Source organism: Brachionichthys hirsutus, chromosome 1, assembly GCF_040956055.1.
Source record: "Brachionichthys hirsutus isolate HB-005 chromosome 1, CSIRO-AGI_Bhir_v1, whole genome shotgun sequence".
NCBI classification, from domain to species: domain Eukaryota; kingdom Metazoa; phylum Chordata; class Actinopteri; order Lophiiformes; family Brachionichthyidae; genus Brachionichthys; species Brachionichthys hirsutus.
The window spans coordinates 17738637-17877634 of record NC_090897.1 but is presented as its reverse complement, the minus strand read 5'-3'; the positions used below and the strand labels follow the sequence as shown (position 1 = coordinate 17877634).

General features: G+C 45.9%; 1 protein-coding gene across 1 annotated transcript; it reads left to right on the top strand.

The window, feature by feature from the left end:
* The first annotated feature begins 22423 nt into the window (after positions 1–22423).
* LOC137896482 (transmembrane channel-like protein 3) lies at positions 22424–133124 on the top strand. Its single transcript, XM_068741819.1, has 22 exons — positions 22424–22545; positions 37433–37579; positions 60096–60171; positions 72391–72472; positions 74115–74221; positions 80298–80396; positions 81493–81635; positions 83339–83486; positions 83583–83626; positions 90719–90866; positions 97631–97740; positions 97853–97931; positions 99323–99565; positions 100092–100220; positions 102716–102783; positions 103064–103192; positions 111944–112054; positions 112131–112256; positions 112661–112739; positions 127324–127366; positions 127448–127721; positions 132167–133124. Exons 1-22 carry the CDS (start codon positions 22424–22426, stop codon positions 133122–133124), a joined length of 3465 nt encoding a protein of 1154 aa, XP_068597920.1.
* Positions 133125–138998: the final 5874 nt, after the last annotated feature.

Below are 138998 nucleotides of genomic sequence, written 5' to 3'. Positions count from 1 at the left end.
CAGCGTCCCTCATTTCTGTCTCAAATAGATGCTGCAGGACAGCGTCCCTCATTTCTGTCTCAAACAGATGCTGCAGGACAGCATCCCTCATTTCTGTCTCAAACAGATGCTGCAGGACAGCGTCCCTCATTTCTGTCTCAAACAGATGCTGCAGGACAGCGTCCCTCATTTCTGTCTCAAACATGCTGCAGGACAGCATCCCTCATTTCTGTCTCGAAATAGATGCTGCAGGACAGCGTCCCTCATTTCTATTTTTTTTTAATTTTATTTTTTTTTTTTACCTTGTCTGCATTCGTGCTCCACAGTGACGGACATAACGTCAGTCACTGCTGGAGTTCTATGCAATTTTTATTCTTATAGTGATTGGTGACCGTCACCTGCCCTCTTGGCAGCCTAGCCTATTCCTATTTTATTAGTTTTATTACCTGCTTACCGCCGTAGAGGGCTGTGCACACCGCAGTGAACATACAACATGAACAAACAAAAAGTGACAAATACACAGTGTTCTGAGAAGAAAGTGCAATGGATATATTTGTGCCCCTTAATTCTACCCCTTCCATCCAATCATCACCAAGAGTTGTCCCAATACACCAGGTTCACATTCGTCTCTAGAGGAAAGTATGGATCACCAAGTTCTCAGATCTGAGGAAAAAGAGAGAGAGCATAGTGAGAGCCACAAGCACTGACCCAGCAACCTCCACCGACTCAGAGATCTGTGTGCGGGGTTGACTCTCTAAACGAGTTTTAATAGGTGCTGGAGTGGTGGATCTGGCATGCGTGAAACCTCCACCTAAGAACGGGGCAGCCATCCCGGACCCAACAATGGCGACATAAGCCCCCAGATCACCCCAAGCAGCCACAGCACCCCGAGAACGACCACCCATGGCCCCACCAGAGCCACACGCAGAAGAACCAGCCCAGGGCCCGGGGACAACTTACACCAACACCGCCGACGAAACCTAGGCCAGCGCAGCGGCACGGGGCACAGCTGGCCGGCCTGGCGCCCCACCAGCACCCAACACCACGCCCCCCCAACCACCCGCCCCCCTCCCAGCACCCTCCACCCATCCCACACACCCCCCACAGTCCCCCAGCCCCCCCCACGGCCCAGCCCCCCCCCACCCCCCACCACCGCCCCCCACCCCCACCCCCCGCGCCCCCCGCCCCCTCCCCCCCACGCACCCCCCCCCCCACCACCCAACCCACCGCCGAGCTCGGGCAACCCCCCAACCCAGCGAACCAGCGTCTGGGGAACGGGAGTAGACAGTGCAGGGGCTTCAGCCCTATCCGACCCTATACAGCCATTTGGGAGGAGAGTATTATTCCCTGGGATGGAGAGTAGGGAGCAGGAGGCCGGACCACCGTCCCACCCCAAGCCCAGCCCGCTAAGGCCCCACATGCCGCGCCAAGGCCAAAAATAAATAAATTGATTATGAACCCCCCCCCATACCCTGTCTATATGGCTCCCCAGATCCCAGACTGGGGAACCCTCCCAACACCGTGAATGTGTGGACACCCAGGTGCTATATACACATGTATGTAGTGCGTTAAAATTTGGGGCAGGAGGGGCCAGACGGGGGATGCGGAGGGAGGGCAACGGCGCACTCCTGCCCTGCGCCCTCCCCCTTATCTCCCCGCCTAGCACCCGCGTAACCCCATGTGGTGCATTAAAATGGGGGGGGGGGGGGGTTGCAGAGGGACGCTCGGTGAACGCCCCCCAGCACCAGGCCCCCCAGGTGCATGTACCCTATGTGTATATTTACAATGTGTTGTGCTAAGGTGGTGAGTTAAGAGGCACAGCACATGAGGCCCCAGCCAACCAGGCGGGGGGAGGAGGGAGCCCGACCATAGTCCCCAGCCTCACCCATCCCACCCACATGTGTCAGAGGGCCCAACCATGCACAGGGCCTGGATCGAGCGCCGCCCCCGACGCATCCCACCCATCCCCCATAATCAAGCCCCCAGGAAGGAGGGAGCCGCGAGGCCCCGGCGGGAGGCAGGATGCCGGAAGAGGAGATGCGGGGAGAGAGGGGAAGGGGGAGACCACGAGGGGAGAGGAAGGGAGGCGAAGGAGAGGGGAGAGGGGCAAGGGGGAGGCAGGACAGGAGACGAGACCAAGGAGAAGAGGGCGAGCAGGGGACGGGGAGGGTGGAGGAGAGAGGTCAGGGAGGAGGGAGGGGAGGTGAGGGGGCCATGGCCACGCCAGGTCACCAGCCGGACCCCGGCCGCTACTACCAGCAGAGGAGTGACAGACCTCATTTCTGTCTCAAACAGATGCTGCAGGACAGCGTCCCTCATTTCTGTCTCACACAGATGCTGCAGGACAGCGTCCCTCATTTCTGTCTCAAATAGATGCTGCAGGACAGCGTCCCTCATTTCTGTCTCAAACAGATGCTGCAGGACAGCGTCCCTCATTTCTGTCTCAAATAGATGCTGCAGGACAGCATCCCTCATTTCTGTCTTAAACAGATGCTGCAGGACAGCGTCCCTCATTTCTGTCTCAAACAGATGCTGCAGGACAGCGTCCCTCTTTTCTGTCTCACACAGATGCTGCAGGACAGCGTCCCTCATTTCTGTCTCAAACAGATGCTGCAGGACAGCGTCCCTCATTTCTGTCTCAAACAGATGCTGCAGGACAGCGTCCCTCATTTCTGTCTCAAACAGATGCTGCAGGACAGCGTCCCTCATTTCTGTCTCACACAGATGCTGCAGGACAGCGTCCCTCATTTCTGTCTCACACAGATGCTGCAGGACAGCGTCCCTCATTTCTGTCTCAGATGCTGCAGGACAGCGTCCCTCATTTCTGTCTCTAACAGATCTGTCAGGACTTCCGGTGACGTCATGGCACGAGCAACAGGCTCGAAACAAGGCTCCGTCAGGAGAAGCTATAAAAGATGTGACAACTAAAGATATTTAATGCTTTCATATTTGAAAATAACTTTTAAATAAGATGTCTTCCCCACCGCGAACCAGAGCACAAGGAAAACCAGGAAACCCGAAAGCAAGAAGCGATAAATCTGTGAGTTTGGAGAATGTTAGCTTCGAAGCAACTAGCCACAAGGCCCAGCTAGCCTGCGAGACGGAGATATCTTTCTTGGAGGAAATAAGAAAACTTCGTGAAGAAAACAGTTGTGAACAACAGACAACTCAAACCCTTGAGCGCTCGGAGAAAGCTGTGCCGGATACCAAGGGGCAACTTGGTGACCGTGAACAAAGGATTGGTGAAGTAGAAGCGAGGACGAGTGAAGTGGAGGACGCGGAGGCTACGATACCTGCTACAACGAGAAAAACAACTTACAGCGGTATGTGACGATTTACAAAACAGGCTGAGGAGAAACAACCTACGCATTTTCCAAATACCAGAGGGAAGTGAAGAACGGGATGTGGTTGCGTTCGTGAAAGTTCTGCTCCCTAAAGTGCTGAAACTGCCCCCTAATTTGGACGTTAAACTCAAAAGAGCGCACCGCTCACTTCAGTCCAGACCGATGAACCCAGCAGCAGCCCCCAGATCAATCATTGTGAGGTTCCTCGACACAGCAGTTAAAGATGTTGTACTACAACAAGCATGGCGTCAAGGACAGGTGCTGTTTCAAGATAAGAGGATATTCTTTGATCAAGATTATTCTCCTGAGCTACAAAAGAAGGGGGCTAAGATTCACGCAGTAATTAAACAACTGGAGCAGAAGGGCATACAGGCAAAGTGCCTATATCCAGCTCGCCTGAAGATCAAGATGGACTCAGGAGAAAAGACATTTTCCACGCTCACAGCTTTGAGAGAGATGGGCGTACAGGTGCAGTGTGGAGAGGAAGAACGCATGGAGGATAGACTGGCTGAAGGATGGAGAATCAGCGGGAAGAGGAAGAAAGCCGACACGCTGGCTGCAGCGGATCTGAAGGCTATGATGGACTACGTGGAATAATCAGAGGTACATGACAAGTACAAACATTTCAGTTGAATTTTTTGTTGAACAGTTATGGACCATGAAAGCAGTAACAGTTTAATCTGGAAGAATTGCGTTAAAGTGTCACGAAGAAATAAATAAATGAAATTAAACTGACGGGAAACCCTTGATCTCAGCACGGGTGATTCTCACTCGCTAAGACCTTTATTCCATGTTAGTGTAACGCTGGTCGTCCATCACAGAGAGCTCAGGTCACCACTCTCTGTCCCATTATCAGCGGGGGTCAGGCATGGAAGTCGCTAGCCTTCTGTGTCTGGCTGAAAAAGTGGAAGTTCTGTTTTATATTTGTAATGTTTTAGTTTTGTTTTATCTGAGACAAGCTGTAAATTTCTTTATTTTTTATTTAAAACTTCCAGAGCTTAAATATTTTTATTTATTTTCTAGTTTAACAGACATTATTGAGGGGATAAGATGTTTACATAGGAAAAAAATTAAATACGATGACGACATTACTTAGTTTAATTACATATAATATTAAGGGAATAAATAACCCAATTAAAAGAAAAAAGATAATAGGACAGTTGAAGAACATGCAGTGTTCGATAGCACTACTTCAAGAAACTCACCTAATAGACACTGAACATCAAAAATTAAAGAGAGACTGGGTGGATCAGGTTTACAGTAGCTCTTATGGGAAATGTAAAAAGAGAGGGGTTGCTATTCTGTTTAATAGATCTGAATACTTTCATTGTGAAAAGGTTTGTCAAGACGCAGAGGGTCGGTATGTTTTGGTCACAGGAACAATTGCTGGACTCAACATAACTATTTTGAATGTTTATGCGCCTAATGAAGACTGTCCGTGTTTCTTTAAAACAATCGCACATCTGATCGCAGATAGGTTGGAGGGTACTTTCATTATGGGTGGAGACTTAAATTGTGTTTTGAATAATAGAATAGATAAGTTACAAATGTCTACAATGCCTCAAACCAGAATGTCTAAAGGTATAATGCATATGATGAAAGAATTAGGGTTATTAGATGCATGGCGCCGCCTTCACCCTAATGAGAGAGACTTTACATTTATGTCACAGGTACACGGGACCTACTCACGGCTAGATCACTTCCTGCTCTCTAAAAAGGATATATACCGGGTAAAAAAATTATGTAATAGAGCCAACGACCCTCTCAGACCATAGCCCAGTTAAAATGGCCCTCGACATGGGACTGCAGCCATCTATGAAATATTGGAGACTTAATGTCTCATTATTGACAGATGATAATATAATATCAGAAATCAGATCAGCCATACTTGATTATTTTGCTTTGAACGATAACGGAATGGTTTCACCCTCTGTTTTATGGGACGCAGGGAAAGCCACAATAAGAGGAAAATGAATATCTATTGGATCCAGGTTAAAAAAAGATCGACTCAAAAAACAACTACAATTGGAAACAGAAATAAAAACATTAGAAAACGAACATAAACTGAACGGAAAACAATATGTAATACTTGATAAAAAATAGAGCCAAATTAGATGAAATACTGACGTACAAGGCGGAGGGAGCTCTCAGGTTTCTCGATAGGAAATATTATGAAATGGGAAACAAAGCCAGCAGATTATTATCATTTCAACTACAGAAAGAACAAGCCAGCCGTGTAGTTCCTAAAATAAAAAAACTTAATTCCAATGATACGGAAACCAACCCCAAAATAATATCAGATACTTTTGCTAAATACTATGAACAACTGTATCAGGGTAAATCCCAAGAATTAAAAGAAGAAAGGATAGGTAAGTTCTTTAAAAATCTTAAACTAGACAAACTGACTGGTGATGAAGCCTCTGTGTTAGTAGAACCAGTTACAGAAAAAGAGGTTCAACAATCATTAAATAAAAAAAGAATAAGTCACCTGGAATAGATGGGTTTACTGGCGAATACTTTAAAGTGTATGTCAATGATTTTACTCCTATTTTAACCAAGCTGTGTAATTATGTGTTGAACTCAGGGAACCCTCTGAAGTCGTGGTCAGAGGCCATCATCACAGTCCTGCATAAGGAAGGAAACGATCCACTGCAGTGTTCTAGTTACCGTCCTATCAGTCTCCTGTGTGTGGACTACAAAATATTAACATCTATCTTAACAGCTAGAGTACAAAAATATATTAAGAAACTGATCAAACCAGACCTGACTGGGTTTATTGTAGGTCCCAGGGGACAAACAACATAAGAAGAGCGCTAAACCTGCAGTCACTTATGGCAAAAGATCCACAAACGTCGCTGCTTCTGTTTGGATGCAGAGAAAGCATTCGACCAGGTAGACTGGGAATCTTTGGAACAGACATTAATTGAAATGGGTTTTGGTAAAACATTTGTGAGCTGGTTTCGGACTTTGTATAAAAATCCTAAATCAAAAATTAGAGTTAACGGATTTTGTTCTGATTTTTTTGATATTGAGAGAGGCGTAAGACAGGGTGACTCTCTCTCTCCCATCCTCTTTGCTCTCAGCATTGAACCTCTGGCGGAGGCCATCAGGAGGGATGTTCGGATTGAAGGGGTTGAAGATGGTGGGAGGAATATCCATAACATTTCCCTTTTTGCTGATGATATCCTGCTCTTCATAAAAAATCCAGTTACTTCAATACCTCGATTAATGCAATGTTTGAAAGACTATGGAGATGTCTCAGGATATAAGATCAATCAAAACAAATCAGAGGCAATGATGGTGACGGGAAGGTGGCCTAATCAACTTAATGAGCTGGTATCTTTTCGTTGGTCCAAACAAGGATTTAGATATCTGGGAATTACGATAACACCTGATACCAAAAAACTCTTTGACGCAAACTATAATAAGTTAATAAAACAAATAAAGAATGATCTGACACGTTGGGAGGTCCTCCCTTTGTCTCTGTTTGGCAGAGTTGAAACAATAAGAATGAATATACTTCCTCAAATCTTATTTTTATTCCAGTCATTGCCCTTAAGAATTCCAATTTGTACCTTTAATTTGTTAAATAAATTACTCTCTCAATTTATATGGCAACACAAGAGACCTAGAATTAGGCTTAAAATTCTTCATTTAGCCAAGAATAAAGGAGGTTTAGCTTTGCCAAATTTGAAACATTACTATTGGGCAGCTCAACTAACAGCAATTGTGACCTGGATTACTGGAGACGAGGAAGTAAAATGGATTCAAATAGAACAAGTCGAAGTAAAAGGAACACAATTATCGGTCCCACCCTTTGTAGACTTAAAGCATTTCAATAAAATGAAGATTGGAAATGAATGGATAAAACATACTATGAAGGTTTGGAGAGAGGTAAAGAAAATGCTCAAAGATGCTGGATCAATCTGACGAGCTATGCCCATATTAGGTAACATCGACTTTACACCGTTAATGAGTGATCTGGGTTTTCAGAGGTGGGAAGTAAAGGCCTTAACATTTTTAATCAACTGTTTGAAGAAACGCATTTAAAGTCCTTTGCACAACTACAGGAACAAATCGACCTCCCCTCAAATAATTTATATAGATATTTACAAATTAGGCATTACATCACAAACCATAAGGAAAAAGAAAGAATTGTCAAAATTCCAAATTCTATAGAAAAATATTTTATCACAATTATAGAAACAGGTCTTCCTATACATAAACATATTTCTTACCTTTATAAAAAGCTATCCTCAGACATCTTTCAAAACACTTTAAATATCAAAGAAAAATGGGAACTAGAATGCAACACAATAATTGTAGATGAGCAGTGGGAGCAGATCTGTAATCAGTGTCATAAAGGAATCAATAGCCAACAATGGAAAGAGTCTGAATGGAAACTAAAAACGCGTTATTTTCACACTCCCTTAGTTGTATCAATTTCTTTTAAAGATAACTCTAAAGCTTTGTGTTGGACACAATGTGGCAAAATAGGAGACCACACTCATATTCTATGGGACTGTCCAGTACTAACAAGATACTGGGAAAATGTTAAAAAAGAGACGGAGATAATTGTAAAAAAGCAAGCCCCTTCAAATATGTTGCTTTATTTATTAGGAGTTATTTTAGGGGATCATTTTAATTGTGATCAAAGATATATTTTGAAGATTGTAATATTGATTGCCATGAAATCAGTCACTGCCAACTGGAAGAAGGTGAATCCACCAACGATCATAGAATGGAGAAACAGACTAAAGCAAGTTTACATAATGGAAAAAATTACTGCATCACTGCAAATGAAAATGGACCAGTTTAATCAGAGATGGGTTATAGTTAAAGAATACCTCAACCTGTAAATGTCATTCTAATTATACATATGTATAAGTTTTGCATTTGTTTTCTGTTTTTGTCTTTCTTTATTATATGTGTCTTCTATTGCATTTATTTATTTATTTTTTCTTATTGGTAATACGCTTTATTTTCTTATGTATATATATATATTGTTTTTGTTTATTATTTACTTATTAATGTCTTGTCTCAGATGATGTTTTGTTCGTTAAAAAATAAAAAGTTCAAAAAAAAAAGAAAAGAAAAGTAATTAAACAGCTCTGTCAGAAACGCTCTAAACCCAGAAGCAAGAGTACGTTCATAGAGCAATAATCTCATAAAAATGCTTTGAATCATCCATCTTCAAAGCGCTTATCCAGGGGGGGTCACGGGTCCAGCAGCCCGAGAGGAGCGGAGACTCCCCGTGCTCTGACGGAGCGCCTCACACTCCCTCCGGAGTCTCACACCGTCACCCGATGGAGGAAGCTCATTTCAGCCCCTTGTACCCACGACCGTGTTCTTTCTGTCACGACCCAAAGCTCGTTACCACAGGTGAGGGGAGGAACGGAGATCTACCGGCAGGTGAGGGTAGGAACGGAGATCTACCGGCAGGTGAGGGTAGGAACGGAGACCTACCGGCAGGTGAGGGTAGGAACGGAGATCTACCGGCAGGTGAGGGTAGGAACGGAGATCGACCGGCAGGTGAGGGTAGGAACGGAGATCTACCGGCAGGTGAGGGCAGGAACGGAGATCTACCGGCAGGTGAGGGGAGGAACGGAGACCGACCGGCAGGTGAGGGGAGGAACGGAGATCTACCGGCAGGTGAGGGGAGGAACGGAGATCTACCGGCAGGTGAGGGCAGGAACGGAGATCTACCGGCAGGTGAGGGCAGGAACGGAGATCGACCGGCAGGTGAGGGTAGGAACGGAGATCGACCGGCAGGTGAGGGGAGGAACGGAGATCTACCGGCAGGTGAGGGTAGGAACGGAGATCTACCGGCAGGTGAGGGCAGGAACGGAGATCGACCGGTAAATGGAGAGCTCTGCCTTTCGGCTCAGCTTCCTCTTCACCATGACGGATCGGTGCAGCGCAGATGTCTGTCTCTGTCTGTCTCTGTCTGTCTCTGTCTGTCTCTGTCTGTCTCCCGCTCCATGAAGCGTCTCGTTCAAAGGGTTTACCACACTAAAACATTTTTGCCCATTTTCGCCGGAATATTATCACCAAAAATAAACTTCCGTAGAGCGTGGACAGGCAGAACGCAGACACGGGGACGCACGCACATCTAGTGCACATTTGCCCGCTCTGATGTCACAGCAGGCGTAATTTCTTCCAGACGTGTTTCAGTACTTTATTACAGACCTACCCAAACTACGAAGGATTGGCTTGATGGTTTATTTACCTGTTTGGGGTTGATAAGGACCCAAAATCACCAGAATAGCGCAGAGATATGGGGAAAGTGAGATTTTCCGTAATATGGGACCTGTAAGACTTTTATTATGTGTTGAAACTACATTATTACATAATTTGGACAGAATTTTGTGAGTGAGTTGAAGAAGAACCACCCCGTCACAATAAAATATGTGACGGGGTGGTAAAATTCATCATAAACTGGCCTTTGTTCTCCATGTGGTCAATTTCCTGACCTAAGTGAGGATACTTTCAATTGATAATGTCATTTTCTTTACATTAATAGTGTAATTTGTTTTATTAAAATGTGTTTTCCCTCTAAATATTGCATGACGGTTGAGCTTGACGGACCTCATCTAACATGAAAAAACAACAAAAAAGCAAAGGAATGTCAGAACTTGCTTTCTTTGCTCCTGGCTGCTCTAGAGGTTCAAATGATGTCGCTTCCTCTTTGTGATGTCACTTAAAGCAACAGTCAGTGTGACGGGGTGGTAACACAAATGTTATTTCTTTTAAAAAAAAGCTTTTATTTTGAATAAATATATCTTATGGAATCAATCCTGCGGCACACCACCTACAAATATGACACAAAATGACACTAACACAGTACATATTAGATTAGATGAGCTTTATTATAACACATATAGTTAATAATATAGTTTTTTAATGTCTTTATTTTAGTGGTGGGACTTGATTAATTTTTTTTAACTAATTAACTATATGCTTTGTAATTAATTAATCGAAATTAATCGCATGACCATAATTTCCTCAAAAGCAACATTTTTTTATGCAAATAAATTGTATTGGACGACTTATCAAATAATACACACAGACATGACTTTTAGCTGAAGCTCATTTAATGGCTGCTAATTTCATTTCATTTCAACATTGTAAACAAAGGTAAGTAAAGTTGCAGAATTTTGCTTGAAATAGTCTTTCTGCACGGCATTTCAAAAGTTTCATCACACGCAGCTATCCGTAGCACATCTTGTAGACCTTTGTCTTCTACCACTGATGGCGGTCTACAGTCTTTGGCAACCCACTTTGCGAGTGAATTCGTCAGTGTTTCCGACGTTTACTTGCTCATTTTCCGTCTAAATCCATTTGTCATTTGGTCAAGTTGCTGCTGACCAGAACCGCTAGCGCGAGCCGTTTCTGTGCTAGCTGCGAAGTACTTCTGTGGTAGGCAAACTCCTTTTTGCATAGTTTGCAATACACGGTGGCTTTGTCTATTCTCCCATCTGGTCGTTTTTTGAAAATGAATTTACCGTCCAGCAGAGTTGTTTGTCTCTCACCTCTACGGATGTAGGAAGGAGGAGGCAGATTCAGAAACAAACTTATCTTTTAATGAGGCGCAGTCAGTCACGTGTGACCTGGTGAATACGGGGCTAATCGACGGTCGCCAACAACGCCACTTTAGGACCTGCCCCTAAAGATATAGTTTTTCCTTTTGGTCCCCAGCTCGCTTTAGCGGGTTTCCCCACCCGCAGGTCCGCTCACAGGGATGACCAGCACGGCATTAGGAATTCAAAACATTTATTTACACTCTAAAAACAAAACTAACAAAAGAAAAGGAGAGACACGGCAGTGACAGTCTATACGGCCAACCTGCCTTTGAGACGGGGAAAACACAAATGAGGACTTGGAACGAGGGAGGGGAAGCACCTATATACGCCCCCCCAATCAGTGGTAAACGGGCCACAGGTGCTCCCTCCCACACCTGCCTGCCCAATTAACTCCAATCACCCGGTTACATTCCTCCCCCTCTCCGAGTTATCGGTGCCCCACCGATAAATCATAATACAAAAACAAAACAGTTTTCTAAAAAAACAATCAAAAACCGGGCGTCATCCGAAGTTCAGCGCCTGAGCCCCAGATACACCAGCGTACGCCACAATATTCGGCCCCAAAAGAACAGCCGGAATGACCCTCAGTCTGTTCTTCCCGCTGGTGATTCCCCCAAATGTCTGGCTCTCCCGCTGAGCCTCGCCCGGTCGTTCCCCGTCCTCCGAGGGGCATCGGACACAGCCACGCCGATCCCGCCACGTCGATCCCGCCACGCCGATCCCGGCCACGCCGATCCGGCCACGCCCATCCAGACGCCCCCCCAATCAGTGGTAAACGGGCCACAGGTGCTCCCTCCCACACCTGCCTGCCCAATTAACCCCAATCATCCGGTTACACATAAACTGATATATTTGTTTACCGTTGGCTAATTGTTGGGGTACCATCCGCAGTTTTTCTGATAATGTCATCATCCTCATTATTATTTTGTACTATTTAGTAGAACTGTTCTATTTGTTATGACTGTTGTTTTAGTGATTTTGTGGTTTTATGTTGTTGATGTAAAAGGGACTAAAGATGGAAATTAGCCGTTGGCTATAATCTTACATATTTGCGTGTAAACGTTCATCAATATGTATTGTCCCTGTTTAAATAAACTCAAACTCAAACTCAAGAGCTTCGTGTGTGTCTTTCTCCCATTACTGCCGGGATATCCATTTTGTGTTCATCCAAACAGCCCCAGGTTTCTAAGTATAAATACTAGGGGTGGGACATTAACGCGTTAATTACAATTAATTAATAAGAAGGACGTTAATTAATTCCAAATATTAACGCATTTTAACGCAGTTTGCGTGTCAAAACACCCGGAACGTTTGTCAGTTCACCATGTTCTGGTACGCCACTTATACTGACGCACACAGTCCCAGGCTGGCTTGGGGACGAATGGAGACGGGAGAGAGTACTTTTGTAATGTATTTGGTCCGTGCCTGGATTCCGTAGTCACGTGATGACGTAGGCACGTTAGCTTGTTGTGTGCGCCGATGTAGCATGTAGTTCCGTGTGTAACCGGATGATTGGGGTTAATTGGGCAGGCAGGTGTGGGAGGGAGCACCTGTGGCCCGTTTACCACTGATTGGGGGGGCGGCGTATATAGGTGCTTCCCCTCCCTCGTTCCGGTGTCCTCATTTTGTGTTTTCCCCGTCTCGAAGGCAGGTTGGCCGTACAGACTGTCACTGCCGTGTCTCTCCTCTTCTTTTGTTAGTTTTGTTTTTAGAGTGTAAATAAATGTTTTGAATTCCTAATGCCGTGCTGGTCATCCCTGTGAGCGGACCTGCGGGTGGGGAAACCCGCTAAAGCGAGCTGGGGACCAAAAGGAAAAACTATGTCTTTAGGGGCAGGTCCTAAAGTGGCGTTGTTGGCGACCGTCGATTAGCCCCGTATTCACCAGGTCACATTTTGGCGTTGTCGGCAGGATCACAATCCAGCACGGCATCGGTAGGGTTTTTTGTTTCTTTTTTATTTTTTTGAGACAAGGCAGTGGCTTTGGCTGCAGGCGACCCTTCCATGGACCCTGGGGGACGACCGCCAGGACGCTCCAGTGGTGGAGCAGGAACTGTGGGACCATGGGGGCCTGGGGACGCAGCTTCTGGCAGCTGCGGGTCGTCGGCGAATGGAGGGGGATGCAGCCCAGGCGAGGCCGGAGCGTGGACATCGGCATGGCAGCGTGGCTGGATCGGCGTTTGGAGCGGCGTTTGGATCGGCGTCTGGATGGGCGTGGCCGGATCGGCGTGGCCGGGATCGGCGTGGCCGGGATCGGCGTGGCCGGGATCGACGTGGCGGGATCGGCGTGGCTGTGTCCGATGCCCCTCGGAGGACGGGGAACGACCGGGCGAGGCTCAGCGGGAGAGCCAGACATTTGGGGGAATCACCAGCGGGAAGAACAGACTGAGGGTCATTCCGGCTGTTCTTTTGGGGCCGAATATTGTGGCGTACGCTGGTGTATCTGGGGCTCAGGCGCTGAACTTCGGATGACGCCCGGTTTTTGATTGTTTTTTTAGAAAACTGTTTTGTTTTTGTATTATGATTTATCGGTGGGGCACCGATAACTCGGAGGGGGGGAGGAATGTAACCGGATGATTGGGGTTAATTGGGCAGGCAGGTGTGGGAGGGAGCACCTGTGGCCCGTTTACCACTGATTGGGGGGGCGGCGTATATAGGTGCTTCCCCTCCCTCGTTCCGGTGTCCTCATTTTGTGTTTTCCCCGTCTCGAAGGCAGGTTGGCCGTACAGACTGTCACTGCCGTGTCTCTCCTCTTCTTTTGTTAGTTTTGTTTTTAGAGTGTAAATAAATGTTTTGAATTCCTAATGCCGTGCTGGTCATCCCTGTGAGCGGACCTGCGGGTGGGGAAACCCGCTAAAGCGAGCTGGGGACCAAAAGGAAAAACTATATCTTTAGGGGCAGGTCCTAAAGTGGCGTTGTTGGCGACCATCGATTAGCCCCGTATTCACCACGCTACATATGCATGATTGTGGCTACAATGTTGCTCTTCCAATAGCCATGCTTTAAATTGTTCGGAAAATGAGGTCAGTCGGGAGTTCACGTACTACTAATAGTAGGGCCTTCATCTGGGTCTGGATTTTGTCCAGGGTCCTGTTCTGCATTTGCATTTTCTCTTCTCAAAAACGTCTCCATCGCTGTCACTCCTCGTCTTGCTGTGATCCAAACTGCCTCTGAGGATGACCCTCCTCAAAGGGAACCGAAGCGCTCACAAAGTGTAGAGTAGGCAAAAGCCAAAGCATGAAGACCTGGTTTTTGGGAAATATTTGTTTTCTGTTTTTTAATAAATGCGTTTTTTTAAATCTGCCGCACTGTAAATGCAGCGCAGTTGCGTGACGTTTATTTTGAAGTGTGCGCTCTTATTTTGTAGTGCAAGGAGAAGCCTGTACTAGAGTTAGCGGCAGAGAGGAACAGAGCGACACCGTGCTCAGGTCTGAAGAGCGATCTACGGGCGGCACACACTTTATTACAGCACAGACACCCGACAATGGTTCATCAGGTGATGTTAGATCATTCCCCACGGCACACCTGAGGATCTCTCACGGCACACTGTTTGGGAAACACTGGCCTACGAGACACACTGCGCTCGCCATTCTCTTAAAGTGGCAGTACAGGCATAAAATTGCAACTCTTACAACATTAAAACTATTAAATAAGGCTAAAACTTGTCTCTAAATGTGAAATAGTTATAAAACAATGAAGGATTTCGTGAAGTTTAAATAAAAAATAAAAGTCTCATCTTGGCTTGGTTGCACAAGTTATCATCAGAAAACAGAATGTTAGTGTCATCTGCAAATAATATAAATTTAGCAATATTCGACACTTGGCAAATGTCATTTAGTCACAAGTTAAATAAAACTGGCCCGAGCACTGAGCCCTGCGGAGACAGACTCACTTTCATGCATCTTCACAAATTGATGCCTATTCTCCAAATAGATCCTCACCCAATTCAAAACAACCCCCCAAACTCCATATGTGTCGAATTTATTGAGCAATTTATTATGACTGATTGTGTCAAAGGCTTTTTTTTAATCCAAAAATACTCCGAACGCAATTTTTTTATTATCAGTTATATTTATAATTCCCTCAATTAGATCAGCTAAGGATGTCGACCGGTTGGCTGGAAATCCGTACTGACATTCAGAAAGTAGACTGCGCTACTAGTAGACATGACCACCAAGGACGAAGGCGCGGTCGGGGGAACTGTGAAATACGCGCGAGTTGCTATTAATAACTTCTCATGTGTTCAATCTCGTAGGTTGATCATTAAAATTAAATTTGTTATTTCTAAAAGCTATCATGTTTATTTGTTAAGCGTTTGTTTAATAGCGCTCTTATTCTACGGTAAAAAGAGGCTTTTATTTTGTAGGAGCATAAACGTCACGTCCCTTTTGGGTTTTGTTTCTTCCTGTTGCTACATGTAGCCGCTGCCGTTCCGCTGTGCTAAGCTATCCAATAAAGCAGCATGAGAGGCTAAAGACAGCACGAGTAGAATATTTGTTCTTCTGCACTCCAAGCGGCTCTTTCCTCGACCTGCACGCCTTAACATTATTAACAGGAAAACGTTTACTGTACGTACTATATATTTATTTTTCTCAAACAAATGTTTAGTTCTGAAAAGGTTTTGATCTTTGGTTTCATTCTATAATACTGAAACAATCTATTTAGATTAATGCCTGCCTGTTAAACGTGTATAAAGTGTGTGGTGAGGGGTTTTACAGCCTTAAAACATTTATGTACATGTATAATCATTAAAAAAAATTACAAATTACTACATTTCTGGTTATTTTTAGAACGTAACCCAGACGGAAAATGATAGCGCTTTTCTGGTGAACACAACCAAAGACGCTTTACATTGTAATACATTATTCATTCACTCCATACTTGGTAAGACGACAGGAGGGAGGCCGCCAATTTGCGCCATCGGCCTGACCCCAGCGACATTCACTCGCTCACTACTTTCACACAGGCAACGTGTGAAGTGTTTTGCCTACGGACACAACGACAGTGCCCGGCCGGGAATCGAACCATCAAAGTCTCGATCATAGGACGACCTGCGCCACTGTCACCCCATCAAAGACCTGGTCACATGACCACAACTACAGCAAAGACCTGGTCACATGACCACATGGTCGCTACACACTGCACCACCATGCATTTTCTGTGCAATTACATCCACAAAGGTTATGGGATCACCTTTACCTGAAACCAGTGGTGTAGATCTGAGGTTGTTCCCATCCAAACTGCCAAGAATATTTAATTCTTTGTTAATGAAAGACAAAACTCTGCCAGCTGTAATAACCCAGGATAAGATGTGTGCGTGTACTGCTGCGGTTTCTTTGGGAGTACTCCAGATATTCAGGTCTCTCGAAAACAGAATATACACCTAGACTGTGGGAATACGACAGCGAATGTATTGTGTGTGACTGTAAATGTTTCGTTTTTATGCTGTGTTCTCCTGAAACACAAATTAATTTCATCAAAATCATCAGGGCTACGGGCACCTCACGTCGGCCTCCTCCACTCGCCTCCCTGTTGCAACATCGGCCGGATGCTCACCCCTCCAGACAAAGTCACGTCAAAGGGGGGGATTGATAGATGTTTATGTTTATGCAAATTATTCACCAGCTTTGCCCAATCACATCGCATGATGTTTCGCTCAACCTTTATGGGTGTGAAGTGCCTCCCTCTGCGCTGCAGGAAGATATAAGTAGTCAGCATTCCTTTGTCTTCTAGAGTCTAGACACTCGGTCTCGGTTGCAAACCTCTTATCAATGAAAAGGCAGACAACTGTCACTTGGTTTCCTGGAACTTCATTGGTCCTTCTCACATCAAAAGAACTCACGATTAACTTGTCCAGCATTGTTAATATTTGCTTTCAGTCTTTATCTCCTGACCCATGGGTGCCCAAGTAACACTATCATGCCAGAAAATGGGCATTTTAATTAATAAGCAAATGCATTGGTAGAAATATGAATTGAATGAATGTTAATAGCGATAAATATGTCGATATCTAAATGTGTACATCAGCAAATATATAAAACATAATCAGTTTTCATTTTGAAATGCAGGACATGCTTTCTTTCACATGCAGGCTGAAACAGGTCATTTCTAGCAGTCATGCTGCTGTTTCTGAGAGGCAGATTTGATCACACAGCTTTCAACATTTTCCTTTCTCAGCCAAAATACGGTTTGAAATGATCCTCTGCTCCTCTGGGGGGGGGGGGGGGGGGGCTTACAGTAAATGTGGCTGATTATCCGTTTTTGCCTGTAATTCAATTCAATTCAGTTTTATTTCTATAGCGCCAGATCACAACATAAAGTCATCTCAAGGCACTTTACAGGATTAGCAGGGAAAGACCTGCAGGGAAACACAGAACCCAACTTGACCCACAAGAGCAACGGAGGCAAGGAAAAACTTCCCTTTAACGGGCAGAAACCTTGGACAGAACCTAGGCTCATGGTGGACGGCCATCTGTCTGGCCGGCTGGGTTGAGTGAGTGAGTGAGTGAGTGAGTGAGTGAGTGAGTGAGTGAGTGAGTGAGTGAGTGAGTGAGTGAGTGAGTGAGTGAGTGAGTGAGTGAGTGAGTGAGTGAGTGAGTGAGTGAGTGAGTGAGTGAGTGAGTGAGTGAGTGAGTGAGTGAGTGAGTGAGTGAGTGAGTGAGTGAGTGAGTGAGTGAGTGAGTGAGTGAGTGAGAGAGATAAATGCTAATGCTAGCGACGTGGACTTCAGTGTTGAGGGACACAGGTCCAGGTTCTGCAGCACCACGGACAGAAAGACCTGAAAGAGAGAGAGGGACAAACAGCGGGAGAGAGCGAACAAGACTACGGGGAATAGAGACATATTGCACACATCTATTTATAACATAAATAATCAGATAAAGGGGGAGGAGCTCAGTGTGTCATGATGTTAAGCCACCAGTGCTGCCTAATGACAGCATATTGATTATACTGATTACTGCATTGATTAGTTATAAGCTTTGTTAAAAAGGAAAGTCTTTAATCTACTCTTGAACATAGAGATGGTGTCTGTCTCACGAACCAATCAGGGAGCTGATTCCACAATAAAGGAGCTCGATAACTGAAAGCTCCGCCCCCCTGTCTGCTCTTGGAAATGTCTGGAACCACGAGCAGGCCAGCATTTTGGGACCGCAGGGTTCTAGTGGGGCAATACGGGATAATCATCTCTGTAAGGTAAGGAGGGGCCTGGCCAGTGAGGGCTTTAAAAGTAAGTAGAAGGAGTTTATATTCAATCCGTTCCCTAACAGGAAGCCAATGCAGAGATGCCAGAACAGGGGAAATGTGTTCTCTCAGTCTGGTTCCCGTCAGAACACAAGCTGCTGCGTTCTGGATTAGCTGGAGATGTTTAATAGACCTTTTTGGGCAGCCGGACAGTAAGGAGTTGCAGTAGTCCAGTCTGGAAGTCACAAAAGCATGGACTATTTTTTCTGCATCTTTTCAGGTTAGTAGGTGCCTGACTTTTGAAATATTCCGAAGGTGAAAGAACGCAGTCCTTGAAACGTGCTTTATCTGGGACTGAAAGGACAGGTCCTGATCGAAGATTACCCCCAGATTCTTGGCAGTGGTGCTGGTGGACACTGAGACGCCATCTAGTTCAACTACAACACTAGAACAGACATTTCTGAGATGCTTTGGCCCAAGAACCAGAACCTCAGTTTTATTTAGATTTAATAACAGGAAGTTCTCGGTCATCCAGGAGTTAATGTCCTTAAGGCACGTCTGAAGTCTAACCAACTGATCGACTTTGTCTGGCTGAACTGACAGGTACAATTGTGTATCGTCTGCATAGCAGTGGAAATTTATGCTATGTTTCTTAATAATGTTACCTAAGGGAAGCATATACAGCGAGAACGAAATAGGTCCAAGCACTGAACCCTGTGGAACTCCATATTTAACTTCAGTGTACGTAGAGGATTCATCATGAACACGTACAAACTGAAATCTATCAGATAAATATGATCTAAACCAGTTCAATGCAGATCCTCTAACACCAACAGATTGTTCCAGCCTCTGTAACAGAATCTGATGATCTATTGTGTCAAAGGCTGCACTGAGATCTAATAAAATAAGCACGGAGACAAGTCCATTATCAGACGCTATTAAAGGTCATTGGTGACTTTAACTAATGCTGTCTCTGTGCTATGATGAGCTCTGAAACACGACTGGAAAACCTCAAATAACTGATTGTCTTGTCAGAATTCACACAGCTGACTGGAAACTGCTTTCTCTAGAAGCTTTGACAGGAATGGAAGGTTTGAAATTGGCCGATAGTTAGCCAAGACATCAGCATCCAATGTTGGTTTTTTGAGAAGCGGTTTAATGACTGCTGTTTTAAAAGACTTGGGTACATAGCCTGTGAGTAAAGATAGATTAATCGTATTTAGCAAAGCAATACTGATTGAGGGGAAGACTTCTTTAAGTAGCTTAGTTGGGACCGGGTCTAAGGGACAATTGCACGGTTTAGATGAGGCAATAGCTGCACTCATTTGCTGCAGGTTAATGGGGGTTAAGCTATCCAAGTAACTATCAAGAGTAACAGCCGTATCTCTACTTCCATCACTCAGGGAGGGGTCAATGCCACACGAAGGCAGACGCTGATGAATGACGTCCCTAATCGATTCGATTTTGGTACTGAAGAAGTTCATGAAATCTTCACTACTGAGACCTATCGGGACAAAAGGGTCAACAGAGCTGGAGCTTTGTGTCAGCCTAGCTACGGTGTAACTGATCTTTAGACAAATGGATACATGAAAAATATGTATAAAGAACCCCGAACAACTGTACCAGAAATCCTCGCGCTTCGACAATAATAACCAAACCATGAAAGTCCACATTGTTTTTGTCCGCCACAAATTTGGTACTCATCAACAACAAAACACACACAAAGACTGATATAGGAACGTGATCGTGTCGGCTCAGCCTGACTTGTAGAACGGGCACTGATGTATGAATTTGTGTGTGGCAATGTCGGTTCAGCAGATGGAGGAAACAACAACAACAACAAAAGCTTTAAAAAGACAATAGAAACACAAATAATAGCAATGATGCTAACACTATTAACAGGTGTTTCAATCGTGAAAAATACAATAAAAGTATAGTGATAAGTTATAAATTCAGTAAATACAGATGGCATGTAATGTGGTACTATGAACATTCATGATAATGAGAGAAGACAAATCAAACTAGAAAAGCAGTCGGAGAGCGCAGACCTCCGCCAAGCACCTCAGTCCCCCTAGATTGGGATTTAGGCCAACAATTATTGCCTTAAATTCATTTTATCTATATTTCTAGATTACTTAACCATGAAAAAATACCTGTAGCAATTGGATTCAAATTGATGTCATTAATAGCTTGGCAGTTTCTTCTGGATTTAGGTCCATCGCCTCCTAATTTCATTGTGTAGCCACTATGCAAGAACAATAAAGGCTTTCTATTTCTAAGATACAACAAACCTGTTTGCCCACTACTAATTCCACAGTGTCTTGGTAAAGGCCAAAATATGACCTCCTTTTTGGAGGTTATGTTTTAAAGCTAGAACAATTCCGTTGAGATGGTCCGATGAGAAATTGATTCCGCTATAAGTCGACACTTGTTAGAAATGTCTATCTTGAATATTAAATGCACCGGAGGCCGAAAAGCAAGCGTACCCCCATTTTTGGAAAAATCTCGATAATATCCACAATCTGGATTCAATCAGGATTAAATTTGGCGGCATGATAGAGGTCTCCACCCTACACGATGGTGCCAAATTCCATAAACATCGGTCAATAATTACCAGATATATTGAGGAACATATTTTGAAGCTCCATTTACTGCAACGTTAAGGAAAATTCAGCGATCCAGAATCCAGGATCTCTTCTGGATCACCAGCAAAATGTAATTATCTGTTCCTAGTAACATCCCAAACACTTCCTGAAAATGTCATCAGGATCTGCCTGTAACGTTTTGAGTTATGTTGCTAACAGACAGATAAACGCTGGCGGAGGTAATAATGCAGTTGAGAGGGTCTGAGACAGAAACATGCAAAACCACCTTTTGCTAAACTATTTTTTTGAGCATACAGAATTATAAATTCTAATATTCTAAAAATATTAGACAGAAGTTCTAATGCACACAGCTTACAAAGCTGAGCACAGGTGTTACTCATGGCCATATGATGTATTAGATGGTAAATGGACTGACATTATAAATATCCTTCTAGTCTGACACTAGCCAGCAACCACCCATTTACACTGACACACAGTAGTGGCATTCCTACCGTGCAAGCAGCTACCTGCTCATTGGGAGCAGAAATTATTCCCCACTATTATTTTCTTAACCGCTTTCACCCGAAATCCAGGTTGCGGGATCTCCTGGAGTGCATCCCAGCAGTCTACAGGCGAGAGGCGGGGTACAAGCGGACAATTCAGCGTAACCAATTCACCTTTTTTTTTATGATTTCATTGAGGTCTACTTTACCTCTGCTGTGTAAGGATGATAAATGAAAGCATGAGGGAGAATTATCGGCTTCATCCGTCCATCCACCCTAGCCATTTTGGTGCCCTAGGCGAGATTATGATTTCCCCCCCCCCATAACGGCAAACATAATATATATAAAACATTAATAACAACAGCCGTATGACGGACCTTAAAAGTTTAATTATTCTTCAAAACAACTAGCACACGCTATACAATACAAATAATAAAATAAAATAAAATAAATAAACAGAAATAAAACAGGGTTACTGTTCAGATTAAGAGGAAATTAAAAGTCCTGACAGCTTCCACACAAACAATGCAAAACAGATACATAGCAAATAATTTAGCATGATAGCTTACATTTAAAATGTTAAATGATGGTATTTGATGGTATCACCAAATGATACCTGTCTGAAAGCTCATGATTTATGCTTATTAAAGCAAGTCCATTGAGACGCTCTTGTGACATCGTGGATCTCAGGTCAGTTTTTATAAGCTTTAGTTTGGAGAAGCTCCTCTCTGCAGCAGCAACTGTCATGGTCTAGCTGAGATGCGCACTGATAAATCTCCCCCTCCCCCCTTTCCTCATTGTGTTTCAGGTCATGTCAAGAATGACAAACAACGAGGGGGGGGGGGGTGTTTTTAATTTTTTTCTGTATTTGTTTGTTTTTTATTTTCTAGGCAGAACATGAGAAAAGGGTGCCCTTTGGGCTATAAGTTATAACTACTATTAGTTTATTTTAAGTTTTTTGTATTTTTTTTTTTTTATATAATTTTTTTTTCGAGGCTTGGAGTGGCGCCCCCTCCAGCTGGTGGCGCCCTAGGCAATCGCCTAGTTCGCCTATGCCTAGAGCCGGCTCTGCATCCACCCTCCCAGGTGTTCAGACCAGAAAGAACCCGTCCCACGTTGGCTCGGTTCGGTGCTGTCCCTTTAAGGCAGTGGTCCAGTAATGCTGTAATGATGCAGGGGGCAGCAGCTAATCCCATCCAGTCACACTGAGCAGCAGTGCCTGCTCACACGCTGACCTGTTCGTACAGCCGCTATGAGCACAGCCTGTGAGCCTCTGGTCGGCAGCACCATGCCTTTGTCTACAGCCAAGAGACACAAAAGTGTCAGGAAGAACTCCAGACGGATTTATTCTGCCTACCAGGACCGCCAGCAGGGGTGAGCGTACAACACACTTCATGTTTTCTATTATAAGCACTATTTCTGGAGTAGTGACATTAGTAAATAAGTAAATTCTAAAAGTAGTGTTCACTGTGTTGCCATTTGCTGTCATCCAACTAGCTTTTTTTGGGGTCGTCATTTCAACCTATCCTGACAAATAAGCAACAAAACTGAAGCTTTTACTTTCAAACCTCTAAAACAGATTCAAAAGGAAGTCTTCCTCAAATTCCGTTTTATTTCAGCAGACACAGACAACACAAAGAAAAGTTCTTACAAAAGACGTATACGGTTAACACACGGTTAACGCAGACACCACCGAATGACGCTCACTAAACTGTGGAGATGACAGATGCTCAGCTTTGTAAGCTGTGTGCATTAGAACTTCTATCTAATATTTTTAGAATATTAGAATTTCTAATTCTGTATGCTCAAAAAATAGTTTAGCAAAAGGTGGTTTTGCAGGTTTCCGTCTCAGACCCTCTTAGCTCATAATGTTTCTAATAAATATTTCTAAACTTGGACATGGATCATTTTGCATCCTGGGCTATGTTCAAATGGCACAACATAATGCACATTTATCAGAACAGGTGGTTCAGATATTAGAGGTGGTTAGTTCAGTATCTTTTCTCTTGGTTCAGAATCCAAATAAACGTGCATTAATTGATTTACAAAGAATGACAAAAATCATTTTTTTTACTGTAATAATTTATTTCTTGGTTCTCCATTTATTTATTAGTGAGTTCACTGAGATAAAGGACAATATGGATATATGGCAGGGGAGCCAGCATTTGACTTGATATTTATAACATGAATAATCAGATAAAGAGGGAGGAGCTCAGTGTGTCATAGAAGGTTATTCCACCAGTGCTGGCTTATGACAGCATATTGATTATTGTTTTGATTAACAATGGGATTTGTTAAAAAGGAAAGTCTTTAGTCTACTATTGAACATAGAGATGGTGTCTGTCTCACGAACCAATCAGGGAGCTGATTCCACAATAAAGGAGCTCGATAACTGGAAGCTCCGCCCCCCTGTCTGCGCTTGGAAATGTCTGGAACCACGAGCAGGCCAGCATTTTGGGACCGCAGGGTCCTAGTGGGGCAATACGGGATAATCATCTCTGTAAGGTAAGGAGGGGCCTGGCCAGTGAGGGCTTTAAAAGTGAGTAGAAGAATTTTATATTCAATCCGTTCCCTAACAGGAAGCCAATGCAGAGACGCCAGAACAGGGGAAATGTGTTCTCTCAGTCTGGTTCCTGTTAGAACACGAGCTGCTGCATTCTGGATTAGCTGGAGATGTTTAATATACCTTTTTGGGCAGCCGGACAGTAAGGAGTTGCAGTAGTCCAGTCTGGAAGTTACAAAAGCATGGACTATTTTTTCTGCATCTTTTCGGGTTAGTAGGTGCCTGACTTTTGAAATATTCCGAAGGTGAAAGAACGCGGTCCTTGAAACGTGCTTTATCTGGGACTGAAAGGACAGGTCCTGATCAAAGATTACCCCCAGATTCTTGGCAGTGGTGCTGGTGGACACTGAGATGCCATCTAGTTCAACGACAACACTAGAACAAACATTTCTGAGATGCTTTGGCCCAAGAACCAGAACCTCAGTTTTATTTAGAATTCTTTTTTGTTTGTTTTTTTTTCTCTTTTTTTTACCTTGTCTGCATTCGTGCACCACAGTGACGGACATAACGTCAGTCACTGTTAGAGTTCTATGCAATTTTTATTCTTATAGTGATTGTGACCGTCACCTGCCCTCTTGGCAGACTAGCCTATTCCTATTTTATTGGTTTTATTACCTGCTTACCGCCGTAGAGAGCTGTGCACACCGCAGCGAACACACAACATGAACCAACACAGAGTGACAAATACACAGTGTTCTGAGAAGAAAGTACAATGGATTTATTTGTGCCCCTTAATTCAACCCCTTCCATCCAATCATCACCAAGAGTTATCCCAATACACCAGGTTCACATTCGTCTCTAGAGGAAAGTCTGGATCACCAAGTTCTCAGATCTGAGTAAAAAGAGAGAGAGCATAGTGAGAGCCACAAGCACTGAACCAGCAACCTCCACTAACTCAGAGATCTGTGTGCGGGGTTGACTCTCTAAACGAGTTTTGATTGGTGCTGGAGTGGTGGATCTGGCATGCGTGAAACCTCCACCTCAGAACGGGGCAGCCATCCCGGACCCAACAATGGCAACATAAGCCCCCAGATCACCCCAAGCAGCCACAGCACCCCGAGAACGACCACCATGGCCCCCCCAGAGCCACACGCAGAAGAACCAGCCCAGGGCCCGGGGGCGACTTACACCAACACAGCCGACGAAACCTAGGCCAGCGCAGTGGCACGGGGCACAGCGGGCCGGCCTGGCGCCCCACCAGCACCCAACACCAATAATGGTCCAAATAATTGGTCCTGGGCTTCCCTCGCCCAGACGCGGGTCACTGGGGCCCCCTCCTGGATCCAGGCTTGGGGGTGGGGCACGATGGCGAGCGCCTGGTGGCCGGGCCATCAACCATGGGGCCCGGTCGGGCACAGCCCGAAGAAGCGACGTGGGACCTTCTTCCCGTGGGCTCACCACCCATAGGAGGGACCAGAGGGGTCAGGTGCAGTGTGAGCTGGGCGGCAGCCGAAGGCGGGGGACCTTGGCGGTCCGACCCTCGGCTCCAGAAACTAGCTCTAGGGACGTGGAACGTCACCTCTCTGGCGGGGAAGGAGCCTGAGCTGGTGTGCGAGGTTGAGAAGTTCCGACTGGATATAGTTGGCCTCACCTCGACACACAGCAAGGACTCCGGAACCACTATTCTTGAGAGGGGTTGGACTCTCTTCCACTCTGGAGTTGCCACTGGTGAGAGGCGCCGGGCAGGGGTGGCAATACTTATTGCCCCCCGGCTCAGTGCCTGTATGTTGGAGTTTACCCCAATAAACGAGCGGGTAGCCTCCCTCCGCCTTCGGGTGGGGGGACGGAACCTGAATGTTGTTTGTGCCTATGGTCCAAACAGCAGTTCAGAGTATCCACCCTTTTTGGAGTCCTTGGAGGGGGTACTGGAGAGTGCTCCTTCTGGGGATTCCCTCGTTTTGTTGGGGGACTTGGCAATGACAGTGAGACCTGGAGGGGTTAGGGCAGTGCTTCTCAATTATTTTCTGTCGCGCCCCCCCTAGGAAGAAAAAAACATTTTGCGCCCCCCCGAAAAAAAACAAAACTCTTGTATCCTTATTAACATACAAAGAAATATGAAAAAGTAAGAAATATAGATCAACTTACAACAAAGAATAACTTTATTACCATTTTTTTTAGTCTGCAACCGAAAATCAGGAAGCCGGGTCTTTCTTCTTCTCCCACCGTAGATTGTTTACAACCGCTCTTCTTCTGCTAACACTCCCTGCGCGCACTCTGACAATCAGGGCGCCACTGCCAACTACTGGAGTGGATGTGCAATGACACTTTAATCTCGTAAGGCAGAAAAACATTTTCTCCGCGGTCACAGGCGCCCCCCCTGACATCGCACCGCGCGCCCCACCATTTCAGAACCACTGGGTTAGGGTCTCTCAGCTGGCCTGGGAACGCCTCGGGGTCCCCCCGGAAGAGCTAGAGGAAGTAGCCGGGGAGAGGGAAGTCCAGGGTTCCCTGCTTGGGCTGCTGCCCCCGCGACCCGGCCCCGGATAAGCGGATGAAGATGAGATGAGACGTACAAACTGAAATCTATCAGACAGGTATGATCTATGTGTCTGTATGTGTGTTGTTTAGTGTCAGGGTGTGTGCTGTTGAGTGTCGGTGTGTGTGGGCGTGGGTGTGTTGGTCGCCCTCAACAGCATGGCAAAGTTGGATGCCGAGGGTTGACGAGCTGCGCGTCAACTTGTCGTCTTCTGCGTTGCAAAAGCAATAGCCCCTTACGCCTAGGATAGGCGCTCGGGCCTAATGAGTGAGCATCGCCCGCAGCAAGGAGAAGGACTGGAGACATAATAGATCCAGTACAGTAGTCCCTCATTTTCCGCGGGGGTTACGTTCCAAAAACAACCCGCAATAAGTGAAATCCGCAATGTAGTAATTTTTATTTTTTTACAATTATTATACATGTACATAAATGTTTTAAGGCTGTAAAACCCCTCACCACACACTTTATACACGTTTAACAGTCAGGCATTAATCTAAATAGATTGTTTCAGTATTATAGAATGAAAACAAAGATCAAAACCTTTTCAGAACTAAACATTTGCTTGAGAAATACAAATATATAGTACGTACAGTAAACGTTTTCCTGTTCATAATGTTAAGGCGTGCAGGTCGAGGAAAGAGCCGCTTGGAGTGCAGAAGAACAAATATTCTACTCGTGCTGTCTTTAGCCTCTCATGCTGCTTTATTGGATAGCTTAGCACAGCGGAACGGCAGCGGCTACATGTAGCAACAGGAAGAAACAAAACCCAAAAGGGACATGACGTTTATGCTCCTACAAAATAAAAGCCTCTTTTCACACCGAGAATAAGAGCGCTATTAAACAAACGGTTAACAAATAAACATGATAGCTTTTAGAAATAACGAATTTAATTTTAATGATCAACCTACGAGGTTGAACACATAAGAAGTTATTAATAGCAACTCGCACGTATTTCACAGTTCCTCCGACCGCGCCCCTTCGTCTTGCGCCGTTTCAAGTGCAAAAAAAAAATCTGAAATTGCACTAAAAAACTCCGCGAAGCAGCGAAGTCGCGGAAAATGAACCGCATTATATCGAGGGACGACTGTATTCATCCGAAATTAAAATCTATCTATAGGGAACTGGTCCTCAATTATTCTTCGTTTCGGGAGCCAAGGCGAGACTTCAGTCCCTCCAAGCCAGTACTCAGTCCGGAGATCGAGTTCTACCTGCTGGCGCAAGATGGGATCCAGTTTCTGCCGGTCCTCCCCGGATCGATCCCTGAGCTCTTTGCCCAGATCCTCGATTCGAGCCACCACACGGTCCCCCAAAGCACTGAAGAGCACTTTTAGATCCATGGTCAATTTATCCAGAACTTTGAAAGCTTGTCCTGAAAAGAGTAAAAATACAGTTCTCTGGGTGTTCTGCGGTCGATACTTAGACCACAGACGATGAATCCAAAAATACAAACAAAAGGACGTCTTCAATAACGTACCATCTCCATACCAACGTCAAAATAACCACAGCTCCAGCAGTCTTAGTATTGCGCGTCACCTAACTCCGTCGTAGCAACACATGCGACAGCAAACATTAGTTCCGGTCTTACAAAAGGAACAGACGTGCAAGAATATAACAACAAACAACATCTTAATGAACAACAATTAATTAATGCATTTCAATAGCAGTAACACTCCCACCAAATTCACACATTAACTTGAAATGTGGGAATTTTCTCAAATGAAAATAACCAGGTGTTCTAAAACTGAAAAATGACTCTGTGTGACTTAGTTTGCCTCAAGTAAGGTGACTACTCTGTGAACAGGCCTTTCTAAGAAATTTTATCTAGTGAGTGGTCTTCCTTTATCAAGTGTAGTGTCACTGACTAGTTTTCGGACCATGCCATCTGAACTTGGGTGAACTTTGATGACTCGGGCGAGCTTCCATTCATTTCTTGGTGAGATTTCATCTTGTAGAATCATAATGTCGTCAACTTGTAAATTTCGTGATGTTCTTTGCAATTTTTGTCGCTGTTGGAGGTTGAGCAGGTATTCTCGTTTCCATCTTTCCCAAAATTCATCAGCCAAGAACTGCACTCTTCATCTTTTGTGCAGATAGAGGTACTCCTTATAGAACTGTCCAGGAGGGGGCAGAAGTATTGATGATGTTTGATGAGAAGAGCTGATATGTGGGATTTCTTAGGAAGTATGGCTGGATGTTTTACTTCATGGTGCAAGGCTGATCGGGATAACCGTCCTCCCACCCTGAGAACACTGTTCTCATCCAAGAATGCATTCAACTTGTGCAACTTATCGCACTTGTGAAGATTGACCCTCTGCATGTCTTCAGCAAAGGCTTCTCCTTGCACCAACTTGATGATGAAGATTTCTGCCTCTCTTCTTTCTTCAAGGCTAGTTGATTCTTTGATTCTTGGTTGAAGTCCCTTGAATTCTTTAACAAACCTTCTGAGTCTAGCAACCACCACTTCCTCTCTAGGTGGTAGATCTTGTTGCCAGAGGAAGTCCGGTCCTTTCAGCCAACTCGACTCTTTCAGCTGAACTGCACTTAACCCTCTTGAATGATAGTCTGCTGGGTTATCTTCAGACTCTGGCACCTTCTCAGCATCTCCTTGGATGATTATGTCATTCATGAAGTGTACACAATCCTTGTAATACTGATCATTTTGTCTCAGTCTTCGCTCTAATGATGTGAGTCTATGAATTGCACTTTGTTTGTTGTTAGGGAGACAAGGCTTGTCTGTCTTCAAAGGAAGTGGGAGTTCATAGTGACCATTTTTCTTCTGTCTTATGCCCCTTTTCACTTTAGATAAGAACAGGAGGTCTTCTTGGGAAGTTGGATTATCATCCACAGTGTGATCTGTGAAATCAGATTCCAGAGCCTTGATTATGCCTGCAGGATTGATCTCCTTGACTTGAGTTCTGCACACGAAGTGCACTGCTCTCTTTGGCTCAGCTGATGGATGCATGGCAGGTTTTACTTCTCGTACTATGATTCTATGGCTGATTCCACTTGCATCGTTATGATCACTCACTAGGTTTGAACAACCAACGATGCTCCAGCCAAGATCTGTTCTTTGTGCATATGGATGATTTTCCTCACCGGATATGATCTCCTTAGGGAGAAGGGCTTGTTGACAGTTATAGCCTATCAGAAGACCTACTTTGCATTCCAGCGGCGGTGGAATCTTGTCTGCCATTCTTTCCAGATGGGGCCATTTTTGAGCAGCCTCAGAAGTTGGAATGTGCGATCTATCGGCTGGAATGAACTCTCTCGTGTATAATGGTGGCAGTGAAACCCTTTTCTCTGACTCGTAGCCTCTCACTTGTAGATTTGACAGCTTCTGACAATGTATTACAGTTGATTTTGTAGACATTGTGGATAACCACAAACTGACATTTTCTTTCTTTGTGTTAAGGTCTTGAGCCACCACATCTAGGACAAAGGTTGTGTCGCTCTGCGTGTCCAAGAGTGCATAGACTAAAACTTCTTTATCCGGTTGGTTTGTGGATGAGACCCAAACAGGCACGATTGAGGATGTTTGTGTGACCAAGCCCTCTTGTATGACTCTGTTGGCAGTAGCTGTTGCAGTTGCAGTCTCTTGGATGTCTGTTCTGTTCCTTGAATCCTCCTCACCTCTGGAGGTGTCGACCCTTGTTGTTTTTTGAACTGATCATCATGCAAACATGTTGGGTGTCTCCTCTGACACATTCTACACATGCTCCTGTTGTTGCACATTCTTGAGAGATGACCAGTATCCAGACATCCAAAACAAAGCTTCTCGTCTTGCACAAAATTAATACGACCTTGAAGTGTCCTATCACCAAAGCTTTTGCATTTGTCAAGGTCATGTCCTGTTTCTTTGCAGAAAATGCATGATGGGATATTACTTGGTGTTGTGTTTGTGGACAACGTCTTTGCCTGAATGGTTTGGCTTCGTAGGTGCTTTGCATTTTCACTCTCCACGTTCTTAAGTGCGAGAACTGAAGATATGGGATGGCAAGCAAGATCTGCTTCCTTTGACAGGAAATCTACAAACTCTTTGAATGCGGGGTACTCAAACCTTTCTTCTGTGTGCTTCATTACTTTGCGGTTCCATTTGGATACCAACCAATCTGGCAATTTCAGCAGAACGTTTTGATTCTCATTACAGTCGTTGAGAACTTCTAATGTCTTAATGTGAGGTATTGCTGCCTCGCAACTCTTGAGGAAGTCTGTAAAGTCTCTCAATTCCACCCCATCTTTGGAGCTGATTTTTGGCCATGCATGCAGTTTGTCTCTGAATGACTTTCCAATGATAAATGGATCTCCAAAACGCTTTTCCAGCAACTGCCAGGCTGAAATATATGCTACTTCAGTGCCTAGCAGAAAGAATCCTCCCACAGCTTTCTTTGCATTGCCACCGAGGTACTTTCTTAGGTAATATAGTTTCTCATTCTGTGGAATGTTTTTCCTCTCTATTAAAATTTCAAAGGATAGCTGCCAGTCCTTGAACTTTAAGGGATCTCCAGTGAACACGGAAGGCTCTGGTATTGGGAGACGATTAGCATTCATAGCTTCTGCCAGCATGTTAACTAGGTCAGCACTATTCTGCGTAGACATTGAAGTTGGCAGAGCTTGACTTGTGGCTGTTATAGATTGAGGAATGAATGGGGGGCTTGAGGGGTTGAGGTTATGAACTTCAAATTTTCTTGCTGGTTTGACGTCATGCTGCAAGTCGATCGATTCTGCCTTTATTTCGTCTTGATCATAGAACTTTACTCGCGCTTTTGCTGCGTTGAATTTCTTCACCTCTTCTAGACGTTCAAGCCTTCTGCGTTTATCTTGTATTGCTTGTTGTCTGGCAAGTTTCTCAAATTCAAATTGACATAGAAGCTGTTTTTCCTCAGTCTCCAGTCTTTGAAGCGCTATTACTTCCCTTTCTTGTTCTTCCAACACCGCTAAGACTTCCTGGGATGCAGCAGCTTCGGCTGCAGCCTCAGTTCTTTTAAATGAGTGGATGCTAGAGTGAGAAGCGTTACCTTTTGAGTGGTGTGACAGTGCTTTAGAGAGGGAATCTGTTGAATCTAAAATCGATCCAACATCAGGCCAAGCTTCTTCCACTTCACCCGCTGTGTGTCCTTTAAGTTGCCTTTCATTATTATAAATTATAATAGATTATAAACGCTGAAAGCGATATGCATGTGTCAACCTTGCGTCGCAGGTCTGGTTGAGGGGTTTGCATTTGACGTAACTCTTCGTAAATAACCTTTACGTCAGAGCAGGCATCCTTTACATTCTCAATGAGATCTTGCAATTCATCTTCATTGATGACACCTGACAACATTTCTTTGCTTATTCTTGCATGAAACCTCCATCTCTCATAAGTCAACCTATTGCGACGTTGCACGTTCTTTAGCCTTTCTTCTTCATATTCGCTTCCCTTTTCGGTTAGAGTTCTCGTTCTTTCGCTTCTTCGTAGTGTTTGTACATCTACTGCTTTGTCTGGTTGAGCAGATACCTGGACCTTCTTACAGCTTGCTGCAATACTTATGTCAGACATATTTGAGGGTGATTGAATGACTAGAATATGTGTAATTATTAATTTTGAATTGTGTTCTTCTCAGGCTATGTGAGGTTTGACTTCAAAACATGTAGGTTACTGTTATTTGGCCTAACAGCAAACAAATAAGGAGTACCCTGCTAAGGAAATATTTTCAAACTAAAGACATAGCCCTTTAACCTTGTGACACATGAAATCACCAACACATTTTATTTGTTCCCAGATATACAGGCTAAACACTTATGATGATATCAGGTCTGTGTAACACATCTTTGTTCTGGACTTGAGAATTGCTCTATAACACAGTCTGTTGTTATTGCATTTAGCTTTTGTTTAGCATTTAGCTGGCGCTAGCTAAACAATGCTACAAATACCTCGTTGGCCGCTTGTCCTGAAAAGAGTAAAAATACAGTTCTCTGGGTGTTCTGCGGTCGATACTTAGACCACAGACGATGAATCCAAAAATACAAACAAAAGGACGTCTTCAATAACGTACCATCTCCATACCAACGTCAAAATAACCACAGCTCCAGCAGTCTTAGTATTGCGCGTCACCTAACTCCGTCGTAGCAACACATGCGACAGCAAACATTAGTTCCGGTCTTACAAAAGGAACAGACGTGCAAGAATATAACAACAAACAACATCTTAATGAACAACAATTAATTAATGCATTTCAATAGCAGTAACAAGCAGGGAGGAAAAAAACGTCTCGGGACCGTGTTTGGGTGACACCGGGGAGATCACTCCTCTCCTCCGGGGTTAACTCCCTTACTTCACGCTGGTGAACGAAGCTAAAGTGCAGCAATGCTAAAGGGACAAGCCAGACTAGCTGAATGCCGGAAGATGAAGCAGTTTTATTCCACTTGCACTTAATAATAAAGTCTCTTTTCCTCGATACCCCTCTCTCTCTCTCTCTCTCTCTCTCACGGGGGAGAGCGCACACCTCAGTGCACACACACACGCACACAATGAGTGACCCATCCCAACACAGGAGCGAGACACATCTCACAACACCAGACTAACTGTGTCGAGCAAAAAAAGAAAGTGGTCGGACGAATATGTACAACATGGATTCCCATGTATCATGCAACGTGAGCACGTCAGCGTCCTATCGGCATGATTTTTTTTTTTTAATTGAAAGATACTGCATGACGAGTCAATACAAAAAAAAAAAAAAACTAAATATAATAAGCTTTTTCCAGGGGGAGAATCTGCATGACTTCAATGCCAAGTTGAGCAGCTCTATCTTGCAACAGCAAAAATTCAGGAAGACTTTTTGAATCTACATGGAGATGAGGAATTGTTGTTGCTAAGAAACCGTGGAATGTTTAATACAATTTGTTACAACATCTTTGTGAGCAATCCTTTGAGGATGCTGGACATAAAAACATGAAAAGGAACAGACTTTGATGTGAGAGCAGCACCAAGGTGAAGCCACGCACCTGAGCTGTCTCTCAGGTAACAGCAGAATCACTCTGATTGGCCGGTTTGTAATCTCTAGTGAGTTCATGCACTGAGTTGGTTCTGTTCTTTGAAGAAGCTGATTTTTATGCACGGTTCAGTTTGTGCACCATTAAAACATCATACACCTGTCTTGAATCTGAAAAAAAAAGATATATTTTTTTCACGAAAGAAGGTTTCGGTGAATGTGCATATAAAACTGGTGGGGTTCGGTACCTCCAACAAGGTTAAGAACCACTGCTCGAAAAGCTTTGACAGGAATGGAAGGTTTGAAATTGGCCGATAGTTAGCCGAGACATCAGGATCCAATGTTGGTTTTTTGAGAAGCGGTTTAATGACTGCTGTTTTAAAAGACTTGGGTACATAGCCTGTGAGTAAAGATAGATTAATCGTATTTAGCAAAGCAATACTAATTGAGGGGAAGACTTCTTTAAGTAGACTCGTTGGGACCGGGTCTAAGAGACAATTGCACGGTTTAGATGAGGCAATGGCTGCACTCATTTGCTGCAGGTTAATGGGGGTGAAGCTATCCAAGTAACTATCAAGAGTAACAGCCGTATCTCTACTTCCATCACTCAGGGAGGGGTCAATGCCACACGAAGGCAGACGCTGATGAATGACGTCCCTAATAGATTCGATTTTGGTACGGTGGCGCAAGTGGTTGAGAGGGTCGTCCTATGATCGAGAGGTTGGCGGTTTGATTCCAGGTTCGGGCACATGTGTACACTGTCATTGTGTCCTTAGGCAAGACACTTCACCCACATTGCCTGTGTGAATGGAGTGAGCGAGTGAATGTCGGTGGGGTCAGGAGGACTGATGGCTTGGATTGGCAGCCTCGCCCCTGCGTTGTACGCATCAAGTCCCCAGCACCACCTAAAGATGATCTATGTGGGAGGGGCTAAAGTTACCACACGACTCCTCAGTAATGTTAAGGCTTGATAAAGAGTTTAATGCTGATGGGATCACTTCTTTGAATTTAGCAATAGCACCATCAGACAGACATCTAGTCAAGGCAGTTCTGTTTGATGGAACGTAGTCCAATAATACAAACGTAAAAGTGATGAACTTGTGGTCTGATAAAAAAGGGTTCAGTGGAAATACAATTAATTGATCAATATCAATACCATACGTGAGAACCAGATCCAAGGTGTGATTAAAGCTGTGGGCGGGTTCTTTCTCTCTCTGGGAGGAGCCAATTGAGTCCAGTAATGAGAGGAAGGCAGTAGCAAGGCAGTCGTCACTGAATCTACATGAATGTTAAAATCTCCCACAACAAGAATCTGTTCTGCTTTCAGAACTAAGCTTGTTAAACATTCAGAACATTCTGACATGAAATCAGAGTCTGGGCCTGGAGGGCGGTAAACTATAACAATCAGGACTGGCTGGCTTGATTTCCATGTTGGGAGTGACAGACTAAGAATAAGACTCTCAAAGGAGGTATAGTTTAATTTAGGTTTAGGGTTAATCTGGAGCTCCGAGTTATAGATGGCTCCAACTCCACCTCCTCGGCCGGCGTCTCCAGAAATGTGAGAGTTAACATAACTGGGAGGCGTGGCTTCATTTAAACTGAAATAATCTCCAGGACCAGCCAGGTTTCAGTCAAAGAGAAAATATCTACATGCTGATCTGAGATCAGATCATTTATTAAAAATGCCTTCGATGCCAGAGAGCGAACATTTAAAAGTCCACATTTAATGGTTTTACTATTATTAATTTCTGTGGCAGCAGTTTTTATTTTTATAAGGTTTCCAGGAGTAACACGTCTCCTGTACAATTTAACAACCTTAGGGGGGGCAGACACCATCTCTATGGGGTTCTGGGTGGGTGACTGGTCTAGAGGATGCTCAGAGATGGGTATAGAATAGAATAGAAAGCCTTTATTGTCTTTGCATAGTAGCTATGCAAAGAGATTAGGAGCGCTGCTCCGTCATGTAGTCCTACTGTATAGGACTACATCTCTGACTCCTGGTCCCGACTCTGGATTTTCAGGGTTTTGGTTGTCTAACAAACTCGGTCAGATTGCTAGAAATGAGAGCTGCGCCACCAAACGTAGGATGGACACCGTCTCTCCTAATAAGACCAGGTTTTCCCCAGAATGTCTGCCAGTTATTTACGAAGCCCACGTTGTTTTCCGGACACCACCTAGACAGCCAGCGGTTGAATGACGACATGCGGCTAAACATATCGTCACTCGTCAGATTGGGGAGGGGGCCAGAGAAAACTACGGAGTCCGACATAGTCCTAGCAAAGCTACGCACGACTCAATATTAATTTTAGTGACCTCCGGCTGGCGTAGCCGGACGTCATTAGTGCCGACGTGGATTACAATCTTACCGTATTTACGTTTAGCTTTCGCCAGCAACTTCAAATTTGATTCAATGTCGCCCGCTCTGGCCCCCGGGATACACCTCACTATGGCCGCTGGAGTCGCTAGCTTCACGTTTCTGAGAATGGAGTCACCAATCACCAGAGTACTGTCCTCAGCAGGTGTGTTGCTGAGCGGGGAAAATCTATTAGAAACGTGAACGGGGCGGTGGTGAACCGTAGCGGGCTTCGGACTACGCTTCCTCCAAACAGTCACCCAGCCGCCTTGGTGTCCCAGCTGCTCGGGAGCAGCATAGCAGGGGACGGTTCGCCAGGGTAAATGTGCAGTTAATTAAAAAACATGAATTGTTGTTTTTCTCACAATTACAATGATTAACTCATTATGTTTCTACAAGTTATGTTAGAACAGCAGTAATATACTGATTGGTATCTTCAGTTAGCTCTGCAGCTAACTAGCGGTAGCCGGGAGGAGTCAGTGAACGACTCAGTGGGGAAGAAGAATCGTGACTCATGAGTCAGTAAAGTGACCTCGAGTATTGAACGATTCCTTCATGACTCGCACAACACTAGTTATCAAGCTCCTTTATTGTGGAATCAGGAAAGGAGAAGTTGAAGACGTTCACGTCGAGGTCATTGATCAGGATGTCGAGGTTCTGCAATGATTGGTTCGTGACCCAGACACCATCTCTATGGTCAGGAGAAGACTAAAGACTTTCCTTTTTAACAAAGCTTATAGTTAATCGATACAGTAATCAATATGCTGTCATAGGCCAGCACTGGTGGCATAACCTCCCATGACACACTGAGCTCCTCCCTCTCTATCTGATTATTCATGTTTCATTTATATTTCATTTACTTTACTCTTGTCCCTCTGATTTCTCTATCCGTGCTGCAGAAATCGGACCTGTAGCTGTCAACCCTGATGCCCATAACGCTAGCATTAGCATTTATCTTATTATTACCCTCGCCAAAGGGGAGACGAGGGTATTGCAATTGGGTCTGTTTGTCTGTTTGTCTGTTGTCTGTTTGTCTGTCCACGCGCATAACTCAACTTGAAAATTTTACACAAGCAAGGTTCTGTCCGTGGCTCGGTCCTCCCCGAGAATGGCGTTGATCCGGATCTGGATCCAGATTCTAGAATTTTTTAAAGGATTCTTTAACCTTGCGAGATAGGGCACTTTTTGACATTTTTCTTAATTTCTTCAAAACGCATGGTGGTATGGATCTGAAAAAAATCACACATAAGTACTCCTTAAAGGTCTATGACCAGGACTAATTTCGGCCGGATCCGAGGGGTAATTTTCGTTCTAAAATCTGCATTTTTCAGGAGTCCATCCTGACCTCAATTCTGGAGCTAGAGACTTCAGATTTGGTGTGAACACTCATAGTTCATTCTAGTTTCATATATGCTACAGTTGTAGTTGTATCTTTTCCCGTTCCGGAGCAGCAAGCTAGAGCAGGTTTGGCTCCTCTGATCCGGAAGCCCTGTTTACTGTCTCAAAAGATTGAATAGTCTATTGGAGGCGGGGTCTGCAGTCTCTGATTGTCTCTTGTTATTATATTGAAAAAAACAATATAATTCATATTTCTGATTAAAAGACATCAAACATATTAAATATGTAAATGCTTCAATAAATGTTAATCCTGTTTGGCCTGCACCTCAGAATGCTGTAATTCATTTTGGAGTCAGGAGTAAATAGTTTGCCCCAAAGAAATATAATGTCACGTTTATGGCATTTCATATTTTTAAATATAGATAAAAAGAAAGATATTTGGAAGACTAGTTTTTAACCAAATAATGATAATGTTTAACAGTTAAATTCATTGTATTTTCATTGTTTTTCCCTCTTTACAGTATGATGAAAGAGATCAAGCTATTTTTATTGTGTCTCATCAGCTCCTCTGATGATAACGATAAAGAGGACGAGCACGTGGACAGCAATGACCCTGAAGAGATGTTCCAGAACATTCAGTACCAGAAGGAGATCATCGCCAACATCCGTACCAGACCCTGGCCAATGAGACGCAAGCTCAAAGTCCTGAAGTAGCCCACAGTTTGATTGTTCTCTCTGTATTTGTGGAGTGGTTTCTTCCTGTCTTTTACCACACAGTCGATCTGAAAGAATTAACATAAAGCTACCAAATCCATCATCTGGCCATGATAGAGTCATAACCAAACAAGCAGCAGCACCTTCTACCAGGACATTTTAGTTTCATTTATCATGAGGATACACTAAAACGGAAGAATGTGTGATCCAAAACAGGTCAGTGCTTTAATAGAAAGAAAATCAATCAAGTAGACTTTTCACAACTAAGTTTATGTTGGTTTAGTTGGTGTAAATAAAAAAAGTGTATAAAATCCAACATTTCAGCCCCTGTCTGCAGCATCAAGCATCATCCAAGTGCAGTTATGCTGCATGTTCTTCTTTGTCCACTATCAGCGATGAAACACTGATGTGAGCACGTTCAATGGGAGGAAGGCCACATGAAACGTGATCTGACTGATTAATGTCCCAAAGGAACAAAACCAAAAACCCAGTGTGAACGTAGCATTAGCATGTGGAGCTTGGCTGCCGGACCATGTGGCTCACGGCCTCCCATAGCTCAGTCACATAGATAGACAGCTCCATTTTAGAAGAAAATAAAAAGAACAAAGTGTTTATTTTCCCAGATGTGCATTATGTATCAACATCATTCCATCATTAAGTCCTTTTCCACAGCCACGGAGGCTGTGGCTGCAAGTCGACTGTTCAGTTTTATTCCTGGCATACGTTTTTATTTTCTTGAGGGCATAGAATGTCCGGGGATATCGCTTTTTTTTATATATATACTTTTATTTATCAAATGCAAGTCAGACGAAAAGTGCAAACGTACAGTTACTTTTTTTCTTTTTAAACAAACAATCAAATGAACACCCACCAACCCACCCCCAACATAATAAACTAGAAATAACAAATAAGTGAACAATACTCATACATGTACACAGTAGTAATTTCAAAAGCAAACAAACAAAAGAGGATAAAATAATAAAATAATAAAAAACAAACAATAACAATAAATACATTATATATATATGATATATGAAAATACCAGAAAAAGTCTGATTTGTGTAGATTAAAAGTAGAAATTAATTGGTTGAAGCTTGCAAACACCCCGTCTATGTATAAGTCTCCCAGACTACGTATCCCTTTGTTTTCTAAGGCGGAGAATTCAAGATTTGCAGGAGTAAACAGGTGATTATTGCAAATAGGAGTTGCTAGCGGAAGAGAATTCCATCCAAAATGGCGTCTTATTTGTGTCCAAATTTTTAATGTTCCAACAACGGCTGGATTAGAGGTAAATTTTGATGGGGAAAGGGGCAAGGTACTACAAGTCAAAGCTAGCAGCGACGAGGAGCAGGAGATTGCCTCGCTCCGGCACCAGCTGGATTGAGGGGAAGTAAACCAAGATAGAATTTTCTGCATGTTGGCTGCCCAGTAGTAACCGATTAGATTGGGCAGACCCAGTCCCCCAGTCGATCTGTTCCCACAAAGCAATGCACGAGCCGCCCTTGTCCGTTTCCCAGCCCAGATAAATTATAAAATCATGCCATTTATAGTTGCAAAAAATGACTTGGGAAGGAAAATGTGTAGGCATTGGAAAACATGAAGGTATCTTGGCAACACATTCATTTTTATAGTTTGTATCCTATACCAGCCAAGGATAAAGGCAGATACTGCCATCTTTGTAGATCAGATTTAAACTTTAATGTTAGTGAAGTAAGATTATGCTCTCACATTGTTCGCAACAATCATGTGATTGTAATGCCAAGATATTTAAATATCGTATTAGCCATTTTAAAGGGTATGGTCGATGTTGGTAAGTCTATGGCAAATTGGTTGATTGGGAAGTATTCACTTTTGCAGAAATATAGTTTATAGCCAGATATACAGCCAAAATAATCTAATAAAGTTAGGATGCGTGGGATACTTGACAAAGGATCACTTACATAGAGAAGCAAGTCGTCCGCATACAGCGAAACCTGGTGTTTTATGCCCCATCTTTCAATCCCCCCAAATCCCTGCTCCATCTTCAATGCGGCTGAAAGTGGTTCTATCGCCAGGGCAAACAGCAACGGAGAAAGTGGGCATCCTTGTCGTGTTCCCCGGAATAATGGGAATGGAGTGGAATGTTGGTTATTTGTGCAGACTGAAGCAAAGGGAGAGGAGTAGAGTAAACTGACCCATGAAATGAAATTTGGATTAAAGCCAAACTGTCTCAGAGAAAAGAGGAGATACGCCCACTCCACCCTATCGAAGGCCTTCTCTGCGTCAAGCAATATTATGGCCTCAGGGACGTTAGGAGATGTAGAGAGGACGACGTTAAGAAGCCTTCTTATATTAGAATATGAGTGTCTTCATTTTATAAATCCCGTCTGGTCTTCTGAAATAATCAGGGGCATAGAAAATTCTAAGCGTCGAGCTAAAATCTTTGCGAGTATTTTAACATCTACTGGGAGGAGTGATATTGGTCGGTAGGATGCACAGCTCAGTGGATCTTTACCCTTCTTATATATTAGGGCGATGGAAGCCTGCGTAAGCGTAGATGGTAAGGTGCCTTGTTTGAATGAGTGAATGAGTTAAACATTTCGAGTAGTAGGGGAGCTAACTGTTCTGAGAATTTCTTATAAAATTCAACCGGGTAACCGTCAGGCCCTGGAGATTTACCACTGTTCATTAATTGTATTGCCCCTTTACTTTCAGAAAGTGTGATAATGGCATCCAATCTTTGGTTATCCTCGGTTATGATGTGTGCCTTAAGCCGTGGGCCTTCTCACGATTTTATTATGTTCGCATAATGATAATAAAGTATCTTGAATCTTGAATCTTGAGACTTTAGGCAGATCCAATTTTTCAAAAAATGTATTTAGATTGATTTCATCTGTCACGGACTCTGTGGCATATTCTCAGGAGAAGAATGATCTGAAAGTATCATTTATTTTGTCCGGGTCAGAAGTTAATAAGCCTGATTTGTCTGTTATTTGAGTTATTTGGTTTGATGCTGATTTTGCCTTCAACTGCTGAGCCAAAAGGCGTCCAGCTTTGTGACAAATTGTCACCATGTTCATACACCGTCCCTCGGGAGCGGAGGAGAAGTCGTTCTGCTTCGAAAGTAAGGAGGAGATCAAGTTTGATCAAGCTTTACTCTTTCTTTATACAAGTCCGGTGTGTTAGTGGACGAAAGTGATTTATCCAAATCAGCAATAGCAACTTCTAGCTCCTTCTGCCGAGATCTGCGCTGTTTATCTGCGTGAGAAGTAAATGAGATGATTATGCCCCTTATGTATGCTTTGAGGGTATCCCATAATATGGATGGAGAGGTTTCATCATTATTGTTAAGTTCGTAAAATAAAGAAATTGATTCAGAGATAAAACTGAATTGAATATGTTGGCATCAGCCAGCCAGAGAGGGTTTAATTTCCAATGTCTTTGGTTTCATGCTAAATTGAAGGTCCAAGATTACTGTGCCATGATCCGACACTGTAATAGGTAAGTATTGTGTGGAGACAATGTCCGGAATAAGTTTCTTATCTATCAGGAAATAATCTATACGTGAAAATGACCGATGTACGTGGGAAAAAAAGAGTATTTTCTCACGGAGGAGTGCAAAAAACGCCAAGGGTCAACAAATCCGTACTGTTCCATAAAGTATGATACTGCCTGAGACATTTTCGTGGTGCAGTCGACCGCAGGCTGGACCTGTCCAATGTTGGATCGATCACACAGTTCATGTCTCCTCCCATTAACAGTAGGTGAGAATCTAAATTAGGAATGGCTGTAAATAGTGTGCTCTCAAAGTTATGATCATCCCAATTGGGTGCAGATACGGATAATAGAATTACCTTTTTTTCATATAACGTACCGGTAACAATTACATAACGACCGTCTGAGTCTGTTATTACTTTACCTGGATTAAAATGCACGTTTTTCCGGATTAGTATGGCTGTACCCCTTGTCTTTACATTAAAACGAGAGTGGAATATTTGGTCGATCCAAGGTCTGTTCAATTTTCTATGGTCAGAATCACATAAATGTGTCTCCTGGAGAAACATTATATCCGCCTGCAGGTCTTTGATGTGTCTCATAACTTTTGTACGTTTGACCGCAGCGTTTATCCCACCAGTGTTTAGAGAAATGATCCTCACTGTCCATCCACCAGCAGCAGCCCCTCCGATCACACTAGCCATGGTTCAGTGTACTGTAGCAAGAATGTCAGGTCAGTCTCAAGGAGCAAGCAGCGGTCAGCTGGAATCGTCTGCACAAAAACAGCACAATGTGAAATGAACACATACATAACACTTTGTCCAAAATAAACACAATCAAAATCAAATGAATACTTTCTTTCCCTCCCCCCCCTTGTCCCATTTATCAAATCTAAACCCTTTCTGCGTCATCTTTCCTCTTCTCCTTTATTTGTCTCATATGCTGCAGCTTCAGCAAGTCAATTCGAACCCCCATAGAGATGAACACGAACCTCGAACACATTGTCAAAACACAGGAATAAACCAGCCCTTCATATAAGCAGGCCAGGCTAGCATAGCACAAATTAGCCGTTGGTGAGGTAGCAGTTAAGCTATTCGGGCCCCGGAGTCTGTTGATATTTGGCCGCAAACGCAGAAGCTTCCTCGGGAGATGCGAACCTCTTCTTCGCTCCACTCTCCAACGTAATCTGCAGGCGGGCCGGGAAGAGAAGCGATGGCCGAAGAGCAAGCTTGTAGAGATCGGCCATCACCGTTCGGTATTTGGCTCGTTCCGTGGCAACCTCTGGCGTGTAGTCTTCAAAAATCTGGATTGGCAACCCCCGAAATTGTAGCTTCCCTCGTCTTTTCCGAGCCTCACGAATGATCAGGTCCTTAATCTTGTAGGGAATTTCCATAGTAGATGGGATTCCACAACGTAATTACACGCCGACACCACTAGGAACGCACAACATTTAGTTTGTTATTGTAATGACTGATTTCAATTGAACGTCTCACACCAGTGACGTCACACACAACACAGATGAACATGGGCTTAGATTGGCTGGGGCAAAGTCCCGCCTTCAGGGGACGGAATGACATGAGGACGAAGCAGGAAGCGTCTTCATTCCAACCAAGCGCGGGCACGAGAGCTGTGTTGGAATCTCAGCGCTGATAATCTGAACTAACTGTACTGATCTGTTAATTATATAAATGTCTTAATCTTAACCCACATTCTCCTCATTGAATACGCACCCACTACGGAGAACAAGAACTGGAAGAGGGTTTGGTAAAACCCTACAATCTGATAGCGATGGGCCGTGAGCCTGGCTGTGGTTTAGCGGCTAACGCTCTATGCGCTCGGTCCACTTCAGGAGGGGTCTGTAGAATCTCATCGCCAAGTACTTCAGGCAGTAGTTCGGCGAAAAAGGTCGTGGGTCTGGGACCCTCAATTGATTCTTGGAGGCCAATTATCCTAATATTGTTTCTGTGGCTGCGGCTCTCAAGATCGCTAGCCTTAGCAACTAACTTGATGTTGCTATCTTCAAGTGCTACGCACCTCACCTCCAGAGCCTCGATACGTTGGTTTTGCAGTTCAGCGTGGGATTCCACCGACTCCATACGTTGTCCATGCTCTGTCATTGTTGTTTGAATTTTGTCGAGTCTTAATTCCAGAGCAGCATATGTCGTTTTGAAGTCGGCTGCGATGCTAGCTCTGTGGGCTTCCAGCATACCTGCTATGCTAGTTAGCGTGAAAGCACAGTTAGAGTGAAAGCACAGTACTGCCTGGTTTTAAACTCTTTATGGATACAATCGAGTCCGATGTCCGAACCTGAATTAAGTTAAATGGAAGAGGCAAACATCACAAAGAGTGGGAGCAAATGTCAGGACGATACGAGGGATTGATACAAGCTTCAAAGAAAGGTGTGGAATATTCAGATTGTGTTGCTGCAAAAAAGACGTGAAAATAGCTGCCTCCGGTTTCTATGATTTAAAGACGCATTTTGATACAAAGAGCCACGCCAGAAACGTAGACGTCTCGAAAACCTATCGATCAATGGATGCTCATTTTGCTCGTTTACATAATTTATTAAGCATGCGCTTTGTGTGTATAGAAGAATATAATGAAACAAGTGTAAAATATCAAATGTTAAACTGTATCATAATTAATAATGTCCAACTATGTACATAAATTTGAAAAAAAAATATGGTGTACGATTATTTTGTATTTTGTAAGGAAACATACAACGGTTTGTAAGGCCATGGAGCCTTGGAGGTTGACAGGTATGGTATCATCTTCATGCAGCATGACTGGTATTTACATCGCTGAGGCAGCGGTGAAGTAACCGCCAGCGTTGGTTTGTTTGTTTGTCTGTTTTCTTGGTAGCTGGATAATGCAAAAGGTTCTGGTTGGATCTTGATGAATTTTTCAGCGAATGTTGGGAATCTTACCACGAACAGTTGATTAAATGTTGGTGATGATCCAGAAGAGATGCTGGATTCTGGATCACTTTTAAATTTTCATTACCATTGCAGTCACTCGAGATGTGTTACATCCTGCAATTACTTTAATGTTCTGTTATCATTTGTGTTTTATGTTGTTTTTAGACACCAGACGGAGCAGCACTCCTAATCTCATTGTGTAGCTACTATGCCATGACAATAAAGCAGGGGTGGGCAAACTTTTTGACTCGCGGGCCACAATAGGTTCTAAAATTTGACAGAGGGGCCGGACCAAGAACAGATGGATGGAGTATTTGTGTGAGCTAATATAAATGACACATGAAAGCTATTGCATTAAAGGATTTGGCCTTTTACAGGCAGCATTACAGGGAAAAGGTCAAATGAATGAGGTTTAATGAGAATACAATTTTATTTAATTATATCATTTGGACAAGTTTGGCGGGCCGGATTAAAAAGACCAACGGGCCGCATATGGCCCGTTGGTCGGGCCTGGGTTTGCCCATGTCTGCAATAAAGGCTTTCTATTCTATTCTGAGCTGCAAAAGTTGTTCCTCAATATCTCGGTTGATTATTGACCGATGTTTATGGAATTTTATGTAGTCATGTAGGGTGGGGAGCTCTATCTTACCACCAGATTTCATCCGGATAACAATCCGATTTGGGATAGTGTCGCGATCCGGATTTTCCCATATACTTATAATAGAGGCTTTTTCAAAAAAATCATATTTTGTAAAATTAAATTCAATGCATTCAATTCACTCACCATAACCACACCACAGTCATAAAAGGGTCTGGTATGAACAATCATGCAAAATCTCTTCTGCATCTGATCCAGGTCAGGACAAAATATAAAATCTTAACATTGAAACCACATTTACAGATTCAAAAATCTGTTAAAAAATACACATCAGCTTGAATTCACTTTTACTTTTTGATGATGATCCAGATCACAATGTGGACGGTGTAAGTCTGCGCTCTTTGAGTGCTTTTCTTTCACTTCACTTCACTTCACTTTTATTGATTTGTCCCTCAGAGGGCAATTTGTTTTACAGCATATACACACATTTTCCACAACATATAACGGACACGTAAGACACAATTAAGGGACATATAAGGCACAAAGCGGAGAACGTGTAGTCTGCTGCTGGTCGCCGCGTGCGCCTGCGCCTGCGCCCATCTTCTTTCTAGTTATCATAGTGTATATTATGTTTGACTGGTGTTTACAATGCATGATGTGTATTTAACACATATTGGTATAAATCGCTATAATGCTGATATTGTCACTGGACGGATGGAGGGCACAAAGGGATTTACCTTGTAGGACAATGTGAATTCTGTATGACTGGTATGTATCATGTATGCCTGGTATCAGTGGCGGGGGGTCAGGGCCTTTAAGGCCTTCTCTGCTTGCCTAACATAACCAGAAATCAAGAAAACATTATCATATTTATGATAAAAGTCAATTTAATTTTATGTATATATATATATATTATTCACATTCATGTCATATTATATTCCAGTGATGTATTTTTAGGTGAGAGTTTTTATCCAATCAGAATTTAGCTAGCTTGTGTTGCCAGGCCGATATCATAGTACCAGTGGAAGTACTATCCGTGCGAGGCCTTCAGAATCAGCATTGCTAGCCGTCTGTGCTGTGTGAGTGAACGGGCTCTTAGAGTTGATAGACAGTTGCGATAGCCAATCAGATCACGAGTTGGTGACAGTAAGACAGACATGGGCAAACCCAGGCCCGGGGGCCATATGCGGCCCGCCAAACTTGTCCAAATGATATAATTAAATAAAATTGTATTCTAATTAAACCTCATTCATTTTACCTTTTCCCTGTAATGCTGCCTGTAAAAGGCCAAATCCTTTAATGCAATAGCTTTCATGTGTCATTTATATTAGCTCACACAAACACTCCATCCATCTGTTCTTGGTCCGGCCCCTCTGTCAAATTTTAGAACCTATTGTGGCCCGCGAGTCAAAAAGTTTGCCCACCCCTGCAGTAAGACCTTCCTCCAGGCCTCACGTTGAAGGTCACGAACGCGTCCTGTGATTGGATACTCACTGTGAGAGGGCAGCGCTATGCGTAATCAACGAACGCACACCAGAAAGTCTAACCCGGCGACTGACCGAAAATAAAAAAACTATTCCTGCATTTTTAACCCACAATGGGCGAAGGAGGGGAAAGTGTGGATTTGTTTGCGGATATTCTTGAAAGGCCATTTTCAAGACGGACCTTTAGAGAGAAGCTAGCTCTCCTGAGCCGACGTCATCCAACTCCGCAGCTAGCTGACCTGTCCCAGGCGGCGAAAGGGTTTGTCCACCACTTCCAGGCTTCAAACTACGAGCGTTACTCCTGGCTTCCAGCTTCCGAGGGTCGCTGCAAATTGTTCTGCTGGGAATGCCTTTTGTTTGCAAGGGATCGATTTAATGTTTGGAGCAACACTGGATTTAGGAACTTTAAGAAAGGAGAATGGATTTTGTTTTCAAATAACTCAAATCAAATTCCCTTTCATTTATAACTTTGATAGTACCATGTATAGTGATAAGTTTTAAATGCTGATGCAGTTTATTGATTTTTAAATGCTTTGGAAAAAATATCCCGTGTTGTACACGATTGAGGTGATGCAACACCCAGTAGTGCGTAAGTGTGTGTTTGTACATTATTTTTAAAGCCATGGTGTCATAAATGATGGTATTATGAGAGGTATTTATTAGTCGGACTAAGTAGGACTTCACTGAAGGCCTAGGTGTAAAATGCACGGCCCGCCACTGCCTGGTATGTATCATGCATGACTGGTATGTATCCTGTACTGAGTTTTTGCGGAGTCAAGTCATCAAATGCAGTGACGTCCACTGTCTTTGTACTAGAACAGCAGGTGATGGCCAACTGATGTTCCGTTTCCGGTATGGCGGCGCGTACACACGTTACGGCCCGAGGCTCCCGGCTTTTTGTGCTTGTTTTTGTATTCTTGTTTATATTTTTGCCGATTCTGAGAATCCAGGCCCTCATTCAGTATTGAAGGGCTGAACTGTGGGAATTGGGGAAAAACCAGGTTGGATTACCGTCTATTTTGGATTTTATCCCTCCCGAGCTCCAGCGAACATCGGAGCCCCCCACTATCCCACCGCTGTGGCCGAGGAGGCGAAGAACATACCGTAAACAAAAGCGGGGTAAGCGGGGCGGCGTGCGTGCTAGGCTACGTGCTAACCCACACAGGCCGGCGCTACCCAGCATCTTCCTCGCCAACGCCAGGTCGCTCGTCAACAAGATGGACGAGATACGACTGAGGATCGTCTCAAAGCGGACCGATAGCTGCGTGGCGATCTTCACCGAGACCTGGCTGGACGCCAACATCCCCGACGCAGCGGTGGAGCTAGCGGGCCGCTCGCTGCTCCGCGCCGACCGGACTGCAGCTTCAGGCAAGGCCAAAGGCGGAGGTTTGGCGCTGTACGTTCACAACTCGTGGTGTTCTGCTACGAACGTGATCAGAACATTCTGCTCCCCCGACCTGGATTATCTTGCAGTGAAATGCAGACCGTTTAAACTGGCTAGAGAACTCAGCTCCGCTGTGATCGTAGCGGCCTACATACCACCGCGTGCTAATGCTAAGCTAGCGCTGGAGGAGCTGTACTGCCTGGTAAGCAGCCAGATGGACGCTAATCCAGAGGCCGCTGTGATTGTAGCTGGAGACTTTAACCACATGGAACTGAAAGCTGTGCTCCCCAAATTCCACAAATTCATCACCTTCCCCACCAGAGAACACAACATTCTGGATCAGGTCTACTGCAACATCCCGGGGGCCTACAAGGCTGTAGCAGCCCCCCACCTGGGTATGTCTGACCACATCTCAGTGAACCTGATCCCTGCATATAAACCGCTGATCTGCAGGACTAAACCCACCACCAGGACCGTGCAGGTCTGGACTGAGGAGGCTTCCTCAGCCCTGCAGGACTGTTTTGAGCACACGGACTGGGAGGTATTCAAAGAGGATGCAGATTTTGAGGAGTACACGTCATCTGTGCTTTCCTATGTTCACTTCTGCACTGATGCTGTCCTTCCCACAAAGACGATCACGGTTTTTCCGAACCAGAAACCGTGGGGGGACAGCACGGTGCGGCTTCTGCTCAGAGCCCGGGATGCAGCCTACAGAGCAGGAGACCGGCTGGCCTATAGCAGGGCACGAAGTGAGCTAAAAAGAGGCATCAAGCAGGCAAAGCACAGATACAAGCAGCGCATTGAGGAGCACTTTGAGAACAATAACCCACGTGACATGTGGAAAGGCATCAGGGCTATGACGGACTACAAACGCAGGGACCAGCACGCCAGCCACGACTCCACCCTGCCTGACACCCTGAACAGATTCTTCTCACGCTTCGACTCTTCAACTGGACATTTTCAACCTGTCCCTGCAGCTGTCCACCGTCCCTGTCCCCCTTAAGTCCACCATCATTGTGCCGGTACCCAAGAAATCATCCATCTCCTGCCTCAACGATTACCGCCCTGTTGCTCTGACCCCGGTCGTGATGAAGTGCTTCGAGAGGATCCTCCTTAAACACATCAAGGACGCCGTCCCTGCTGGTTTGGACGGCCTGCAGTTCGCCTACAGGGGGAACCGCTCCACAGAGGATGCCGTCTTGCTGACACTGCACTCGGCCCTGACTTACCTGGAGCAGCCTAACACCTACGTCAGGATGCTGTTTGTGGACTTCAGTTCAGCTTTTAACACCGTCCCACCGGACATGCTGGCTCTGAAGCTCCACAGCCTGGGACTGTCTCCACCGCTCTGCTCCTGGGTCAGGGACTTCCTCAGCAACCGGCCCCAGGTGGTGAGGATAGGAGACACCACATCCTCCCCTCTGATCCTGGGACACCAACCGGCCCCAGGTGGTGAGGACAGGAGACACCACATCCTCCCCTCTGATCCTGAACACTGGGACCCCCCAGGGTTGCGTTCTCAGCCCTGCTCTCTTCACCCTCTTCACCCACGACTGCTCTGCATCCACCCCACAAACATGGTTGTGAAGTTTGCGGACGACACCACTGTGGTGGGTCACATCTCCAACAACGATGAGACCCACTACAGAGAGGAGGTCCAGAACCTGATGCTGTGGTGCTCGAGTAACAACCTTGTTCTGAACACCAGCAAGACCAAGGAGGTCATAGTGGACTACAGGAGGTCCAGGAGACTGAACACGCCCCCCTGTGCATACGAGGGGAAGCAGTGGAGCGTGTAGAGAACATTAAATTCCTGGGCATCCACATCTCCTCTAACCTCTCTTGCACACTCAAGATTCAAGATTCGTGATACTTTATTATCATTATGCGAACATAATAAAATCGTGAGAAGGCCCACGGCTTAAGGCACACATCATAACATAGTCAAATCAAAAACTAAATTCTCTCTCTTAAAGAAACAATATATATACACAGAGAGAGTGAGAATCACAGGCAGTAGTGCAAAATAGCAACAGCAGCAACAGGACCGGCATAAAGTGTCCCAGATCGCTACCAGGGAACAACTGCTTACACAGCAAGAAGCTGTTCCTGAGCCTCGTAGTGCTGCTTCTTATTGTCCTGAACCGCTTCCCTGATGGAAGCGGGACAAACAGTTTGTGGCCCGGGTGGGTGGGGTTTGTGGAGATGCGTCTGGCCCTCCTCTGGACTCTGGAGGTGTAAACAGAGTCCAAATCAGGCAGACGGTGACCCACAATCCCCTGAGCTGTCCTCACCACCCGGGATAGGTCCTTCCTGTCCTGCGCCGTGCAGCTGCCGTACCACACGGTCGCACTGAGACACAGGATGCTCTCTATCGTGGCCCGGTAGAAGTCTTCAAGCAGCACAGAGGAGAGTCCAGCCCGCTTCAGCTTCCTGAGGAAGAAGAGCCGTTGCTGGGCCTTCTTCACCAGGTGTCTGGTGTTGAGTGTCCAGGAGAGGTCAGAGGAGATGTGGATGCCCAGGAATTTAATGTTCTCTACACGCTCCACTGCCTCCCCTCGTATGCACAGGGGGGCGTGTTCAGTCTTCCTGGACCTCCTGTAGTCCACTATGACCTCCTTGGTCTTGCTGGTGTTCAGAACAAGGCTGTTACTCGAGCACCACAGCATCAGGTTCTGGACCTCCTCTCTGTAGTGGGTCTCATCGTTGTTGGAGATGTGACCCACCACGGTGGTGTCGTCAGCAAACCTCACAACCGGGTTTGTGGAGCGGATGCAGAGCAGTCGTGGGTGAAGAGGGTGAAGAGAGCAGGGCTGAGAACGCAACCCTGGGGGGTCCCAGTGTTCAGGATCAGAGGGGAGGATGTGGTGTCTCCTATCCTCACCACCTGGGGCCGGTTGCTGAGGAAGTCCCTGACCCAGGAGCAGAGCGGTGGAGACAGTCCCAGGCTGTGGAGCTTCAGAGCCAGCATGTCCGGTGGGACGGTGTTAAAAGCTGAACTGAAGTCCACAAACAGCATCCTGACGTAGGTGTTAGGCTGCTCCAGGTGAGTCAGGGCCGAGTGCAGTGTCAGCGAGACAGCGTCCTCCATGGAGCGATTCCCCCTGTAGGTGAACTGCAGGCCGTCCAAACCAGCAGGGACGGCGTCCTTGATGTGTTTAAGGAGGATCCTCTCGAAGCACTTCATCTCCACCGGAGTCAGAGCAACAGGGCGGTAATCGTTGAGGCAGGAGATGGATGATTTCTTGGGTACCGGCACAATGATGGAGGACTTAAGGCAGGCAGGGACGGTGGACAGCTGCAGGGACAGGTTGAAGATGTCCAGGAGAACCCCGGCCAGTTGGTCAGCACACGTCTTCAGTGTCCGGCCTGACACGCCATCTGGTCCCGCAGCCTTGTTGGTGTTGATCCTCCTCAGGGCTGAGGAGACCTGGTGCAGCTGCAGGACGAGTGGCTGATGCTGCACCTCAGGCTGGGGCAGATCCACAGACCTTCTGCTGCTCGGAGAGTCGAAGCGTGAGAAGAATCTGTTCAGGGTGTCGGGCAGGGTGGAGTCGTGGCTGGCGTGCTGCTCCCTGCGTTTGTAGTCCGTCACAGCCCTGATGCCTTTCCACATGTCACGTGGGTTATTGTTCTCAAAGTGCTCCTCAATGCGCTGCTTGTATCTGTGCTTTGCCTGCTTGATGCCTCTTTTTAGCTCACTCCTCACTCCTTGCCCTGCTATAGGCCAGCCGGTCTCCTGCTCTGTAGGCTGCATCCCGGGCTCTGAGCAGAAGCTGCACCGTGCTGTCCACCCACGGTTTCTGGTTCGGGAAAACCGTGATCGTCTTTGTGGGAAGGACAGCATCAGTGCAGAAGTGAACATAGGAAAGCACAGATTTATTATTTATTTCTGGTTTATTTGAATATGGACAAAGACAAAACATAGACACATGTAGCACAAGTATCTGATGCCTGCATTATAGCGCTTATAGCTGAAGCTAATTTGCAGCACCTGTCCACAGATGGGCTTCCAACACAGATATCCGTTTCCAAACATGGAAAGGAAGGAAAATTGTTTTAAAAAGTCATCTATGCATGTTTTTATCACAGAACTAAAACAATTAAGACGTGTACTCCTCAAAATCTGCATCCTCTTTCCCAGTCCGTGTGCTCAAAACAGTCCTGCAGGGCTGAGGAAGCCTCCTCAGTCCAGACCTGCACGGTCCTGGTGGTGGGTTTAGTCCTGCAGATCAGCGGTTTATAGGCAGGGATCAGGTTCACTGAGATGTGGTCAGACATACCCAGGTGGGGGGCTGCTACAGCCTTGTAGGCCCCCGGGATGTTGCAGTAGACCTGATCCAGTAGACCTGATCCAGAATGTTGTGTTCTCTGGTGGGGAAGGTGATGCATTTGTGGAATTTGGGGAGCACAGCTTTCAGTTCCACGTGGTTAAAGTCTCCAGCTACAATCACAGCGGCCTCTGGATTAGCGTCCATCTGGCTGCTTACCAGGCAGTACAGCTCCTCCAGCGCTAGCTTAGCATTAGCACGCGGTGGTATGTAGGCCGCTACGATCACAGCGGAGCTGAGTTCTCTAGCCGGTTTAAACGGTCGGCATTTCACTGCAAGATATTCCAGACCGGGGGAGCAAAATGTTCTTCACCAGACACGACACCTGGTGAAGAAGGCCCAGCAACGGCTCTTCTTCCTCAGGAAGCTGAAGCGGGCTGGACTCTCCTCTGTGCTGCTTGAAGACTGTTACCGGGCCACGATAGAAAGCATCCTGTGTCTCAGTGCGACCGTGGGGTACGGCAGCTGCATGGCGCCGGGTGGTGAGGACAGCTCAGGGGATTGTGGGTCACCGCTTCTTCCCCAGAGCTGTGAAAGCAGTCGTTCCTTTGCAGTGAGCAGGGACACGGAATGGACGCTCTGTGCCTGTCCCACTGGGGACGCTCTGTGCTTGTCCCACTGTGCTGCTGTTGCTGTTTTGCACTATTTGCTTGATTCTCTGTCTCAATCTCTCTGATGTGTATCTATATTGTTGTTTTAAGAGAGATTTTGTTTTTCGTTTATGTACCTATGTGTGCCTTAAGCCGTGGGCCTTCACGCAATTTTGTTATGTTAGCATAATGATAATAAAGAATCTTGAATCTTGAATGTTACCGCACCCAAAATCGAATGCCCTAAAAAAGATTGTGCTATCACTCAGTGGAATAGCTGCCCTCTGCACATCCGTCACTCCAGCAACAAAACCTCATTCAAATACAATTTAAGAAAGCATTACTTACAGCTGATAAATGGTCCTGTAATGACCAATTAAATGTTTGTCCTGTGTTCTGGATGCCCTCTTGGGAGATGGTTTTGATGACGAATGCATGAATGTAATGTTTGTAAAATGAATGTATGTAATGAATGTAAAAGAAATCAAGGCTTTCAACAAGCAATACAAACAAGCCAGTCCCGAAGAACAGCTAGGTATAAAAGAACTGACCACCGAACTTTTATGGCAATTGCGCAGGCTGAGAAGGGCGGAAAGATCTCTGAGGAAGAGAAAGGCGAAAGAGGTGAAGCGAGCTCGGTTCATCAAAGACCAATACAGGTTTGCTAAAACCCTGTTGGGCAAAACAAGATCTGGAAGATTAACTAGCTCCAAAGAAGTTGTGGAGGAGTTCCTGAGAGACAGCCACAACGACGCTCTGGGGAACCAAGCCCTGGGTGCACACCCAAGGGTTGGAAGAAGCAAACTCCCCGAGGAAGAGCTTGATACCAGAGAACCCACATGGAGAGGTCCAGGACATTGTACAAAAAGCCTGGTCAGCATCTGCTCCAGGACCAAGCACCATACCCTACAAGGTGTACAAGAAATGCCTTATGCTTCTCCGCAGGTTATGGAGGCTGTTGCGGAGGATATGGGTGAAAGGTGTAATACCACCATCCTGGAAGAGAGCAGAAGGGTGCTTTGTACCTAAAGAAAAGGACTCCTCAGAAATTAGCCAGTTTCGAACCATTTCTCTCCTGAGCGTGGAAGGGAAAATATTCTTCTCTGTCCTGGCAAGGAGGATAACTACCTTCATGGTGAAGAACAAATACATAGATACATCAATCCAGAAGGGTGGCATCCCAGGCTTCTCCGGAGGCTTGGAGCACACTGGGATCCTCAGTCAGTTGATCCGGGAGGCCAAGGAGAGTAAGGGGAATCACACGGTCATCTGGCTCGTCTTGGATGGATCCATCCCACATTGCCTAATCAATGCAGTTATGGAACACTATCACATCCCCCAAATGATCAGGGGAATAATCACCAGCTACTTTGGAGGATTCAAGTTACGGTTCCAGACTGACCAGTTTACAACCCAGTGGCAGGACCTGGAAAAGGGGATTGTAACGGAGTGTACCATCTCCTCCATCTTGTTTGTAATGGGAATGAACCTGCTAATAACAGCCGCAGGGAAAGAATCCAGAGGGCCAATTATGAAGTCTGGCATCCGCCAAACTTCAATGAGAGGCTTTATGGATGGCCTTACCATAACAACGGCAACCCATGTAGAAGCAAGGTGGATCCTGAAGGCACTCGACGACGTAGCGACATGTGCTCGAATGAAGTTTAAACCAAAGAAGTTGAGGAGCATGGTGATCAGGAATGGCCAAGTGGCAATCAAGTACCGACTTGAAGTCCAAGGGGAGGTTATACCATCAATCAAGGATAACCTTGATTGACCTCGGCAAATGGTATGATTCATCTCTAAATGACAGGAGCAGTGTTTCCATGACAGAGAAGCAGGCTGCGGACTGGCTGGAAAGGATCGATAGATCAAGCTTACCAGGCAAGTTCAAGGCTTGGCCCTTCCAGCACGGGCTGCTACCCAGACTCTTGTGGCCACTGACGATTTACGAGGTGGCAATGACAACAGTGGAAGGAATCAAGAGGCGAACAAACAAACACCTCCGGAAGTGGCTCGGTATTCCACCAAGCTTCACGTCAGTAGGGCTCTACAATAGATCTGGCCAGTTACAACTACCCCTGTCATCTGTCGTCGAAGAGTTTAAGGTGGCTAAGTGTAGGGTCGCAATGATGTATAGATACTCCACTGATGATAAGTTCAGAGGGGCTGGCATCACTACAAGATCTGGATGCAAGTGGGCAGCTGATGCATCGGTGGCACAGGCAGAACATCTCCTGAAGTTGAGAGGCATCATTGGAAACCAGTGTATAGGGCGACAGGGACTTGGAAGGGAGAAGGTCTAGGGCTGTGGAGCTTGGAGCACAATGTGCCTGGACAAAGTGGGACTTACCAAAGTGAAAGATCACCTGGTCTGAGATTTGGAGGCTTGAGCCCTTCCGAATCTCGTTCCTGCTCCATTCAGTGTATGACACCCTTCCATCACCAACGAACCTGCACAGGTGGGGTTTGAGTGAGGATCCACTGTGTAGGCTATGAGGGGAGAGAGGAATAATGGCGCAAATACTGGCGGTGTGCAAGATTGCTCTTAGCCAGGGGAGATACCGGTGGCGCCATGACAAGGTCCTCATTGCACTGGCAGACATCTTGGAGCGGGAGAGACAGAAAAAGCATCAAGTCCACACAAGACCAATACCACCTATGCAGTTCATCAAGGAAGGGGAGAAACCACCACCACCTAAGAAGATCAAGAGGAGCCTCTTCCAGACTGCACCATCATGGGAGATGAGGGTGGACTTGGGGAGGAAGCTACAGTTTCCTCAGGCCTGATGTGGTCATATGGTCTGATGAGGCAAAAAAGATTATCTTGATAGAACTGACGGTCCCATGGGAGGATGGATGTAACGAGGCCTCAGAGAGGAAAGCCTCTAGATATCAGGACCTGGTCCAGCAGTGCAGGGACAAAGGCTGGCAGGCCTGGCTATTCCCAGTAGAAGTCGGGTGCAGGGGCTTCCTGGCACAGTCTGTCTGGAAGATGCTCACAGCTCTGGGGATTATAGGAAGGGAGAGGAGGAAGGCTATCCGTAGGTTGGAGGAGGCAGCAGAAAGAACCTCTTGTTGGCTCTGGAGTAGGAGGGAGGAGTTTAGCTGGGGACCAGGAGAGGATGGGTAGTGATTGGCCATCACTGCCGGACCCACTAACTGGAGGGTGTTGTGGTTCAGGGTCGAAACGCCCAATGATGATTAGATGCCACCTGATGATATATTTTCCTGGTTGTCAGCTACAGTCACTGCACAAGTGACTGAGAAAGGGAGCAAGGAGATGTTTTTCTATAGTTTGTTGAGGTAGTGTAGAACTGATATGATGTTCCGTGTATATGTGTATTGTGTATATGTATTGTGTATATTCAATTCAATTCAGTTTCATTTATATAGCGCCAGATCACAACAGAAAGTCATCTCAAGGCTTTACAGGATTAGCAGGGAAAGACAGAACCCAACTTGACCCACAAGAGCAAGAACTTTGGAGACGGAGGCAAGGAAAAACTTCCTTTTAACGGGCAGAAACCTTGGACAGAACCGAGGCTCATGGTGGACGGCCATCTGTCTGGCCGGCTGGGTTGAGAGAGAGAGAGAGAGAGAGAGAGAGAGAGACAGAGAGAATTGTAGGTCGGAGACGAGTCAAAAACAAGGAGATGGATAGGGAAGTGATAGCGAGACAGAGCAGGAGCAGACAAAAACAAAATGCTAATGCTAGCGATATAAAGCTATAAATGCTAATGCTAGCGATATGGACATCGGTGTTGAGGGACACAGGTCCAGGTTCTGCAGCACCACGGACAGAAGGACCTGAAAGAGAGAGAGGGACAAACAGAGGGAGAGAGAGAGAACAAGACTACAGGAAGAGAGAGATTACTCACATATATTTATAACATGAATAATCAGATAAAGGGGGAGGAGCTCAGTGTGTCATGATGTTAAGCCACCAGTGCTGCCTAATGACAGCATATTGATTATATTGATTACTGCATCGATTAGTTATAAGCTTTGTTAAAAAGGAAAGTCTTTAGTCTACTCTTGAACATAGAGATGGTGTCTGTCTCACGAACCAATCAGGGAGCTGGTTCCACAATAAAGGAGCTTGATAACTGGAAGCTCCGCCCCCCTGTCTGCTCTTGGAAATGTTGGAACCACGAGCAGGCCAGCGTTTTGGGACCGCAGGGTTCTAGTGGGGCAATACGGGATAATCATCTCTGTAAGGTAAGGAGGGGCCTGGCCAGTGAGGGCTTTAAAAGTGAGTAGAAGGATTTTATATTCAATCCGTTCCCTAACAGGAAGCCAATGCAGAGACGCCAGAACAGGGGAAATGTGTTCTCTCAGTCTGGTTCCTGTTAGAACACGAGCTGCTGCATTCTGGATTAGCTGGAGATGTTTAATAGACCTTTTTGGGCAGCCGGACAGTAAGGAGTTGCAGTAGTCCAGTCTGGAAGTCACAAAAGCATGGACTATTTGTTCTGCATCTTTTTCGGGTTAGTTAGTATATGTGCGGAATAGTGCTTTCATGATTTGATGTTATGATGCATGTAATCACGGCTTCCTTGTCGGACTCATTTTGTTACTAATGGATGCTGTTATTCGTGGATTTGTGCAACCACTAATGTGTATATATTTGCAGAAAAAACTGTGTTGAATGAATTTGTTTCTGTTTTAATGACAACTTGTTATAGACCTCGATCTGGGACCTGAATGCAATTTTCGTTATTTTCATGCGAGTGTTGGAGTGACAATACATTTTCTTGATTCTTGATTCTTGATGTAATCCCGGACCCCAGGAAGACTAGCTGATGCCACAGTATTAACTAATGGGGATCCTTTTTAAATGAATAAATAAATGTATCACTGGTATGTATCATGTATCACTGGTATGTATCATGTTTGACTGGTATGTATCATGTTTGACTGGTATGTACCATGTATGAGTACCAGTCATACAGGGCGCATTCTTAAATGGATTATCTGACTACATCAAGGATGAATTAACCCTAACCCAAACCCATGGTCCATTAGGAACTACAGCCAGGTGGCAGCTCCCCTAACCAACCTCACCTGTTAAAAGTCCGTTCGTGTGGTCCCCCGCAGGTCATTCAGCTTTTCAACGCCTGAAGGCATTGTTTAGCACCGCACCTGTGCTGTCGGACCCAGAACCTTCCTTGCAGTTTGTGGTCGAGGTGGATGCATCAGACACAGGCGTTGGGACAGGACTGTCCCAAAGCTCCCCACAAGACCAAAAGATGCACCCATGTGCCTATTTCTCCCGTCGGCTTACCGCAGCCAAAAAGAACTATGATGTGGGGAATCGGGAGTTGCTGGCCGTAGTGTTAGCCCTCCAGGAGTGGCACCACTGGCTGGAGGGCTCCACGCATCCCTTCATAGTGTGGACAGACCACAAGAACTTGTCCTACCTACAGAACGCCCGCCGTCTCGATTCGCGCCTGGCTCGGTGGGCTTTATTCCTGGCCTGATTCAATTTCATGCTGACATATCGACCAGGCTCCAGGAATCAAAAGCCAGATGCCCTCTCCCGTCAGTACTCATCCTCAAATGCAGACAAGGTATAGAGAGAAAAAGAAAAGAAAAGGAAAAAAAAAGTACTCATCCTCGACGGAAGATGTTGTGGTGGAGACCATCCTCCCTTCCTCCTGTATGGTTGGGGCTGCCAGGTGGGAGATTGAACGGGTGGTCCAGGAGGCACTGGGAAATCAACCTGGCCTGGAGGCCTGCCCCAGTAACCGTACGCTCGTCCCGCCTGCAGCCCGGTCCCCCGTTCTCCAGTGGGGACACATGTCCAAAATCACCTGCCACCCTGGGGGCAGCCGGACCCTCGCCCTCCTGCAGCAGGGGGTTTGGTGGCCCAAGATGACTGCCAAGTTTGTCTTGGCCTGCTCCGTTTGTGCCCGCAACAAGGCTTCCCACCGGGCACCCGCTGGTTTATTCCGTCCACTGCCTGTACCTCATCGCCCTTGGTCTGGCATCGCCATGGACTTCGTCACCAGTACGGTCATTCTGACCATTGTGGACCGCTTCTCGAAGGCGGCACACTCTTCCATCCCTCTTCCCAAGCTCCCTTCCGCTTTGGAGACGGCCGAACTTCTCACCCAACACGTCTGCATACTCCATGGGATTCCGATGGACATTGTCTCCGACCGAGGCCCTCAGTTCGTGTCCCAGGTTTCACAGGTCAGCTCAGCCACAGGTATTGTTTGTTAGATTAGTTACCTGCTCAGCCATTGTTTTTTGCACTTTCGTTTGGCTGCGATTTTGTGTTTTTTCTTACTGGACGTTCCAGCCCGTCCACCCCTCAGTACCGTTTTAGACGGAGTGTTTTTTGTTTAAGAGCGATTAAAGACTCTGTTCTGTTTCCTGGCTCTGTCTCCGCATTTTTGGGGTCGTCTCTGATCTTTAGCCCTCCGGGACGCAACAGTATGACTGGTATGTATCATATAGCCGATTTGTATTATAGTATGTGAATCGGCCAGTCATTCCCAAGGATGGTGAATTTTATTACTCACATGACATTTGGAACACTGATTGTTTGCAAAATGATACATAGATAGAAATTACATTAATATAAATAGATGAAACTAGAAGAAGTGCAGATCGACATTCTGTGACATGAACCTTGATTGAATGTAATTAAAGCAGCCGATGCTGAGCCCAGGAGAGACCGATAGTTTTTAGAGGTGCTGACTGTGCCGTGGATAACCGGTTTTATACGGGCAGTTTGTTATTGCTGTCGACATTTTATTACCGTCATTTGGGATGGGATGCAAGTCTGCGTTTTTACACCCTCCTTAATCTCAGGCTGGATGTGTGTGATTACGCCCACTGTAATAGCAGCTCATATTTCACACATCCTGATTTCACCCAGGTAGCCTCAGCCCTCAATATCAAAGAACAATTAGCTTTCCACCATTAGAAAAGCTGCACTCCCATTGGTGCTTTATAAAGTGTACAGCGATTATCTTCATTGACTCATAGCCCCCCCCCCCCCCCCCCCCCCCCCCCATTATCACAAGGTGAACTGAATTCCCTCGTCCCGTAGTGATATTAAATCAGGATCTCTATACAACAATGTGACCAGTCTGCTGATTGGTAACCTACTGGCAGGCAGATTGTAGAATACTCCAGGTATAGTTGCATGAGATAGTAGGAACAAAAGTTGCATTATAAAACCGTAATGTGACTAAAGTATAAGCTGGAGGTGCAAGATGAACTCCTCTCATCTCCTTCCAAACATGGAGCGCCGAGTTGCCTATAGGCTGCATTACAGTTTTTCAATGTTGCCTACACACGTTTCCTGATGCAGACCTCATGTTCCCAGAACTCTAAACACAAGTCCAAAAACACACACACACATATGCAGTGACAAAAATACACCTATATTCTCCAGAATAGTTTTGCCTACACATCATAGCAAACACTGATGTGTAGAAAGAATATAGAACAGGCCTGTACAGGAAACGACACTATACAGCATGTGCTTGTTGTCTTGGTCCATGTGGCCTCACTCATGGTCACCCAAAGTGGCCCGGATCTCATCAGAGATGATGGCTCTCTGTCCTCCTCTTCCTCTCACTACTCTTTTGTTTGACCGAAAGTAAAAATGTAGTAACAGTAATAGATGTTACTGGCAGTCACATAGTAGGCAGAGAGTCTGCTTGTTTTAGGACGTGTGTCATTACAGGGCGCTTCTCTCTCTATTTCTGTCCCAGGCAGGCCAGAGAGATTGTTCTGAGGTACGAGGGCCGGCTAACCCGAACCAGAGGCTACCAGACTGCCGGAGCTGATGTGAGAACACACAAACCACTCACTGTCCTCTTCAACATGCACTCATTCTATCTTCCACATGTGCGATGCTTTAAGGCAGGGGTCGGGAACCTATGGCTCGCGAGCCATATATGGCTCTTTTGATGATCGCATATGGCTCGCGCTCAGATTAAAAAAAAAAAAAAAAAAACATTTATTTTTTATTTATTTTTTTTTACTCGCCTTGCCCGTGCTGACCGCAGCTGGTTTGCGCGCCCAGGTCGTGTGTCGTGTTTTTTGTTGTGAGTAACTTGTTCACTTTGTCTGGATCTTATGTTCCGTTTTCTTTGCGGCACCAGCCGGTCGCCGTCTGTTAGTAGAGCTTGTGTTGCATTTTATTGTGAAAATCACAGAGCGGAAGCACGCTGCCACGGCTCCGCCCTGAGCCTGGGCTGCCACTTTAAAAGTAGGCCGTCATCCCGCCATTAGGGGTGGGCGTGGCCAGCTGTGTGCACGGTGGCAGAGTGGACTTTGTTTGGCTCCACCTTAATTCCAGATTACTACTATTTTAATGTATTCTTACCTGGGACCTTCTTCTGGAATAAACGTGTGAAAAAGATGGGGCCCTGCGTTTGCTTCAAGAGGGCATCACTTGCTTTTTGGTTTTCTCTCGGCTGTGTATTATTACGTTGGGCTCCAGCCCCCCCTCGTCCTGTGTGCAGCTCCAGGTGTAAATGATCAATTCAACCATCGCACCGTCTCTGTTCTCTGCTTTCTGGGGTCCGCTCACGTTAGTCCGTAACGTTCAGAGGCTTATTATACTAGTTTATTACCTGCTTACCGCTTATACTGACATTTAGTTGAATTCGCGTTTAAAATATATTATATGGCTCTCACTGAAATAAATGTCCAAATATTTTGCTTTCATGGCTCTCTGAGTCAAAAAGGTTCCCGACCCCTGCTTTAAGGGTTCTTATTATTTTTAGAAACTAAAGAACCAAAGTTGAACCAACACTGATTTATAAATATGATAACAAGGACGTGACTCCCAACTATGACTCTCTTGTATTTTTAACTGTAAATCAGCAGAACAGATAAGCAGCATCAAAAATGTAATAATCATAGTGTAACACTGGTGATACAGAAGTGTCACCAGTTTTCAACTGTAGGAGACAAATTTAATGTGCATATTGATCTCATAACATTATTATAATGTATAACTGCTTTCTGATATGATATGATATGATTAGCGTCCAACCGGGAGACCAAGGGGAAGACCCGGGACACGCTGGAGAGACTATGTCTCTCGGCTGGCCTTGGAACACCTCGGGACCCCCCAACCCCCGGAAGAGCTGGAAGAAGTGGCCGGGGAGAGGGAAGTCGCTGCAATATAAAACTATCAATTCTAATGCCAGCGATTTGGACATCAGTGGTGAGGGACACAGGTCCAGGTTCTGCAGCACCACGGACAGAAGGACCTGAAAGAGAGAGAGGGACAAACAGAGGGAGAGAGAGAACAAGACTACAGGAAGAGAGAGAGATTACTGACATATATTTATAACATGAATAACCAGATAAAGGGGGGGGAGCTCAGTGTGTCATGATGTTATGCCACCAGTGCTGCCTAATGACAGCAGATTGATTATACTGATTACTGCATCGATTAGTTATAAGCTTTGTTAAAAAGGAAAGTCTTTAATCTACTCTTGAACATAGAGATGGTGTCTGTCTCACGAACCAATCAGGGAGCTGATTCCACAATAAAGGAGCTTGATAACTGAAAGCTCCGCCCCCCTGTCTGCGCTTGGAACCAACAGCGGGCCAGCGTTTTGGGACCGCAGGGTCCTAGTGGGGCAATACGGGATAATGAGCTCAGTGTTTCCCAACCTTTTTTGAGCCGCGGCACATATTTAACATTTACAAAATGCACACCACCAACCAAAATGACACAAAATGACACTCTAACACAGTACATATTATATTAGATGACCTTTATTATAATATATAGAGTTAATAATATAGTTTTTTAATGTATTTATACTTAGTGTGAAACCTGGGGCTGTTTGGATGAACACAAAATGGATATCCTGCAGTAATGGCAGAAAGACACACACGAAGCTCTTCCTCAACAGCTCACAGCTTTTATCGGTGCTTGTAAGCAGGTTTTCATTTCGGCCTTGCATCCGAGTGTTCAGTTCATTCAGATGATGAAATATATCAGCAGGTACGCCAGCTCTGAGTAATCGGACCTCTCGTTTGTCAGAAAAACTTTAAGTTCCTCTTGTAGCTCGTACACACGGGCCAGCCACCGGACCTCCGTGTGGAGCAACAAGACTTTATGCTCCGCTTCCACTTTAGCTATCTCTCTGGCCACGTCGGGGCCGAGCATCTCGTTCACCTTTACAAGCTGCAGTATTAATGTTTCTGCCACAGTGTGGGACTTTCTGATTTAGCTACAAGTTCAGCAACAATGTTTTGTGAGATGTGTCTGTGTGTGCATGAGGGTGTGTGTGTGTGTGTCCAGATGGGGCGTGCGCCCTTCCCCCCGGGAGCGAGGGAGCGAGAGAGAGAGAGAGAGAGAGCGCGGAGCGGCGACAGACAGAACGAGGAGAATAGATGTATGCGAGCGATAATGGAGGAAAAAGAGTTCTTGTTTGAGTGCAAGAAGAATAAAGCAGCTTCAGCGATTCAGCACGTCTGGCGTCCTGTATTGCTGCAATTCAGCCTTCTTCCCCCATGTGAAGTCGGGAGGTTAACCCGGCCCTGGAGAACGATATCTCCCCGGTGTCCCCCAACCAAGGTTCGGAGAGCAGAACCGGAAAGGATTAACAAAGGTAGCTAGCTTTGAGGACTCTCTCCTTTACCTTTGTGGTTTCTCTAAAAACAGTTTCCTGTTTCCCATTGTTTGTACGTGAGCGTACAGAATAGTCCATCTTGTTCTGAACGGGGTGTTCCGTTTGGAGACGGCGTTTGAGCTTGCTTGGCACCGTGGAGTTATTGGATAGCTTCTCACCACACACCAAGCCCAGCGGAGTCGGTGCCGCTGCATCCCCGGTGAAAGTCAATCCAAATGAGAGATAGCTTTCGCTGTATCGCCTCGAGCTCACCGTCTTTTCTTTATTCTTTGGTCGACCACTCATACCAGGGCCTTCATCTGGGTCTGGATTTTGTCCAGGGTCCTGTTCTGCATTTGCATTTTCTCTTCTCAAAAACGTCTCCATCACTGTCACTCCTCGTCTTGCTGTGATCCCAAACTGCCTCTGAGGATGACCCCCCCTCAAAGGGAACCGAAGCGCTCACAAAGTGTAGAGTAGGCAAAAGCCAAAGCATGAAGAACTGGTTTAGGGGAATTATTTGTTTTGTTTTTTAATAAATGCGTTTTTTTAATCTGCCGCACTGTAAATGCAGCGCAGTTGCGTGACATTTATTTTGAAGTGTGCGCTCTTATTTTGAAGTGCAAGAGTACAAGTACAAGTACGAGTACAAGAGTGAGCGGCAGAGAGGAACAGAGCTACACCGTGCTCAGGTCTGAAGAGCGATCTGCAGGCGGCACACACTTTATTACAGCACAGACACCGACAATGGTTCATCAGGTGATATTGGAAAAACGATCTCTCGCGGCCTGGCTGTTGAGGGCTTTAAAAGTGAGTAGAAGGATTTTATATTCAATCCGTTCCCTAACAGGAAGCCAATGCAGAGACGCCAGAACAGGGGAAATGTGTTCTCTCAGTCTGGTTCCTGTCAGAACACGAGCTGCTGCATTCTGGATTAGCTGGAGATGTTTAATAGACCTTTTTGGGCAGCCGGACAGTAAGGAGTTGCAGTAGTCCAGTCTGGAAGTCACAAAAGCATGGACTATTTGTTCTGCATCTTTTCGGGTTAGTAGGTGCCTGACTTTTGAAATATTCCGAAGGTGAAAGAACGCAGTCCTTGAAACGTGCTTTATCTGGGACTGAAAGGACAGGTCCTGATCAAAGATTACCCCCAGATTCTTGGACGTGGTGCTGGTGGACACTGAGACGCCATCTAGTTCAACTACAACACGAGAACAAACGTTTCTGAGATGTTTTTGGCAATAATGAGCTGGTATCATATTTTATAACAAAGCATGACCGGATTCTTATTTTAGGAGATTTTAACATACATGTTTGTTGTCCCACTCACCCCCTTGTCAATGATTTTATTAAAACGATTGACTCTCTTGGTCTCTCTCAGGCAGTCCAAGCTCCGACACACACCAAAGGTCATACCTTGGATTTAGTCCTGCACAGTGGGGTCACTCCTAAGACTCCATAAGGCCATTTTATTCAGTGCGATTTTATCCCCTCAGTCTTTTAATCACAGCGCACCCGTGTGCCGTCGGGTTTTTAACTCTTTGTCAAGTACCAAGTTTGTTGAGCGTTTTACTGCTGCTTCATTAACTGCTTTTACTCCACCTTTTAACACAGAGGAGCTGGTCTCTCTTTTTAACACTACTTGTGAGGATATTTTGGACTCTGTCGCCCCATACAAGACCAATAAGAAAAACAGAGCACCACAACCCTGGCTAAATGAGGCCCTAAATGAACTAAAGAGAGACTACAGGAGGAAAGAACGTAAATGGAAAAAATCTGGTCTACATGTGTTTTATGAAATATGGAAAGAAGCTTTAAAAACATACAGTAGTACCTCAGCTTACGAATGTCCCTACATCCGAAAGTTTCAGGTTACGAAGTATCTGAATGGGAAAATATTGCCTCTCGTTACGGAGGCGTTTCAGGCTACGAAGTCAAAAATAGCTGCTCGTAGCTGCTCTGCCATTGGCTATCGCCTAAAATCTGCCTGGCAACCCGTTGCGTATGCGTGTATCCCAGCACGCTATTCGTGTCCCCCTCGTGTCACCCGGAAAAAGTGTTGACAAGTCGGGCTATTGCTCATTATGATGATGTCTGCCTCGCACATTTCCGACGGATTGTCAAAAGCCGGCAAAAGCAGACGTCATCGGATCAGTTTTTCAAGAAACGCGAGGCAGAAAACACCGCAAAGGACCAGTAAACAAAGAGGACAAAAAGTAACAGCTAACAGGTAGATTAATATTTAAAAAAAATATCATAATGTAGCGTCCGTCGGACGCTGGAATAAGCACACGACGGGTAACTCTCTGTGTGTGGGGGTGCCGCGAGGAGGAGGAGGAGAACGAGAGAGCTGCGGGAGCTACGCAGCTCTCCCGTTCTCCTCCTCCTCCTCGCGGCACCCACACACACACACCGCCCCTCCTCCCTGGATGCCTTTGCGGACTCTCTGCAGCGTAGGAATGATGAACACTCCTAAAACATGAACCGTTACAATACTTTTGCGGGGCTTGGAACGGATTAGTGCATTTACATTCAAAATGCGTCTCTACTTACAACGTTTTCACGTTACGAAGCTACTCCCAGAACGGATTAAATTCGTAAGTAGAGGTACCACTGTACCAGACATCAGTTAAAGAAGCAAGAGCATTGTTTTATTCTAACCTGATCTCAACACATAGCAACAATCCCAGAGCTCTTTTTAAAGTTTTAAATTCAGTCACACGCCCCCCCTCCTGTCATTTTATTAACCCATCCTCAGAGCTGTGTGAAGACTTTTTAAACTTTTTTGAGAACAAAGTCAAGGACATTCGGGAACAAATCCCCCCCCCCCCCCCCCAACGCGTGTTTTAGATACTTTCAGTAACATCAACAGTTTTTTTAGTAACTTTGAACCGGTTTCACTGTCTTTTTTAACTGAAATCATTGCAGGCATGAAAGCTGCAACCTGCAGCATTGATTCGATTCCCACTAAGTTTTAAAAGAGGTTATTAACACTGTTGGACCCAGCATTTTAACAATTACTAATTGCTCCCTGGAAGAAGGTGTTTTCCCTTCAGTTTTTAAACATGCTGTGGTCCAACCTCTTCTTAAGAAACCGAACCTTGACAATAATGTTTTAAGCAATTTTAGGCCCATATCAAAGCTTTCTTTCTTATCGAAAATTTTAGAAAAAGTGATTTTAACGCAGCTTTTAGATTTTATGTGTCATAATAATATATTTGAAGAGTTTCAGTCTGGTTTTAGAGCACGGCACAGTACTGAAACGGCACTTCTCAAAGTATCAAACGATCTTCTTTTAGCTGTTGACAGGGGGGGCAGTGCTGTCTTAATTCTTTTGGATTTAAGCGCAGCTTTTGACACAGTGGACCATGTGATTTTAATTGATCGTTTAAAAACATGGGTTGGGATCACGGACGAGGCACTAAGCTGGTTCGAATCATATCTTTTTAAAAGAACTTTTGCAGTCACCATAGATAACTTTGTTTCCTCTAAAGCAAGCCTAGCTGCTGTTTTTAACTGTCTAGACGATGTTAACTGTTGGATGGCACATAACTTTCTTCAATTAAATAACTCCAAATCAGAAATCATTCTATTTAACCCCCCTGATCCCTTCTGTCCTTCAGTACTTGGTCCGCTATCACATAACCTCAAACCCACTGCAAAGAACCTGGGAGTTATATTTGATTACAATCTGGACTTCACCTCACACATCAATTCTACAGTTCGATCATGCTTCTTTCACCTCCGATTAATTACAAAAGTAAAGCACACGCTACAACAGTCAGACCTGGAGAAAGTAATCCACAAACTCATCTTCTCAAGACTCGATACTGCAATTCTCTCCTGTCTGGCACAAACAGCAAATCACTGTCCCGCCTCCAACTAGCGCAGAACGCAGCAGCTCGGCTTCTTACTGGTTTTAACAGACGCCATCACATCACCCCAGTCCTTGCTTTGCTGCACTGGCTGCCAGTCCAATTTAGAATTGATTTTAAGATTTTACTGATCGCTTTTAAAGCTCTTATGGGTCTGGGCCCAACTTATACTTTTGATTTATTGTCTTTATATGAGGCCCCCCCCCCCCCGCGGGGGGGCCAAAAGGCGCCGGCATGATAGCTGCGCAAAATAGAGCAGGAGCAAAACTGAGTTTGGTACTCGCATCTTTAATCGTCATCAATCAAACAAGCATACTAGTGCGCGTTTTGAAAAATAGAGCCGGAGCAAAACAGAGTCATTAATCAAACCCATCAAAGACCTCATCCTCTGTTTCTGTAGTGAACAGCTGCGCTAGATCTCCGTCAAACATGCCGGCCTCTTTCTTCACTGTCAGAGTCTCTTTCTGTGCCGTGCGTGCCGAAGGCTCGAACAACAATGCTAGCAGACAGTTAGCCCTAGCATCTACACTCCATTCACAAACTGTGGCGCTGCGCTGCCTTCCACTCTGAGTGGAACTGTGTTCTCCTTCTGTCGTCCAGCGCTCCCACGCAGCTCGCAGTTTAACGTTGAACGGTTGGAGTTATTTGGTTAATCCACCGGGGATGACGATGATAAACTAGTTTGCTAGTTAGCCCGTTAGCTAGCTTCACTCCGGTTTAGACCGTATTGGTGAGATCGCCGCGCACGGAGTTGCCGATCGCAGGAGCCGAGTTGCTGCAGGTCTTCTTCTTGCTTCCTCCTCTTCCTCCATTGATTCATTAATGCTGGATTCTCTCTCCGCTGCTCTATTCCCGTGTTCCGGCAGCCGCTTCATCAGCACGCCATAATAGTTTACTATGGTGAAGCGCATCGGCACGTATCACTCCGCGAGGCGCCTGACTGAGTCCGCCTTACAACAACAAATAGGCCGCACGGACCGATGGACGCGCTGCACATTTTGAAAAAAATCTAAGACTTTTAGGCGCGTCCTATGGGTGTGAAAATACGGTAGACTGGCTTTTAATTGATGGAGTCCTCTGTTTTAATTACTTTTCATTTATTTTAATTAAAATTTTTAAATGTATTTATTTTTATATTTATTTAACATTGTTTTATTATTTTATGATTATTGCTGGGTACCTAGTCTCATCACTTGTGCCCTGACACCACTGTTGCTTTTAAACACCCATTTTACATTGATTAATGTTTGTTTATGTATGTATTTTTTGTTTGTATGATTTGTTATTATCTGTAAAAGCACTTTGCGAATTTTATTTCTAAAAAAGTGCTATATTAATAAAGTTTATTATTATTATTATTATATAATAATGTGGAAAGGAAGTGAAGAATTGTGTGCAGGCAGGCTGGAACGGGTGGAGGAAAGTACCAGGTGTGCTCTTTGATAGGAGAGTGTCAGCGAGGATGAAGGGAAAGGTCTACAAGACAGTGGTGAGGCCAGCCATGATGGACGGCTCAGAGAGGTGGTTCTTAACCTTGTTGGAGGTACCGAACACCACCAGTTTTATATGCACATTCACCGAACCCTTCTTTCGTCCAAAAAATATATGGGTTTTTTTCAGATTCAAGACAGGTCTATGATTTTTTAATGGTGCACAAAATGAACCGTGCATGAACATCAGCGTCTTCAAAGAACAAAACTAACACAGTGCATGAACTCACTAGAAATTACATCCCGGCCAATCAGTGTAAACAAACACGGTCCCGAGACCAGAACCGGAAAGGGTTAACATATTCATCCTACCACTTTCTTTTTTTGCTCGACATAGTTAGTCTGGATTAAAATCACATGACGTATGACCAAGACAGGCGTTGAATACTGAGCGCATTAAATTCCAAGTAATATAACGTGATCATCTGCAGCCACTGACGGCCAAGTGGCGCGTGTCATCACGAATTGGCACGATGAGTCGGGTGCGTCTCGACCTCCACGGCGGAGGCTCCGCCGAACCCCTGAGACCGGCTCACCGAACCCCGGTTAAGAACCACTGGCTTAGAGACAGTGGCTCTGAGCAAAAAGACAGGAGGCGGAGCTAGAAGTGGCGGAGATGAAGATGCTGAGGTTCTCCTTGGGAGTGACCAGGTTGGACAGGATTAGAAATGAGACAATAAGAGGGACGGTGAAGTTGAGACGTTTTGGAGATAAGGTCAGAGTGGCCAAACATTAATTGTTTGGGCATGCCCAGAGGAGAGACAGGGACTATATTGGTAGGAGGATGTTAAGGATTGAACAGGGGTAGAGGTATACCCAGGAGAAGATACATGGATGTGGTGAGGGAAGACATGAGAGTTGCTGGTGTTGGGGAGGACAATGCAAAGGACAGGAGAACATTGATTTGCTGTGACAAGCCCTCACGGGACAAGCTGAAAGTACAGTTTAGTAGTAGTTTGGCCCAAGAACCAGTACCTCAGTTTTATTTAGATTTAATAACAGGAAGTTCTCGGTCATCCAGGAGTTAATGTCCTTAAGGCGCGTCTGAAGTCTAACCAACTGATCGGCTTTGTCTGGCTGAACGGACACGTATAATTGAGTATCGTCTGCATAGCAGTGGAAATTTATGCTATGTTTATAATAATGTTACCTAAGGGAAGCATATACAGCGTGAACAGAACAGGCCCAAGCACTGAACCCTGTGGAACTCCATATTTTAGAAGATTTATCATGAACACGTACAAACTGGAATCTATCAGATAAATATGATCTAAACCAGTTCAATGCAGATTATTTATTTATTTCTGGTTTATTTGAATATGGACAAAGACAAAACATAGACACATGTAGCACAAGTATCTGATGCTTGCATTATAGCGCTTATAGCTGAAGCTAATTTGCAGCACCTGTCCATAGATGGGCTTCCAACACAGATATTCATAAAAACATGGAAAGGAAGGAAAATTGTTTTAAAAAGTCATCTATGCATGTTTTTATCACAGAACTAAAACAATTAAGAATAAAACAAGACAGTAATAAAAAAGAAATGTTAGAGATAAAACTATGTACACATTTAAACATGGGTACAGTGCTGCTGCTTGCACATCCAAGATTTCGTTTCTTTTTTGAAGGAGACCAATTGTGCCATAGATTTTAGGCGGACAGGGAGCAGATTCCACAGACTAGCACCTTTCACAGAGAGAGCGGATTGTGCGAAAGATGTTTTTCGGGGGGGCACCTTACAGTCCCCACCTGAGGCTGCCCGGGTGGACCTGCCAGAGCTCTGCAGTCTGCTGACAAACCTGCTCAGTGGTTCTGGATCCTCTAACACCAACAGATTGTTCCAGCCTCTGTAACAGAATCAGATGATCTATTGTGTCAAAGGCTGCACTGAGATCTAATAAAATAAGCACGGAAATATATGTATGTATGTATATATATGAGTGTGTGTGTGGCTGCCTGTCACTATGTGGCCTAGCGATGTCCTGGCAATGCATTCCGGGTGCACCCTGTCTCCCACAAACTGGGATAGGCTCCAGCAAGTTACGTGACCCGCAAAGTGGAAAAGCGGAAGAAAATGAATGGATGGATGGATGATATCATAATGACAATATGATAATACATTATACTAGGCTAATTTTAACCAAATACTTAAACACAATTCACAAAAACACACACTCAAACTTCAAAATACCTCATATGTGCTGCAAAATGAAGCACTGCAACCAAAACTACATACAGTAATATGAGTGCTTTGACATACAAGCATTCCGGCATTCCGAGATACAGTGGAACCTCGGTTCTCGAACATAATTCCTTCCGTAATATTGTTGGAAAACCGAAAATATATTTCCCATAAGAAATAAGGGAAACTACATTATTCAGTTATTACGCACCAGATATATTTCACAGCTTGAGGCAGGCCTGTTTTTTCCACACACTAACTTCTCCTGTCTTCCAGATCCTTCCTCTGCAATCAGTTCATTCCTGTCACCTTTGTTTCCGCAATCACCTGCAACTTATCCCTCATCAGTCCTCACACTAGTTAGGCTCTGAACCTACCACACTCATCTGCCAGATTGTTTAGTGATGATTCCTACTCTCCAGCATTCCAAATTGACCTCCCGTGTTTCGACCCCGCCTGATTCTTGGATTCTGTTTCTTTCCCTGCTCCTTTGGATCTGTCTGCCTGTTCGTTCTAATTACCCGGTTTGTGAACTCTGCCTGATTTCTGGAACTTATTGCCTGCCCCCATCTGGATTTGTCTGCTGTTTTGGACTGACTACCTGGTTTCTCAGAATAAAGCTCAGTTATTGGATTTCCCCTCTTCTGTCTGTCAGGGTGACTGGGCCGAACTGGACACTCTAAACAGGAGATAGGTTGAGCTGGTTTAATGGCCAACAAGGGAGCAAGGCAATCAGGGGAAGACTCAACGAAGCGTGCGTCACTGTCGTACATTTGGGTTCTTACCTGCCTTTGTCTGTGAGAGACAAATGTGGCCAAAACATGAACCCAGCCTGTTCAACCTGTTTCTTCGTCATTATTGGCAGCTGGCGCAGCCGGCTGATGAGCTATGGTCATGGGGAGTCCGTCAGTACTGTTCTGTAGCCTCTTTCCACGAACAGCTGCAGAGGATTAAGGGGAGCCAGCCCAGCCGTATGGAACAATCCCACCCGGAGGTTCACCTGCCTCCTCTTGAATGATGCTCCGGGAACCTGTTGCCCGTTCCTCATCCAACGTTCATATATTTTTGAGCAACAACCCTCTGCCTTCCCATCGGAGCGGTCCGCATAGCTTACATTGCCTCTCTCCTAACGGGGAGAGTGCGGGACTGGGCAATGGCAGAATGGGAAAAGCATTGTTCCTCCGTTTCCCAATTCTCTGAAGAAATGCGTAAAATATTTGACCCCATCAAACCTGGAAGAGAGCCTGCACGGAGTCTAATGACAGTTTTGCAAGCAGGGTGATCCATAACGCCATTCACTTCCGCACTCTGGATGCTGACAGCTCTTGGAATCCAGATGCGCTATGCGACGCCTTCTACCATGGACTGGCAGAAAATATCAAGGACAAGTTGGCAACTCGCGATCCTCTGGCAGATTTGGATCTGTACCAACTGTGCTATTGGATGTACCATCTTGGCGGTTCTTTGTCCTAATTGTTTTCGCTGTTCTTCCTGGCAGCAGAAGGGCGGTTTGGCTCACTGGAGAAGCGTGCGTATGCCAGCCATGAATTTGACGTGAGGTACCGCACATTTCCACGGTCATTTCATTCTTGATACATCTGAACTTTGCCGTGAGAATGTACGTACAGCAGCTTTTTGTGCGTACGCAGGATTGATACATGAGGCTGCAGGTTGTCAGTTAAAACAGGCGAACAAATCAGATGAGGGGTGTACAAAAAGCAGAGTCAAGGGATCAGGCAGAATCAATACAAGAGAGTCAGGCAGGAAAGAGGAATGTTGGAAAGAAGGATGAATGGCAACAATCTGGCAGGAGCTGAGGGCTGAGAAGAGTTTCTGTCACCCTATTTTCTGGTTTGTTGTCTTCTGTTGTCCTACAGCTGCTGAAGAAAGTTTCCCGTCTGCTCTACAACACTCTCGTACTGTTCATTCCATGGGAAGTAAGAATCAAAAAAATTGAAAGTGAGTCATCTTTTTACCTGTGTTTCTGTCTGGCTGTTAGTGAGATAACTCCAAAATGTACAGACCAATCTTGATGAAAGTTTCAGAAAATATTGAGAATGTTACCAGAAACCGATTAATCCAGTTTGGAGATGATCCAGAAGAGATTCTGGATCACTTTAAATTTTTCGTTAATATTGCAGTCAAATTTGTTCCTCAATGTTGATTATTGACCGATGTTTATGGAATTTGAGACAATCGTGTACGGTGGGGTTCTCTATCTCACCACCAAATTACATCCGGATTGGATACGGATTGCGGCTATTATTGAGATTTTTCGAACAATGGGGCTCCACTTGCATTTCGGCCAACTTTGTATTTAATAATAGAAATAGAAATTTCTAACAAGCATCGCCTTATAGCTGAGTCAATTCCACATCGGAGCACCTCTGATAAGGAGGTTATGTTTTTGACACTGTTTGCCTGACTGTTAGGAGGATTATGGAAAAACTGCTGCATGGATCTTGATGGAAAAAAAATCTGAAGATGTATCTTGATCTAATTTAGATCAAATTTCGTTTTGAGAGTAATCTGGATAAAAAATATATAGACTTTTTGGTTTACTTATAATGGAAGCTTTACAAAAAAATATATCTTATATATAAATGCATTCATTTCACTCACCAAAAATCAGAGTCATAAAGGGATCCGATCATGCAAAAGGGATGAACGATCATGCAAAATGTCTTCTAGATATGATCCAGAATGACGTCAGTAAAAAATATTACATTTTAACATTGAAAACCCCATTTATGGATTAAAAATCAGTTAAAAATACACATCAACGGCGATTCATTTTTACTTTTCATGATTGGTGTATAAAGATACCAAGAACAATTTGACAATGATCCAGAGGAGAACTTGTATTCTTGATCACTTTGAAATTTCCGTTAAAACACAGTTAACACTTGGTTTTTGACCAAAAAATAGAATTTAAAATGCCTCAGAAGTAGAGCAGATTTTCATCTACTCAACTTCTGGTGACCCGAAGACACAAGGGGTGATAGGTGGTTGATCATCCAATGATCGAGAGGTTAGCGTTTCGATTCCCAGCTCAGGCAACGTGTACACTGTCGTTGTACACGTTGCCTGGGCGCATGCGCACGCGGCAACCAGCAGCAGACTACAGTTGAAAGTGTAACTGCTGTCAACCAAATTGCCCTCCAAGGGACAAATCAGTAAAAAGTATATAGTATTTAGAACAAAGGCAGAATCTAACTGGGTAGGTTCTGTTTGAGTCATAAATTATTTGTGGCGTGTGCATGTTTTTTTGCTTTCTTCCCAAAGGCAGCTACTGGCAATTATGTCCTTCAATTCATCACTTTCCTCTTTTCTTTTGCAGTAGTATTACTGCTGCCTTGGATCCATGGCTAAACGCTAAAGGGAAGAAAGCAAAAAAACATGAATGCGAAGTGAAAAATGTAAACAGTCTCCTATGACAGGCCGACTCAAACTGAACCTGCTCTGGTAGACTCCGCCTTCATGTTCATTTCGCCTCGGCTCTACTCGTGTGTTTGAATACCGAGTTGTTCGAGAACCGAGATGTGTGTGTGTGTGTGTGTAAAGCAATGTCAATGTTTCTCTCTTCTTCTCTTTTGTTGAGGTCACTTTGGGTCAGGTGTGGCTTCATACTTCATCTTCCTCCGCTGGTTATTTGGTATCAACATAGTCCTAACCGTTATGACTGGCGCCTTCATCGTTCTACCAGAGGTCAGCAGGTTTCCAGCAGCGTCTATACAAATGCTTTTATATCATGCCATATTTCGTGTGATTCACTATCTAGTGAGATTTTAGACATTTGCAATTTCTGGAGCTTCAAAGTAAAGTGTGACTTTAAAAAACATGTGAAGAATCAGAATCATTGTCAGTGAGGGTTCCCAGTCGAGGAATGTTTCTCGTTGAAGTCGTGCTGCATGTAACAGTAATGACTAAATACAAAAAACAAAGACAACTCCGGTTGCTTCTGCAATTCTCACAAAGTATATATTACAACACACAGGATTACATGATTACAGTTCTTTCCAACTAGATAAACGAAGATGAAATATTTGTCAATAATATGTGAATAATAACAATATGATAATGGCAGTGCCCAGCGATGAACCGGCGGCTTGTCCAGGGTGTCCCCCGCCTCTCGCCCACTGACTGCTGGGATTGGCTCCAGCTTGGCCCGCGACCCGATAACGGATTAAGCGGTTGGGTCAATGAATGAATAATGGCAGTGCGATAAAACAAGTTTGACTCCAACAAAGAGTGGATACACAGATGTATATTAGCAGCAGTAAAACTGGAGATCCTGCTTTTAACCCTCATTGTGTTCGTTTCATGTTTAACAATTTTGTGTTCCCAGTCAAGGATGAAAGTTCCATGTAAACTCATCATAAAAGCTGTAATAATACATATATTATCACTACTTGTTGTTTTGTGAACATTACAAGTTTTGAACTTCTGTTTGTTATTCATTCATTCAGAATACCATTGAGAAGCACTGCTCATCTAATAGAAGCTTGCACTGTTTCTAATGATGTATGATTCTAAATGAGCTCAGAGATGAGCCTTTAAAGCAGTCACAGCGCAAGAGAAGCTCAACCTGCAGCCTTTAAGGCAGGGGTCCCCAAACTACGGCCCGTGGGCCTTACCAACCAGTGCCCCATACCCCGCCCCACACACACACACACCTGTCAAAGAGAGAACGGAATCATGACGAAAAGGTTAGGTAAGAGAAAAGTTGATTCAGAATGCAGGGTATTTAACCTGCAGTGGACAAACAATTATTTTTTGGTTCAACGCAAAGAAAAGGCTGTTTGTCTCATCTGTCAGGTGGCAGTATTTAAAGAATACAATCTGCACCGACACTATGGATCCCGCCACAAAGACTATGACGGCTGGCAAGGCCAAATGTGAGCAGAGAAACTCTCAAAGCTAAAAAATGGACTGTTAGCGCAGCAGAATACATTTGTACGCCAAGCTCAGCGGAACCAGGCATTCGTTCGGGCCAGCTTTCGGGTTGCTCGACTGATAGCAAGCAGCGGTAAACCTTTCACTGATGGAGAGTTTGTACAAAAATGTATTGACGCCGTCGCGGAGGAGGTGCGTCCCGAGAAGAACGTCTTTAATGCCGTGAGTCTGTCGGCGAGTACAATCACCAGGCGCATTGAAGAAATCGGAGCGAATGTTTACGGCCAGCTGCAGCAGAAGACGAAAGAATTTGACTTTCTTTCATTAGCACTGGATGAGAGCACGGACGTGCAGGACACAGCGCAGCTGCTCATTTTTGGCAGCCCTTCAGAGTCTCAAAGGGACTACGACGGAACCATGGAAGAGTTGGACCTGGACTGGTCAAAGCTGGCCAGCATCACAACTGACGGGGCTCCGAGTATGTTGGGCGTGTCTCGAGGTCTAACAGGACGCATGAAGCGGGAGACGGAAGAACGGGGTCTCACCGCTCCGCTACAAGTCCACTGCCTAATTCACCAGCAAGCAAAGTGTTAACGTGGGATTCTGTTATGAATGTCGTGGTGTCATAAACTTCATCAGAGCAAAGGGCCTTAAACACGGGCAGCTCCAAGAATTCCTGTCTGAACTGGAGTCCACGCACGGAGATGCGCTGTCCTACACAGAGGTCCGATGGTTGAGATCATGGGCAGAGCCTTGAGGCGTTTTTACGAGCTGCTACCCGAAATGAACGTATTTCTTCATGCAAAAGACAAAACAACCCAGAATGGAAATGGCAGCTCGCATTTTTTACAGACGTGATAGAAATGCTGAAGGAGGAGTTCGGTGTGCGATTCCGTGACCTTCATGTTAATGCAAAAGAAATCCGTCTTTTCCAGAACCCCTTTGTTGCCGACATTGATGAAGCCCAGCCTTCTTATCAGTTGGAGTTAGCCGAGTTACAATTCAATTCAGTTCAGTTTTATTTATATAGCGCCAGATCACAACATAAAGTCATCTCAAGGCTTTACAGGATTAGCAGGGAAAGACCTGCAGGGAAACACAGAACCCAACTTGACCCACAAGAGCAACGGAGGCAAGGAAAAACTTAGCAAGACAGAGCAGGAGCAGACAAAAACAAAATGCTAATGCTAGCGACGTGGACATCAGCGCTGAGGGACACAGGTCCAGGTTCTGCAGCACCACGGACAGAAGGACCTGGAAGAGAGAGAGAACTGTGATGTTCTCAAAGACGCCTTTCAGCCCAACAGTCTCATTGACTTCTATGCTGTCCTCCCAAATGACACGACCCTAACATTAAAAAACACGCAATGAAGATGTCCACACTTTTTGGCAGCACATATGTCTGAGAGCAAAGCATGAAACTGCTGAAAAATCCGATGAGATCAAGATTGACTGATGAACATCTGGCTGTGACCAGAATGGAACCTGACATTCAACTTCTCACCAGCCAGATGCCGGCCCACAGCTCACACTGATAAACATACAAAGGTAAGCTCACCTTTCTGACTTGAATGAGTCATTCTGAGTATGAACAAATATAACATAGTAAAATCCATCTCCACTACCACACTGGTAGTGAAATGTATTGTGCTGTATCACTGGTTTCTCAGCCTGCTTGCTTTGTGGTTTTCACAGGAATGAGAGAGAGCTGCAAACAGTGGTATCGACAAGCCTACTGGAACCTACAAAGGTTCTATTCTATTAAGGAATGAACACAAGAACTTTGAGTTGCTGCTCATATGAGTAATATAAGTAAGAGATTCTGCTCTGACAACCAAGCTGAAGTTTTCCTGTTAAGATTGTGCACAGCACGACAGAAAGTTAATGTTCCATGGAGGCTTGTTTGGTTATGTGTGGCTGGAAAACAATAACGTTTTACATGACGCAACCCTGCGATCATCACACTTTCTGTTACAAACTGACCTCGGCCCCCAATCACAGAAAGGAAAAGTTATTTGGCCCTCACAGGAAAAAGTTTGGGGACCCCTGTTTTAAGGGTTTAGGATGAATTCGTAAAATTGATTTCTATATAGAAGTGATTAAGCATCAATCTCCCTATGACCTTATGTTGTTTTTATCCTTAACATCTACTTCGTTTGGTATCTTATTTCAGAATTTTCAGTGACATGATCTCACAAACGCAACAGTTGAGGTTTCAAATCATTAGATAATATAACAAAATAAATATTCTTCTGTAGAAATTAACAAAATACAACAAGCTATTCTCTGGCAATTACAGTCTAATTTTGAAAAGAATATATGAGCTAAGTACTCAAAAATAAAAGTACATCAGCGAGTGACTCATACAATCAACTCAAGGTCACTGGAACTGTGCAACTGTGTCTTCGGTTCACCACGGCTCCTCTGCTTTTTCAGGAAGGATGTGTGATCTTTCTGGACTTACACTCTCTCGTTGATGTCATCTAAAGGTTATTGATGAGAAGGGATTCATTTCACGTTCAACTCAATTCAGTTTTATTTCTGTAGCACCAGATCAGAACAGGAAGTCATCTCAAGGCTTTACAGGATTAGCAGGGAAACACAGAACCCAACCTGACCCACAAGAGCAAGAACTTTGGCAACGGAAGCAAGAAAAAACTTCCCTTTAACAGGCAGAAACCTTGGACAGAACCTAGGCTCATGGTGGACGGCCATCTGTCTGACCGGCTGGGTTGAGAGAGAGAGAGAGAGAGAGAGAGAGAATGGCAGGTCGGAGACGAGTCAAGGAGATGGATAGGAAGAGATAGCGAGACAGAGCAGGAGCAGACAAAAACAAAATGAACTAGAAAACGACAATCAGAGATTACAGACTCCGCCTCCAATAGACTATTGGATCTTGTGAGACAGTAAACAGGGCTTCCGGATCAGAGGGGCCAAACCTGCTCTAGCTTGCTGCTCCGGAACGTACTACAAGAGTCCTTCTGGACTCTTTTTCCCATCATGCCATTCGTGTCCCTCCCTCTTAAAGTGGCAGTTTACAGCACAGGCACGATTCCAGATGTAAAAATAATTCTAGAATCTGGATCCAGATCCGGATCAACGCCATTCTCGGGGAGGACCGAGCCACGGACAGAACCTTGCTTGTGTAAAAGTTTCAAGTCGATTGGGTTCCTAGTTTTTGAGTTATGCGCTCGGACAGACAAACAGACAAACAAACAAACAGACAGACAGACAAACGGACCCAATTGCAATACCCTCGCCTCCCCTTCAGCGAGGGTAATAAGACTATTAATGCTAAAGCTAGCGATATGGACATCAGTGCTGAGGGACACAGGTCCAGGTTCTGCAGCACCACGGACAGAAGGACCTGAAAGAGAGAGAGGGACAAACAGAGGGAGAGAGAGAGAACAAGACTACAGGGAAGAGAGAGAGAGATTACTCACATATATTTATAACATGAATAACCAGATAAAGAGGGAGGAGCTCAGTGTGTCATGATGTTAGCCACCAGTGCTGGCCTATGACAGCATATTGATTACTGTATTGATTAACTATAATCTTTGTTAGAGGAAAGTCTTTAGTCTACTCTTGAACATGAAGTTAAGTTATATATAGCAGGTTTTCCTGTGAGGGTCATGTTGCTCTGCCTGTTTAATTGCCTTATCAGCCAGACCTGTCTCTGCTTGTCGATCCAGGACCTGCGGCGTGCGGATTGGCTGCGGTCACCCCAGAGACACCTGAGACGGATTGAGGCAAATCATCACCAGCCCTCATAACCTCTGCTCCGCCCGCTGTTCCCTGTCGGATTATCTGTGTGGATTTCGCCTGGTTATGCTGTTCGTCTCTGTGCCACTACCCGTCTCTGCTCTCGTCTCGTCCGTGTTGACCGCAGCCAGTCCATTCGCCAGGTTGTGTTTAGTTTATTGTTTAGTTTGTTGTGATCAGATTGTTCACTTGTGGCTGGATCTTTGCGGCACCAGCCAGTCACCCCTTGTTAGTCAAGCTTGCTTTTTAGGTTTTCTCTCGGCTGTGTATTTTGGTTATATATAACGCCCCTCGTCCTGTGTGCAGCTCCAGGTTGTTTTTTGCATTGAATTTATTTCAGTAAAGGATAAATTCAACTATCGCACCGTCTCTGTTCTCTGCTTTCTGGGGTCCGCTCACGTTAGTCCGTAACATTTTCTAATCAGACAAATAGCCCTAACATTAGCAGTGTTAGGGCTATTTGTTAGCCTGCAGTGTTAGCCACCTGCAGTAGAGGATGCGCTAAAGTCGCTGTAGCTGCTGGGTTCAGATTCTCTCCGGAGCAGAGAAAGCAAAAACTTGACATTTGTTCGAAGTTAGCATTTGCTGTGTGAGCATATTGCTAGTGTTTCTTCCCTCCAAGGTTATATCCGCATTGCAATTATAGCAAGTTGCCCAGCCATCATCCTTTTTTGAGAAATAAAGGCAACCTTTGGAGCGTTTGTGCCACCTAGGCACCACGTTTCCTGGTGGCTGCCTGTTGAGTGACATTGCTACGCATGTTGCATAGGTTACGCAACGTGCGTAGCGTTGTCATTCACGCCCGCTAGAATCCAAAAGTGAATCATTTGAGAAAGAATGGCAAACAAGTCCAAGGTATGAAACACTAGGAACCGGTTCTGAACAAGAACTGGTTTTCAATTCCCATCCCTTCCCAAGACCAACAAGTTCAAATTTTCTAGCATTAGTACCACACTCTCATTGAAGTTGCTGGAAATAATCCATTGATCTTTGATAGAGCCCTATTAATTCCACCAACATACCAAGGTTTGCCAGATGTTTCAGGGTGTCGCTTCACTCTGGTTCACTCAGGATGAAATGTTTCCTGTATTGCATTGAATCGGTCTATGTTTGTGTGCACTAGCTGCTAGCTGGGGCTCCCTTTGGAACGACAAGGAGTAAAACAATCCCAAACGAGCATCTGGCTTCAGCACAGGACCTGGACACCATCTGGTCTCTTGGGGCAAGTCGCTTCTTCTACTATCCTGTCAATGGCAGATTAGCAGCAGATACAACACAGCATGATTCAAATATTGCTCTGCTACGTCCTTGACCCGTAGTCCACACCGCCCTCACCCACTGATTGTATTACATTTGAAAAAGAATGGCAAACGAGTCCAAGGTACTGAAACACTAGGAACTGGTTCTGAACAAGAACTGGTTTTCAATTCCCATCCCTACCCAAGACCAACAAGTTCAAATTTACTAGCATTAGTACCACACTCGCATTGAAGTTGCTGGAAATAATCCATTGATCTTTGATAGAGCCCTATTAATTCCACCAACATACCAAGGTTTGCCAGATGTTTCAGGGTGTCGCTTCACTCTGGTTCACTCAGGATGAAATGTTTCCTGTATTGCATTGAATCGGTCTATGTTTGTGTGCACAATGTAATACATTCAGTATTACATTGAAAAATTGGTATACACACTCTCAGGGAATGTTGCAGCTGCAGAATCCATGAACCACTGCACATGTAGAGTCAATTACAGGCTATTGTGATTGGTGAAAGGCCTTCAGATGCAAATTATTTTACAATTATTTGGTACAAAGTGAGGGCGGTACAGTGGTTAGTGGGAGGCGCTGCCATCTTACAGCTAGAAAGTACCAGGTTGATACCCTATCTGTGCAGAGTTCGTATGTTCACTCTGTGTCCACATGGGCTTTCTCCGGCTTCTCCGGTTTCCTGCCATTTCCAAAAACAGGAGAATTTATGTTTAGGTGTGAGTGGTTGTGTGTCTCTATGTGGCCTCGTGATGCGCTGGCGATGCATTCAGGGTTTACCCCACCTCTGGCCCATAGCAAGCTGGGATAGTATCCAGCAACATCCGTGACCTGCAAAGTGGAAAAGCAGCTGTATGAGATACGATCAGCTCCTTTCCAATGGATGGATGGTATAAAGTGTGTATTAGTTAATATATAGGGCATTTTCATTTCAATTAATGTTCCACTGATTCTCGCCTATGCCTTACAATACTGACTGTTGTTTACTGCACATATTGCTGACTTTGATGTACTGCTGTTCCTTGAGTGGCGAACATGTGTCTTGTCTCCGCAGGGCTACCTCCAGTACTCCGTATTATTTTATGGTTATTATGGCCGGGTGAGAAAAATTGGCAGTGCGGGGTACCGGTTGCCACTCGCCTACTTCCTGGTTGGAATGGCTGTCTTCGCCTACAGTTTCATCATTCTTCTAAGAAAGTAATCCTTCCTCTTCCTCTTTTTTCCGATTCATATGCCAATCATGATCATTTGAAATGGTGTGTTAGAATATCTGAAATGACGCGAGTATGAAGATGCGGAAAAAGTGTGGCGAAGGGTTCATGCAAGGATGCAACCACTGGTGGCTTAACATCATGACACACTGAGCTCCTCCCCCTCCCTCTGTTTGTCCCTCTCTCTCTTTCTGGTCCTTCTGTCCGTGGTGCTGCAGAACCTGGACCTGTGTCCCTCACCGCTGATGTCCATATCGCTAGCATTAGCATTTATAGCTTTATATAGCAGCTTTTTAGTCAGTATCTTGTTCAGCAGCCTAGATGTTACATTTTGTTTTTTTCTGCTCCTGCTCTCTGTCTCTCAAACACTGCTCTATCCATCTCCTTTTTTTGACTCTCCTCCTACCTCTCTCTCTCTCTCTCTCAACGGTCAAGTTGGGTTCTGTCTTTCCCTGCTACTCCTGTAAAGTGCCTTGGGATGACTTTCTTGCGTTATATAAATACAGTTGAATTGAATTGAATGGCATCCGTTGTCATGGCTGTATATCCTAGTGAGGTGAATCAGGGAGTCGATGTCACACTTGTTCCTGGCATACAGCTTGATGTCATGTAGAGGAGGAGTCTGATAGTCATTCCGCTTCAGAACCGGTACCAAAAACCGCTCTTGGTAATGATCTAGCTGAGGTGGTTTAGGCCTATGCAGAACAGCAGGGGTGATCGAGTATCTTGGTCGATGCCGCATTTGATGCTTACCTGTACAACGGACTTTGAGTTAACTTTGAGTTGTCTTCCATAGCTCCATTGAGTTCTGGAGGACGGTTCTTAGCGTCCTGTTGATGTTATACAGTATTATACAGTAACCATGTATGTAGCATTGAGTCTTAGGCTTTCTTGTAGTCGATCCAGGAAGTGCACAGGTTGGTGCTCCTGGCCTTGCAGTCTCTGGCGACTGCCCTGTCAACCAGTAGCTGGTGCTTGGTTTCTCTGCTGTTATTGACAATCCCTTTCTGTGCCCTGCGCATGTATTCATCCATGTGCCTGCTCATTTGAGCTGCTGCTATGCCTGATGGGAGCTTCCATGTGGTGCTGAGGCAGGTTGTCGGCCAGTCAATCTCTAGCCCTGTTCCCTGGCAGTTCCATCCTCAAAAGCCTTCTAATGACATAGACACTATCTCTTACTTCTGTCCTTAGTCTAGCCTCAACCACCTTTTCCATAACTTCATCGTATCTCATCAGCTTTATCCCTCTATAGTTTCCCCAACTCTGTATGTCTTCCGTCTTCTTGAAAATGGGCACCAGAACACTTCTCTTCCATTCCTCTGGTATCTTCTTCCCCTCTAGGATTGTATTAAACAACCCTGTTAAAAACTCTACAGCTTCCTCTGTTAGACACTGCCATACCTCCACAGGTATGTCATCCAGTCCAAATGCCTTCCCATTCTTCGTACTCTTCATCGCCTTTCTAACTTCACTCATGCTAATCTTTGTTACTTCCTGGTCCACAACAGCTGCATCGACTAACCTCTCATTGTCTTCATTTCATTCCATCTTCCTATCGCAATACTGCCCTCTGGCATAATAGAATCACTGTCTGCTGAGTGTAAAGCTGATGACTTGATGAATATAACTTTAAAATGTCACGGTTGTAATACTGTATATTGTGTGATTTCTACAATAATGTGGATTCAGAATGGCCAAGAACTCTCGTCTGAGCCTCGCCAGTGCCTCTGATGAAAACTTCACATTCTGCTGGAGGATTTTCTGTGCCTGGGATTATCTAATAGGGAACCCAGAGGCTGCAGAGAGCAAAGGAGCTGCCATTGTCAACAACATCAGGGTCAGACACTTCACCGCCTACAGTCTCAATGAGTTATATATATATATGTATAAATCTGTGTCTATATATATCATAAATTCTTTCTTCTCTGCACAGGAAGCCATTGTCGAAGAACAAGAAAAGAAGAAGGACACTAGTCTGTATGAGCCTTTTTCATTTGTCCCTTGTCTTTGCACATTTTCTGTACCTGTTCTCAGTGCTTGTGGTCATTTTGCAATGCAACATGGAAGTAAAAACAGCGGTGCTTGTGAACAGTAAATAAACATAGGTAGACTCAATTAACGGAAGGTAGCAAAGCGTTGTTTTGGTTTGCAAAGTAACCAATGAAACGTGACAGTTTACATAATATTTTAGAATGGACAACTGGATGGATCCACCCCAGAATTCAGTGGCGGGCGGTCAGGGCATGCAAGGCCTTCTCTGCTTGCCTAACATAACCAGAAATCAAGAATACATGATCATATTTATGATAAAATCAATTTAATTTTACGTATATATATATATATATTCTTCACATTCATGTTATATTATATTACAGTGATGTATTTTTAGGTGAGAGTTTTTATCCAATCAGAATTCAGCTAGCTTGTGTTGCCAGGCGGATTTCATAGTACCAGTGGCAAGTACTATCCGTCCGAGACCTTCAGAATCAGCGCTGCTTGCCGTCTGTGTTGTGTGAGTGAACGGGCTCGTAGAGTTGAGTTGATAGACAGTTGCGATAGCCAATCAGATCACGAGTTGGTGAAACAAGTCCTTCCTGCTTGTCTCACGTCACAACTCAATAACGCGTCCTGTGATTGGCTCTTAGAGTTGATAGACAGTTGCGATAGCCAATCAGATCACGAGTTGGTGAAAGTAAGGCCTTCCTGCCTGTGATTGGATACTCCGTGTGAGAGGGCAGCGCTAGGCATATTGCGTCATCAGCTAATCAGCTGGCACCGGTACGGCGCGACCGACCGAAAATAAAACCACAATTATTCCTGCGCTTTTAACCCACAATGGCCGAAGGAGGGGAAAGTGTGTATTTGGTTGTGGATATTCTTGAAAGGCCATTTTCAAGACGGACCTTTACAGAGAAGCTATTAGCTTCGGCTCACGAGAGCTAGCTTCAAGCTAGCTCCGGAGCTAGCTAACCTGTCCCGGGTGGGGAAAGGATTGGTACGCCGCTTCCAGGCTTCAAACTTTTGGGTTGCAGCTTCTGAGGGTCGCTGCAAATTGTTCTGCTGGGAATGCCTTTTGTTTGCAAGGGATCGATTTAATGTTTGGAGCAACACTGGATTTAGGAACTTTAAGAAAGGAGAATGGATTTTGTTTTCAAACGGGACAGCCGTTTTGGTGAGTACCAACATTTTATTTATTTAACATGATAACGAAATAAAATCACAGATATACTGTAAATGCAATGTGTGTAAATAATGTGGTGCGCCGGTGCAGCTGTGTGATTGTAGTGGAAGTACAACACGTTGTATTGCAGCCTTTCTTATATTAAACTGCAAGTTCGCAATTTAAAGCTTCATGGTGGACTTTAAAAAGCTTTGGAAAAATTCCCTTTTATTTATAACTTTGATAGTACCACGTATAGTGGTAAGTTTTAATTGCTGATGCAGTTTATTGATTTTTAAATGCTCCGGAAAAAATATCCTGTGTTGTACACGATTGAGGTGATGCAGCACCCAGTAGTGCGTAAGTGTGTGTTTGTACATTATTTCTAAAGCAGTGGTGTCATAAATGATGGTATTATGAGGGGTATTTATTCAAGTCGGACTAAGTAGGACTTCACTGAAGGCCTAGGTGTAAAATGCACGGCCCGCCACTGCCAGAATTTCTGTCCACCAATAACTCTCTATGAGGGAGTAAGATCTATCCTGGATAGTCTTTCATTGTGTATATCTTATGTAAAGTAATGTCTTGTACTGCCAGACCTACAGCCATGGACTCTGGTGATGGGCGGGGTGTCAGGGGTCTCCGGTGATGGGTGGGGTGTGAAGTGTCTCCGGTGATGGGCGGGGTGTGAGGGGTCTCCTGATGATAGGCGGGGTGTGAGTGGTCTCCTGATGATTGGCGGCGTGTGAGGGGTCTCCGGTGATGGGTGGGGTGTGAGGGGTCTCCTGACGATGGGTGGGTTGTGAGGGGTCTCCTGACGATGGGCGGGGTGTGTGGGGTCTCCAGATGATGGGCGGGGTCTGAGGGGTCTCCGGTGATGGGTGGGGTGTGAGGGGGTCTCCTGACGATGGGCGGGGTGTGTGGGGTCTCCTGGTGATGAGCGGGGTGTGAGGGATCTCTGGTGATGGGCGGGGTGTGAGGGGTCTCCTGATGATGGGCGGGGTGTGAGGGGTCTCCTGATGATGGGCGGGGTGTGAGGGGTCTCCGGTGATGGGCGGGGTGTGAGGGGTCTCCGGTGATGGGATCTCCTGGTGATGAGCGGGGTGTGAGGAATCTCTGGTGATGGGTGGGTTGTGAGGGGTCTCCTGACGATGGGCGGGGTGTGTGGGGTCTCCAGATGATGGGCGGGGTGTGAGGGGTCTCCTGATGATGGGCGGGGTGTGAGGGATCTCTGGTGATGGGCGGGGTGTGAGGGATCTCTGGTGATGGGCAGGGTGTGAAGGATCTCCTGATGATGGGCGGGGTGTGAGGGGTCTTCTGATGATGGGCGGGGTGTGAGGGGTCTCCGGTGATGGGTGGGGTGTGAAGGGTCTCGGGTGATGGCCTTGGATCTGTTGAGGCAGTGGGTTTTTGCGATGTCCTCCATGGCCGATGATTTTTTGCGCCGTGTTGATGACCCTCTGCACCGACTTCCTGTTCTCCACAGTGGAGCCAGTGTACTGTGTACTTTGTACTGTGTACTGTGTGTGTACCACACCCGAGGCAGTAAGTCAGTACACTCTCCACTGAACAGTGATAGAAGGCCATGTAGGGTTTTACCAAACCCTCTTCCAGTTCTTGTTCTCCGTTGTGGGTGCGTATTCAGTGAGGAGAATGTGGGTTTAGATTAAGACATTTATATAATTAACAGATCAGTACAGTTAGTTCAGATTATCAGCGCTGAGATTCCAACACAGCTCTCGTGCCCGCGCTTCGTTGGAATGAAGACGCTTCCTGCTTCGTCCTCATGTCATTCCGTCCCCTGAAGGCGGGACTTTGCCCCAGCCAATCTAAGCCCATGTTTATCTGTGTTGTGTGTGACGTCACTGTTGTGATGCGTTCAGTTGAAATCAGTCATTACAACACCAAACTAAATGTTGTGCTTTCCTAGTGGTGTCGGCATGTAGTTACGTTGTGGAATCCCATTTAATACGGAAATTCCCTACAGCCAGCATCAGCTTCTGGTCCAAGTTGTTCCTCCTGAGGACACGGAGGAAGTAAAGCCGCTGCTGGGCCTTTTTCACCAAGGTCTTGGTGTTAGGAGACCAGGATAAGTCGCTTGAGATGTGGGTGCCCAGAAACCTGAAGGTGGAAACAGTGTCCACATGTGCTCCATCGATGAAGAGGGGGGCGTGGGCTGGCCTGTCTTTCCTGAAGTCCATAATAAGTTCCTTTTGTCTTCTGGACATTCAGTCTCAGGTTGTTTTCTGACCACCAGACAGACAGTTGTCCAACTTCAGACCTGTACGCTGTCTCGTCTCCATCTGTGGTGAGCCCAACCACGGTGGTGTCATCAGCAAATGTGATGATGGTGTTGGTTGGGTGTGATGGAGTACAGTCAAACGTGTATAGGGTGAGGGGCACCAGTGCTGAGTGTGGAGAGGTGGGGGCCATGTCGGACGGATTGTGGGCGATTGGTGAAGAAGTGTCTGATCCAGGTGCAGGTGGACACGGCGGAGTCTCCAGGCCCATCAGGAAGTGTCCGTCTTCCCATCTCAAAATGGGAGACGGATCTGTCACTAACCTTAGATCAAGACTTTTGGACCCAAATCTGTGAAAATGCATTTAAAATGACAAAACATACAAATCTTCAACTCATCCAATATAAAGTCCTTCATAGAACACACATTACTCAGTATATGATGAAGAAAATGGGCTTCTCTGAATCTGACATCTGTTCTCAATGCTCCCAAAATACTGCTGACACTTATTTCCATGCCCTATGGTTGTGCTCACCCATCCAGGATTTCTGGGTCGCAGTATCACATAAACTGTCGTCCATCTTGGATTGTACGTTCCCTTTATCTCCGATCACGTGTCTACTCGGTGACTTAGCAGAAATCGTTATTTCTAAGAAACATACGCACCCCACACTCGCAGCCCTCGCCATCGCCAAGGAAACGATCCTCGTTAACTGGAACAATAAACAGTCTTTAAACATCAACCATTGGTTGAACCTCCTCATAGAACACATATCAATGGAGAAAATCTCTGCTTCCAAAAAAATAAATAAAAAATATTTGAAATATTTTAGAGAAAGTTGGTCTCCTTTTATTAAATATAAATATTGCAATCTGATTCTGCCTGATGGCGAAAGCCACCACAACGATGTAAATGGTGATGCTGCTTACATTTTTCTTTCTGCATGACTCATCTTGTTTCTGTTTTCATTTAGGAACCCGGTTTCTGTCTCCAGGACCGAGTGGACCTCAGAAATACATCACCTCCCAGCCATTCTAACTATCTATGTTTCAGATCCAGTCTCCAGCTCAATGTTCTTCACACAAGGATGGTTGATCTCCGGGGCTGTTGCATGCTTGGCTAACTCTTCAGGGGCTGTCCCCGTGGCTTGATATGCGCGGCCCGGCACCTCTGGTCTCTGCTGGGTGGCGCATACTTCCTGGGTGGCCCCCAGTGTTTCCCTGGGTTGCCGTGCCAGGGTGCTGGCCCATGCGGGACGGCGCTGAGCTGGCGCAGTTTGTCACTCCTCCGCTGGTGGTAGTGACCCGGGTCCGGCTGGTGACCTAGGCGTGGCCGTTGCCCCCTCACCTCCCCTCCCTCCTCTCTGACCTCTCTCCTCCACTCTCCCCATCCTCCGCTCGCCCTCTGCTCCTTGGTCCCGTCTCCTTTCCTGCCCCCCCTCTCCCCTCTCCCTTCTCCTTCGCCTCCTCTTCCCTCCGCCTATGGTCTTCCCCTTTCCCCCCTCTACCCGCCTCTCCTCTTCCGGCATCATGCCTCCCGCCGGGGCCTCGCGGCTCCCTCCTTCCTGGGGGCTGGTTTATGAGGGCTGGGTGGGAGGCGTCAGGGGCGGTGCTCAACGCTGGCCCTGTGCATGGTTGGGTCCTCTGGCACCTGTGGGTGGGATGGTTGAGGTTGGAGGCACTATGATCAGGCTCCCTCCTCCCCCCGCCTGGTTGGTCGGGGCCTCATGTGCTGCGCCTCTTAACTCACCACTTTAGCACATCACATTTGTAAATACACACATAGGGTACATGCACTTGGGGGGCCTGGTGCTGGGGGGCGTTCACCGAGCGTCCCTCTGCAACCCCCCTCCCCCCTTTTTTAATGCACCACAGGGGTTCGAGTGGGTGCTAGGCGGGAAGATAAGGGATAGGGCGCGGGGCAGGAGTGCGCCGTTGCCCTCCTCCGCATCCCCCGTCCGGCCCCACCTGCCCCCAATTTTAATCCACCACATACATTTGTATATAGCACCTGGGTGTTCACTCACTCACGGTGTTGGGACAATCAGGGTATGGGTGGATTTCACAATTTTTGGCCATGGCGCGGCCTGTGGGGCCTTGGCGGGCTGTGCTTGGGGCTCAGGGTTGGTGGGCCGGCATCTTGCTCCCTCCTCTCCGTCCCAGGGAATAATACTCTCCCCCCCAAATAGCTGGATATGGGTCAGGTTTAGCTGAAGCCCCTGCGCTGCCTACTCCCGTTCCCCAGATGCTGGTTCTCTGGGTTGGGGGGTTGCCCGAGCTCGGCGGCGGGTTGGGTGGGGGGGGGGTGTGCAGGATGGGTGAAGGGTGCTGGGAGGGGGGCGGGCAGCTGTGGGGGGTGTGGTGTTGGGTGCTGATGGAATGCCGGGCCGGCCCGCTGTGCCCCATGCCGCTGCGCTGGCCTTGGTTTTGTCGGCTGTGTTGGTGATTGTCGCTGGGCCCTGGGCTGGTTCTTCTGCATGTGGTTCAGGTGGGGCCGTGGGGGTCGTTTCCGGGTTGCTGTGGCGGCCTGGTGTGATCTGGGGGATCATGTCGCCATTATTGGGCCCGGGATGACTGCCCGTTTCTTAGGTGGAGATTTCATGCATGCCAGATCCACCACACCAGCACCTATCAAAACTCGATTTGAGAGTTAACTCCGCCCACAGATCTCTGAGTCAGTGGAGGTTGCTGGGTTAGTGTTTGTGGCTCTCACTATGCTCTCTCTCTTCTTCCTCAGATCTCCTGAGAACTTGGTGATCCATACTTTCCTCTAGAGGCTGATGAGAACCTGGTGTATTGGGACAACTCTTGGTTATGGTAGAAGCGGTAGAATTAAGGGGCACAAATAAATCCATTGCACTTCCTTCTCAGAACACTGTGTATTTGTCACTTTTTGTTTGTCCATGTTGTATGTTCACTGCGGTGTGCACAGCCCTCTACGGCGGTAAGCAGGAAATAAAACCAATAAAATAGGAATAGGCTAGTCCGCCAAGAAGGCAGGTGATGGTCACAATCACTATAAGAATAAAATTGCATAGAACTCTAACTTGGTGAAGACCCCCGACAGCTGCTCTGCACACGCTTTGACTACCACTCCCAGGACACCACCTGGTCCAGCAGCCTTCCTGGGGTTCACTGCCCTCAATGTTCTCCTCACCTCATGCTCCGGGAGAGAGCGATGGGGGAGTCATAAGGGGGCAGTGTGTTCAGGTGAGAGGTGGTCGCAAAACGGGCGAAGAAGCTTTTTAGCTCCTCTGCCAGCTTGCCGCTGCTGCTGCTGGTCTTTGGGTGCTGGCCTTTGGAGTTGTTGAGGGCCTGGATGCCTGTCCACACCTGTCAGGGGTTGTTGTCCATGAGGAATCCCTCGATCTTCCTCCTGTAGGCCTCCTTGGGACGTTGGATGTAAGCGCTGCGTTAACTTGTGGAAAAAGGGTACTCCTTTAAAGTCTGAATTTGCTGATCCATACAGTTATTCAAGTCTGACTTCTTTTGAGTAAATGATTTTGAATTGAACAATAATTGTGAAAATGTGGCCCATTTCTTTTACAACATAACATTTGTGTTTGCATTGATTCACTAAGAAAAAAGATGTGCAGCAGATGAAAAATGACTTTCCTGATATAATTAGATACATTAAACAGTGTTTCTTCACCCTGTTTGTTTGTTTAGGGCAGTTCTGATCAGCCTACGTATCCTAGCCAACATACTGGTGCTGCTGTCTCTGGCGGGCAGTATCTACATCATCTACTTTGTCGTGGACCGTTCTCAGAAACTCGAGCAGGAGAAACCAGAGCTGACGCTATGGGAGAAGAATGAGGTAGTACAGCAGAACAGTCATCATCATCATCATTAGGATCATTTCATAAATTAACCAAAGACAAAAAGAGTCTATGCCTATGGTCCAAACAGCAGTTCAGAGAATCCACCCTTTTTGGAGTCGTTGAAGGGGTTACTGGAGAGTGCTCCTTCTGGGGATTCCCTCATTTTGTTGGGGGACTTCAATGCCCATGTTGGCAATGACAGTGAGACCTGGAGGGGTGTGATTGGGAGGTATGGGCCCCCTAATCGGAACCCGAGTGGTGTTCTGTTATTGGACTTCTGTGCTCATCACAGATTGTCCATAACAAACACCATGTTCAAGCATAAGGGTGTCCATATGTGCACTTGGCACCAGGACACCCTAGGCCACAGTTAGATGATTGACTTTGCAGTCGTCTCACTGGACTTGCAGGGGCATGTCTTGGACACTCGGGTGAAGAGAGGGGCGGAGCTGTCAACCGATCATCACCTGGCAGAATCTCCTGGCAGAAGGAATTTTAACTACCACCTCCGGGAGAGCTCATAAGTCATAATAAGTCGGACCTATTTCCAGTGTGGGTCGGACTCCGGCAGGGCTGCCCTTTGTCACCGATTCTGTTTGTAACTTTTATGGACAGACTAAAATGAGAATGAGGGGGTTCGGTTTGGTGACCTCAGGATTGGGTCGCTGCTTTTTGCAGACGACGTGATCCTGTTGGCTTCATCAGGCCACGCCCTCCAGCTCTCACTGGATCGGTTCCAGCCGCATGTGAAGCGGCCGGGATGAGAATCAGCACCTCTAAATACGAGGCCATGGTTCTCAGCCGGAACCATGAGTGTACCCTCCAGGTCGGGGAGAAGATCCTGCCCCTAGTGGAGGAGTTCAAGTATCTCGGGGTCTTGTTCACGAGTGAGGGAAGGATGGAGCGGGAGATTGACAGACGGATCGGTGCAGCGTCTGCAGTGATGCGGACCCTGCATAGATCCGTTATGGTGAAGAGAGAGCTGAGCCCAAAGGCGAAGCTCTCGATTTACCGGTCAATCTTCGTTCCTACCCTCACCTATGGTCACGAGCTTTGGGTAGTGACCCAAAGAACGAGATCCCGGGTACAAGCGGCTGAAATGAGCTTAGGGGGGCTGGGCTCTCCCTTAGAGATAGGGTGTGTTACTCCCTCAGAGTTCAATCAAGGATCCACGTCGTTCTTTGGTTTTTACAGCCATTTATTTGGACAACAGGTCTTGAGCTAGTCCCAATACTGTCATATGATGTCCAAACAATGCCGTCAGAACTAAAACAAGATAAAATATAAAGATATAAATTAACTTACGGATTAGAACTGACATAAAATGACATATAAATGCGCATTAAACAAATAAGCACAAATATAAAATCACAGGCTTAAAGATTGGCTTCACATAAACACTAATTAACACATAAAAGCAAAGAAACTACCTCATTGGCTACATAGACTCCAAGGGAATAAAGATGAGGTCTAACGACTTCTTAAAGCGATTATTCTAATTCTTTCTTGGTCCAGTTCTGCTTGCCCCTTTGCAGACATCGACAGCCACGCGCCCCGTCTTGCTCATGGAGCGCACCAATAATCTCACTCCGTGGGGGTACACGAACATGCGGAACTTAAATTTTGGTTCCCCCCTTATTTCTATGTTTATAAACAAAATTAATTACATAAATATTAGAGATACCCTGGATGGCAGCTACAGGGTGAGAAGCTCAGTCATCCAGGAGGAGCTCGGAGTAGAGCCGCTGCTCCTCCGCGTTGAGAGGGGCCAGATGAGGTGCATCTATTCAGGATGCCTCCTGAACGCCTCCCTGGTGAGCTGTTCAGGGCACGTCCCACCGGGAGGAGACCACGGGGAAGACCCAGGACACGCTGGAGAGACTATGTCTCTCGGCTGGCCTGGGAATGCCTCGGGATCCCCCCGGAAGAGCTGGAAGAAGTGGCCGGGGAGAGGGAAGTCTGGGCTTCCCTGCTGAGGCTGCTGCCCCCGCGACCCGGCCCCGGATAAGCGGAAGACGATGGATGGATGGAAATACAGTCCCAAAGAACTGAGTAAAGTGGGGACCTCCGGTTTATCCAGAGGAAGATGGCTTGAATGTCGTCTGACATCAGTCATGGACAGACCATGATTTCATTAGCAGTTAGCATTAGCAGCTACTCTGATATCGAATGGTTCAGCTCTTGAATATGTTTGTAGCCATGATCCATTTTTTCTGCGGCAGTTCAGATGAGCAAGGTCAACGCTCAGTGTGATTAACATTCATAAGTTGGTGTTCTTTTTTTTCTAAATGGCCTCATACTTATCCATCCTCAGTTAATGAATTTGACTTTATACTACACAAATTCACAGACATACAAATGAATGCCCTGCTAGTACATAGCACCATGTAGCAGGGCAACTGGACACATGTCAGCTGACAAATGTAACTCACCTCCACTACAATTTTATTTAAAAAAATCTACACACAATCCTCCTTTGTTGCGTGTTTTTGATTGTGGGAGGAAGCCGGAGAACCTCTAGAGAACCCACGCAGACACGGCGAGAGCAAAGTCCTCACATTAATTAATGAATTATTAACTCTTCTTTTCCTTTGACCCTTCCTGGCTTGTCCCGCCAGGAGGGGTCGCCACAACAAATCAATGTTCTCCACTTCACCCTGTCCTTTGCATCGTCCTCCCCAACACCAGCCACTCTCATGTCCTTTCTAGTCCTGTCCAACCTGGTCACTCCCAAGCATCTTCATCTCCACCACTTCTCGCTCTGCCTCCTGTCAACATGATTAAAAAATGTTCGATTCAAAATACAATAATAACACTGTTGCGTATAAATCCTAAGAAACACACAGTATGAACGCGGCAGGAGACAAGACGTGAGTATTTCCTTTACATTAATGGTGCGGTATGGGCCACCCACATAGTTCAGCTCGATGGCGTCACAACCAAAAGTGCAATGCCATACGTTTCACCGGTCATCCGCCCAGTCCAAACATCCGTGTCTTATGCTTTGTGGAGGTGGTGCTGAAAGTCCCCCAGGAAACGGTCAGAAACATCACCTTTCTGGGTGCAGGGGCTCGGAACCCGTAGACGCAATAGACCCCGTACTATTATTGCTACGTTTGAACACTTTAAACATAAGGGCAAACGGGCCATGCTGGTCATGGATAAACTTTATATCGACGGCCAACTATTCCAAGACTCTACCACCACCTGGCTTTTCTGAAAGCATAAGTGCATTAAGCTGAACTATTCGTCTTAGAATGCGTAGAATTTAGATAAATGTATTCAACCCCTCTGAACCCTAATATCTGTCCTCTGACCATCTCCCTCCTCACTTCCCTCTTCTGCCTGCTATAACACAAACCCTTCTGTTGGTTAGATTTGTTCATGTATCAGTGGTCTTGGTTTTGTTTTGCTCATGTTTGATATTTTTTTTATAGATTTCTTGTTTATATCCCTCACAGATCGACACCCTAGGGATGGAAATTCTGGCTCTTTTGGCTCCCAAGTGGCTCCTCAGATTTCTGTTGTTGTTGGCAAAATTAATTTAATACCAAATGATGTGCAATGTGTAAAATTACGGTGGCCCTGAAGTGCAAAACACAACAACAAATCGTAGCGCACACAATAAAGAAGGAATCGCGCAAACAAGAAAAAAACACACACACAAATAAGAAATCACGCAAACAAGAAAAAACACACACACAAATAATAAATCACGCAAACAAGAATAGAAAACACACAAACAAGAATCGAAATCACGCAAACAAGAAATGAAATCACGCAAACAAGAATACAAAACACGCAAACAAGAATACAAAACACGCAAGCAAGAATCGAAATCACGCAAACAAGAATAGAAATCACGCAAACAAGAAATGAAATCACGCAAACAAGAATAGAAATCACGCAAACAAGAATAGAAATCACGCAAACAAGAAATGAAATCACGCAAACAAGAATAGAAATCACGCAAACAAGAAATGAAATCACGCAAACAAGAAATGAAATCACGCAAACAAGAAAACTCCAAACCGGAAATGCTAAATATCGGACATGCAGAGGTCCGAAAGCTGATTGCTGAGAAAGTTCATTTGTAATTATGGCTGCCACCGAAGACATTATCAGTAATTATTTTGATGCGGGACACACTTATGATGCAATAGTTGACATGCGGTTGGTTCATTGTCCAGAATCCCTTGAAGTCTCTTGCCGCAACCATTGCAATAGTTCGGCCGTTTTTCTTCGGGTAACTTTTTACCACAATGACGGCAAAACATATTTTCGTATCTCACGCTGTTCTCTTACCTACTACTCAATTGCTACTAATTGCTGCTCAATTACGGGAAACCTGCAGCGAAAGTCAGAATGATTGACAGTGCTTCTGTCCAATCAGCAACCAGACCCCTCATGTCCGATATTTAGCATTTCCGGTTTGGACATGTCCGATATTTAGCATTTCCGGTTTGGTGCTTTCTTGTTTGCGTGATTTCATTTCTTGTTTGCGTGATTTCGATTCTTGTTTGCGTGATTTCGATTCTTGTTTGTGTGTTTTGTATTCTTGTTTGCGCGATTCCTTATTTGTGTGTGTGTTTTTTTCTTGTTTGCGCGATTCCTTCTTTATTGTGTGCAATACGATTTGTTGTTGTGATTTGCACTTCAGGGCCACCGTATAAAATAGCTACTGATGTAAAAACATACAATATATCAAATGTTTATTAAATGTCTTTATTTAAATCCTCATCGCATTGATGGCTACAAAAATATATTATAAGGCCTTAAAATCTCGTGCAATTATTTTAACAAGTTCCTCATTAATTGTGTTCCATTTTGCTGGGGTCAGACTCTTTAGGCTCACAGAGGTCTGGCTTGCAGGCGCAAACCAAATTGACAATCAGCCTTACAGCGCCCCCTAGAGAACGATAACAAAAATTGAATGGGAATTAAAAAAATACTTCGCCAGAAATGATTGAAATTTTCCAGAAAATTCCCTCATGTGGTCCCGATCAAAAAACACAATCGTAACCATGTTGTTGTTTTTACGCTGTTGCCGTGGCGATGGCAACCCCTCCTATGGGGAGGGGTCCGACGCCAACTTTGTCGGACAGCCACGAAATTCGGTACACACATGCGTCAAGTCAGGGCAAAAAAAAAAAGTATTGTGGCCACGCCCCCATACACACAGGAAGGCGGCCATATTGGATTGAAACTTAAAAACTGCAGAGTCAGCGTTTTCACACACACAATAGTGAATCTGTATGCTCCTAATAGTGATGATCCGGCCTTCTTCCACACATTGTTCTCTCAGCTACTCGAGCTAACAGCAGACTCAACTATCATCATCGGCGGAGACTTCAACACAGTTCTACATCCATCAGTAGATCGCTCCAGTACTACAGTACACAATCAGCCAAAGTACTACTGGAATATATGGATGACTTTGGCCTTGGCGACGGCTGGAGATGAAAGAATCCAATGAAGAGGGAATACACGTTCTTTTCTTCTGTGCACCGTTCATTCTCAAGAATTTATTATTTTCTCACAAATAATTCTGTGATTGAGAATATTTCTACTAAAAATAACCCAATAATTATCAGCGATCATGCTCCGGTCACGCTCACCTTACAAATCACAGCGACCTTTGAACCCCCGTCGATGTGGCGCTTTAACACCTCTTTGCTTAAAGATGCAGAATTTGATAGGGTCATAAGAAGAGAGTGGGCAGACTATCTGGAAATGAATGACTCTCCAAACTCATCTCCGTCTTTACTCTGGGAAGCAGGGAAAGCTGTAATCAGAGGTAAAATTATATCATATGCCTCTTACAAAAAAAAACAGGAACAGAAAATGGAAAAGGAATTAGAGGAGAAAATTAAACTATTAACCGATGCTTACGCAGCAAACTCAAGCAATCAAACGTGGATTGAACTACAAAACACAAAACTAAAACTAGATGATATATTATCAAAGAAAACAGAGTTCATATTACAACAACTGAGATACAACGACTTTGAATATAATAACAAATCAGGCAAGTTTCTGGCGAATCAACTCCAACGTAACAGAGAAAGATCTCTCATAACAGCAATGAAAGGGTTAAATGGTGAGTGCACGCAATCACCAGAAGAAATCAATCAGATATTTTACACGTTCTACCACAACTTGTATTCAGCAGCTAATAAACCCAACCCGGAGGATATTGAGGCATTTCTCAGTAATCTGAATACTCCTCAACTATCAACAGAGTATAAGAACATTCTGGAAGCTCCGCTGTCTATAAATGAACTCCACAGCGCCCCCTAGATAGTATGCCTAACGGCAAAGCACCAGGCCCGGACGGCTTCCCGGCTGAATTTATGAAGCATTTCTGGACCATGTTAGCGCCGTTATTCTTCAGATCAGTGACAGAAATGAAAAACAATGGTCATATACGACCCCACATGAATACAGCAGCAATTAAACTTCTACTGAAGCCGGACAAAGACCCCACCCTCCCTTCAAGCTACCGACCTCTATCATTAATCAACGCCGACATCAAAATGATAGCAAAGGCACTCGCATCCAGGCTGGAGACAGTGATCCCGTCTGTAATTCACAGCGACCAAACAGGATTCATTAAAGGTCGACATTCCACCAACAATATCAGAAGACTGCTAAAAGGTTTTTAATTGGCTAGAAGCCACTTATAATATTGGTAATTATCGGTTTACTACACAATTCAGAAGATCCAATCCACTGAGTAAAATGTATTTCTTGTCCCCAGGTGAGTGTGGTGGTTTCTCTAATCACCATGATTGCTCCATCTGCCTTTGAACTGGTGGCTCAGCTGGAGATGTACCACCCACGGACCTCTCTGCGATTCCAGCTGGCCAGGTATGCCATCACCCCATCATGTCATCATCATCATCATCATCACTATCATCCTATCACCCTGATTAGACATCATATGTCTGACTGCACACTACATTTGGTCATTTGTCTACAGAGTGCTTGTTTTATACCTGGGGAATCTCTACAGCCTGATCATTGCCCTCCTTGATAAGGTCAACAGTATGAGTTCTGCTGTGAGTATCGACAGTTATTTTGTAGTATTCACATTGAACAGAGCCATATTTTCATGACACTAACAATCAGTATTTTCAGTTACAATAGTGTAGGCATTGTTCCATGAGGTCTACTTTTGTCTGTATTCTAAATTAAACACACGATATACTCGTGAGCATTGGATCTGCTTGAGGTTTCTGCCTATGAAAGGCATTTTGTCTCTCCACAGTCTCCATGTTCTTGTTTGGTCTCAAATCAATCTAGTCAAATTCTTGTTCGAAAGTACCTTGAGATAATTACCTCCGCTGAGGAGAGGTGGAGGCTATGTCATCTGTCTGTCTGTTAGCAAGATAATTCATAAAGTTCTGGACAGATCTGGATGAAATTTTCAGGAAATGTTAGAAATGTTACCAGATGATTACATTTTGCTGACGATCGGAAATAGATCCTAGATTGTTGATCAGTTTGACATTTTTGTTGACAATACAGTCAATGAAGCTTCAACATTTGTTCCTCAATATCTTTGATCATTGCTGTTTATGGAATTTGACACAATTATGTAGGGTGGGAGCCTCTACTGCACTCCCAATTTCAATCGGATCGGATTCAGAATGGAGTCAGTAAAAAGTATTTAAAACTGCATTTACGGATTCAAAATTCTGTGACAAATAATCTGTTAATACATTTTGACTTAACTACTTAAACATTTGAACAGCACTTTTCTCAGGAAAATATACCATGCATAGCCATTACAAGATTTACAATCCAAACAGCAACCACTTCTTTTTCTTGTACATTCTTATGTCTGTTGTCACCACTTCTCTGCATGCCAACATAAATGTCCTCGCGTACCAGCCATGACACCTGTACTATTGAAACACAATGAAGTGTGGAATGCACACCAGCAGAATATCAGAGTTGCTAAAATTAGATGTGTTTAAAGCTATTCTTGTTCTATTTCAGGACTAGGGGACTTCTAATCCCCAGGTCTTGATGAGAGTAGCTATCCTGTATGTATGCTGTTCTGTCTATTGGTAGCGCCAATCCTTCCATCAATCCAATCCTTCAGTTCCGATCACCTCCCTCTCTGTGTCACTATGGCGTGACACTTTTCTGGGTCTCTTAACATCTCACTGTCTTGGTAGATCCTTGTCAGGTACATTAATGTCACTCTTTATTCATGTTAAGGAGGTGTCTGATAACCAACTTCACCTCTGAACCTGTATCCGTATATCTGCTCCTCTCGATGATCTGCATCAGGGGGTTCAGGCATAGGCAGAACAATAAACATGGTGCTGGATAATGTAAATAATACAAATAATTAGCGTGAAAAAATTACAATTTCATTAAAAGTTTCCAATATGAAAGTAGCATAGCACACAGCTTGTGATAGACAATATATGTCTTCCAGGTCCCTACAAATTCAGGTAACAGGTCGGGCTCTAGCTCTTTCCTGGCTACAATCTCTCAGCCTCTGGAAGGCAGCATATCCACCCGGATTTCTGAGTATGGAAACAGCACCACAGCAACCATCACCGCAGTGTTGGACATCGCTAGCACTGGCAAGAGTACCTCAAAGATCAACGAAACCTCTCTGTTTGAGAGGAACACCCGCTCTCAACAGGACCAGTGCTGGGAGACCTATGTGGGACAGGTTCTGTATTTTGAATGTTCTATATTTAAATAAAAATGGGGTGGCGGTGGCGCAGGTGGTTGAGAGGGTCGTTCTATGATCGAGAGGTTGGTGGTTCGGGCACGTGTGTACATTGTGTCCTTAGGCACTTCACCCACATTGCTTGTGTAAAGTAGTGAGCGAGTGAATGTCGGAGGGGTCAGGAGGACTGATGGCGCAAATTGGCAGCCTCGCCCCGTCATCTTACCAAGTATGGAGTGATTGAATAATGTAATACAATGTAAAGCGTCTTTGAGTATCTAGAAAAGCGCGATATAAAATCAATGCATTATTATATGATTTCTAGTAATTGTTCAGAGGTAGGTTATATGAGCAAGACTAAGGACCATGTCTAAGACCCCCAGATTCCAATTTTTAAATGCATTCTCCCCATATGACCTACAGATGACAGACAAAACTGAAACATAAATCAAATCATATTCAGAAGGTTAGATAATTAATATCTGCATATTTACATGAATGCAATGTGTTGTGGGTGTGTCTCCAGGAGATGCTGAAGCTGTCCATCATTGATATGATATTCACAGTGGGCAGCATTTTGCTCATTGACTTCATCAGAGGTTTGGTGGTGCGCTACCTGAGTGATTGCTGCTGCTGGGATTTAGAGAGCAAGTTCGTAAGTGTCACACAAGTTGAGTTTGCGCTTACTGCTCCAAAAGCACTGAGCAGTCTTTGTGGACAGGGAATAATCCATATTGTCACTGAAATTCTCACACCTATCTCTCATTACTACAATAACAATAACTACTAATAATATAATAACAAAAGGTATTGTTGTTGTTATTAATATTTGTATCCATCCATCTTCTACTGATTATCCGGAACCGGTTCCACGAGGCAATCGTCTAGGCAGCAATCCAGACTTTCTTCTCCCCATACACTTCAGGTCTTCTGGGGGAATTTCAAGGCATTCCCAGGCCGGTCAAATGACATAGTCACTCCAGCATGTACTAGGTCTTCCCCAAGGCCTCCTCCCATTGGGACATGTCTGGAACAACTTCACTGGGAGGAGGGCAGGAGGCATCCATAATAGATGCCCCAGCCACCTCAACTGGCCCCTCTTAGAGGAAAAGCGACTTTACTCCAAATTCCTTCCTGGTGACTGAGCTCCTCACCTTATCACTAAAGGTGAGGCCAGTCACCCTGTGGAGGAGTCCATGACCATAGGTGAGAGTAGGAATGTATATTGACTGGTAAATTGAGAGCTTCACCTTTAAGCTCATTGCCTTCTTCACCACGATAGACCTATACAATGATTGCATGATTATAGCCGCTGCAGCAATCCATGTGCCAACAAGACTCCAAGATACTTGAACTCCTCCACTTCAGGCAAAGACTTCCCACTGACCCGGAGAGGGCAGACCTCGTTTTTCTGAGGAAAACAATGGCCTCAGATTTGAAGCTGCTGATCCTCATCCCTTTCGCTTCACACTTGACTGCAAACCACCCAAGGTTTTTGCCTCCATATCCACTCGGGCAGTGGTAAATTTGGCCTTCTGATGCCTAGCTGCCTCCGGAGTCCCACGAGTCAACAAGACTCAATAAGACTCTTTTTTCACCTTGACGGAATTCCTTACTTCTGGCATCCACCACTGGTTTCGGAAGTTGTTGGCGCAAGAGGCACCAGAGACCCTGCGTCCACAGCCCCAAGCAACTGTTTCGATAATGGACATGGAGAACATGTTCTTCTGACTGAATGTCCCCAACCTCCGCCAGGATATGGGAGAATTTCTCCAGGAAGTGGGAGTTGAAGACCGCACTGACAGAGCACTCTGCTCAACGTTTTCAACAGACAACCAAAAGACATTTTGGCCTGCTGAGTGTGTTCGGTCCCCTACCCTGCCAACAAATCCAAATCACAGTTGACAGCTCTGCTCCACTTTTTACCCGAGTGTCCAAGACAAGAGGCCGGAGGTCCGATGACATGACAATAGAGTCGATTATCGACCTCCAGCCACGTGTACTTGTGGACATCCCTGTGCTTGAACAAGGTGTTTGTTATGGACCGACTGTGACTAGTACAGAAATCCAATAACAGAATACCACTCATATTCAGATTGGGAAGGCTGTTCATCCCAATCATCCCCTTCCAAGTCTTAATGGCGCTGCCCACATGAACATTGTAGTCTCCCAGAAGAATAATGGAGTCCCCAGTTGGAGCACTATCATGTACCACTGCCAGGGACTCCAAGAAGGGCGGGTACTCTGCACTGCCATTCAGCCTGAAGGCTGAATCAACAGTGAGACATCCGAAGGCACAGGGAAGCAACCTTCTTGTTCACCGGGGTAAACTCCAATACACAGTTGCTGAGGCGTGGGCCCACATCAGCCCGCTGCCTCTCACCACGGGCAAAACCGTAGAGATGTAGAATCCAGCCCCTCTCGAGGGGTTAGGTTCCAGAGCCCAAGCTGTAGGTGGAGGTGAACCTGACTATATCTATACAGTACCTCTCAACCTCCCTCACAAGCTCGGGCTCCTTCCCCCCCTGCAAGGTCACTTTTCATGTCCCAAGACTCTGTGTCCAGAGATCGGGATGTCAAGCCCCCTGACATCAACTGCCACCCAATCCACATTGCACTCATCCCCTATGGTTCCCTCGTCCTTTCCGGCTGAGGCCGTCTGTGCCTGAGGCCCGGTCGCCAGGTGCTCGCATACAAGCCCCGACCCCAGGCCTCGATCCTGGGTGGGGCCTCGATTGCGCCGTACCGGGCGTCACGGTCCTTTAGTTTTTCTCATAGGGGCTTATGAACTGCTCTTCGTCTTGTGTTTCACCCAGGACCTGTTTGCAATGGGAAACCCTACCACGAGCCGTTCAAGGGGGATATAAATATATATATATATATAACCTCAATATAACCTCAGAAATTAGTCAATAAAAACAAAACAATGAAATAGATCAATCAGCTAACAGTTTTATGAGTGTGATTTATTGTATGCCTGTTCTGCATAAACTCAAGCATCCAAGTGAATATTTGTGAATAGAGGCGCAAGTTTAAATAAGATTCATATTTACAAAATGATTTACAGATAACAAGACTGCTGAAGTTTCATATAACATCCAATTCCTATTAGAAAAATAACATAATAATAACCTGTAATTCTTTTCCCAGCCTGAATACGGAGAATTTAAAATAGCAGAGAATGTTCTGCATCTGATCTATAACCAAGGAATGATCTGGTAAGTGAGACTGTTTATCTGCAATCAAAGCACAGAAAAAGTATTTGCCTCACCTTGACTTTATGTCCGTGTGGGGATCTAATTCAGAGTTATTAGTGTGGCCTGAACCGACCTGTGTCTCTGACCCTGTGTAATCATTACGCCTCTCTGGCTGCATCAATTGGTTTCCACAAATGTCACGCTGTAGTGAATGTAATGAAGAGAATCCATCAGAGTCTTGGTGTAACCTGGACTGTATGACCTTCAGTGCTAGCTGCTGCTGTCTGCTTTGTCTCCCCAGGATGGGAGCCTTCTTCTCTCCCTGTCTTCCTGCCTTCAACGTGTTGAAGCTAATCGGCCTGATGTATCTGAGGAGTTGGGCTGTCCTTACTTGTAATGTTCCCCATCAGCAGGTTTTCAGAGCCTCCAGGTGTGTTCAGCACCCTTTTACCAGCTAAAATGGGCACAAAGTTTGTTATTGGAGGGGATGCTTAAATTAATGCAAGTGTTTCATCTGAATGCTATCTGTGCATGGACCTGCACAGCCAGTCAGCCATCTCCACTGACTTGTGTCTGGAAACAAATACAAATGCAAAATGATCCAAACTTACCAGATATGAGATTAGAGTTCAAACTGAATCAGTTAGGAGTAAAATCTATCGCTAGAGTTCCTGCCATAGATTCAGAAAGAAAGCGACAAAGCACTTCTACTCTTACTATATAATATAATATGCTGTGAACCTCTGCTGGGCGCCTCCAGCGCCTGAGATGTGGACCGCTTGCTCTATTTCTTGGGCAGTTCCTTCTTCAGATTCACACCTCTGCTCGGCTCTATTCGGAGGCTAACTCCTCTCCATGTTGCCAGGATTGTTTTCCTCCAGCCTTCTTTTCCGTGGAGTTCCCTTATCTTTCCGGCTACTCATGCTGTTCATTCTTGTAGCCAAGCATCTCTAGGATACTGATGCTGCTGCATCTATCAGCTGATTGGTCTCCGTGATATTCACGGTAGGGATACTTAGCAGTGCTGTGTTTACATCCTCCAGTACAGATTTTGATGGTACTTTGTTACTTAGCCTTGGCAAGCAGGAAGTAGCTGATGACCTTCTCACTCAGGTCAGCTGCTCTGTTCTTGGGGCTTGGTACCCAATCTTGATGTTTGAGGGTGCTAAGCCCCCAGCTGTCAGCGTTTGTTCGTGGGCTTACGTGGGATGTTGTACTGTTAGGGTTTTCCTTAACCCTCCCCGGTTCTTCTTCTCCATGTGGGTGCGTGGTCAATAAAGAGGATTTGGGTCATGATTAAGATATTTATATAAATGCAGATCAATACAAGTTGGTTCAGATATCAGCGCTGAGGTTCGATCCTGCTCCGTCTGAGTCTCAGGTCCGAACAAAAGGGGCCGCCCTCTGCGTCCGCGTCTTCCTATATCCATGAGTCCGGCCCCCTCCAGGTGGGGGTCCCGCCCCAGCCAGTCTAAGCCCGTGTTTATCTGTGTTGTGTGACGTCACTGCTGTGATGCGTTCATTGAAATCAGTCATTACAATAACAAACTAAACGTGGTGCGTTCCTGTTGTTCCGTCGGCATGGAAACACGTTGTGGAGTCCCATCTAATATGGAAATTCCCTAAAGTACTGTCAGTGTGTTTCTTTTCTTCTGTTGCAGTTTCTTTTGGAGTGAGCTAGCACTCTGTTTCCAGCACCATCTGGAAACAGCACCATTCGTGCACGCAATGAATGTGCATGTATGTGCACACACATCTTGTGCACGTTCTAACAAGGTGATGCACCATTAACAAAGATATCTGCAAGACGCGTTTTAGGAGGTGATTGCAGAACTACGCAGGATTGACTGGAGGGTTCATTTCGCTGTTAACACAAACCATCCATAATAGTCGTGTAGACAGTGACGTTTTCATAATAAGGGACCTTTAAATATGATTTGCCTATTTAAATGGGGGTGTGGACAGGGAGGGGTCGGGTACCCCAAGATGTTCACACAAGTCCATGTACAAAGGAAATATGTTTGGATTCATGCGACTGGATATTTTTGTACGTCCAATGTTTTCTGGATTTGAGCGTACTCCATGTTTCAGTAAGAAATATTTGTGAATTAGGCCCCTGGTGTGGAGGCCCCTGGTCCACTGGTTCAGTGCTGGGAAGTGGAACTTGACCATGCATCGTTTTTAACTGACCTGAGGAGCAACAGACTCCGGTTGCACCCCTCTGTCCACGCCGCCGCCGTCCGATCTGTCTAAAGTTCCGATGGTGTATCATGTCCTCCGTGAGGCCTTTAGCAAGACCTGCGCTCTGGAACTGCCGCCTCACCGACCCTATGATTGTGCTATCGATCTGCTCCCGGGCTCACCTCTCCCTTCACAGAGGCTGTTTAATATCTCCAAGCCAGAGAGGGAGGCCATGGAGACATACATAACCGACTCTGTGGCGGCAGGCATCATCCGTCCGTCCTCCTCTCCGGTCGGGGCGGGGTTTTTCTTCGTTGAGAAAAAGGACAAGAGCTTGCGCCCCTGTATTGATTACCGTGGCCTCAACGCTATCACCGTGCGCAACAAAATACCCCCTTCCTCTCATAGACTCAACGTTCGGGTCACTTGGTCAGGCCACCATTTTCACCAAGCTAGACCTCCGCAATGCTTACCACCTCATCCGTGTCCGCGAGGGGGATGAGTGGAAGACAGCTTTTAACACACCTCTGTCACTTCGAGTATTTGGTTATGCCGTTCGGGCTCACCAACGCACCGGCGGTTTTTCAAGCCTTAGTGAACGACGTGTTGAGGGTTATGCTAAATCGGTTTGTTTTTGTGTACCTCGACGACATTCTGGTCTTCTCCCGCAACCTGGACGAACACGTCCAGCAGGTGAAGTTAGTCATCCAACTGCTGCTAGAAAATAAGCTCTTTATCAAGGCCGAGAAGTGCGAGTTCCACACTACCTCCGTACAGTTTTTGGGTTTCGTGGTGGAAGAGGGACAGATCAAGGCGGATCCGGCTAAGATCCGAGCTGTGGCAGAGTGGCCAGTCCCTGACTCCCGCAAGCAGTTGCAGCGGTTCCTCGGTTTCACAAATTTCTATCGCCGTTTCATCAGGGACTACAGTAAGGTCGCCTCCCTGTTGACACGGCTCACATCCGTTAAGACACCGTTTGAGTGGTCCACTGCAGCCGCCGCCGCGTTTAGCCATTTGAAGGCCCTGTTCACATCAGCCCCCTTATTCACCCTGACCCGGCCCCCACCCCGACACCGGGGTCGGGGGCCGTGCTCTCACAACGGAACCTGAAGGATTCCAAGGTGCATCCCTGTGCGTTTTTCTCCCGACGCCTATCGCCTGCAGAACGGAACTATGACGTGGGCAACCGGGAGCTGCTGGCTGTGGTTCTGGCGCTCCAGGAATGGAGGCATTGGTTGGAGGGCGCGGCGCAACCTTTTGTGGTGTGGACGGACCACAAGAACCTGTCCTACCTCCGCTCGGCGTGCCGCCACAACTCCCGCCAGGCTCGGTGGGCGTTGTTCCTGGGACGGTTCCGGTACACACTCACCTACCGCCCTGGTTCCAGGAATACCAAGCCGGATGCGCTTTCCCGGCAATTCGCCCCCACGACGGAGGAGGGGGTGGAGGAAGCCATCGTTCCCCCATCTTGTGTGGTGGGCGCCGCTCGCTGGGAGGTGGAGCGGACCGTCCAGGAGGCCCAGGATGACCAACCGGTGCCAGACAACTGCCCCCCCGATCGGATGTTTGTCCCACCAGCAGCTCGTCCCGAGGTGCTACAGTGGGGGCATGCTTCCAGGGTAGCCTGCCATCCAGGAGTCAACCGCACGCTGGCGCTGCTTTTGGTGGCCATCCATCATCGCTGACACCCGGGCCTTCGTCTCCGCATGCACGGTTTGTGCCCGCAGCAAGGCGTCTCATCGGTTGCCTTCTGGACTTCTCCGACCGCTGCCTATACCCGGGCGCCCCTGGTCCCATATAGCCCTGGATTTTGTCACTGGCCTTCCCCCCTCCGGGGGTAACACTGTCGTGTTGACTGTTGTGGACCGGTTCTCCAAGGCAGTCCACTTCGTTCCTTTGCCCAAGCTCCCGTCTGCCTTGGAGACTGCGCAGCTCATCACGCAGCACGTATTCCGGATCCATGGTATTCCCCTGGACATTGTTTCGGACCGGGGACCCCAGTTCATCTCCCAGGTCTGGAAGGCATTCTGCCTTGAGCTGGATGCTACGGTCAGCCTGACGTCGGGGCACCATCCCCAATCCAACGGCCAGACAGAGCGGGCGAACCAGGACCTTGAGGCGGCTCTCCGCTGTGTCTGCTACCAACGACCTTTGTCCTGGGCCGCCCAGCTGCCCTGGGTGGAGTACGCTCACAATTCACTTGTGAGCCCTGCTACGGGGGTGTCGCCGTTCGAGGCGTCGTTGGGGTTCCAACCGCCCCTGTTCCCAGCCCAGGAGGGTGAGGTGGCGGTTCCTTCCGTCCAGGACCACTTGCAGTGGGCCCACTGGGTCTGGCGGGACACCAGGGAGGCCCTGACCCGCACCGCGGCCGAGAACCGGCGGTTGGCGGATTGTCGTTGCACTCCGGCTCCCCAGTATCGACCGGGCCAGAAGGTCTGGCTCTCCTCCAAGGACCTCCCGCTGCAGGCGGTCAGCAAGAAGCTGGCCCCACGCTACATTGGCCCCTACGAGGTGGAGCGCGTCATCAACCCCAGCGCCGTCCGCCTCAAGCTGCCGCCCGCGCTGAATGTGCATCCTGTTTTCCACGTCTCCTTGCTGAAGCCGGTTGCCTCCAGCGATTTATGCCCCCCGGCCAACCCCCCTCCGCTCCCACGTCTCGTCGATGGCCATCCGGCTTATACCGTCCGGCGGTTACTGGACGTTCGCCGGCGGGGTCGGGGTTTCCAGTACCTCGTGGACTGGGAGGGGTATGGCCCTGAGGAGCGTTCGTGGGTCGCCCCGTCCTTGATTCTCGACCCCGGGCTGTTGGTTGACTTTTGTCGGGACTTCCCGGACAAGCCTGGTAGGCCACCGGGTGGCGTCCATTGAGGGGGGGGTACTGTGAGGGTCATGTTGCTGCACTTCATGATTTGCCTTATTACGCACATCTGTGTCTGCCTCTCACTCCAGGACCTGCGGCGTACGGATTGGCTGCGGTCACCCCGGACACACCTGAGGCGGATTGAGGCAGATTACCACCAGCCATCATAAACCCTGCTCCGCCCGCTCTTCCCCGTCGGACTATTCTTTGGATCACGTCGTTCTGCCGCTCCCCGTTCCTGTGTCTCGCCTCGCCTTGCCGACCGCAGCTGATCCGTGCGCCCAGGTTGTGTGCAGCGTTTTCCTTTTGTTGTGAGCGATTTGTATTAGAGCTGGCTTTTTGGTTTTTCCTTCTCGGCTGTGTCTTTTTGTTACCCAGTTATTTTCGTTGGGCTCCAGCCGACCCGCTATCCTGTGTACAGCTCCAGAACATGGAGCTTTCTAACGAGCCTCAGTAAAATACAAATTCAACGTTCACCCCGTCTCCGTCCTCTGTTCATTGGGGTCCCCTTGCTCCAGTCCGCAACACTGACATCCCCCATGTTTTAGATAATTGTTTTTAATATCTGGGGGTTTACATTCCTGAAAAGATTGCAGCATTTTAACTTGCTTTACCCGTCATCAAAGGAGGCATTTTTCATTGTGAGAAATGTTACAGGAGCGTCCGTGGAATTCAAATTCACAACAGCAAAACTCTCCAACCGTGGGCGAGGATTGTGCAGCTCATGAAGGCGCTGCTGCTCGGTCCCCTGCTGTGGTCGTGTCCTCAGTGAGGCCTTTTTCTTTCTTTCCTTCTTTCTTTTCAAAATCCCTAGATTTTGAATTTCTCTTCATGTTGTTGAAATGATCAGTGGCTGTAAAAGAGGTGACGAGTGTGAAACTTCATTTCTCCACTGTGCACACCCCAGTGAACATACAACATGGACAAATACAGTGTTCTGAAAGTGCAATGGATTTATTTGTGCTCCTTAATTCTACCCCTTCCATCCAATCATCACCAAGTGTTGTCCCAATACACCAGGTTCACATCAGCCTCTAGAGGAAAGTATGGATCACCAAGTTCTCAGGAGATCTGAGGAAGAAGAGGGAGAGCATAGTGAGAGCCACAAACACTGAACCAGCAACCTCCACTGACTCAGAGATCTGTGGGCGGAGTTAACTCTCAAATCAAGTTTTGATAGGTGCTGGAGTGGTGGATCTGGCATGCATGAAACCTCCACCTAAGAACGGGGCAGCCATCCCGGGCCCAACAATGGCAACATGATCCCCAGATCACCCCAAGCAGCCACAGCACCCCGAGAACGACCACCATGGCCCCACCAGAACCACACGCAGAAGAACCAACCCAGGGCCCGGGGGCATCCTACACCAACACAGCTGACAAAACCTAGGCCAGCGCAGCGGCACGGGGCAGAGCGGGCCGGCCCGGCGCCCCACCAGCCCCACCAGCCCCACCAGCTCCCAACACCCAACACCAGCACCCAACACCACCTGCGCCTCTTAACAGTGAGTTAAGAGGCGCAGTACATGAGGCCCGGACCAATCAGGCGGGGGGAGGAGGGAGCCTGACCGTAGTTCCCCCAACCTCAACCATCCCACCCACAGGTGCCAGAAGGCCCAACCACGCATAGGGCCAGGATCGAGCACCGCCTCTGACGCATCCCACCCAGCCCCAATAATCCAGCCCCCAGGAAGGAGAGGGAACCATGAGGCCCCGGCGGGAGGCAGGTTGCCGTAAGGGGGGGGGGGTGAAGGAAAGGGGAGAGGGGACCAAGGAGCAGAGGGCGAGCGGGGGACAGGGAGAGTGGAGGAGAGAGGTCAGAGAGGGGGGAGGTGAGGGGGCCATGGCCACGCAAGGGTCACCAGCCGGACCCGGGCCACTACTACCAGCAGAGGAGTGACAAACTGCACCAGCTCAGCACCCTGGCACGGCAACCCAGGGGAACACCGGGGGGCGCCCGAGAAGCATGCGCCACCCAGCAGAGACCAGAGGAGCTGGGCCGCGCATATCAAGCCACGGGGACAGCCCCTGAAGAGTTAGCCCAGCATGCAACAGCCCCGGAGATCAACCATCCTTGTGTGAAGAACATTGAGCTGGAGACTGGAGCTGGAACATAGAAAGTTAGAATGGCTGGGAGGTGATGTACTTCTGAGGTCCACTCGGTCCTGGAGACAGAAACCGGGTTCCTAAATGAAAACAGAAACAAGATGAGTCATGCAAAAAAAAAAATGTAAGCAGCATTACCATCACCATTTACATCGTTGTGGTGGCTTTCGCTAGCAGGCAGAATCAGGTTGCGATATTTATATTTAATGGTAATAAAAAAACTTTCTGTAAAATATTTCAAATGTTTTTTATTCATTTTTTTGGAAGCAGAGATTCAAGATTCAAGAATCAAGAAACTTTTATTGTCACTCCAACACTTTGCACTCTGGTCCCAGTTAGAGACATACAAGAAACAGTCATTCCAACAATCGACAATTGTAAAATATATACGCAGTAGGAATTGCACAAATCCTCAAATAGCAGCATCCAATAAAATAAAAGTCCAACAAGGTGGCAGTGATCCTGACCTCGACCCCCCCCCTGAGTTATTCACTGTTCACAACTCTCACAGCATCAGGGAAGAACCTGTTCCTGAACCTGCTGGTTCTGGCCCTGATGCTGCGCAGCCTTCTTCCAGATGGGAGGGGTCAAACAGTCCATGTGCAGGGTGGGTGGGGTCCTTCATGATGGGAGGGGTCAAACAGTCCATGTGCAGGGTGGGTGGGGTCCTTCATGATGGGAGGGGTCAAACAGTCCATGTGCAGGGTGGGTGGGATCCTTCATGATGGGAGGGGTCAAACAGTCCGTGTGCAGGGTGGGTGGGGTCCTTCATGATGGGAGGGGTCAAACAGTCCGTGTGCAGGGTGGGTGGGGTCCTTCATGATGGGAGGGGTCAAACAGTCCATGTGCAGGGTGGGTGGGATCCTTCATGATGGGAGGGGTCAAACAGTCCGTGTGCAGGGTGGGTGGGGTCCTTCATGATGGGAGGGGTCAAACAGTCCGTGTGCAGGGTGGGTGGGGTCCTTCATGATGGGAGGGGTCAAACAGTCCATGTGCAGGGTGGGTGGGGTCCTTCATGATGGGAGGGGTCAAACAGTCCGTGTGCAGGGTGGGTGGGGTCCTTCATGATGGGAGGGGTCAAACAGTCCATGTGCAGGGTGGGTGGGGTCCTTCATGATGGGAGGGGGGAAAACAGTCCGTGTGCAGGGTGGGTGGGGTCCTTCATGATGGGAGGGGTCAAACAGTCCGTGTGCAGGGTGGGTGGGGATTTTACCACCCGCTGCAGGACCTTCCTTTCTGCAGGACCTTCCTGTCTGCAGGACCTTCCTGTCTGCAGGTCCTTCCTGTCTGCAGGGCCTTCCTGTCTGCAGCAGAGCAGTTGCCGTACCATACCGTGATGCATGATGGGAGGACACTCTCCACCGCACACCTGTAGCAGGAAGCCAGGGCCGGGGAGCCCATACCTGCTCGCCTCAGCCTCCTCAGAAAGTAGAGGCGCTGGTGGGCCTTCTTTACTAGGGCGGCTGAGTTAGTCCTCCATGTCAGGTCGCTAGCGATGTGCACGCCCAGGTATTTGATGCTCTGGACCACCTCGACAGCCGCTCCTCTGATGTAGAGGGGAGGGGGGGTGTAGCCTCTTTCCTGAAATCCACAAACATCTCCTTCGTTTTCTTCACATTGATGCGGAGGTTGTTTTCTCTGCACCACTGCACCAGATGTTCCACCTCCTGCATGTTCTCCGACTCGTCGTTGTTGAGGATGCGTCCCACCACTGCTGTGTCTGCGAACTTGACGATATGACTGCTCGGGTACTTGGCTTTGCAGTCATACGTCAGCAGCGTGAACAGCAGAGGGCTCAGAACGCATCCTTGAGGGGAGCCGGTGTTGAGGATGATGGGGGCGGAGGAGATGTTGTGGCCTGTTTGTCAGGAAGTCCAGGACCCAGTTGCACATCGATATGTGTTCTATGAGGAGGTTCAACCAATGGTTGATGTTTAAAGACTGTTTATGTTTCCAGTTAACGAGGATTGTTTCCTTGGCGATGGCGAGGGCTGCGTTTGTTTCATTTCTCCACTCTGTTGTCCGTGTTTTTAGATCGAATAACTTCTACCTGGCCATGTTGCTCTTCATGCTGTTTCTCTGCATGCTGCCAACCATCTTTGCCATTGTCAGATACAAACCGTCACAGCACTGTGGGCCTTTCAGGTAAACAGCTACCGAGCCATTACACAGCGTATGCATGTTAAATAAATAAAATAAAATCATAAAATGCCAATTTCAGCGGCCAGGAGAAGATTTATGACATCGTCTCGGAGACGGTGGCCAGCGACTTCCCACTGTGGTTCAGTCAAGTGATGGGCTATATCACCAGTCCTATTGTCGTGCTGCCAGCTCTGCTGCTACTGTTGTAAGCTTGCAGACACACACGCACACACACACACGCACAGTGTTTTTCATGCTGGCTGCCCTCGTGCATCAAGCTTTCGCAGTAAAATACAATAATGTAAACAGGAATAAAGTAGCTATTTGTTTTCCTCATTTAAATCACAGAAAATTCTACATTGAAAGAAAAAAAAAGAAAAGGCCCATGTTTGACAAACACATTCAGCTCAACCTAGCAGAGGAGGAGTCTGTGAGCAGCTGCAGATGTGGAACATCTGTTTTAGATCCTTCTGTGGGATTTAGCTGTAGAGATGCTGAACATTTTTCTGTGCTGTTGGAAGGCAGACCTTTTATCATGGTTGACTAAACCTTGCATCCCTCCACATCAACACATGCAGCAGTGCTGACCTTTGACCCCGTGTGTTTCAGCATGCTGATATATTATCTCCAGGCCATTGCCAGGTCCCTGAAGTTCACCAACAACCAGCTGAGGATGCAGCTCCAGACGGTGAGTTTACCACCATCATTATCAGAGCAGAACCGGTTTGGATTCTTTGATCAGCTGTCGGCTGCTTTGTGCCTGCAAGATATGTGAAGCTTTCAATGGGTACACATCAGCATATTCCAATGTATTGTAATACTGCAATCCATGCTGCCATTGAAAGGATAGCATGACAATCCTGTCACAAAATATTTTCTTAATGCCTGAATGTCATGAATTTCAGAGTAATCAAGGTTGTGAGATCAGACCTGAGAATATTTGACGGAAACCATCAACGTGCATCGAACACAGTTCCTAAATACTTATACGAGCCAACAATCTCCACGTCTTTACCGTTGATAGAGCTGGGTTTAGGTATAACACAGTTCCTAAATACTTATACGAGCCAACAATCTCCACGTCTTTACCATTAATAGAGCTGGGTTTAGGTATAACACAGTTACTAAATACTTATACGAGCCAACGATCTCCACGTCTTTACCATTAATAGAGCTGGGTTTAGGTATAACACAGTTCTTAAATACTTATACGAGCCAACAATCTCCACGTCTTTACCGTTGATAGAGCTGGGTTTAGGTATAACACAGTTACTAAATACTTATACGAGCCAACGATCTCCACGTCTTTACCGTTGATAGAGCTGGGTTTAGGTACAACACAGTTACTAAATACTTATACGAGCCAACAATCTCCACGTCTTTACTGTTGATAGAGCTGGGTTTAGGTATAACACAGTTACTAAATACTTATACGAGCCAACAACCTCCACGTCTTTACCGTTGATAGAGCTGGCTTTAGGTATAACACAGTTACTAAATACTTATACGAGCCAACAACCTCCACGTCTTTACCGTTGATAGAGCTGGGTTTAGGTATAACACAGTTACTAAATACTTATACGAGCCAACGATCTCCACGTCTTTACCGTTGATAGAGCTGGGTTTAGGTACAACACAGTTACTAAATACTTATACGAGCCAACGATCTCCACGTCTTTACCGTTGATAGAGCTGGGTTTAGGTATAACACAGTTACTAAATACTTATACGAGCCAACGATATCTACGTCTTTACCGTTGATAGAGCTGGGTTTAGGTATAACACAGTTACTAAATACTTATACGAGCCAACGATCTCCACGTCTTTACCGTTGATAGAGCTGGGTTTAGGTACAACACAGTTACTAAATACTTATACGAGCCAACGATCTCCACGTCTTTACCGTTGATAGAGCTGGGTTTAGGTATAACACAGTTCCTAAATACTTATATGAGCCAACGATCTCCACGTCTTTACCGTTGATAGAGCTGGCTTTAGGTATAACACAGTTACTAAATACTTATACGAGCCAACAACCTCCACGTCTTTACCGTTGATAGAGCTGGGTTTAGGTATAACACAGTTACTAAATACTTATACGAGCCAACGATCTCCACGTCTTTACCATTGATAGAGCTGGGTTTAGATATAACACAGTTACTAAATACTTATACGAGCCAACGATCTCCACGTCTTTACCGTTGATAGAGCTGGGTTTAGGTATAACACAGTTACTAAATACTTATACGAGCCAACAATCTCCACGTCTTTACCGTTGATAGAGCTGGGTTTAGGTATAACACAGTTACTAAATACTTATACGAGCCAACGATCTCCACGTCTTTACCTTTGATAGAGCTGGGTTTAGATATAACACAGTTACTAAATACTTATACGAGCCAACGATCTCCACGTCTTTACCATTGATAGAGCTGGGTTTAGATATAACACAGTTACTAAATACTTATACGAGCCAACGATCTCCACGTCTTTACCATTGATAGAGCTGGGTTTAGATATAACACAGTTACTAAATACTTATACGAGCCAACGATCTCCACGTCTTTACCGTTGATAGAGCTGGGTTTAGATATAACACAGTTACTAAATACTTATACGAGCCAACGATCTCCACGTCTTTACCGTTGATAGAGCTGGGTTTAGGTATAACACAGTTACTAAATACTTATACGAGCCAACGATCTCCACGTCTTTACCATTAATAGAGCTGGGTTTAGATATAACACAGTTACTAAATACTTATACGAGCCAACGATCTCCACGTCTTTACCGTTGATAGAGCTGGGTTTAGGTACAACACAGTTACTAAATACTTATACGAGCCAACAACCTCCACGTCTTTACCGTTGATAGAGCTGGGTTTAGGTATAACACAGTTACTAAATACTTATACGAGCCAACGATCTCCACGTCTTTACCATTAATAGAGCTGGGTTTAGGTATAACACAGTTACTAAATACTTATACGAGCCAACGATCTCCACGTCTTTACCGTTGATAGAGCTGGGTTTAGGTATAACACAGTTCCTAAATACTTATACGAGCCAACGATCTCCACGTCTTTACCATTAATAGAGCTGGGTTTAGGTATAACACAGTTACTAAATACTTATACGAGCCAACGATCTCCACGTCTTTACCGTTGATAGAGCTGGGTTTAGGTATAACACAGTTCCTAAATACTTATACGAGCCAACAATCTCCACGTCTTTACCGTTGATAGAGCTGGGTTTAGGTATAACACAGTTACTAAATACTTATACGAGCCAACGATCTCCACGTCTTTACCATTAATAGAGCTGGGTTTAGGTATAACACAGTTACTAAATACTTATACGAGCCAACGATCTCCACGTCTTTACCGTTGATAGAGCTGGGTTTAGGTATAACACAGTTACTAAATACTTATACGAGCCAACGATCTCCACGTCTTTACCGTTGATAGAGCTGGGTTTAGGTATAACACAGTTACTAAATACTTATACGAGCCAACGATCTCCACGTCTTTACCGTTGATAGAGCTGGCTTTAGGTATAACACAGTTACTAAATACTTATACGAGCCAACAACCTCCACGTCTTTACCGTTGATAGAGCTGGGTTTAGGTATAACACAGTTCCTAAATACTTATACGAGCCAACGATCTCCACGTCTTTACCATTAATAGAGCTGGGTTTAGGTATAACACAGTTACTAAATACTTATACGAGCCAACGATCTCCACGTCTTTACCGTTGATAGAGCTGGGTTTAGGTATAACACAGTTCCTAAATACTTATACGAGCCAACAATCTCCACGTCTTTACCATTAATAGAGCTGGGTTTAGGTATAACACAGTTACTAAATACTTATACGAGCCAACGATCTCCACGTCTTTACCATTAATAGAGCTGGGTTTAGGTATAACACAGTTACTAAATACTTATACGAGCCAACGATCTCCACGTCTTTACCGTTGATAGAGCTGGGTTTAGGTATAACACAGTTACTAAATACTTATACGAGCCAACGATCTCCACGTCTTTACCGTTGATAGAGCTGGGTTTAGGTATAACACAGTTACTAAATACTTATACGAGCCAACGATCTCCACGTCTTTACCGTTGATAGAGCTGGGTTTAGGTATAACACAGTTACTAAATACTTATACGAGCCAACGATCTCCACGTCTTTACCGTTGATAGAGCTGGGTTTAGGTATAACACAGTTACTAAATACTTATACGAGCCAACGATCTCCACGTCTTTACCGTTGATAGAGCTGGGTTTAGGTATAACACAGTTACTAAATACTTATACGAGCCAACAACCTCCACGTCTTTACCGTTGATAGAGCTGGGTTTAGGTATAACACAGTTACTAAATACTTATACGAGCCAACGATCTCCACGTCTTTACCGTTGATAGAGCTGGGTTTAGGTATAACACAGTTCCTAAATACTTATACGAGCCAACGATCTCCACGTCTTTACCGTTGATAGAGCTGGGTTTAGGTACAACACAGTTACTAAATACTTATACGAGCCAACGATCTCCACGTCTTTACCGTTGATAGAGCTGGGTTTAGGTACAACACAGTTACTAAATACTTATACGAGCCAACGATCTCCACGTCTTTACCGTTGATAGAGCTGGGTTTAGGTATAACACAGTTCCTAAATACTTATACGAGCCAACAATCTCCACGTCTTTACCGTTGATAGAGCTGGGTTTAGGTACAACACAGTTACTAAATACTTATATGAGCCAACGATCTCCACGTCTTTACCGTTGATAGAGCTGGGTTTAGGTATAACACAGTTACTAAATACTTATACGAGCCAACGATCTCCACGTCTTTACCGTTGATAGAGCTGGCTTTAGGTATAACACAGTTACTAAATACTTATACGAGCCAACAACCTCCACGTCTTTACCGTTGATAGAGCTGGGTTTAGGTATAACACAGTTCCTAAATACTTATACGAGCCAACGATCTCCACGTCTTTACCATTAATAGAGCTGGGTTTAGGTATAACACAGTTACTAAATACTTATACGAGCCAACGATCTCCACGTCTTTACCAATAATAGAGCTGGGTTTAGGTATAACACAGTTACTAAATACTTATACGAGCCAAGGATCTCCACGTCTTTACCGTTGATAGAGCTGGGTTTAGGTATAACACAGTTCCTAAATACTTATACGAGCCAACGATCTCCACGTCTTTACTGTTGATAGAGCTGGGTTTAGGTATAACACAGTTCCTAAATACTTATACGAGCCAACGATCTCCACGTCTTTACCGTTGATAGAGCTGGGTTTAGGTATAACACAGTTACTAAATACTTATACGAGCCAACAATCTCCACGTCTTTACCGTTGATAGAGCTGGGTTTAGGTATAACACAGTTACTAAATACTTATACGAGCCAACAACCTCCACGTCTTTACCGTTGATAGAGCTGGGTTTAGGTATAACACAGTTACTAAATACTTATACGAGCCAACGATCTCCACGTCTTTACCGTTGATAGAGCTGGGTTTAGGTATAACACAGTTACTAAATACTTATACGAGCCAACGATCTCCACGTCTTTACCATTAATAGAGCTGGGTTTAGGTATAACACAGTTACTAAATACTTATACGAGCCAACGATCTCCATGTCTTTACCCTTGATAGAGCTGGGTTTAGGTATAACACAGTTACTAAATACTTATACGAGCCAACGATCTCCACGTCTTTACCGTTGATAGAGCTGGGTTTAGGTATAACACAGTTCCTAAATACTTATACGAGCCAACAATCTCCACGTCTTTACCGTTGATAGAGCTGGGTTTAGGTACAACACAGTTACTAAATACTTATATGAGCCAACGATCTCCACGTCTTTACCGTTGATAGAGCTGGGTTTAGGTATAACACAGTTACTAAATACTTATACGAGCCAACGATCTCCACGTCTTTACCGTTGATAGAGCTGGCTTTAGGTATAACACAGTTACTAAATACTTATACGAGCCAACAACCTCCACGTCTTTACCGTTGATAGAGCTGGGTTTAGGTATAACACAGTTCCTAAATACTTATACGAGCCAACGATCTCCACGTCTTTACCATTAATAGAGCTGGGTTTAGGTATAACACAGTTACTAAATACTTATACGAGCCAACGATCTCCACGTCTTTACCATTAATAGAGCTGGGTTTAGGTATAACACAGTTACTAAATACTTATACGAGCCAACAATCTCCACGTCTTTACCGTTGATAGAGCTGGGTTTAGGTATAACACAGTTCCTAAATACTTATACGAGCCAACGATCTCCACGTCTTTACCGTTGATAGAGCTGGGTTTAGGTATAACACAGTTCCTAAATACTTATACGAGCCAACGATCTCCACGTCTTTACCGTTGATAGAGCTGGGTTTAGGTATAACACAGTTCCTAAATACTTATACGAGCCAACGATCTCCACGTCTTTACCGTTGATAGAGCTGGGTTTAGGTATAACACAGTTCCTAAATACTTATACGAGCCAACAATCTCCACGTCTTTACCGTTGATAGAGCTGGGTTTAGGTATAACACAGTTACTAAATACTTATACGAGCCAACGATCTCCACGTCTTTACCATTAATAGAGCTGGGTTTAGGTATAACACAGTTACTAAATACTTATACGAGCCAACGATCTCCATGTCTTTACCCTTGATAGAGCTGGGTTTAGGTATAACACAGTTACTAAATACTTATACGAGCCAACGATCTCCACGTCTTTACCGTTGATAGAGCTGGGTTTAGGTACAACACAGTTACTAAATACTTATACGAGCCAACGATCTCCACGTCTTTACCGTTGATAGAGCTGGGTTTAGGTATAACACAGTTCCTAAATACTTATACGAGCCAACAATCTCCACGTCTTTACCGTTGATAGAGCTGGGTTTAGGTACAACACAGTTACTAAATACTTATATGAGCCAACGATCTCCACGTCTTTACCGTTGATAGAGCTGGGTTTAGGTATAACACAGTTACTAAATACTTATACGAGCCAACGATCTCCACGTCTTTACCGTTGATAGAGCTGGGTTTAGGTATAACACAGTTCCTAAATACTTATACGAGCCAACGATCTCCACGTCTTTACCGTTAATAGAGCTGGGTTTAGGTATAACACAGTTACTAAATACTTATACGAGCCAACGATCTCCACGTCTTTACCGTTGATAGAGCTGGGTTTAGGTATAACACAGTTACTAAATACTTATACGAGCCAACAACCTCCACGTCTTTACCGTTGATAGAGCTGGGTTTAGGTATAACACAGTTACTAAATACTTATACGAGCCAACGATCTCCACGTCTTTACCGTTGATAGAGCTGGGTTTAGGTATAACACAGTTCCTAAATACTTATACGAGCCAACGATCTCCACGTCTTTACCGTTGATAGAGCTGGGTTTAGGTACAACACAGTTACTAAATACTTATACGAGCCAACGATCTCCACGTCTTTACCGTTGATAGAGCTGGGTTTAGGTACAACACAGTTACTAAATACTTATACGAGCCAACGATCTCCACGTCTTTACCGTTGATAGAGCTGGGTTTAGGTATAACACAGTTCCTAAATACTTATACGAGCCAACAATCTCCACGTCTTTACCGTTGATAGAGCTGGGTTTAGGTACAACACAGTTACTAAATACTTATATGAGCCAACGATCTCCACGTCTTTACCGTTGATAGAGCTGGGTTTAGGTATAACACAGTTACTAAATACTTATACGAGCCAACGATCTCCACGTCTTTACCGTTGATAGAGCTGGCTTTAGGTATAACACAGTTACTAAATACTTATACGAGCCAACAACCTCCACGTCTTTACCGTTGATAGAGCTGGGTTTAGGTATAACACAGTTCCTAAATACTTATACGAGCCAACGATCTCCACGTCTTTACCATTAATAGAGCTGGGTTTAGGTATAACACAGTTACTAAATACTTATACGAGCCAACGATCTCCACGTCTTTACCAATAATAGAGCTGGGTTTAGGTATAACACAGTTACTAAATACTTATACGAGCCAAGGATCTCCACGTCTTTACCGTTGATAGAGCTGGGTTTAGGTATAACACAGTTCCTAAATACTTATACGAGCCAACGATCTCCACGTCTTTACTGTTGATAGAGCTGGGTTTAGGTATAACACAGTTCCTAAATACTTATACGAGCCAACGATCTCCACGTCTTTACCGTTGATAGAGCTGGGTTTAGGTATAACACAGTTACTAAATACTTATACGAGCCAACAATCTCCACGTCTTTACCGTTGATAGAGCTGGGTTTAGGTATAACACAGTTACTAAATACTTATACGAGCCAACAACCTCCACGTCTTTACCGTTGATAGAGCTGGGTTTAGGTATAACACAGTTACTAAATACTTATACGAGCCAACGATCTCCACGTCTTTACCGTTGATAGAGCTGGGTTTAGGTATAACACAGTTACTAAATACTTATACGAGCCAACGATCTCCACGTCTTTACCATTAATAGAGCTGGGTTTAGGTATAACACAGTTACTAAATACTTATACGAGCCAACGATCTCCATGTCTTTACCCTTGATAGAGCTGGGTTTAGGTATAACACAGTTACTAAATACTTATACGAGCCAACGATCTCCACGTCTTTACCGTTGATAGAGCTGGGTTTAGGTATAACACAGTTCCTAAATACTTATACGAGCCAACAATCTCCACGTCTTTACCGTTGATAGAGCTGGGTTTAGGTACAACACAGTTACTAAATACTTATATGAGCCAACGATCTCCACGTCTTTACCGTTGATAGAGCTGGGTTTAGGTATAACACAGTTACTAAATACTTATACGAGCCAACGATCTCCACGTCTTTACCGTTGATAGAGCTGGCTTTAGGTATAACACAGTTACTAAATACTTATACGAGCCAACAACCTCCACGTCTTTACCGTTGATAGAGCTGGGTTTAGGTATAACACAGTTCCTAAATACTTATACGAGCCAACGATCTCCACGTCTTTACCATTAATAGAGCTGGGTTTAGGTATAACACAGTTACTAAATACTTATACGAGCCAACGATCTCCACGTCTTTACCATTAATAGAGCTGGGTTTAGGTATAACACAGTTACTAAATACTTATACGAGCCAACAATCTCCACGTCTTTACCGTTGATAGAGCTGGGTTTAGGTATAACACAGTTCCTAAATACTTATACGAGCCAACGATCTCCACGTCTTTACCGTTGATAGAGCTGGGTTTAGGTATAACACAGTTCCTAAATACTTATACGAGCCAACGATCTCCACGTCTTTACCGTTGATAGAGCTGGGTTTAGGTATAACACAGTTCCTAAATACTTATACGAGCCAACGATCTCCACGTCTTTACCGTTGATAGAGCTGGGTTTAGGTATAACACAGTTCCTAAATACTTATACGAGCCAACAATCTCCACGTCTTTACCGTTGATAGAGCTGGGTTTAGGTATAACACAGTTACTAAATACTTATACGAGCCAACGATCTCCACGTCTTTACCATTAATAGAGCTGGGTTTAGGTATAACACAGTTACTAAATACTTATACGAGCCAACGATCTCCATGTCTTTACCCTTGATAGAGCTGGGTTTAGGTATAACACAGTTACTAAATACTTATACGAGCCAACGATCTCCACGTCTTTACCGTTGATAGAGCTGGGTTTAGGTACAACACAGTTACTAAATACTTATACGAGCCAACGATCTCCACGTCTTTACCGTTGATAGAGCTGGGTTTAGGTATAACACAGTTCCTAAATACTTATACGAGCCAACAATCTCCACGTCTTTACCGTTGATAGAGCTGGGTTTAGGTACAACACAGTTACTAAATACTTATATGAGCCAACGATCTCCACGTCTTTACCGTTGATAGAGCTGGGTTTAGGTATAACACAGTTACTAAATACTTATACGAGCCAACGATCTCCACGTCTTTACCGTTGATAGAGCTGGGTTTAGGTATAACACAGTTCCTAAATACTTATACGAGCCAACGATCTCCACGTCTTTACCATTAATAGAGCTGGGTTTAGGTATAACACAGTTACTAAATACTTATACGAGCCAACGATCTCCACGTCTTTACCGTTGATAGAGCTGGCTTTAGGTATAACACAGTTCCTAAATACTTATACGAGCCAACGATCTCCACGTCTTTACCATTAATAGAGCTGGGTTTAGGTATAACACAGTTACTAAATACTTATACGAGCCAACGATCTCCACGTCTTTACCGTTGATAGAGCTGGGTTTAGGTATAACACAGTTCCTAAATACTTATACGAGCCAACAATCTCCACGTCTTTACCGTTGATAGAGCTGGGTTTAGGTACAACACAGTTACTAAATACTTATACGAGCCAACGATCTCCACGTCTTTACCATTGATAGAGCTGGGTTTAGGTATAACACAGTTCCTAAATACTTATACGAGCCAACGATCTCCACGTCTTTACCGTTGATAGAGCTGGGTTTAGGTATAACACAGTTACTAAATACTTATACGAGCCAACAACCTCCACGTCTTTACCATTAATAGAGCTGGGTTTAGGTATAACACAGTTACTAAATACTTATACGAGCCAACGATCTCCACGTCTTTACCATTGATAGAGCTGGGTTTAGGTATAACACAGTTACTAAATACTTATACGAGCCAACAACCTCCACGTCTTTACCATTAATAGAGCTGGGTTTAGGTATAACACAGTTACTAAATACTTATACGAGCCAACAACCTCCACGTCTTTACCATTAATAGAGCTGGGTTTAGGTATAACACAGTTACTAAATACTTATACGAGCCAACGATCTCCACGTCTTTACCATTGATAGAGCTGGGTTTAGGTATAACACAGTTCCTAAATACTTATACGAGCCAACGATCTCCACGTCTTTACCGTTGATAGAGCTGGGTTTAGGTATAACACAGTTACTAAATACTTATACGAGCCAACAATCTCCACGTCTTTACCGTTGATAGAGCTGGGTTTAGGTATAACACAGTTACTAAATACTTATACGAGCCAACAACCTCCACGTCTTTACCATTAATAGAGCTGGGTTTAGGTATAACACAGTTACTAAATACTTATACGAGCCAACGATCTCCACGTCTTTACCGTTGATAGAGCTGGGTTTAGGTACAACACAGTTACTAAATACTTATACGAGCCAACGATCTCCACGTCTTTACCGTTGATAGAGCTGGGTTTAGGTATAACACAGTTCCTAAATACTTATACGAGCCAACAATCTCCACGTCTTTACCGTTGATAGAGCTGGGTTTAGGTACAACACAGTTACTAAATACTTATACGAGCCAACGATATCTACGTCTTTACCGTTGATAGAGCTGGGTTTAGGTACAACACAGTTACTAAATACTTATACGAGCCAACGATCTCCACGTCTTTACCATTAATAGAGCTGGCTTTAGGTATAACACAGTTACTAAATACTTATACGAGCCAACGATCTCCACGTCTTTACCGTTGATAGAGCTGGGTTTAGGTATAACACAGTTACTAAATACTTATACGAGCCAACGATATCTACGTCTTTACCGTTGATAGAGCTGGGTTTAGGTACAACACAGTTACTAAATACTTATACGAGCCAACGATCTCCACGTCTTTACCGTTGATAGAGCTGGGTTTAGGTATAACACAGTTCCTAAATACTTATACGAGCCAACAATCTCCACGTCTTTACCGTTGATAGAGCTGGGTTTAGGTACAACACAGTTACTAAATACTTATACGAGCCAACGATCTCCACGTCTTTACCGTTGATAGAGCTGGCTTTAGGTATAACACAGTTACTAAATACTTATACGAGCCAACGATCTCCACGTCTTTACCGTTGATAGAGCTGGGTTTAGGTATAACACAGTTACTAAATACTTATACGAGCCAACGATATCTACGTCTTTACCGTTGATAGAGCTGGGTTTAGGTATAACACAGTTACTAAATACTTATACGAGCCAACAACCTCCACGTCTTTACCGTTGATAGAGCTGGGTTTAGGTACAACACAGTTACTAAATACTTATACGAGCCAACGATCTCCACGTCTTTACCGTTGATAGAGCTGGGTTTAGGTATAACACAGTTACTAAATACTTATACGAGCCAACGATCTCCACGTCTTTACCGTTGATAGAGCTGGGTTTAGGTACAACACAGTTACTAAATACTTATATGAGCCAACAACCTCCACGTCTTTACCGTTGATAGAGCTGGGTTTAGATATAACACAGTTCTTAAATACTTATACGAGCCAACGATCTCCACGTCTTTACCGTTGATAGAGCTGGGTTTAGGTACAACACAGTTACTAAATACTTATACGAGCCAACGATCTCCACGTCTTTACCGTTGATAGAGCTGGGTTTAGGTATAACACAGTTCCTAAATACTTATACGAGCCAACAATCTCCACGTCTTTACCGTTGATAGAGCTGGGTTTAGGTACAACACAGTTACTAAATACTTATACGAGCCAACAATCTCCACGTCTTTACCGTTGATAGAGCTGGGTTTAGGTATAACACAGTTCCTAAATACTTATACGAGCCAACAACCTCCACGTCTTTACCATTGATAGAGCTGGGTTTAGATATAACACAGTTACTAAATACTTATACGAGCCAACGATCTCCACGTCTTTACCGTTGATAGAGCTGGGTTTAGGTATAACACAGTTACTAAATACTTATACGAGCCAACGATCTCCACGTCTTTACCGTTGATAGAGCTGGGTTTAGGTACAACACAGTTACTAAATACTTATATGAGCCAACAACCTCCACGTCTTTACCGTTGATAGAGCTGGGTTTAGATATAACACAGTTCTTAAATACTTATACGAGCCAACGATCTCCACGTCTTTACCGTTGATAGAGCTGGGTTTAGGTACAACACAGTTACTAAATACTTATACGAGCCAACGATCTCCACGTCTTTACCGTTGATAGAGCTGGGTTTAGGTATAACACAGTTCCTAAATACTTATACGAGCCAACAATCTCCACGTCTTTACCGTTGATAGAGCTGGGTTTAGGTACAACACAGTTACTAAATACTTATACGAGCCAACAATCTCCACGTCTTTACCGTTGATAGAGCTGGGTTTAGGTACAACACAGTTACTAAATACTTATATGAGCCAACAACCTCCACGTCTTTACCGTTGATAGAGCTGGGTTTAGGTATAACACAGTTACTAAATACTTATACGAGCCAACGATATCTACGTCTTTACCGTTGATAGAGCTGGGTTTAGGTATAACACAGTTACTAAATACTTATACGAGCCAACGATCTCCACGTCTTTACCGTTGATAGAGCTGGGTTTAGGTATAACACAGTTACTAAATACTTATACGAGCCAACGATATCTACGTCTTTACCGTTGATAGAGCTGGGTTTAGGTACAACACAGTTACTAAATACTTATACGAGCCAACGATCTCCACGTCTTTACCATTAATAGAGCTGGGTTTAGGTATAACACAGTTACTAAATACTTATACGAGCCAACGATCTCCACGTCTTTACCGTTGATAGAGCTGGGTTTAGGTATAACACAGTTACTAAATACTTATACGAGCCAACGATATCTACGTCTTTACCGTTGATAGAGCTGGGTTTAGGTATAACACAGTTTTGGTACAACTACCTCTTTTGTCTTTGACACATTAAAGTCAAGGAAGTCGTCATCGACGATGAAGGCAGGCAGGACTCCAGCATGGTCTGACGCTGAGCCTGGAAGAAGGGATGAAAGTGCTGGATTTAGGAATGGGAATCATGGTTGACTTCTTCCATATTACCTGAAGCTGGCACTGATCAGCACACATCTGAAAGAGGCTAGAGAAGACTCCACTGAGCTGGTCAGCACAGTGATGAAGATTGCGACCGCAGATTGAATCAGGACCAGCTGCCTTCCTAATATTTGTTTTTTTAATAATGCCGTCACCTGATCCCGGCATAGCAACACCTCACTTTGAGATACCAGGGAGTTCTTTAGCCTGGTAGCATTGTGGGCGAAGTCAGACCTTTCAAATAGAGAGAAAAAGACATTAAAAGTATTTGACAAATCGGCAGCAGTGACATTTATGCTGATGCGTTTCTTGGTCTCACTAGCATTCTCATCGTATTTATAGAAGCCATTGACTTCAGGCCTTGCCAGGCTGCTTTCACCGCAAGAGGATCGCCCGTGTAGAAAATCCTTTTCTCTTTGTTACCCAAGGCTTGTTATTTAGGTAAATAACTGTGGTGTTGGGGTTTTGTTAACAAATGACAGTTGTGTTCTTGAACGTCACTTGTAGCCGATGCATGCTGAATGGTTGTGGACCAATGGGATGAGGCCAAGGGGGTCATGTGACTTAGGTTGTTAAACGTGAGGTTGTTAAATAAAGTAGTGAACACGTCAGCTCACAGTTTGTTCCACGCGAGTCTTTATTGAAACATAAAGACACGCCAATAACAACCTTTTTGGTCGGTAAAACAGAGTCCACACAAAAGGAAACATAGGAGGAGACAGCGTCACAGAGGTCATCAACCTGCGTCCTAGAAACATTCAAAGCGAGCTTGAAGAGATGAGATGCTGTCCTCAGAGCAGATCTTAACCTCCTTCTCCTCACGCTGAAGGCGTCTGAAGGACGGTTTGTGCACAGGCACTGAAAGATGCGCCGAGAGAAGGCATCGCCAGGGATTTATAAGCGCCATGACACAGATCAGGAGTGTTATTTCTGTTAGGACTGTCCATATGTCCTCAACGTCCTGCTCAGAGTGCAGTGATTAAAATCACCAAGTATGAATTTGGGAGCGTCCGGACAGATTGAAGCAAGTCTGTGTGTGACGTCAGCGATCAGCTGAGCCGCTGCTGATTCACGCGGAATTCACGCTGACCCTGACCCTGACCCTGACCCTAACCCTGACCCTGACCCTGACCCTCTGGAGATCGATCCAACCGAAATGGGCCACCGAACCCACTTATCATCCCGGTCCGTTTCACTGAGCCAGGTCTCAGTGAACGCTAAAGGGCGAGATTCTTATATTTCACTACTCTGTGCTCTGTGCAGGCATCATTATGCTGATCACCAAATAAGCACTTTCATGTTTTTTTCAGATATAAACTTGCCTTTTTCTCTGTTTTAAGGAGCGCACTGAGGACAAAAAGAAAGTCTTCCAGATGGCTGCAGGTGTGTTTTTCAGGCTAGCTGTATGTACTTCGTTGTCTGTGGTATAGTTTTGTGTGTCTCACTCTGTGACATACACTTTAGTGAGACTACAAGCTCCAGAGGAAGCAGTGGACAGACAGTCAGATCTGCTGGAGAGTGACATGGAAAGCCAGGAGGCCGCCGCCCACACTCCCTCTCCTCAATGGAATGGGAATGTCAGAAACTTTCAGTCTCCTCTTCGCCATGGAAACAGCATTCACACCGTCACCCAGTCAGCAGCTGGGTTGGACCTCGACAGAGGATGTGTGGCTGGGTCTGTAGCGAGTCCAATGGTGACCAATCTGCCCAAGCAGATCCGGGGACACGTTCCTAACAGGTCGGTGAGACACAGGTCAGGACATGAGACAAGCACAAAGACATCTGTGAAAGAAAATGTGAACTTCAAGTGAACATAAATCAGACTATCCAGAGTAAGTCTGAGCTGTTTGTTAAGCTTGCGTCTCCGGGTTCTCCCCGTGTCTGCGTGGGTTCTCTCCGGGTTCTCCCCGTGTCTGCGTGGGTTCTCCCCGGGTTCTTCCCGTGTCTGCGTGGGTTCTCCCCGGGTTCTCCCCGTGTCTGCGTGGGTTCTCTCCGGGTTCTCCCCGTGTCTGCGTGGGTTCTCTCTGGGTTCTCCCCGTGTCTGCGTGGGTTCTCCCCGTGTCTGCGTGGGTTCTCTCTGGGTTCTCCCCGTGTCTGCGTGGGTTCTCTCTGGGTTCTCCCCGTGTCTGCGTGGGTTCTCTCCAGGTTCTCTCTGGGTTCTCCCCGTGTCTGCGTGGGTTCTCCCCGGGTTCTCCCCGTGTCTGCATGGGTTCTCTCTGGGTTCTCCCCGTGTCTGCGTGGGTTCTCCCCGGGTTCTTCCCGTGTCTGCGTGGGTTCTCCCCGGGTTCTCCCCGTGTCTGCGTGGGTTCTCTCCGGGTTCTCCCCGTGTCTGCGTGGGTTCTCTCTGGGTTCTCCCCGTGTCTGCGTGGGTTCTCTCTGGGTTCTCCCCGTGTCTGCGTGGGTTCTCCCCGGATTCTCCCCGTGTCTGCGTGGGTTCTCTCTGGGTTCTCCCCGTGTCTGCGTGGGTTCTCTCCAGGTTCTCTCTGGGTTCTCCCCGTGTCTGCGTGGGTTCTCCCCGGGTTCTCCCCGTGTCTGCATGGGTTCTCTCTGGGTTCTCCCCGTGTCTGCGTGGGTTCTTTCCGGGTTCTCTCTGGGTTCTCCCCGTGTCTGCATGGGTTCTCTCTGGGTTCTCCCCGTGTCTGCGTGGGTTCTTTCCGGGTTCTCTCTGGGTTCTCCCCGTGTCTGCGTGGGTTCTCTCCGGGTTCTCTCTGGGTTCTCCCCGTGTCTGCGTGGGTTCTCTCCGGGTTCTCCCCGTGTCTGCGTGGGTTCTCTCCGGGTTCTCCCCGTGTCTGCATGGGTTCTCTCTGGGTTCTCCCCGTGTCTGCGTGGGTTCTCCCCGGGTTCTCCCCGTGTCTGCGTGGGTTCTCTCTGGGTTCTCCCCGTGTCTGCGTGGGTTCTCTCCAGGTTCTCTCTGGGTTCTCCCCGTGTCTGCGTGGGTTCTCCCCGTGTCTGCATGGGTTCTCTCTGGGTTCTCCCCGTGTCTGCGTGGGTTCTTTCCGGGTTCTCTCTGGGTTCTCCCCGTGTCTGCATGGGTTCTCTCTGGGTTCTCCCCGTGTCTGCGTGGGTTCTTTCCGGGTTCTCTCTGGGTTCTCCCCGTGTCTGCGTGGGTTCTCTCCGGGTTCTCCCCGTGTCTGCGTGGGTTCTCTCTGGTTCTCCCCGTGTCTGCGTGGGTTCTCCCCGGGTTCTCCCCGTGTCTGCGTGGGTTCTCTCTGGGTTCTCCCCGTGTCTGCGTGGGTTCTCTCCAGGTTCTCTCTGGGTTCTCCCCGTGTCTGTGTGGGTTCTCCCCGGGTTCTCCCCGTGTCTGCATGGGTTCTCTCCAGGTTCTCTCTGGGTTCTCCCCGTGTCTGCATGGGTTCTCTCCGGGTTCTCTCTGGGTTCTCCCCGTGTCTGCGTGGGTTGTCTCTGGGTTCTCCCCGTGTCTGTGTGGGTTCTTTCCGGGTTCTCTCTGGGTTCTCCCCGTGTCTGCGTGGGTTCTCCCCGGGTTCTCCCCGTGTCTGCTTGGGTTCTTTCCGGGTTCTCTCTGGGTTCTCCCCGTGTCTGCGTGGGTTCTCTCCAGGTTCTCTCTGGGTTCTCCCCGTGTCTGCGTGGGTTCTCCCCGGGTTCTCCCCGTGTCTGCATGGGTTCTCTCTGGGTTCTCCCCGTGTCTGCATGGGTTCTCTCTGGGTTCTCTCCGTGTCTGTGTGGGTTCTCTCTGGGTTCTCCCCGTGTCTGCGTGGGTTCTCTCCGGGTTCTCCCCGTGTCTGCGTGGGTTCTCTCCGGGTTCTCCCCGTGTCTGCGTGGGTTCTCTCTGGGTTCTCCCCGTGTCTGCGTGGGTTCTCCCCGGATTCTCCCCGTGTCTGCGTGGGTTCTCTCTGGGTTCTCCCCGTGTCTGCGTGGGTTCTCTCCAGGTTCTCTCTGGGTTCTCCCCGTGTCTGCGTGGGTTCTCCCCGGGTTCTCCCCGTGTCTGCATGGGTTCTCTCTGGGTTCTCCCCGTGTCTGCGTGGGTTCTTTCCGGGTTCTCTCTGGGTTCTCCCCGTGTCTGCATGGGTTCTCTCTGGGTTCTCCCCGTGTCTGCGTGGGTTCTTTCCGGGTTCTCTCTGGGTTCTCCCCGTGTCTGCGTGGGTTCTCTCCGGGTTCTCTCTGGGTTCTCCCCGTGTCTGCGTGGGTTCTCTCCGGGTTCTCCCCGTGTCTGCGTGGGTTCTCTCCGGGTTCTCCCCGTGTCTGCATGGGTTCTCTCTGGGTTCTCCCCGTGTCTGCGTGGGTTCTCCCCGGGTTCTCCCCGTGTCTGCGTGGGTTCTCTCTGGGTTCTCCCCGTGTCTGCGTGGGTTCTCTCCAGGTTCTCTCTGGGTTCTCCCCGTGTCTGCGTGGGTTCTCCCCGTGTCTGCATGGGTTCTCTCTGGGTTCTCCCCGTGTCTGCGTGGGTTCTTTCCGGGTTCTCTCTGGGTTCTCCCCGTGTCTGCATGGGTTCTCTCTGGGTTCTCCCCGTGTCTGCGTGGGTTCTTTCCGGGTTCTCTCTGGGTTCTCCCCGTGTCTGCGTGGGTTCTCTCCGGGTTCTCCCCGTGTCTGCGTGGGTTCTCTCTGGTTCTCCCCGTGTCTGCGTGGGTTCTCCCCGGGTTCTCCCCGTGTCTGCGTGGGTTCTCTCTGGGTTCTCCCCGTGTCTGCGTGGGTTCTCTCCAGGTTCTCTCTGGGTTCTCCCCGTGTCTGTGTGGGTTCTCCCCGGGTTCTCCCCGTGTCTGCATGGGTTCTCTCCAGGTTCTCTCTGGGTTCTCCCCGTGTCTGCATGGGTTCTCTCCGGGTTCTCTCTGGGTTCTCCCCGTGTCTGCGTGGGTTGTCTCTGGGTTCTCCCCGTGTCTGTGTGGGTTCTTTCCGGGTTCTCTCTGGGTTCTCCCCGTGTCTGCGTGGGTTCTCCCCGGGTTCTCCCCGTGTCTGCTTGGGTTCTTTCCGGGTTCTCTCTGGGTTCTCCCCGTGTCTGCGTGGGTTCTCTCTGGGTTCTCCCCGTGTCTGCGTGGGTTCTCCCCGGGTTCTCCCCGTGTCTGCATGGGTTCTCTCCGGGTTCTCTCTGGGTTCTCCCCGTGTCTGCGTGGGTTCTCTCTGGGTTCTCCCCGTGTCTGCGTGGGTTCTCCCCGTGTCTGCGTGGGTTCTCTCCGGGTTCTCTCTGGGTTCTCCCCGTGCCTGCGTGGGTTCTCTCCGGGTTCTCCCCGTGTCTGCGTGGGTTCTCCCCGGGTTCTCCCCGTGTCTGCGTGGGTTCTCTCCGGGTTCTCTGGCTTCCTCCCACCACATGCAGCCTAGGCTGATTGGTGACCCTAAATTGTCCGTAGGTGTGTGTGTGTGTATGTGAGTGTGTGTGTGGCTGGTTGTGTGTCTCTGTGTTGCCCTGCGATGAACTGGCGGCTTGTCCAGGGTGTAACCCCGCCTCTCGCCCATTGACTGCTGGGATTGGCTCCAGCTTGGCCCGCGACCCGATAACGGATTAAGCGGTTGGATAATGAATGAATGAATGAATCTGTGGGTTCGATGACTCCTCACTCATCCATCAGAAAGTATAAATCCTTTTTTGGGGGATATTAAGCGCTGCAAGCAATAATTTATAAAATTTAAACAAAAACGGCTTAAAATAGTTCAATATATGTGTAATAAATCTGTAATATAGGAAAATGTCACTGTTCCAGTTAAATTATTACACTTTTCCATTATATCTACAGTTTTGAAATGCACCTATAAAACCATGAGGTGATTTTCTTTTTTTTGGGGGGGGGGGGGGGCTGAGTATATAATTAATATGTCTCCATGCTCAACTGCTCAATCTCATAATATTTTCTAGATAAAATGTCACAATAGGTTTTTTTTGTTCTTATTCAAAACAAAAGGAAATGAAATTGGGTTGGTTTCATTTCATCCCTCTCGTTTGACAATGGAAATGAAAATGCTTCATTTCATTTTGGGTTTTTTTAAAAGAATTTGGCTTTTTGATATCTGTTTTTGAAATTCTAATCAATTTACACAAAACTTTCAGTTGACTCATTTTCTGTGACTTCTTGTGCTGTGGACGGTTGGTGGTCAGCTGGCGCCTGTTAGCGGTGTGTGCTTCGTCTGTGCTAGTTTTGGGGGGCAGAGTTCACTCGACAGCATCCTACAATGATTACACAACAAAAGTATTGCATATTGATTATATAAGCTGATTTGTCTTAACATGTCTCACAACAGGACCACGCCCTTTCTTGGTGGGCCTCGTGGTACCTGCAGGTCCAAGTCCTACCACCATATGGCGTACAATCCCCAAGCTGTTTACTCTGGACACATCCAGTGTGAGCCCGTCTGCAGGAAGCCCATGTGCTCCTTCCATCCTGTGGAACCTGCCAGAGGAGTTAGTGCGCAGAGCTGTGGAGGATGTCGGGGTCACACCACCCGCTATCTGATCGTCAATGAACATGTGCCCAGGGAGAAGCTGGTGCGCTCAGCTACACGGATCCCTCGCCATTACCTCATGGAGGAGCCCGCAGAAATCCTGGAGCTGTACCCACGGACATTCCAACACTACACACGACGCACAACTCGCCATCCATCACAGCCTCCCCCGCCCCACTCATCCCAGCAGCAACTCAGTGAAGAGGAGGGGGGGGGTGAGGAACAGGGAGAAGAAGGCAGCAGGAGACTCTCCCTTGAGAAGGCACCGCGGCCCAGTTCCCTTTCGAACCTCCTACAACCTGCCCACTTCTTCATCGGTGACTGTGTGGAGCGCCACAGGTCCATGGCTAAAGACAGCAACACCTCTCGAGGAAGATATGAAGCACAAGAAGATGATGAGGACGATAATGATGATGATGATGATGATGGAGAACTAAAGTGGCAGGGTTTAGAGTCATATTCCGGATTTCAGGCCAATGAGAAAGGAGCAGAACCTCTTGTGGTGCGTACCAGGCGTCGCATCCCTACCTCAGGAAAACACTACCCGTCTCTGGGCAGGGTCAGACCCATGGAAACGTACACAAAGCCTAAGATGAAACAAAAACGGGAGAACCCTGTGACTGAATCAGACTCCAGCAGTGAGCAACAGAATAGCAGCGCCGACCAGCGCATGCAGGCGAGCCGCAACAAGGAGCACGAGTCCAATCGCAGGCGTGGAAAGCTGGCCAAGAAGAGTCTCAAACAAGATTTGATCTAAATGTCAGCCAAATGACCTGGCTGCCTCTAATATATATATACTAGTACACTAAATGTTTTTTTGTTCATATTTTCTCTCTAATCATATAGATGCTACTACAGTATTCAATCAATCAAATCTTTATTGCAGACACAATGGTCCAATTAAAAAGCACACATAACATTTACAACATTTACAACGTTTACACAGTACACACAGTACACACAGTAATCCTACAATAACATCAGGTACCAATGACACCAAATACCTGAGTTAAACTTCACAGCACTTGGGCTTGGCTGAGTCAGTGTTCTGATGATGTCATTCCCTGAGTCATGCAGCCGACATATACACCTGCATACAGGTGTGTTATACACCTGTATGCAGGTGTGTAATACACCTGTATGCAGGTGTCTCAGCTGAGCATTAAGGGCGTTAACCCGACACCACAGAACATCTCACTGGCGCTGGACCATCTGGGCTTCCTGAGAAGTATCCGCATGCAGTCATTGTACGCCACCCTCAACTTCTGCATGCTGGCCTGTTTGTACTTGATCCACAAGGGGGCAGTCTAGAGCGGCGTACAAAAGGCCCTGAAGAGGGTGACTTTGACCGCTTCAGAGCAAAACCTAAATTTCTTCTTTAGCATGTTAGCCTGCGCATACAGCATCCGCCGCTGGTCATTGATCATGTGATCATCATCTCCCAGCTGGTCATTGATCATGTGATCATCATCTCCCAGCTGGTCATTGATCACGTCATCATCATCTCCCAGCTGGTCATTGATCACGTCATCATCATCTCCCAGCTGGTCATTGATCATGTCATCATCATCTCCCAGCTGGTCATTGATCACGTCATCATCATCTCCCAGCTGGTCATTGATCACGTGATCATCATCTCCCAGCTGGTCATTGATCATGTGATCATCATCTCCCAGCTGGTCATTGATCACGTCATCATCATCTCCCAGCTGGTCATTGATCACGTCATCATCATCTCCCAGCTGGTCATTGATCACGTGATCATCATCTCCCAGCTGGTCATTGATCATGTGATCATCATCTCCCAGCTGGTCATTGATCATGTCATCATCATCTCCCAGCTGGTCATTGATCATGTGATCATCATCTCCCAGCTGGTCATTGATCATGTGATCATCATCTCCCAGCTGGTCATTGATCATGTGATCATCATCTCCCAGCTGGTCATTGATGATGTGTCCCAGATATTTCGTTCTGCTGCAGACAGACAGCACTCGCCCTGACAGATAAAGGTTTGGGAAGTCCAAACTGATCCTCTCTGGTTCTGCAGACCGACGGCACTCTTCTTGGCATTATACTTTACATCAAACCTGATGCCATAGCCAGTGCATCTGTCCAGGAGCTGCTCGGTGACAATATGGCAGGTCATCAGCATACATGAAGTGATTGATCAAGGTGTCACCAAGCACACATCCAGTGTTCCAGCTGTTGAGCTGCACAGAGAGATCATGCATGTAGAAGCTAAAAAGTACCGGCGAAAGAAGCCCACCGTGGCGGACACCGTTCCCCACAGTAAAAGGAGGAGGGGCCACATTACCCCCCCTAACCTGCATGGTCTGATTCGCATACCAATATGCCAGGATTCTATGGAGACCGTTTGGCACAGCTCTCTCCCTCAGCTTCAGGAACAGCTTCCGATGGTTCACACGCTCAAATGCCTTAGAGGCATCGATGAAGCCCACCAATACAGATAGTGTAGCACAAAATTATGACTTATGTCTCGCATGTTTGCAAATTATGTCATTTAAAATGTATGGTGTTAGTGTACCAAAACCGAGATATCAGAATGACACTGGTGTTATTGATGTATCAACAATTACTCAAAATAAACAGCAACAACTGGTTCTCATGCAATCACAATAATTGTCACACACTAACTTCTCCTATAATCAGTTCATTCCCATCACCTGCAACTCGTCTCCCATCAGCCCGTACTCTACTTAGTCTCTGTCCATGCCACACCTCACTGCCAGATTGTTAGCGACGATTCCTCCCACCCAGCGTTCCAAATTGACCTCCCGTGTTTGTGACACCGTTGCAAAATTCTTCTGTCCTAAAGAAAATATTTGAATGATTCAATTGAGACGGGCTGATTCTTGTACAACGCTGCTTTCCAACCATGGCCGGAGATGCAGTTAGCGACATCTGGCAGCTATTTGTAGCCGGGAGCCAAATATGTGGCCAAAGAACAGTACAATCCATCCGATAACCGATAACAAACTGTCACGACACCTTGGTAAAACAGAATCTGTTCTTTTTGGGTCTAAACACTCTCTACGTGAGATAAATGTTAATGATTTCAAGGTCACAGTCGATAATACAGTAATCTCCAGCAAAGAAGAGATTACCTATTTGGGCTGTGTTCTTGACAAATACCTGTCTGGTGATAGTATGTCAACTAAGGTGATCAAAAAAGTCAATCAGAGAACAAGATTTTTGGGCAGAATGTCTCCTTTTATGTCAACAGAAGTGCTCTCCGGACGCTTGCTGCAGCCCTCGTTCAGCCCCTCTTTGACTATGCTAGCACCTCCTGGTATTCCAACATCAAAATGTCCCTGAAAACCAGGCTCCAAACCTCCCAAAACAAACTGATTCGGCTACTCCTCAATCTGGGGCCCATGACCCACCTTCTTCCTGGACATTTTGCTAGCCTAAAATGGCTCAGGGTAGAAGACAGGGTTAAACAACTCAAAATGGGATTGGCATTTAAAATAGTCAATGCAGCTCTGCCCTCAGTCCCCTCAATCCCTGCATACCTGAATAAACACCTCCACAGCCACAACACTAGAGGGAGCTCAAACAACAACCTGATTACCCCCTCCTACAGGACTAACATGGGTAAATCATCTTTTTACAATACTGCCCCCCAAGGGTGGAACTGTTTGACTCCTGCCCTCAAAACATGCACCTCTTTGGCCTCCTTCAAAACGGCCCTAAAAATACACCTTTCAGGGGGACAGAAACGGAGATAGTCATCACGACTCTTTCCTGATCAACCCCCCCCCCCCCCCCCTTTGTCCACCTACGTTGTACATATTAAGTGTCTTTTTAATTTATTGTTATTTGAAATTGAAATACTTTTTATTAATCATCATCTGCCGACACACACAATGAAATCGCGTTTTCACCCTAGAACGACGGGCCCCTTGAAACAACCACACTCTAATACGTGCATCAAAGGGGCCTAGCACACGGAGAGGGAGCAGGGTGAAGGCGCCTGGAGCCGTTAGCGGGGACGGTGCCTTGCACAAGGGCACCTCGGCAGTGCTCTGGAGGCAGACTGGCCCCTCTCCAGTCACCAGCCCACACTCCACATTCCACCAGAGCTGGGACTCGAACCGGGGCAGCGGCGGACTTCTCCGCTTCTGTTGAGTAATTTAATATTAGTTTTATTTTTATTGTTAAATGTTGATGATTTATGTACGAAGGACTTTCAACGGAAACAAGACCGCAAGGGCTTTTTAGAAATGCTCTGTACTTGTACTGTAATACATGCTACTGTGTGACTGTACTTGTACTGTAATATATACTACTGTTTGACTGTACTTGTACTGTAATACATACTACTGTTTGACTGTACTTGTACTGTAATACATACTATTGTTTGACTGTACTTGTACTGTAATACACACTACTGTTTGACTGTACTTGTACTGTAATACATACTATTGTTTGACTGTACTTGTACTGTAATACACACTACTGTTTGACTGTACTTGTACTGCCCTAACAGTCTAGCTAATAAATATATTCATCATCAGGTAGTAGAGGACTGGGTGTGTCTTCTGGAAGGACAGGAGATAAGGAGACCTGGTGGTGGAACCAGGAAGTGCAGAAGTGTAGACAGGAAAAGAGGTTAGATAAGAAGAAGAGGGACATTGAGAGGACAGAAGAGAGTAAACAAGAGTACTAGTCTGCCAGGTACAGAGGTCCATTGGTACCATATGAAAACACAGTTATTCAGGATTCCATTTATGCCTGGTAGCAAGCAGTTTGAAGTCAGTAGCTTTCATGTTCAAAATGCTCATTGAATACACAAATGAACATACAAATGATCCTAATGGGTTAAATCAGAAAAGAAGTAACTTCATCAAAAATCTTCACTTCCTTCAATTCCAATTCAAGCACCTTTCACTGCATATTTGAAGCTTGGTATTCTGAATACTAAACAAGTCATCGGATCATGAACCATCGAATATGAGAAGAGTTAGAGTGCTCTCAGTGACCAGGACGAAGGGACAGGTCTACAAGACAGTGGTGAGGACAGCCATGATGGACGGCTTAGAGACAGTGGTGAGGACAGCCATGATGGACGGCTCAGAGACAGTGGTGAGGACAGCCATGATGGACGGCTTAGAGACAGTGGTGAGGACAGCATGATGGACGGCTCAGAGACAGTGGTGAGGACAGCCATGATGGACGGCTCAGAGACAGTGGTGAGGACAGCATGATGGACGGCTCAGAGACAGTGGTGAGGACAGCCATGATGGACGGCTCAGAGACAGTGGTGAGGACAGCCATGATGGACGGCTCAGAGACAGTGGTGAGGACAGCCATGATGGACGGCTCAGAGACAGTGGTGAGGACAGCCATGATGGACGGCTCAGAGACAGTGGTGAGGACAGCCATGATGGACGGCTTAGAGACAGTGGTGAGGACAGCCATGATGGACGGCTCAGAGACAGTGGTGAGGACAGCCATGATGGACGGATTAGAGACAGTGGTGAGGACAGCCATGATGGACGGCTTAGAGACAGTGGTGGGGACAGACATGATGGACGGCTTAGAGACAGTGGTGAGGACAGCCATGATGGATGGCTTAGAGACAGTGGCTCTGAGGAACAGACAGGAGGCAGAGCTAGAAGTGGAGGAGATGAAGATGCTGAGGTTTTCCTTGGGAGTGTCCAGGTTGGACAGGATTAGAAATGAGACAATAAGAGGGACGGTGAAGGTTAGACGTTTTGGAGACAAGTGTCAGGGTTTTAGGTTTGTCTTCATGCATGTCCCTGTTTATGATTCCTGTCATTCATTCTGTGGATGTGGTAGAGGACGGATCGGCTGTACCTAGCAGCTTCACATCACCTCTCACCTGATCACGAGTCAGCAGAGAATTCCTCATGTTTCTCATGCCAACCGTCTGTGTGTCTCTCGTAGTCCGTCTCCTGCCGTCGGACATTTCAGATGTATTTCTCGCAGAAGTTATTTTGGAGTTCCCGGTGCCACAGTGTTTTGTGCAGCTTGTTTTACCTGACTGTTTACTGTTGGCTGTGATTTTTGGTTTCTGATTTAGTTTGGCTGAGTCTTGTGTTGTAGAACTTTTGGACGTTCTAGTTCAGTTACGTTTTACTGAGTTTTTGTTGTTGAACATTATTAAAGACGTTAAAGCATCCTCTTGCCTCCGTCTTCGCATCCTGGGGTTCCGTTTCGTATCCAAACGCAATGTAGCGTCCGTCGGACGCTGGAATAAGCACACGGTGGATCTCACAAAGAGCTTTTAATGAATGGTCACTGTCGGCCGTAACCACGCCACCACGGAACGGGTAACTCTGTCTCTAACTCCCGCAGCTCCCTCGTTCTCCTCCTCCTCCCCGCGGCACCCCCACACACACACCGCCCCTCCTCCCTGGATGCCTTTGTTGTCTCTCTGCAGCGTAGGAATAATGAACACTCCTAAAACATGAACCGTTACACTGCCCCCCCCCCCCCTTACTGAATCCCTCGCCCCGAGGGATCACAAACAAAGTCTCTGAGATGACCCGGGGGCCTCCTCCGCCTCCGGGGCCGAGTGGGCAGCGCTGCAGCATCCTGCCACTGCGCAGGGGGTGAGTCCGGGGGTGGTGGTATCTTGTCT

Excerpts from the sequence above, each read along its gene's own strand:
- LOC137896482 (XM_068741819.1), top strand. The coding sequence starts at position 22,424 with ATGAGCACAGCCTGTGAGCCTCTGGTCGGCAGCACCATGCCTTTGTCT. Across the intron at positions 83,627-90,718 it reads AAGAAGAAGGACACTAGTCT|GGCAGTTCTGATCAGCCTAC; the intron begins GTATGAGCCTTT and ends TTGTTTGTTTAG. Across the intron at positions 127,367-127,447 it reads AGTCTTCCAGATGGCTGCAG|TGAGACTACAAGCTCCAGAG; the intron begins GTGTGTTTTTCA and ends CATACACTTTAG.